The 144,179-nt window shown below is 41.6% G+C and overlaps 6 protein-coding genes across 13 annotated transcripts; 2 read left to right on the top strand and 4 right to left on the bottom strand.

The window, feature by feature from the left end:
* Positions 1-25,744: 25,744 nt before the first annotated feature.
* Positions 25,745-40,796, bottom strand: BHLHB9 (basic helix-loop-helix family member b9). 5 transcript variants are annotated; one of them, XM_043897290.1, is made up of 6 exons: positions 40,027-40,796; positions 34,074-34,286; positions 30,695-30,793; positions 30,212-30,292; positions 29,803-29,881; positions 25,745-29,485 (listed from the first exon to the last, which is right to left on the bottom strand). In XM_043897290.1, exon 6 carries the CDS (start codon positions 29,333-29,335, stop codon positions 27,626-27,628), a length of 1,710 nt encoding a protein of 569 aa, XP_043753225.1. In that variant the 5' UTR covers positions 29,336-29,485; positions 29,803-29,881; positions 30,212-30,292; positions 30,695-30,793; positions 34,074-34,286; positions 40,027-40,796; the 3' UTR covers positions 25,745-27,625. The 5 variants fall into 5 exon arrangements, with proteins under 5 accessions (XP_043753225.1, XP_043753222.1, XP_043753226.1 ...); XM_043897287.1 differs by lacking the exon at positions 34,074-34,286; XM_043897291.1 differs by lacking the exons at positions 34,074-34,286; positions 40,027-40,796 and adding an exon at positions 36,139-36,157.
* Positions 40,797-43,489: 2,693 nt separating this feature from the next.
* GPRASP2 (G protein-coupled receptor associated sorting protein 2) lies at positions 43,490-46,635 on the bottom strand. Its single transcript, XM_043895590.1, has one exon. The coding sequence runs from the start codon at positions 46,363-46,365 to the stop codon at positions 43,828-43,830; it is 2,538 nt and encodes an 845-aa protein (XP_043751525.1). The 5' UTR covers positions 46,366-46,635; the 3' UTR covers positions 43,490-43,827.
* On the bottom strand, positions 43,490-111,550 carry GPRASP1 (G protein-coupled receptor associated sorting protein 1). Of its 3 annotated transcripts, XM_043895589.1 has the most exons (11): positions 111,467-111,550; positions 80,394-80,445; positions 79,895-80,018; positions 79,077-79,242; positions 77,942-78,009; positions 77,137-77,197; positions 70,322-70,392; positions 47,442-47,505; positions 47,273-47,336; positions 47,018-47,094; positions 43,490-46,691 (listed from the first exon to the last, which is right to left on the bottom strand). In XM_043895589.1, exons 3-11 carry the CDS (start codon positions 79,981-79,983, stop codon positions 46,647-46,649), a joined length of 705 nt encoding a protein of 234 aa, XP_043751524.1. In that variant the 5' UTR covers positions 79,984-80,018; positions 80,394-80,445; positions 111,467-111,550; the 3' UTR covers positions 43,490-46,646. The 3 variants fall into 3 exon arrangements, with proteins under 3 accessions (XP_043751524.1, XP_043751522.1, XP_043751523.1); XM_043895587.1 differs by lacking the exons at positions 43,490-46,691; positions 47,018-47,094; positions 47,273-47,336; ... (4 more) ...; positions 80,394-80,445; positions 111,467-111,550 and adding exons at positions 77,518-77,596; positions 78,114-78,156 and having other exon boundaries at positions 72,418-77,197; XM_043895588.1 differs by lacking the exons at positions 43,490-46,691; positions 47,018-47,094; positions 47,273-47,336; ... (4 more) ...; positions 80,394-80,445; positions 111,467-111,550 and having other exon boundaries at positions 72,418-77,197.
* Positions 103,183-112,349, bottom strand: ARMCX5 (armadillo repeat containing X-linked 5). Its single transcript, XM_043897406.1, is given in 5 exon segments — positions 103,183-109,055; positions 109,058-109,216; positions 109,838-109,917; positions 111,467-111,576; positions 112,098-112,349. Coding segments are annotated over 5 exon segments (2,103 nt in total). The 3' UTR covers positions 103,183-107,553.
* Positions 112,350-113,341: 992 nt separating this feature from the next.
* TMSB15A (thymosin beta 15A) lies at positions 113,342-114,448 on the top strand. Its single transcript, XM_043895591.1, is given in 3 exon segments — positions 113,342-113,425; positions 113,427-113,454; positions 114,411-114,448. Coding segments are annotated over 3 exon segments (138 nt in total). The 5' UTR covers positions 113,342-113,353.
* An 8,071-nt stretch (positions 114,449-122,519) lies between these two features.
* On the top strand, positions 122,520-136,598 carry LOC122689623 (T-complex protein 11 X-linked protein 2-like). 2 transcript variants are annotated; one of them, XM_043896230.1, is made up of 10 exons: positions 122,520-122,551; positions 123,005-123,142; positions 125,580-125,712; positions 130,692-130,812; positions 132,175-132,395; positions 133,300-133,436; positions 133,689-133,906; positions 134,002-134,183; positions 135,178-135,341; positions 136,170-136,598. In XM_043896230.1, exons 2-10 carry the CDS (start codon positions 123,016-123,018, stop codon positions 136,400-136,402), a joined length of 1,536 nt encoding a protein of 511 aa, XP_043752165.1. In that variant the 5' UTR covers positions 122,520-122,551; positions 123,005-123,015; the 3' UTR covers positions 136,403-136,598. The 2 variants fall into 2 exon arrangements, with proteins under 2 accessions (XP_043752165.1, XP_043752166.1); XM_043896231.1 differs by having other exon boundaries at positions 122,535-122,629.
* Positions 136,599-144,179: the final 7,581 nt, after the last annotated feature.

Here is a 144,179-nt window from a genome sequence, read left to right as displayed (position 1 = left end):
TTATGAACTTCACGGGCTTCCCTGGTGGCTCAGATGGTAAAGAATTTGCCTGCAATGTAGGAGACCTGGATTCAATCCCTGGGTTGGGAAGATCCCCTGGAGAAGGGAACAGCTACCCACTCTAGTATTATGGCCTGCAGAATTCCATGAACAGAGGAGCCTGGCAGAGGTTGCAAAGAGTCAGACACAACTGAGAGATTTTCACTTCATTTCACTTGGTGAACCTCATAGGAGCTATCCCATAACACACTTTTTTCAGATCTATGAACTCACTTGAGTCAAGTGTCATACCCAACTGAAGATGTGAAGTGTTGGGGTCTCCCAAGGACCATTGCCCTTGAACCTGGAGTAGAAGCTTCATCAGCTATGACACTGATCCTCAGAAGCTGCCTCCTTCAGACATCTGATATGAGCAAGGCTATCAGCATGAGTTGCTGCACAGGGAGAGATACATCCAGCATCACCATGCTTTACTGATGTAACTGTGACTTGCACAGTGCTAGGCACTGGGTTAGTGAAAATGACACTGAAACAACTGGGTAGTGATCATAACAACCAGATGTTACAGTGGGTTTCCCACCACAGCCTTTTTCTTCTCCTTTCCTCATCTATCCCTTAACAACAAAGTGGAAAGGAATAAGAAGTGGCCTGAATTCATAAAAACATTCATGAACCCCCAATAACCACAGGACCATGGGCTTACTCGTGTGTTACCACTGAATGTTCACAGTGATCCTGTAGGTGATATATTCTTACCATTTTACAGAGGGGAAAGCTGAGCCTCAGAGAGTCACAACCTGCCCCACCTCCTGCTGGAGCAGGAGGACACTGCACTCACTGGGGCCGGGAGGGACCCCAGTGCTTTACCTTCGGCACAGCTGGGGCACCGAGCCCCAAAGCGAGAAAGAGGCAACTTGGATGTGGATCCTTTTGTCTCCCCATATCCCAGAGTGGTCCAGCCCCCCCACCCCCACCCCACCCCCGCCCCGTGGGTACCCACACCATGAGCTGTTTTCCAAACAACTAAAGGCGTGACCTTCTCTTCTCAGGCCACATCTATCTCCGTAGAAAAGTCGTCATGGTCGCCATAGTGACATCCAGTTTCTATGGCAACTGCTTTACATAGGCTTATCCTCCACACCGGAAATGTCTCCTCACATTGCTACACCAATGGTGTTTCGCTGAAGAAAATCACCTTTGCTTCAGGCCACCACTTGAGAAAGCATAATGATTAGAGGCACTAGACCAGGACCGGTAGTTGGCAGAACTCGGCACATGTTGTTGGAACAAAGCATGTTCCTATAGTCAGGAAATTTTTCCTTTAAAAAAGCAATAGGGGGATATTGTCACTACACAGAGACCCAGGGAGGTATCCTAGGCTTCTTGGAGATGAGAGGGTGAACATGTAAAATCACAGGCCATGGTAAGCACTTTGCCATCTGTAGCAGAAAACTAAGACACGATCTATAACTATATGACTTGATATAGAAAAAAAAGTCTTTTGAGAAATCTCAGAGTTTTTCAAGGAGGCAGGCATAGAATAATAGTCATTTATTTGGCAGAAACCAAGTCAATTAATCCACAACTTCGCTTATCCTGGGGAACTCTTATCCACCATTCTTATTTTCTTGCATGTGGAAGGACACTCATTATAAAAACACCTCCAGCCCCTCCACACTTACTCTTTCTCTTTTGCAGGAATGGCTTATCTTATTCATGAGGTTGGATGGAGAAATAGGGGTTTCACAGCACAGACCTCTTTTCAAAACTCTTATAGCAAGTTGCTCATAGGGAAGCATGTGTTCTACTCTGCCCTTAGGGGTGGGTCTTACAATTAGCTTACAATTCTCCCTTTTTGTGTCTCTCTAGTTCACCAACTTTTATGTTATTGCTTTAAAATGCTTATGTCATTATTTCTCCTCCCCAAATACACCCTTTCTCTATGTCTGAGCTATGTAAACGAACTAAGAAATATGAAAAAAAAAAAAAAAGAACAATGTATCAACTTGATTCCTTGTGAAGGTGAAATTGGAGAAAGCAGCTTAGGTTTTTTGGCAAATGGGTTTCCTATTAGTAATGTCCAGATTTGGACAGACTTGTCCACTTGGCAGTACTGCACCGGGGTAGTCCCTAAGGTCAAAGACTGCAGTGGACAGCTATGTGCTGTCTGGTTGAAGAGTCATGTCTCTGTGTACTCAAAAAAAGTGGCTTTCTGGCCAAAGGCAGTCTCTGTAGCAGGAGAAAAGGTTTCAGGACATCTTTGAGAAAATTTTCTCTGAGTGAAAGAACACATGCAAATCCATGGCTGATTCATGTCAATGTATGGCAAAAACCACTACAATAGTGTAAAGTAATTAGCCTCCAACTAATAAAAATTAAAAAAAAAGAATACCCCTTGTTCTGAATAAATACTCACCAAGTCACCTTTGGGGTCTGCCTCCATGGAGCCATTGTGGCAACACTTTCTCAGTACCTTGATTTGTGTGATTAAAATGTGATTCTCTTATTATTAGGGAATTATTTTCCAACTTCCAAGACTAGTGTGGATATCATATATTGTGAGGATTTCTGTAGATAATCTCCTCGAGAAGGAATTGATGGAATGCTCAGAAATGTACTCCCTCTCGTAAACCAACACACAAATTGTAGTCAAAATGATAACAAAGTTCTATCAAGACTTCAAAGATAAGAGAATCCCTATACTATCCAATGATAACAGATCACAGGGGGAAAAAAAAGTAACATTCACAAGATCACAATGTTTTGAATGTCCATTTCTGCTTAGCAGTAAACAAAACAATAACCATGTATTATTGCTCAGGATTCTATGGGTCAACTGGGCTCAGCTGGGTGTTTTTCTACTCTAATTGGTGTCTGTTACCTGAGGCTGCTCTTATCTGGAGGCACTTCTCATCCAGAACATCCAAGAGAGCCCATTCACATGCATGAGGGTTAGTGCTGGCATCTCTTGGGAGCTCACTGGGAGCTTGGAATGTAAAATAGTGCAGAGTGCTAGTCGCTCAGTCATGTCCAACTCCGCAATCCCATGGACTGTAGCCTGCCAGCATTATCTGTCCATGGAATTCGCCAGGCAAGAATACTGCAGTAAGTAGCCATTCCCTTCTCCAGGGGATCTTCCTGACCCAGGGATTGAACTCGGGTCTCCTGCATTTCAAGCAGATTCCTTACCATATGAGCCACCAGGGAATCCCACAAAAATACACAGAAGAACTATACAAAAAAAAGTTTTAATGACCTGGATAACCACAATGGTGTGGTCACTCACCTAGAGCCAGACATCCTGGAGTGTGAAGTCAGCTGGGCCTTAGGAAGCATTACTGCAAACAAAGCTAGTGGAGGTGATAGAATTCCTATTTCAGATCCTAAAAGATGATGCTATTAAAGTGCTGCACTCAATATGCCAGCAATATGGGAAACCCAGCAGTGGCCACAAGACTGGAAAAGGTCCATTTTCACTCCAGTGTCAAAGAAAGGCAAGCCAAAGAATGTTCGAACTACTGTACAGTTGTGCTTATTTCACATGCTAGCGAGGCAGTGCTCAAAATCCTTCAAGCTAGGCTTCAACAGCACATGAATAGAGAAATTCCAGACGTACAAGCTGAATTTAGAAAAGGCAGAGGAACCAGAGATCAAATTGCAAACAGCCTTTGGATCATGGAAAAAGCAAGGGAATCTCCTTTCCCCCCAAAAAAAATCTACTTTCAGTTCATTGACTACACTACAGCCTTTGACTGTGTGGATCACAACAAAGTGTGGAAAATTCTTAAAGAGATGGGAATACTAGAGCACCTTACCTGTCTCCTGAAAAAAAAAAAAGAAAAAAAAAACTGCAAACAGGACAAGAAGCAACAGTTACAATCAGACATGAAAAAACACTCTGGTTCAACATCAGGAAAGTAGTACATCAAGTCTGTATACTGTCACCCTGCTTATTTAACTTCTATGCAGAGTACATCATGCAAAACGCCGGGCTGGATGAATCACAGCTGGAATCAAGATTGCCAGGAGAAATATCAATAACCTCAGGTATTCAGATGCCACCACCCTCATGGCAGAAAGCAGAGAGCAACTAAAGAGCTTCTTGATGAGAGTGAAAGAGGAGAGTGAAAAACCTGGTGACTCTGGTAAAGAATCTGCCTTAAATGCAGGAAACCTGGGTTTGATCCCTGCATAGGGAAGATCCCTTGGAGAAGGACAAAGCAACCCACTCTGGTATTCTTGCCAGGAGAATCCCATGTACAGAGGAGCCTGATGGGCTACAGTCCATAAGGTTGCAAAGAGTTGGACACGACCAAAGCAATTTAGCATGCAGTCACACAGACACTTAACATGAAATCGACCCTCCTAACATATTTTAAGTGTACAATACAGTACTGTTAACAGAAGACAGTGTTGCACAGGAGATCTCTAGAACTTATTCATCTTGCAAAACTGAAACTTTATACCCATTAAATAACTGAAGTTGCATTTAAAAATGTGTGTTCCCGTCAGTCAGAATGGCTACTATCCAAAAGTCTACAAGCAATAAACGCTGGAGAGGGTGTGGAGAAAAGGGAACCCTCTTACACTGTTGGTGGGAATGCAAACTAGTACAGCCACTATGGAGAACAGTGTAGAGATTCCTTAAAAAACTGGAAATAGAACTGCCATATGACCCAGCAATTCCACTCCTGGGCATACACATTGAGGAAACTAGATCTGAAAGAGACATGTGCACCCCAATGTTCATCACAGCACTGTTTATAATAGCCAGGATATGGAAGCAACCTAGATGCCCATCAGCAGATGAATGGATAAGAAAGCTGTGGTACATATACACAATGGAATATTACTCAGCCATTAAAAAGAATACATTTGAATCAGTTCTAATGAGATGGATAAAACTGGAGCCCATTATACAGAGTGAAGTAAGCCAGAAAGATAAACACCAATACAGTATACTAATGCATATATATGGAATTTAGAAATATGGTAACGATAACCCTATATGCAAGACAGAAAAAGAGACACAGATGTATAGAACAGACTTTTGGACTCTATGGGAGAAGGCGAGGGTGGGATGATCTGAGAGAACAGCATTGAAACATGTATATTATCAAGTGTTAAACAGATTGCCAGTCCAGGTTGGATGCATGAGACAAGTGCTCAGAGCTGGTGCACTGGGATGACCCAGAGGGATGGGATAGGGAGGGAGGTGGGAGGGGGGTTCAGGATGGGGAACACATGTAAATCCATGGCTGATTCATGTCAATGTATGGCAAAAACCACTACAATATTGTAAAGTAATTAGCCTCAAAGTAATAAAAATTAAAAAAAATAAATAAAAATGTGTGTTCCATGGACTGTAATTATCTGGGAGCTTATAAATACAGCAGAGTCACAGATTAATACACTGAATCAGAATCTGCATTTTAATAAGATACTCAGATGATTTGTATGTAAAATAAATTTTCAGAAATCTGCTTTAATGAATATGTATTATTTTTTCAGAAAAGATTATAAGAAATAATTGTTAATTTTGGAAAGTGGATTATGAAACTATAGTATAATATGATTCTTTTATCCCCACTTTGAGATATAATCAACATGGAGCATTTTATGTATTTAAGGTGTAAAGCATAATGATTTGATATATGCATATACTACCAAATGTTTACAACAATAAGTTTACTTAATATCCATCACCTCACATATGCATTTTTTTCCGTGATGAGAATTTTTTTTTTTTTTCAAGTGTCAAAACTTTTATTCAATGAAACTAACTGGTGAGGGGAACAGTAAGATGTTACAAGCGATTTTAGGGAGCATTCAAAGAACAGACACGTATATGGGCCATGAAGAAATATTGAGATCAATTAGCTGAAATGGTGCAAAACTGGTCAAAGGCCAGAAATAATCACGAACAATCATTGCAGGCACACACATCTCTATCATTTTTCTAAGACCTTACAGAGTTGAAAATCAGCTTAATGACAATCAGTAACAGAGAATACTTGGGGGTGGGGGGGCACCCAGTAGGAACACCCCATGATTATATTATTCCGTGATGAGAATTTTTAAGATCTGCTTTCTTAACAATTTCAAATGTGCAATATAGTATCATTAACGAAATCATGTTGTACATTACATCTCCAGAACATACTTATTTTATAACTAGAAATTTGAACCTTTTGACCACTTTCATCCTATTCTATCTCCCCCACTCCTTACCACTGGCAAGCACAAACCTGTTCTGTTTCTATGTATGAGGGTTGGTTTTTTAGATTCCACATATAAGTGAGATCATATAGTATTTGTCTGATTATGACTTATTTTACATACCATAATACCCTCACAGTCCAATTATGTTTTTGCAAATGGCAGAATTACCTTTTTCATGGCTGAATGGTATTCTAATAACACATGCACACACATACACACACATGTATATCACACTTTCTTTATCCATTCATCCATCAGTGAACACTTAAGTTGTTTGTATGTCTTGAGATCACAAATAATGCTATAGTGAACATGGGGATGCGATATCTATTTGGGATAGTGATTTCATTTCCTTTGACTATATGCCCAGAAGTGGAATTACTGTATTATATGGTAGTTCTATTTTTTTAATTTTTTGAGGAATCTCCATACTGTTTTCCATAGTGGATATAACAATTTACACTCCTACCAACAGTACACAAGGGTTCACGTTTCTCCACATTTTTGCCAGCATTTTTTTTATCCCTTGTGTTTTTGATGATAGTCATTTTAACAGTGAAATGACATCTTATTTGTGGTTTTGATTTGTGTTTTAGTGATAACTATTGAGCACCTTTACATGTACCTGTTCATGTACCACCTGTTACATGTACCATATGGATATCTTCTCTGAAAAAATATCTACTCAGCTCCATTGCCCATTTTTATTTAATTATTGGTTTTTGTTTGTTTGTTTTCTGCTACTGAGTTGTATGAGTCCCTCATATAGTTTGATATTAGCTTCTTATCAGGCATATGATTTGCAAAGATCTTCTCTCATTCCTTAGATTGCCTTTTCATTTTGTTGACCATTTCTTTAGCTGTGCAGAAGTCCTTTAGTTTGATATAGTCACATTTATTTTTATTTTCTTGCTTATGCTTTAGGTGACATATTAAAAAAATCAACATTGCCAAGACTCCTGTTGAGAAGTTTTTCTCCCTATGATTTATTCTAGGAGTTTTATGGTTTCAGGTCTTATATTTAAGTCTTTAATCCATTTTGAGTTAATTGTTGAGAATGATGTAAGACAGTGGTTTAGTTTTATCCTTTTGCATTTGAATATACAATTTTTCTAGCAATAATACCATTTATGGAAGAGATTATCTTTTCTCTGTTGAGTATTCTTGGCTCCCTTTTCAAATATTAGTTGACTGTATGTGCATGGGTTTATTTCTGGGCCCTTATTTCTGTTCCATTGACCCATTTATTTGTTTTTATGCCAGTACTATACTGTTTTGATTACTATAGTTTTTGTTGTTGTATAAACATGTATACATATACATATTTTTAAAATTCCATAAATTTTCATATAACTTTCAGGTGTACAACATAACAATTTGATATTTGTATATACATTGTGAAATGGTGACTACAATAAATCTAGTTAACATTAGTCACTTTATATGGTTACAAAGCCATATAAAGTCTTTGTGTGGATCACTACAAACTATGGAAAACTCTTAAAGAGATGGGAATACCAGACCACCTTCCTCAGCTGCCTCCTGAGAAATCTGTATGCAGATCAAGAAGCAACAGTTAGAACCAGACATGGAACAATGGGCTGGTTCAAAATCAGGAAAGGAATATGTCAAGGCTGTATATTGTCACCCTGCTTATTTAACTTCTAGGCAGAGTACATCATGCAAAATGCCAGGCTGGATGAGACACAAGCTGGAATCAAGATTCCTGGGAGAAATATCAATAACCTCAGATATGCATATGACACCACCCTTATGGCAGAAAGCAAAGAGGAACTAAAGAGCCTCTTGATGAGGGTGAAAGAGGGGAATGGAAAAGCTGGCTTAAAACTCAACATTCAAAAAACTAAGATCATGGCATCTGGCTCCATCACTTCATGGCAAATGGATGAGGAAACAATGGAAACAGTGACAGATTTTGTTTTCTTGGGCTCCAAAATTACTGTGAGTGGTGACTGCAGCCATGCAATTAAAAGACACTTGCTTCTTGGAAGAAAAACTATGAAAAACCTAGAAAACATATTAAAAAGCAGGGACAGTACTTTGCTGACAAAGGTCCATCTAGTTAAAGCTATGCTTTTTCCAGTAGTCATAAAAGAATGTGAGAGTTGGACCATACATAAAGAAGGCTGAGCACTGAAGAATTGATGCTTTTGAACTCTGGTGTCGGAGAAGACTCTTGAGGGTCCCCTGGGCTGCAAGGAGATCAAACCAGTCAATCCTAAAGGAAATCAGTCCTGAATATTCATTGGAAAGACTGATGCTGAAGCTGAAGCTCCAATACTGGCTACCTAATGCGAAGAGCCAATACATTAGAAAAGACCCTGATGCTGGGAAAGATTGAAGGCAGGAGGAGAAGGGGATGACAGAGGATGAGATGGTTGGATGGCATCACCGACTCAGTGGACATGAGTTTGAGCAAATTCTGGGAGATGGTGAATGATAGGGAAGCCTGACGTGCTGCAGTCCATGTGGTCACAAAGAGTCAGACACGACTGAGCAACTAAACAACAAATGGTTGCAAGATTTTTTTTCTTGGATTACTATGTTTAAGATCTAATCTCTGAAAGTCTTTCAAATATCCAATTTAGTATTATTAACTATAGTCTATAGCTATCAACTATAGCTTTCTAATATAGTTTGAAATCATAACATGTGATGCCTTCAGCTCTATTATTCTTTTTCAATATTGTTTTGGCTATTTGGGGTCTTGTCATTCCATACAAATTTTGGGATTGTTTATGCTATTTCTGTAAAAAAAAAAAGTCATTGGAATCTTGATATGGATTACATTGAATCTATAGATGGCTTTGAGTAATATAAACATTTTCACAAGATTAATTCTTCCAAATCATGAACATGCAATATTTTTCCACTTATTTGTGTCTTCCTTATTTTCCTCCATTAATGTCTTACATTTTTAAGTTTAGAGATCTTTTAACTCCTTAGTTAAAATTATTTCTTAGTATTTCTTCTGATGCTATTGAAAATGGGATTGTTTTATTTTCAGATAACTTGTTAGTATATAGAAATGCTACAGAGTTTTTGTATGTTGATTTTGTATCCTGCAACTATATGATATTCATTGATTAGGTATAACAATTTTTGATGGGTTCTTTAGGATTTTCTGTATAAAAATTATATCCTCTGAAAATAGAGACGATTGTGATGCCATTTGTTTCTTTTTCTTGCCTGATTGCTCTGGCTAGGACTTCCAAGGCTATGTTGAATAGGATTAGTAAGAGTGTCTTGTTCTGATCTTAGAGGAAAAGGTTTCAACCTTTTATACGTAGATACAGTGACTAACCAACAACAACAACAAATGATTCCTCTATATTGATATATTGAAAGTTGTTATCATAAAGGGATATTGAATGTTGTCAAATGCTTTTTCTGTGTCTATTATGATCATATGACCTTCATCTTTCATTCTACCAATGTCATGTATCATTTTTATTGATTTGCACATGTTGACTCACCCTTGTATCCCAGGGATGAATCCAAGTTGATCATGATGAATGACCCTTTTAATGTGCTGCTGAATTTGACTTGCTAGTATTTTGTTGAGAATCTTTGCATCTATATTCTTTATGGATATTGACATTTAGTTTTCTTTTCTTGTAATGTCCATAACTGGCTTTGGTATCAGGATAATGCTGGCCTCATGAATCTCTTCTCTCCTCTTCAATTTTTCTAAATTTTATTTATTTGTTTATTTTTATTGTAGTTGTTTTTGCCATACATTGACATGAATCAGCCACGGATTTACATGTGTTCCTCAAGAATTTGAGATTGATGGGAATTCATTCCTCTTTAAATGTTTGGTAGAATTCACCAGTGAAGCTACCTGGTCCATGGCTTTTCTTTGGAACGATTTAATGTTCTTACTTGTTATTGGTCAGTTCAGAGTTTCTCTTTCTTCCGTATTCAGTCTTGGTAGGTTGCATGCTTCTAAGAATTTACCCATTTCTTCTAGGTTGTCTAGTTTGTTGGAGTATAGTTGTTCATAGTAGTCTCTTATGACCATTTGTATTGGGTTGTCAAAAAGTTTGTTCATTTTTTCTGTAAGGTGGCTCCAGTAGTGCTTAGTTGTCTTTACCTTTATTTGAAACAATTTTTTAAAATTGTATTGTGACAGTTGTCATATCAGCATGCATTAAAAAAAAACTTGTCAAAACTGGTGAATTTTTGTGTAGCCATTTTAATATTGAAGATGGAAGAGAAAAGCAACATGTTCAGCATATCATGCTTTATTATTTCAAGAATGGTAAAAACACAACTGAAGTGGAAAACAAGATTTGTGAGTGTACAGAGAAGGTCCTGTGACTGATTGAACATGTCAGAAGTGGTTTTAAAAGTTTTGTGTTGGAGATTTCTCACTGGACAATGCTCTGTAGTCGGGTAGACTAGTTGAAGTTAATAGCATTCAAATCAAGACATTAATTGAGGACAATCAACATAATACCATGCAGGAGATAGCCAACATACTCAAAATTTCCAAATCAAGCGTCAAAAACCATTTGCACTAGTTTGGTTACACTAATCACTTTGGTGTTTGGATTCCACATAAGTTAAGTGAAAAAAACCTTCTTGACCATATTTCCACATGCATAATGAAATGCTTCATTAAACACAATGAAAACATTCTATTTTTAAAACAAATTGTGACAGGAAATGAAAAGTGAAAACTGTACATTAATATGGAACAGAAGAGACTGTGAGGTAAGCAAAATGAACCCACCACCAACCATACTAAAGGCCAGTTTTAATTCAAAGAAGATGATGCTGTGTATATGGTGGGATTGGAAGGGAATCCTCTATTATGAGCTACTTCCAGAAAACCAAACAATTAATTCCAACAAGTACTGCTCCCAATTAGACCAACTGAAAGCAGAACTCTATGAAAAATATCTGGGATTAGTCAACAGTAAATGCATAATCTTCCATCAGGATACCACAAAACTATGTTTCTTTGATGACCAGGAAAAAACTGCTACAGCTTGGCTGGAAGTTCTGATTCCTCTGCCATATTCACCAGACATTGCACCTTCAGATGTTCATTTATTTTGTTCTTTAAAAAATTCTCTGAATGGAAAAAATTCCAATTCCCTGGAAGACTGCAAAAGGCATTTGGAACAGTTCTTTGCTCAAAAAGACAAAAACTTTTGGGGAGAATTATGAAGTTGCCTGAAAATTGGCAGAAGGTAGTGGAACAAAACGGTAAATGCATTTTTCAATAAAGTGCTGGGTGAATATATGTATTTTATTTTTACTTAAAAATTGAACAGGCTGTTTGGCCAACCCAGTATTTTTGTGGTGTTAGTCATAATGTCTGAATTTTGATTGATAATTTTGTTTATTATTTGGGTTCTCTTTTTTTTTTTCTTGGCTAATACATTGGTTGTTCAGGAGAGTGTTGTTTAATTTCCATGTATTTGTGAATTTCCCAGTTCTACTGTTATTGGTTTCTGGTTTCATACCATTGTGGTCAGAAAAATATTCTTGGCATGATTTCAATCTTTCTAAAATTTGCTAAGACTTATTTTGTAGGATAACATATTATCTAGCAAATATTCCACGTGAGTGTGATAAGTCTGTGTATTCTGCTGTTTTTGGATGAAATGTTCTATATACGTCTGTTAGGTAGTATTTGTCTATAGCAGCAATCCCCAATCTTTCTGGCACCAGGGGCTGGTTTCATGGAAGACAACATTTCCATGGACTGGGGCAGGAGTGGGGATGGTCTCAGGATGATTCAAGCACATTACATTTATTGTACACTTTATTTCTATTTTGTGGCAATCTCAAAATACTTCACCTTAACTTTAGGATTAGGGTTCACACTCCTATGTGAATCTAATGCCACAGCTGATCTGACAGGAGGGAGAGCTCAGGTGGTAATGCAAGTGATGGGAAGTGGCTATAAATATAGATGAAGCTTCTCACTTCAAGAAGATCCAACCAGTTCATTCTAAAGGAGATCAGTCCTGAGTGTTCAGTGGAAGGACTGATGTTGAAGCTGAAACTCTAATACTTTGGCCAGAGCTGACTCATTTGTAAAGACCCTGATGCTGGGAAAGATTGAAGGCAGGAGGAGAAGGGGATGACAGGATGAGACGGTTGAATGGTATCACCAACTCATTGCATATGAGTTTGGGTAAACTCCAGGAGTTGGTGATGGACAGGGAGGCCTGTGGTGCTGCAGTCCATGGGGTCGCAGAGTCGGACACGACTGAGCGACTGAACTGAACTCCCTCTCTAGTCTGCCATTCAACTCCTGCTGTGAAGCCTGATTCCTAAGAGACCATGGACTTGTACTATACTGGTTCGTGGCCCAGGGGTTGTGGAACTCTAGTCTTCAGTGTTGTTCAAATCAGTTGTTTCCTTATTGATTTTCTGTCTGGATGATCTATCCATTGTCAAGAGTGGGGTATTAAAGTCCTTAACTATCATTGCATTGCTGTTTATTTCCCTTTTTAGTTTTGTAGTGCATGCTAAGTCCCTTCAGTTTCAGTCATACACAACTCTCTGTGACCCTATGGACCATAACCTGCCAGGCTCCTCTGTCCATGGAATTCTCCAGGCAAGAAGATTGGAGTGGATTGCTATGCCCTTCTCCAGGGGATCTTCCCAACCCAGGGATCGAACCCAGGACTCCTGCATTGCAGGCAGATTCTTTACCATCTGAGAAAGTAGGGAAGCCCCTTAGTTTTATTAGTCTTTGTTTTATATACTGTGGTGCTATGATATTGGGTACATAAATATTTACAATTGTTATATCTTCTTGATAGCCTGACTCCTTATCATTATATAATGACCTTGTCTCTTTTCACCACTTTTAGCTCAAAGCCTGTTTTGTCAGATTAAAGTTGCCCCTACATTCTTTTGATTACTATTTGATTGAATCTTTACTCTCAGTCTACATGTGTCTTTAAAGCTAAAGTGTGTCTCTAGTATGTAGCATATTTTGTTGAACTCTGTTTTGTTATCTGGTATTCAGTCATTCTATTTTTTGATTGGCTAATTTAATTACTTTACATTTTAAGCAATGATTGTTAGCTAAAGACTTGTTGTTGTTGTTGTTGTTGTCGAGTCTCTCAGTCGTGTCCGACTCTTTGCAACCACATGGACTGCAGCATGCCAGGCTTCCCTGTCCATCACCATCTCCCAGAGCTTGCTCAAACTCATGTCCATCGAGTTGGTGATGCCATCCAGCCATCTCATCCTCTGTCATCCCCTTCTTCTCCTGCCTTCAATCTTCCCCAGCATCAAGGTCTTTTCTAATGAGTCAGCTCTTCGCATCAGGTGGCCAAAGTACTGTAGCTTCAGCTTCAGCATCAGTCCTTCCAATGAATATTCGGGGTTGATTTCCTTTAGGATTGACTGACTTGATCTCCTTGCAGTCCAAGGGACTCTCAAGAGTCTTCTCCAACACTACAGTTCAAAATCATCAATTCTTTGGCACTCAGCCTTCTTTATGGTCCAACTCTAACATTCATACATGACTATTGGAAAAACCATAGCCTTGACTATACTGACCTTTGTTGGCAAATTAATGTCTCTGCTTTTTAATATGCTATCTAGATTTGTTATAGCTTTCTTCCAAGGAGCAAGTGTCTTTTAATTTCATGACTGCAGTCATCATCTGCAGTGATTTTGGAGCCCAAGAAAATAAAGTCTGCTTTGTAGGTCCATTATTTCTTACTTCTTATCTTGCTATCTTTCTTTGTGATATAATGACATTTTTAGCTTTGTCCTTTGACTCCTTTATCTTTTGTGTAACTACTACAGGTGTGTGTGTGTGTGTGTGTGTGTATGGTTACCATACTGCTTTCGTAAAATATCTTATAACATCCTATTTTAGGCTATAACAACTCAACTTTGATAGCATTCCTAAACTTTACACTTTTACCACCCCCTTTATGTTTTAGGTTATTGATGTTACAATTTATCTATGTTTTATATTATGTATCCAATAATAAATTATAGTAGTCATGGTTATTTTAACACATTTGCTTTTATGCTTCAATTGTAAGTGAATTACACAATACCATTCCAATGTTAGAGAATTTGACTTTGATCACATATTTACCCTTAGTAGTGAGTTTTACACCTATGTTCATATGTTTTTCATCATATTAATTAGCATCTTTTATTTCTGACTGAAGAATTCCCTTTATCATTTCTTGTAAGGCAAGTTGAAAAATATAATACATATGCATAGGACAAGACTGTTAGGATAAACAGTGAGTTTTATTTGCTGATGAGTCCCAAAGTTAAAATATTTAATTTTTTCTCAGTTTTACTTAATAATATGGTAAGTGTTGATCAATATAACCCACATATAAACTAAAGCTCCTTGGGATCCTCAATAGTTTTTAAAAGTACAAAAGTCTTCTGAGACCATAAGCTTGAAAACCACTACTCTAGGTGAATCTCAAGCATACACACGGGCTGGCTATCTATGATATCCTCTAAGCCCTAGAAAAACAAGATACTAGACGAAAATATATGACATAGGTTTGCACGGAGTGCACATGGAGTGAAGATTAGCAGGTCTAACTGGGTTCCAGTGTCTGAGCTACTGCAGATTATAGTGTTCACATAAGCTAAGTGTCTGTGATACTCTTGGAGATCCAGAAGGACAATATATTACAAGAAGCACAATGACTGATCTACTGGCAAAGACATTGGGGTAAGGGTCAGGAGAGTTTCCTGGGTTCCATGGTCAGAGACATCACCAATGATAGGACACTGGGTGAATCAGTTGCCTTCTACAGGCCCAAACTGATCACCAGGTTGAAAACTGGGGAGCCTTCCCAGCTGTTCTGGAGTATTGTGGGAAACCACAAGATCCCAGCTGGGAAAACCCTCCAGGTTTTCAGAAGGGTAGAAAGAAAGGAAGGAACTCTGTTAAAGCCAAAGAATTAGTTTAGTATAGATGGAAAAGTTTAACAAAACAAAAAGAAAATTGCATTATGTTGCTTACTCTGATATACTGATAGGAAGAAAAGAAGGAACTCTGTTGGGAACAAGGTCATCATTAACTCTTGTTATTAATGTTATTTATTGAAGTTTGTTGATGTAATACTAAGGTCACCTGAAATAACAAGTCTCCTGTTTTCTACGGAACTAGGGAAAATCACTAGCATCCAGTGCCTGCTGTGTGAGAGGAAAATTATGTTCTGACTATTCTCATTTTCTTGGAAATAATTTGGTTTTTAAATTCTTTCCTTTGCCTGAGGTTATTTTTAGTCACTTCCCATACAGGAGTTGTTTTGAAGTTATTAGGAAAAGATAATATAATTGGCAAATATATCCTCATTTGGATTTTTTGTGCCTGTTTTGGAGATCTGCAGGAAAAGCAAGAGAAAAGAATCTAATCCTATTTTGATTTTTAATGGCAGCATCTAATTTCTGGCCCATTCTTTGCATTCAACAAATTAATATCCTCATCTTTGTCGACTCATTAACCAGTAGATATTTACCAGGCACTCACCAGTGACAAAAGGGCAATAAAAGATAACATGATAAATGTAACACAAAGTGTTTCAGGGTAATGAAAATAATGATGTAAAAGATAGGCTGCTGCTATACAGTTGTGTAAACTTGAGCAAATGACTTTATCTCTGAAAGTTTCCTTTAGGAAATATGAATGAAAATGGTGAAATGAGATGCCATAAAGTGTTTAATATTGTGCTTGGCACATGGAAGACAATTAAGAAATCCTACCTCGCCCTCAATCCTGCTTTTCTGCTCTAATTGCTACACCTCTTGGTGCTCAGTTCAGTCGCTCAGTTGTGTCCGACTCTTTGCAGCCCCATGAACTGCAGCTCGCCAGGACTCTGACCTCTTGGTGCTTGAGGAACATAAAATACATCTCCCAGATTGAGTTCTATTGTGAACAGAAAAAGCACATTATATTATTGTCATTAACATATACGTACACAACACCCCAGGAAAAGCACATTATCTCTAGTGTGTTGTGTGAGTATCTATATGTTAATGATACACCATATGCGTCATACCAGTTAAAGTTTACACCAGCCAGTTCCTGGGCCACAGAATACTGGAGTGGGTTGCAATGCTCTCCTTCAGGGAATCTTCTCCAGGGGCTTTTCCTGACCAAGGGGTCAAACCTCTGTCTCTTATGTCTCCTCCACTGGTAGGCAGGTTCCTTACCACTAGCACCACCTGGGAAGCCCCGATTGAAGAAGGGACCTACTCAAATGCAATGCATTATTTCTACCATAGTTGAAATATCTTGAAGACTATCCATTCCTTTCCAGAGATTTTTGCATGAATAAAATTCCTGGTGGCAAAGGTTATCCACAGAACTAATATTTAGTTCTCAACTTACATTTGAAAGATGAGGGATTGTTTTTTCAATACCTAGGGCCTTGTACCTCATTAATTCATTCCTTTAATCATGTAAAAAAAGAACCAGGTATAATTAGTTAGATTTTGTTGTTATTCCAGGTTTGTTTGTTTGTTTGTTTTTCTGGCATGTAAACTTACATAATGGAACTCATAAAAAATGATAATATATGTACATTTGCTTTCCATGAAAGAAATCAGAATGAAGAGGCTGAGCCAAAACAAAAACAATGACCAGTTGTGGATGTAACTGGTGATGGAAGTAAAGCCTGATGCTGTAAAGAACAAAATTGCATAGGAATCTGGACTGTTAGATCCATGAATCAAGGTATATTGGAAATGGTCAAACAGGAGATGACAAGAGTACACAGTGACATTTTAGGAATTGGTGAACTAAAATGGACCAGAATGGGCGAATTTAATTCAGATGACCATTATATCTACTACTGTGGGAAAGAATCCCTTAGAAGAAATGGAGTAGCTCTCATACTCAACAAAAGAGTCCAAAATGTAGTACTTGGGTGCAATCTCAAAAATGACAGAATGATATCTGTTCATTTCCAAGGCAAACCATTCAATATCACAGTAATCCAAGCCTATGACCCAACCACTAATGCCAAAAAAAATCTGAAGTTGAATGGTTCTATGAAGAACTAACACCAAAAAAAAAAAAGAGAGATGTCCTTTCCATCATAGGGGACTATAATGCAAAATTAGGAAGTCAAGAGATACCTGGAGTAATAGGAGGTGGTCTTGGAGTACAAAATGAAGAAGGGCAAAGGCTAACAGAGTTTTGCCAAGAAAACGCACTGGCCATAGCAAACATCCTCTTCCAACAACACAAGAGATGACTCTATACATGGACATCACCAGATGGTCCATACTGAAATCAGATTGATTATATTCTCTGCAGCCAAAACATGGAGAACCTCTATACAGTCAGCAGAAACAAGACCAGGAGTTGACTGTGGCTCAGATCATGAACTCCTTATGGCAGAATTCAGACTTAAATTGAAGAAAGTAGGGACAACCACTAGACCATTCCAGTATAATCTAAATCAAATCCCTTAAAATTATACAGTGGAAGTGATAGATTCAAGGAATTAGATCTGATAGACAGAGTGCATGAAAAACTATGGATGGAGGTTTGTAACACTGTACAGGGGGCTGTAATCAAAACCATTTCCAAGAAGAAGGAATGCAAAAAGGCAAAATGGTTGTCTGAAGAGGCCTTACAAATAGCTGAGAAAAGAAGAGAAGTGAAAGGCAAAGGAGTAAAGGAAAGGTATATCCATCTAAATGCAGAGTTCCAAAGGATAGCAAAGAAAGATAAGAAAGCCTCCCTCAGTGATCAATGCAAAGAAATAGAGGAAAACAACAGAATGGAAAAGACGAGAGATCTCTTCAAGAAATTTAGAGACACCAAGGGAACACTTCATGCAAAGATTGGCACAATAAAGGACAGAAATGGTATGGACCTAACAGAAGCTGAAGATATTAAGAACAGGTGGCAAAAATACTCAGAAGAACTATACAAAAAAGATCTTAATGACTCAGATAACCATGATGGTGTGATCACTCACCTAGAGCCAGACATCCTGGACTGCAACGTCAAGGGGGCCTTAGGAATCATCACTATGAACAAAGATAGTGGAGGTGATGGAATTCCATTTGAGCTATTTCAGATCCTAAAAGATGATGCTGTGAAAGTGCTGCATTCAATATGCCAGCAAATTTGGAAAACTCAGCAGTGGCCACAGGACTGGAAAATGTCAGTGTTAGTTCCAATCCCAAAGAAAGGCAATGCCAAAGAATGTTCAACCTACTGCACAATTGCACTCATCTCACACGATAGCAAAGTAATGCTCAAAATTCTCCAAGCCAGGCTACAACAGCAGGTGAAGTGAGAATTCCATATGTTCAACCTGGATTTAGAAAAGTCAGAGGAACCAGAGATCAAATTGCCAACATCTGTTGGATCATAGAAAAAGCAAGAGAATTCCAGAAAAAAAAACATCTACTTCTGCTTCATTGACTACGCTAAAGTCTTTGACTGTGTGAATCACACACACAAAAAAAAAAACTATGGAAAATTCTTAAAGAGATGGGAATACCAGACCACCTTACCTGCCTTCTGAGAAACCTGTATGCAGGTCAAGAAGCAACAGTAAGAACTGGACATGGAACAACGGACTGGTTCAAAATTGGTAAAGGAGTATGTCATGGCTATATACTGTCATTTGGTTTATTTAACTTATATGCAAAGTACATCATGCAAAATACTGGGCTGGATGAAACAAAAGCTGTAATCAAGATTGCCAGGTGAAATATCAATAATGTCTGATACACAGATGACACCACCCTTATGGCAGAAAGCAATAGTAACTAAAGAGCCTCTTGATGAAAGTGAAAGAGGAGAGTGAAAAAGCTGGCTTAAAACTCAACATTCAAAAAACTAAGATCATGGCATCCAGTCCTGTCACTTCATGGCAAATAGATGGGGAAACAATGGAAATAGCGACAGACTTTATTTTCTTGGGCACCAAAATCACTGCAGATGACTGCAGCCATGGAATTAAAAGATGCTTGCTCCTTGGAAGAAAAGCTATGACCAGTCTAGACAGCATATTGCAAAGCAGAGACATTACTTTACCGAGAAACGTCCATCTAGTCAAAGCTATGGTTTTTCCAGTAGTCACGTATAGATTTGAGAGTTAGACCATAAAGAAAGCTGAGCACTGAAGAATTAATGCTTTTGAATTGTGGTATTGGAGAAGACTCTTGAGAGTCCCTTGGACTCCAAAGAAATCAAATCAATCAATCCTAAAGGAAATCAGTACTAAATATTCATTGGTAGGACTGGTGCTGAAGCTGAAACTCCAATACTTTGGCCACCTGATGTGAAGAACTGACTCGTTGGTAAAGACCCTGATGTTTGGAAAGATTGAAGGAAGGAGGAGAAGGGGATGGCAGAGGGTGAGATCATTGGATGGCATCACTGACTCGATGGACATGAATTTGAGCAAGCTCCGGGAGTTGGTGATGGACTGGCAAGCCTGGCATGCTGCAGTCCATGGGTGTTCAAATAAATTTCATATTGTCATATTGTATAGAATCAAGATAGTTCTGATAAAAGATTAATGCTCACATTCTTAAACCACAGTAAGTTACATAATACCACATTGGCCTAAAGGAAGTTATTCTCTCCAGTGCAACATTCATTTTCCATTTTCATGTTAACATCACATTGTATCATCAAGGAGGAAAGGAATTAGCATCTTGATTCAAAGCAAAACACTTGGAAGCACACTACTTCTTTCTGCAATACTCTTCCCCCCAACCATTGCTAACATACTAGGCATTTTGTCTCTTCTTGACATATTTTAGACTGCTAAATGTTCAACATCTGTAACAAACATTTTTCAAGTTTCTGGAGTTTTCCTCTTCTTCAGGGGAACCTTAGCAATGACTATTGAGGGGGATATGGCACCTCTAGGAGAGAGATAGCCAGAGCTTCTTTCAGACTTGTTGACAGAGTATGTAACACTGTTTACCTGTGAGCAGGTGCCCAGAGATAAACTAAGAAGGCTCTATGTACTCTTAAAGCAAAATCTGCATGTTGGTTTACTAAAGACTTTTTGTCAACTCATGATCAATTATGATACTGTTCTGAAGCTCATTTTATAAAATAATGACCAAGTCTTTTTAATCTGAAGAACCTGAAATACGTTTATATAATCTTTGAAAGTGAAAGTGAAGTCACTCAGTCATGTCTGACTCTTTGTGACCCCATGGACTGTAGCCTACCAGGCTCCTCCATCTATGGAGTTTTCCAGGCAGGAGTACTGGAGTGGGCTGTCATTTCCTTTTCCAGGGGATCTTCCCAACCCAGGGATTGATCCTGAGTTTCCTGCATTGCAGACAGATGCTTTACCATCTGAGTTATAAGACAATAACCAGAAAACAATCTTGCTCGCTTCAAAGCTTTTGCTTTTCTCAATAATAACCCCTATTCTGCCTTCTGCTATACTTGTGTGTACATATCAGTTACTAGTCTACTGCCTGTGTTTATTGCCTGAGTATGGTCCCATAAGAGAGTTCAGGACCTACACTCTGTAACATAGTATCAGCAAGCTAAACTCTTCACACTTCTGTTTTACACAATGGAATATTACTCAGCCATTAAAAAGAATACATTTGAATCAGTTCTAATGAGATGGATGAAACTGGAGCCCATTATACAGAGTGAAGTAAGCCAGAAAGATAAACACCAATACAATATACTAACGTATATATATGGAATTTAGAAATATGGTAACGATAACCTTATATGCAAGACAGAAAAAGAGACACAGATGTACGGACTCTATGGGAGAAGGCGAGGGTGGGATGACCTGAGAGAACAGCATCGAAACATGTATATTATCAAGTGTGAAACAGATCACCAGTCCAGGTTGGATGCATGAGACAAGTGCTCAGGGCTGATGCACTGGGATGACCCAGAAGGATGGGATGGGGAGGGAGGTGGGAGGGGGGTTCAGGATGGGGAACACATGTAAATCCATGGCTGATTCATGTCAATGTATGGCAAAAACCACTACAATATTGTAAAGTAATTAGTCTCCAACTAATAGAAATAAATGAAAAAAATAATAAATTTAGTTCACAAAGTGTAAGTGGTACATTTCTGGTTGTCAGCTGGTGGTACTTGTGAGGGTTTGAATCTGGAGATCATATAGGAGGGGTGGTGATGAGGGAACAGAAGTAAAATAGAAAAGTGATGCATGTATATATATATATTTCACTGTCCTCTTCCAGTAAGTGATGCGGCCCATTCTTACATTCCTAGAAAATACCCAATGGGATACAGCTGCTGCTGCTGCTATTGCTAAGTCACTTCAGTCGTGTCCAACTCTGTGCGACCCCATAGACAGCAGCCCACCAGGCTCCACCGTCCATGGGATTCTCCAGGCAAGAACACTGGAGTGGGTTGCCATTTCCTTCTCCAATGCATGAAAGTGAAAAGTGAAAGTGAAGTCGCTTAGTCGTGTCCGACTCTTAGCGACCCCATGGACTGAAGACTACCAGGCTCCTCCGTCCATGGGATTTTCCAGGCAAAAGAGTACTGGAGCGGGGTGCCATTGCCTTCTCCGAATGGAATACAGAGATGAGATTAAATTGTCACATTCATATACAGAATATTATATAACCTTTAAAATGTTATAAAAATAACAGATAATTTTTCTGTCTTTGAGAGCAGCAATGATGAAATTATTGATACCGAATGTTGACAAGTATACGAAGAAATAGACACTCATGCATCATGGGTTGAGGGGATATATTTTGAAGGTCAGTAAGCCAATATATGTCAAAATTTGAAAATATCCATGAAAAGAAAAGCACCCTCTGAAATCCAGGAGCTGGCCCAGCACTCACAGTTAAGCCTTGGTGTTCTTTCCTTGAATACAAACACTTCCACAGAACATTAACATCTGATAAGGCCACTCTGAGACTGTGACCTATCAAGAGAAAAACAAGCTCACTCTGTGATCATGTATAAGCACAGAGAAGTATTTCCCAATCACAAAAATGGCCAAATATCCTCCTATTCTGGATAATATAAGTGGGTGCTGCTTCTTTACCTATCATAACTTTAGCCTTGGCCTTGTCTTCCCCATTTGTAGAACAAGGTTTACTTAGATACCAAATCATAGAATTACAGTTGATCCCTGAAAAACATGGAGGTTAAGGGAGTTGACCCTCCATGCAGTTGAAATTTGTGTATAACTTTACAGTCGGCCCTCCTTGTATGCTATTGCACATTCATGGATTCAACCAACCACATTCATGTAGTACTGTAGTACTATTTATTGAAAAAAATCCACATAGTTCTAACTCGTGTTCTTCAAGGGTCTACTGTACTCATATTTCCTGACAGCTTTCAATCTACAGCAAAGCCTTCCTTAAACCCTCCTCCAAATCACCAAACACGAGTTCTAATCTTAAAATAAGTTGTTTCTAAAACCCCCTTACTGAAGCACACCAGGATGTGTGTTCTTCCTCTCTGTAACCTGAGTTGTTCAAATAATGGTGGTTTTTGACTGGAGGGCATTGCCATTCACAATCTTTGACAAAGTAGTACTATTTCAAGACATTTGTCATACAGAAATGTTCAAACAGGCATGAAAACATAAACAATGATGCATCAATTTTCACAGGAAAAAAGAATATAAAAATATGCTAAAGAATAAGTATATGAAAGAATAAGCTAATAAGCATGTTGCATAAAAACTATAAAATGCTGCTGAGAGAAATTAAAAGAGACATAAATAGAAGATTAATTGTTAAGATGTCAGTTCACTCCAAATTTATCTATTGATTCAAAGCTATCCCACTCAAAATCCCAGCTGGAGTTTTTGTAGAAATGGACAAGATGACTCTAATATCATATGGAAAAGCAGAGTAATAATAACCCAAATAACTGAAAAATAATAGAAGACTCACACTGCTTAATTTCAAGATATTATAAAGCTACAATCATCAAGACAATGTGGATTGTAATGAAGATACATAAGTAGATCAATGGAAGAAAATAGAGTCCAGAAGTAGACCCATTACATACAGAGACAGGTGATTTTTGACAAAGATGCAAAGGCAGCTCAGTGGAGAAAGAAGAGTCTTTAAGCAAATGATACTGTAACAATTGGATATCACTATGCCAAAATTGAACTTCAACCTATGTATGTGCACCATATACAAAAAATTCAAAATGGATATTTTTCTAGATTCCATGTATATGTATTAACATACAATATTAGTTTTTCCTCTTTCTGACTTACTTCACTCTATATAATAGGCTATAGGTTTCTCCACCTCGGTTTAACTGACTCAAATTCATTCCTTTTTATTGCTGAGTAATATGCCACTATATACATGTACCATGGCTTCTTCATCCATTCATCTGTCAATGGACATCTAGGTTGTTTCCACGTCCTGGCTATTGTAAATAGTCCTGCAATGAACATTGGTGTACATATGTCTTTTTGAAATATGGTTTCCTTAGGGTATATTCCCAGTAGTGGGATTGCTGGGTCATATGGTAGTTTCATTCCTAGTTTTCTAAGAAACCTTCATACTGTTCTCCATAGTGGCTGTATCATTTTACATTCCCCCCAACACTGTAAGAGGGTTCCCTTTTCTCCACATCCTCTCCATCAATATTCATGTTGCAGAAATCAACACAACATTGTATAGCAATTAACTTCCAATTAAAAAATGAAAAAAATGGATCATAGACCTAAATATGAAACCTAAAACTGTAAAACTTGTAGAATATAAGATAGAATCTTTATGACCTTGGTTAGGCAATAATTTCTTATATATAACACCAAAACACAACTGATATAAGAATTGTTCTTCATTAAAATGAAAAACTTCTATTCTCCAAAAGACATTTTTAAGAGAATAAAAAGACAATTCACAAACTGGGAGAAAATATTTGTAAAACTTATATCTAATAATATACTTATATCCAGCATATATACAAAGAACTCTTAACATCAACAACAAAAAGGGACCACTCAATTTAAAAATGGGGGCAAAATATTTATAAATATTTATACTTCACTCAATATATATGGATGGCAAATATGCCTATGAAAAGATGTTCAACATCATTAGTGATTATAGAAGTGCAATTTAGAACCACAATGAAATATGGCTAAAATTATAAGACCAGTCATATCAAGTGTTAGGAAGGATGTGAAGGAATCAGAACTTTCACACACTGCTATGAGAATGTAAAATGGTACAACCATTTTGGAAAATGTAAAAGTTAAATGTATACCTAACATATGATTCAGTCATCTCACTCCTAGGAATTTATCCAAGAGAAAAGCAATGTATATGTCCATAATAACAGTTCTACATGAAATGGTTGCAGCAGCTCAAATCTGGAAACAACCCAAATGTCCATTAACAGGTGAATGGATAAACTGTGTAAATGGTGGTATAGCCATATAGTAGAATACTACTTGGCAATGAAAAGCAATGAACTATTGATACATGTAACAACTCACATGGGTCTCAAATAATTATGCTGAATGGATAAATATGTGGTGTATATATATATGTACACACACACACAAATAGAATATGACTCAGCCATTAAAAAGAATTTGAGCGAGTTCTACTGAAGTAGATGAACCTAGAACCTGTTACACAGAGTGAAGTAAGTCAGAAAGAGGAAAACAAATAATGTGAATCAACACACATATATGGAGTCTAGAAAAATGGCATTAATGAATCTATTTACAGGGAAAGAATGGAGATGCAGACATAGAAAACTGATTCATGCACAGAATGGGGTGAGAGTGGGACAGAGAAAGTAACATTGACATATATACACTACCATGTGTAAAATAGCCAGTGAGAAGTGGCTCTATAACACAGGGAGGTCTGTGATGACCTAGAGGGGTGAGATAGAGGGAGCGGAGGGAAGCTCAAGAGGGAAGGGATAATATGCATAATTATGGCTGATTTGCAGTGCTGTATGGGAGAAACCAATACAACATTGTAAAGCAATTTTCCTCAAATTAGAAAATAAGAAAAGAAATGAGATCTCCTTCCCTCCAAAAGAACATATGTTGTATGATTCCTTTTATGTAAAACTACAGAAAATGAAAATGACTCTATATTGTCAAAATACAGATTAGTGGTTGTCTGGGACAGCATAGGGAGAGATGGGAAGGAGAGATTACAAAGGGGCATGACAAAACTTTTGGAGGTGATGGATATGTTTGCTATCTTGATTATGGTGATAGTTTCATGTCTATATACATATGTTAAAACTTATCAAATTGTATACTTTAAATATGTAGGGTTTGATATATGTCAACTATATCTCAATAAAGCTATTAAATAAAAAGCATGTGGTAGATATGCAGAATACTAAATTGGAAAGATAACTGAAAGGACAAAAAGGCAAGTTGCAGAATACTGTAGTCTTATTATTATAGGAGAATAAATTTATGCACATTCTTTATTAAGAGGATATGCAATGGAAGATTATAGAGTACTATGCACCAAATGTTAACATAAGAAAAACTTTAAATAAGAGATTCAAAAATATTTGTATAAGTCTATTTATTGATACGGAAAGATGGTCACAAGAGACAGTGGAGGACGGGGAGAAGGCAAGTTACAAACAGTATTTACAGTATGGTACTATTTCATTTTAACTGTTTAACAATCTCAAAGTATATAACCCAATATTTTTACATACTGAGACATTCACTTCAACTCACATAAGAGGTTCTAATTCCTACCATGAGTTTTAGAAAACAGAGCTATAGTCCAAAAGTCCTAGAAATGCTTTCTGGACCACAGACCTTCAGGAATCACTATCACGTAGACTGAGGCATCAGCTTCTCTCCTAGCTTTCCTGTTTTGTGTTGACGAAGCTGCAGTTCTAGGCCTGGGCCTAAATTTCTCCAATTAAGTTTATCCTGTACAGTTTTAGCTTCTACAAATGCAGAGAGTAGGCTTGCCTACTAGTAAAAGATCAGTTCAGTTCAGTCCAGTCGCTCAGTCGTGTCCGACTCTTTGCGACTCACAGGAGAATAGATTACAAATGGTAAACAAATTAAGGTAGCTTTGCAAGGAGGAAGAAAACAATTATCGTTTAAAACATAAGGTATGAAACAATGTACAGAATGATTCTAGTTCTTTGGAGGGAGAAAGTACATACAGATTGAAACCCATGAGGTCATACAGCAAATTTCAGTTGTTTTGACTCCAAATTTACATCTTATCCATTCAACTGTTTTGGGCACCAACTGTTTCCCAGACACTACCAGTTCAAATCCATACACATTCATCCTAGATTTTTCTTCTAACTCCAGCAAGATTTAGTCTAATGGACATGTGCATTCAGAGGAAGTTAAGAATTGCAAGACTGGCAGGAGCATTACCTACAGCAAAATTTAATCATTAAAACCAATCTGTGAGCCTTGAAGGCTGCCACACAAAAAAGTAGAAGAGGGCTATAAGGTAGTGGGGCAATGAGAGTGGGTTTGGTGTCAGACAAAACAGCAATGCCACTTGTCTGCCATGTAAATCTAGGAAAATTGATTTAACCTCCCTAATTCTCATTGGAGGTGATCCAGAACAATGAGTTATAATCATAAAAAATACCAGTACATAGCTCAGAGAACCACTGTTGAAAAGAGGAAACCTGTAATATGTAGTGCTACACAGTTACTGACATTAACAGTAGGTACTCTGGGAATTGTTTCCCCTCTACACCTACCTCCTTTCTTGTCTGTATGACTTGACATAAATGAAATAGCCAAAAAATGAGTTATAAATGTAGTTATCAAAACAAAAATGAATATTACATTTTATCTGAGATTCAGGGTCATTTGTATGTTGTAGAATGAGTTATCTGATTCAGGTAGAATAGGGGAAAAACAGTAATTCCTTTTACATTAAACAGCCTGTAGCAAGCAACTCTGCCTTTATATATTGAGAGTGCACATTTGGCAATGAGGATGTATGGCATACATATATGTATGTGTACATATATACATGAGTATATGTGTATCATTAGATATCTTTTTGTGTATATGCCTTGTTTATGCAACTAGGTTATAAATTCAAGGATATTATCTTTTTTAATCATTGAAGCTGCAAATGGATTTAAGCAGATACTAATGAACAAGTTTAGCTTACTTACGATGCACCAGTTTACTATTTTAAATTAAGTAAAATGTTAAAAAGCTCTCCATCTACACAAGATAATTGACAGATGTTTTCAACTCATAATGAAACACTGACACCCCAAAATGGTCTAGCTCAGGCTTAGACTGTCACAGGTAATATTGTGTTAAAGATGTAATTCATAACATGCACACTGTAATAACGAAAACATTATGCATGGCTCTTTGGGAACAGACAGCCTATTCGAGTGTGTAGATTGTTCAAAGCATTCTCTTGTTTCTAGCTCATTTTACATTGTTTCAATGATCACTTTAACTTCACGGAAAATGGCCATGAGTGTAGTGTAACTGGAGTGATCAACAACTACAATTGAGCCCTTTCTGATATGCTCTTTTATGTTAATAAATATGGCCACAGCACTAACGAGATTGGCTTTTGCCTCTTTCTGGTTAAAGATGAGTTTTAACGCTGCTAATGATTCTGTATTGGTCATATCTCTGGCTGCAGTTGGATTTTCAGACATATTCAAAAGTACTTTCAAAACAAGATTTCTAGTTTTACGATTTCCAAGGGACAGCAAATGGAAAAGCTCTGAAAAGTAATTGGCAACAATGTGATGATGGTTAGAATCAGTAGTCAGTTGTCCTAGTATCTTTAATCCAGACTGCTGTCCAGGTGAATTCAAGGGAAAAGATATGGTTTCTTTACACATATGCTTAACATGTAATTCAACCTTGCGTTGTCTTTCATCCCCAGAGGGGGGATTCAGGGTAATGACAGCTTTTTTTCTCATTTCAGAGGAAGGAAAACTGAGCAAGCTTTCAATAAGTGTCACTACACCCACCTCATTAATGAACTCTTGAGCAAATGGATGAACATTAATGATCCCCATTGCAATTTGAGCTATTTTATGAATGAGAGGATCAGTAGTTGACTTAAGTAAGGTAATAAGTCTTTCAAACTCCTCAGAATCCATGTAGCATTCCATCTTGCAAGGGCAAGCAAATGGCTTAATCCCATTCACCTCCCTGATCCTGATTTGGCGCCTAATTTCCTCTATGGTCTGGATGCAAGGGTCAGAACCAAATGGGAACTCAGAGACAGGCTGTGAGCTAGAGGGAGTGCTTCTAGAAGGGCATGCTGCCGCTGTTGCCACAGGCGAAGAACGGGTATTTTCCTCAGCAGAGGCCAGGACAACATATGAAGGCGGCTTTTTCTCAAATGTGACTTGGGATCTAAAGCCTAACACTGCTGGAGTTACAGCAGGAGCTTTGGGCCATATAGTTACCTCAGACCAGTCCTTGGGCCTGTCTTTTTCATTAATTTCATCCACAGGTTGAGGTTTAATTATCCTGCTCACAGGTCTAGGGTTAGGGTCAAAACTAGTTTCATCTCCGTCCCAAAACCAGCTCCCAATAACGTTCTCCTCCTCCTCCTCCTCCTCAGCTCCTAGCCTAGCCTTACAGCTGGTCCCAGCCAGAGGCTCCAACTTCTCAGCACAGGATGGGGGACCAGTATCAGCTTTACCTTCATCTTTAGCACTGAAATGTTTACCAATCTCTTCTCCATTCCATAACCAGGAACCAACATTGGCCTCTTCTCCAGCCCCAAACCAGGTATTAACATGAGTCTTATCTTTACATGTAAACCTGGACTCAGCACTAGCCTGAGCCGCAGAACAAAATCGAGCTGCTCTAGCGGCCTCATCTTCAGCTTTGGGACGGACATCTAGCAGATGTTCTTTCATCTCAGTAACAGCCTTGTTCTTAGACGCTGCCTTCACCACTGCCACTGCATCTGCCCGAGGCCCTGCCTTGGTTATAGCTTTGGTCTGGGTCTTGGCTGTACCAGTAGCCTCCCGCTTTCCTTCAGCTGATCTGACTTTATCAGTGGCCTCCCTTTTTCCTTCAGCTTCTGCAACTGCCCTTTTTTCAGTTTTTGTCTTCTTTTTATTCTCATTCTTTCTATTCCTATTCCTTCTACTCTTAGCTCCAGCCATAGCTGAAGCCCAGTTATATAGATAGCTCTACACAGTCTTGGCCTTGGTTCTCAGTATGTCTTGGGTCAGTGTCCTAATATTCTTTCACTAGGTTGAAGGTGATGATCTTCTGTCACTCCAAAGCCACCACAGCTAGCACTGGAGATAGACCTGAGGTGGAAGAAGAAAACGAGCTTTCAGTCTCTTCCAACTGCATTTTTCTATGCAGAAAGTCACACAGAATGTGAGAGTACAGATGGACTGTGTGGTAAGAGTAGAATAGTAGAAAATGTTTTTTACCTCATTTTATCCCTATCATAGTCCCACTAATGCCCAACAATGCCCTGTCCAGACACTTTCCTTTTCTCTGCATCAAATAGGAACAGATGATGAGAAAGTTTGGTGAAAGTGAGCAAGACTAAGGGGTATAGCCCATTTGGAATATACCACTATACTCTAAGGTCTATCCTGGTATGCCTCACACCAACCTGCACTGATATGGTGGAATTTTCTCCTCTTCTCTTGCTTCTGGTGTTGATAAGGCCTATAGCCAACTCACAGGTGGACCTATGAACAAAAACACAGAAGGGATTGCAACTTTAAGCATCTGGTAGACAGATATGGGCTTCGAAATTCAATACATGTCTTTTCAAATCTAGAGCTTTGTTTCTGGCCTCCTTGATCCTCTTCCATGTTATCCTTCTCCACTTCATGGGTATCTATCAATTACCCTATAGGCACAACTGTGTCTTATCCCATCCCGATTTCCTATACATAAATGTGAGGGCAAAGGTGTGTGGGAAGTTGGAATACAATGGCTTCAGTATATGATCTGCTCTTACTTGTCAATAGCAATTCCCACTCCCAATCAATGAAGGTGCTCATGCTCACATTCACCTTGGATTCAAATGAATAGCTTTCGTCCTCTTTCCTAATCAAGTTCAAAGAGAACAGCTACCTGCAGATTTCTACAGGACTCTGAAAAGAACAAACATATGAAAGACAAAAAAATAGGAAAGAAAACAGAAGAGACTGAGATGACCCAACACCCATCACAAGTGTTACAACACACGCTTCTATATATTCAAGGCCATGAAAAATGTCTCCCATCTCTCTGCTCTTCCCAAGTGATCTCCCATCCACTCTCCTGCTAGAGACCTGCAGCTTGTCTAATCATACCTCCCAACTCTAAAGTCAGTCATTTTCCTAGCAAAGGCCACATATCCTCCCTTGAACAAAAATATGAGATGCAAGAGTGGGTAGTGGAACAAAGGCAACTGTATTTAGAAGGCAGGCAGTGAAGATAATGGGGGCTATCATTTCAATACCATCTTGCATGCCATGGCCTTTCCCCCTTCCCCACACATACATAGTTCCTACCTCATTCACCACCTATGCCAGCCAGGCCACACAGCAGGTGTTTTCAGGAGATGCTATCTTTACCACTACAGAACAGTCCACTAGCTGAAGAGTCACACCCTGCATAAAAAGGAGGGACATTCAGTAAAACACCAAAACAGTATGTTGACAATGGTAGAAAAGTATCAGGTTAATGAACAGATTCCCAAAATTCAGGTCCTAAAATGTCCTTTTGAAGACTCAAGGAATAAGTAAATAAACGTCTCTCACCTTCCAGAAATTGGTACCCACTCCCAGTTAAGTCCAAAAAATCTGTGGGACTGCTTCTCCACCAAAATGAGAGGGGCTCTGAAGGGAAAATGGGTTTGGGTTTCCAGAACCAGAAACTGAACGGGCAGACTGACTTCATGTGTTCTAAACTGACCCTGCAGAAAATTTTCCTCTCTATTCTGAAGAGCCATTCCCACACTTCAACATATTCAAGTGCGCTAGGAGGTTCAGAAACCAGGTTCCAAACGAGAAACGTGAATTAATACATTGTTTATTTATATGGTTTCTTCCTGTGAAAGCCTACGGACTCCTCACCATGTCATCTGATTGCATTTGACACGTGCAAGAGCTAAATACGGAAGGCAACTAAACAGTTGTATTAAGAAGCAACAGATTTGTCATTTTGGTGTCTTCATAATCTACGCGCTCAGTTCCCCTTCCATTGAAGTCGCCAGATCAACTGCGCAGACAGGAGACTGACATCAAAGAGATGCCTGTGGGAAGGGACCGCACCCGGCACGAGGGGTCCAACAGGCCCCTTGGCAGAATCATAGCCCGGGCTGCTCCAGTCCCGGCTCCCGCGGCCTCCCCGGAGCCCCCACCCGGGCTCCCTCCGCCATTTCGCCCATAGCAGGTTCCCGCACAGCCCTCTCCCCGCACAGGCACCGTCGAGGGCGGGGTACAGCCATCCGGAGAGCCCGCCAGGGACTAGTCCGCGCCGTACGCCTCCCCAGCATCCGATGGAGCCCCTGCGGCCAAGACCCGGACCCGGCCCGCGCCGGTCGCCGCCTTCTCAGCGCCAGTGGTCCCCCGGCGCTAAGGACCTCTCTAAGGGTTCAGCTCCGACAATCTCGCGTCCCCGTCCTCAGGCTGCCAAGGGCAGGCTGTGAGCTGGTCGTCGCTACGCAACACCCTCACTTGCCTTCGCAGGCGCAAGGTCCCGGTGGTCGGCCTCCCCACTCCGGTCGCAGCTCCTCTCTCGCTTCCCACGGCTCACCGTGCGGGCAAAATGGCAAAGGGGGCTCCCGCCCCCCGCGCCGCTGTGCCAAATCCGGCAGGGGCTGCACAGATTGCGGTGCCGACCGCTCGCAGCGAGAGTGTTGTGGGGGGGGGGGGGGGGCGGAGGGATACAGCACGAATGGACTAGACGCCCCTTCCCAGGCCCACCTTAGTTCCGACCCAGAGGGGGCGGGGCCGGGAGGAACGCCAGCCTGAGGGGCGGGGCCACGCCATACCGCCCCGCCAGCCTTCCACCGCCCTGCGCCGCCCTCCTTGCGGTGACCACCTCCACGCTTCTGGCCCGGCAGCTTAGAGTGGTCGCGGGCCGGGGCTGGGAGGGTCGCGAAGGGTCGCACTGCAGGGAGCAGCGGATGGATACAGGCCGCCCCGCAGTGTATATGTGTGTGTCTGAACCCGCAGACTGTTCGGTGTCCCGCCCCCTCCCTTCTCCCATCACGCCGGCCAGCCTTCTTGGTGGCAGGGGGGCTGCTTTCACCTTCAGAGGCTGCGGGCTGGAGGAAAGTGGGAGGGGGCGCCCGTGGAGGCCGAGCCCCTGCCCCTCTTCTAAGGGAGGGCAGCCCCTGATAGACCCCTGGCTGAGGAGACAAACCACTTGTCTGCGCCAGGGCCCTCATTCTTTCTGCCACACTGCTGTTGTCTCAGTCGCTGTGGTGGCACACTTTACCATTTCACTGTCCCCACAGTTGCCCAGGAAAGAGGACCTTTCCTTGACAGGACCCGCACCTGCTCAGACAATCCTGTTTCTCACCCCACAGCCAGGGGTCAGGCACCACGTAGGGGCAGTCCTGGCTCCTCTTCCTGGCTCCTGTCATGTCTTCTTTTGCAGGGGATTCCAAGGGCTCATCATCTTTGGCAGGGTAGGAATATGCCAAGGATTAGAACCAGTTGGGATCTCACACGCTTGCCATACACACCAGTCTAGTTTTATCTACTATGGCTATTAACATATTAATCATAGAGAATCCAGAAAAATAGTACTGATGAACCTATTTAAGAGAAGAAATGGAGATGCAGACACAGAGAATGAACTTGTGGATGCAGTGGGGGAAGGAAAGGCAAATTGAGAAAGTAGCATTGACATATATACACTATCATGTGTAAAATAAATAGCTAACGGGAAGCTACTGTATAACAAACACAGGGAGCCCAGCCTGGTGCTCTGTGATGACCTAGAGAGGTGGAAGGTGTGAATTTGGGGGAGCCTCAAGAGGGAAGGGATATATATATATATATATATATAGTAAATATATAACATATATAACTGATGGGTGATGATATAGTGCAGAGACAACCACAATATTATAAAGAAATTATCCTTCAATTAAAAAACCAAGTTAATCATGTTTATTTAAATTGCCTGTTTGATAATCCCCAAATCTGCATTACATCTGAGCCTGGTTCTGATGCTTTGTATCCTTAAACAATGCTTTTTCTTGCCTTTTAGTACATCTTGTAATTTTGTGTTGAAAGTTGGATGATGGTAATAAGAACTGAGGTAAACCGACTTTTAGTAGCAGTTGGGCTGTGCATAATGTTTGCTGTAACTGTAGGTGCCAGTCTTCAAATTCCCCTAGCCTCTATTTTTGTCTTTCCTCTTAACTTTGGGCTTCCCTAATTATATCTTGCAGAGAAAGTCTGCATTTTCAACTCTTTCAGCTGCACTTCACTGTTACTGTACTGGAGGCCTGTTAGCATGTGGAGGAGAGGAAGTGTTCTATAATCTTACGGTTAAATTCCAGTCTTTTGTGGGCCTGCGCCTCTTGATTCTGCCCTTCACAAGTGTTTCTTTAGTGTCTTTCTTCTCCTTACAGGAGAATGGAAGGTTAGAGTGGACTGGATATAAGGAATGCCTTTCCCTTAGCTGGGATGATGTTCTGAGAAAGTCTTTTTCACTGGAGAGTAGCCCTTTGTTATGGAGAAGACTGGGGAGTGTATTTCTTGAGTGTACACTTCCCCTCCCACTGCCAGAGCCCTGAGATCTTTCTGGTATCTTCACTATGAGTTCCTAGAGGTAAAGTCCACTGCAGGTCCCTTAGGGGTTTCTCATTCTCATACTATTCCACCCTCAGTCTCCAGCAGTTTGTCAAAATTCCCACTTAGGTGTTCTTACCTGTTTATGTCTCTAGCAGTTTCTGCTTTATGTAGAGAGATACAGGCTGTGACTCTCCGATTTGTCTTTTCTCCAGAATTTGGGGTAGTCATCTGCCTTGTGACCTCAGTTCTATGATGGTTCTAAGTCACTGATTCTCAGTTTGTTCAGCGTTTTTCTTGTTTTAAGTACAGGACGTCTAAGCTCTTTGCATGTCAGAACTGAAAGTGTGGCCTAGGGATTTTAACAGGGTAACTAAAGATCAGTGAACACAGCTTTCATTCTCTTCTTTTCAGCTGAACTTCAGATCTGGAAATAAAGTTGCTCTTGAAAACCTAGCTGCTCCATGAATATTTGCTCTTTTCTCTCCCAAGTATAGAAAATTTACATGACTCTCTGAACTTGGCATCTTAGCCCCCAGATTCTTAATGTGGAGTGCAGATTAGAATTCAGCCTTCCTGAATCAAAGATCTGGTGAGGTCTGAACAACTGTGACTTAACCCCTGGAGAAAAGTCATCTCTGTTACCACCACCACCATAAAGAGGCGGTGCACTGCACTCCTAGGTGCTTTCGTAGATTAGAGTTACCAGTTTCTAAGCCCTGTAGTGAGTGATAGTCATTCAGTCATGTCCAACTCTTTGCAACCTCATGGACTGTACAGGCTCCTCTGTTCATGGAATTCTCCAGGCAAGAATATTGGAGTGGGTTGCTGGTTCCTTCTCCAGGGCATCTTCCTGACCCAGGGATCAAACAAAGATCTCCTGCATTGCAGGCAGATTGGTTACCATCTGAGCCACCAGGGAAGCCTACTATTAAAGAGACATTTCTAAGTATAAAGACAGGTCATCTTAAAAAGTATCAGCAGATAAAGCCTTGACTTTATCTTATAATCTATAGACAATATGTTATAATATGTAATGAATCCATACACCTTTTCCAAAGGAATACCAGAGACAGAAGTAGCAATAAAGTTATACATGACAACCATCATCAGATGAAATAATTTAGATGAAGCTAGTTTCTCTCGAAGAGAGGGGGACTGGGCAAGTGGTCATGAAGGAACTACAATGTGCTTTTAACTTTGTATGAAAAATAATGTTCAGTTCCATGCTGGTGAACATAGTTCTGTTTTTGCCACATAAATCTTCTACTTCAAATTACTGTCTGAATGCTTTACTAAAACTCTGCTCCTGGCCTTTGTTTTGGAAACTGTTACTTTCGTTGTCACCTGCTGATCACTGTCCTCTGAAGCTTCTATTTCTTTCACATTGTCCCCTGACACCTTGGTTGCCCTTGTGTTGTCCCCTGAAGCTTTGATTACCTTCCCGCTGTCCCCAGAAGTTGTGATATCCTTCCCGTGGTCCTTCTAGCTCTGGTTGCTGTGTGGCCAGAGAAAGCTGCCAGTGCTGTGAATCATGCCACTTTCCCCGAACTTCTGTTACTGATGCAGTAGGGATATCAAAGCAAACACCCTCCTTTTCTTTGAGAAAGACCATCCCCTTCACTTTGTAATCAATATCCTCACTCAGTTACTCTTTAAGTTCTTTCCAAGCATAACTAATGTTTGGCATTTCAAACATTTCAAAAAGCCCTGTAAGCACTTTCTAAAAGGAGGCTGCATAGTAGAGTAGAGACTCTTTCTTGTGGGCTCTACTCTGGGATATGGCCAGACTTCAAATATATGCACGATATAAAGAAACAAATGTTAAAATAGGGGTGAATAAAATACTGTGTAAGTACACAGGATGGAGGAATTACTTCCTACAAAGGGACAAAGAGTAAGGGTGAGAGTTTCAGAAAGACTTCAAACAGGTCCTAGCATTTGAGTTGAGCCTAAAAGGATGGCTATGTTTCCCACAGGCAGAGAAAGAGCATGAGGATATTGAAGACTGAGTTAGAGACAGACTCCACAGGTTTAAGAGTGCAGTCCCCAATAATACTGTCCCCGTTTGAGATCAGATGCCAGTTAAAAGTCCTGGAGTACCACCCACACTTTTGACTGACCAGTAATAAATTCAAGGGTTCCCATGACCCCCTCAAAAAGGTCTTAATGACCCACATAACCACAATGATGTGGTCACTCACCTACAGCCGGACGTCCTGGAGTGTGAAGTCAAGTGGGCCTTAGGAAGCATTGCTATGAACAAAGCTTGTGGAGATGATGGAATTCCAGCTGAGCTATTTCAAATCCTAAAATAGGATGCTGTTAAAATGCTGCACCCAATTTGCCAGCAAATTCAGAGAACTCAGCCATTGACATGGGAATGGGAAAGGTCAGTTTTCACTCCAGTCCCAAAGAAGGGCAATACCAAAGAATGTTCAGACTACCATACAACTGCATTCATTTCACATGTTAGCAAGGTAATGCTCAAAATCCTTCAGAGTGAAAGAAAAGTGAAAGTGCTAGTCACTCAGCTGTGTTCAACTCTTTGTGACCCCATAGACTGTAGCCCACCAGGCTCCTCTGTCCATGGAATTCTCCAGGAAAGAACACTGAGTGGGTTGCCATTTCCTTCTCCAGGGGATCTTCCTGACCCAGGGATTGAACCCAGGTCACCTGCATTGCAGACAGATCCTTTACTTACTGAGCCACCAGGGAAGACCTAAAATCCTTCAAGCTAAACTTCAAAGGTACATGAAACGAGAATGACCAGATGTACAACATGGATTTAGAAAAGGCAGAGGAACCAGATGTCAAATTGCCAACATCTGACAGAAAAAGCAAGGGAAGTCCAGAAAAACATCTACTTCTGCTTCATTGGTATATGCTAAAGTCTTTGTGTGGATCACAACAAACTGTGGAAAATTCTTAAAGAAATAGGAATACCAGACCACTTTACCTGCCTCCTGAGAAACCTGTATGCAGGACAAGAAGCAACAGTTAGAACCAGACATGGCAATGAACTGGTCGAAAATTGGGAAAGGAGTACACCAAGGCTGTATATTGTCACCCTGCTTATTTAATATCTATGCAGAGTAGATAATGTGAGATGCTAAGTGGGAGGAATCACAAGCTAGAATCAAGATTTCCAGGAGAAATATCAACAACCTCAGTTATGCACATGATACCACTCTAATGGCAGAAAGTGAAGAAGAACTAAAGAGCCTCCAGATAAGGGTGAAAGAGAAGAGTGAAAAAGCTACCAGATTAAAATTCAAAATTCAAAAAATAAGGTCATGACATCTGGTCCCATTAATTACTTCATGGCAAATAGGGAAAAAGTGGAAGCAGTGACAGATTTTATTTTCCCGGGCTGAAAAATCACTGCGGATGTTGACTGCAGCCAAGAAATTAAAAGACACTTGCTTCTTCAAAAGAAAGCTATGACAAACCCAGACAGCATATTAAAGAGCAGACTTTGCCAACAAAGGTTCATATAGTCAAAGCTATGGTTTTTCCAGTAGTCAGTATGGATGTGAGTTGGACCATAAAGAAGGCTGACTGCCAATGCTTTCAAATTGTGGTGCTGGAGAAGACTCTTGAGGGTCTCTTGGACAGCAATGAGATCAAACCAGTCAATCCTAAAGGAAATCAACCCTGAATACTCATTGGAAGGACTGATGCTGAGGCCGAAGCTCCAATATCTTGGCCACCAGATGTGAAGAGGTGAGTCGTTGGAAAAGACCCTGATGCTAGGAAAGATTGAGGGCAGGAGGAGAAGGAAGTAACAGAGGATGAGATGGTTGGATGGCATCACTGACTCAATGGACATGAATCTGAGCAAATTCTGGGAAATAGTGAAGGACAGGGAAGCCTGGAGTGCTACAGTCCATGGGGCTGCCAAGAGTCGGACACAAATGACTGAACAACAAGTGACTGAACAACAATGGCCCCCTCAGGTTTGATAATTTACTAGAACAACTTAAATAACTCACTAAAAGTGCTATATGTAGAGTTGTAGTTTTACCAGAAAGGATACACATAGAACAAGGTATGGACGTGTCTCAGACATACAGACAAATTCCATGCCCTCTTTTCATGGATTCAGGGCAACATCATCCTCCCTGGAAATCAGTGTGGTTACCAACCAGGAAGAGTTTTCACTGGGGTTTCATTACATAGGCATGATTGAGTAAATTACTGGTCACATGATTTAACCCCAAATCTAGCGTCCTCCCCACTCAGGAGTTCCTGCTGGCCTAAAGTTCCAACTCTAAATATGTGGTTGTCCCTTTATAGTGACCAGCCCACATTATCACATCCTGAAGCTAAGTAGGGACCAACCATGGTCCATTCGTAAGCATAACAAAGATCCTCCCAAGGTTCAAGAAATTCCTGGCACTGTGCAAGGATCCAGAGACAAAGGTCAGATGTACTCTCTCTTATACCACTTAAGGGCTTCCCTGATAGCTCAGTTGGTAAAGAATCTGCCTGCAATGCAGGAGACCCCGGTTCAATTCCTGAGTCAGGAAGATCCTCTGGAGAAGGGATAGGCTACCCACTGCAGTATTCTTGGGCTTCCCTTATGGCTCAGCTGGTAAAGAATCTGCCCTCCCAATGCAGGAGACCTGAGTTTGATCCCTGGGTTCGGGACATCCCCTGGAGAAGGGAAAGGCTACCCATTCCAGTATTCTGGCCTGGAGAATTCCATGGAATATATAGTCCATGGGGTCGCAAAGAGTCAGACACAACTGAGCTACTTTCACATACCATTTAATGTTTGAGGTGTTCTGTCAAACTCTAAAACAACACAGACAAGACAACAAGGTTTGCGGGGAAAGGACACAACTTAAATGTTGGTCCCAATACATATATTAACAGAATTCTGGAGAATGGAGGGAAGAGGATAACAACAAAAGAGGCAGGGGGTAAGAGAGGAGGAGGCAACCCAAAGGCCTCAATCTCTGTAATTTTACCCACATGCCCACTGCTCTCTTCCAGCTTTTAAATGTAAACAGGAGGGCCTGAAGTAGAATTACTGCATAGTTTCAACTCTATACTGAGTATAAAAATAAGGATATGAGTGGGCTTAGGAAAATTCATTATTTCCTAGTGGCACTTTCTTAAACTGCCCTGGTATCTGGTGTACATGGGGGTGGGAGGGAGTGGGTAGGTGGAGCGGGGATATTTAGTTAGAAAGAGGATAAGGATATACCAAGGACCTACACCTAGTGTAAGACCAAGGACCTTACACCTAGTGTAAGGATACACTAAGGATACACCAAGGACCTTACACCTAGTGTAAGACCAAAGAAACACGCCTGAAGAAGTGGGCAGAAAGCAAAAGACAAAGAGAGCAAAGTGTCAGCAGAGCAGACACACATGAGACCATCCATAAAGCAGTTGTCATAGGTAGTTGCCAGAAAAACACTATTAAGAGGCCCAGCACGGCAGGCAGCAGGAGGGAGCCTCCAAGGAGTAGCAGCTTTTGAGTTCCTAGATGGGAAGGAGCTGCTACCTGGGGCACAGATCCAGGAATCATCTTGGGAATTGAGAAGCTTGGCAGTATCCCAAAGAGAACTCCTATGTGAAGGGCCCCAAACAAACAGATTCCCTCTTCCTGAGTCTGTTATCTCCCCTTCCCCAGAGCTGCCCAGATTGGGGTTAATTCCTCCCTTACATCTCCAGGCAGCTGGAGCCTTGGATATCCCACCCTCTGCCCCAATTTTGAGCTTGTTTCACCAGCTGGAAAAGACAGACAAACAGTAGAGAGTGCCAACGAGGTGGGAGGAAGGGAGTGCAGCTCACAGTTCTCATCTTCACACCTGCATTTCCTGATGCAAGACCACAGGTGATCACGCACTGTCACTTCCCCGTGTCCTCTTTCTAGGCACCCCTGAAGCCAACTGCTTCCTCGTATCCACCTCCCCTACCCAAACAGAGGAACAGTCGCCCAACGCTGGGTGGGGTGAGGGGCGTTCAGAAAGCAGGATGGAGCAGGAGGGACCATGCAAGTCCCAGGCGCTTCCTCCACGAGGATCTAGTCTCTACCACCACCTCCCATGGATGCTATTTCCCGGCCTCGAACCCACCTCCTCCAACAGCGGCCGCTGCTTCTCTCCGCATACGCCTCCCTCAGGATGACTTCCGGCCTCTTGAGCTCCTGGACAAAAATCAGGCCCCGGCTAAGACGCTCGCGATTGGCTGAGGGATTGTGTCCTCTGCCAACAAATACCGTAATCCTGGGCACCTGAGGAATTCGTTTTCAGGCTAGTGCACCATGAAGAGACATCCACCCACCCACCGTTACATCCTACCACTCCTCTTACAGCCGTCTGTCAAGCGTCAGGTGCAAGTCTTTCCCGACCCTTTTCAGTGCTTAACACACCTCTACGCCGGTTCAAGCGAGAGCGCCGTCATGTGACCCACCCTCAGCCTCACGTGACCGCACATTCGGCATGTCTGCCGCAGCCCTGCAGTAGCAAGCAAGGTACAGTCTTCTGCCTCTAGGGCTGAGCTGCTTGCTAGAACAACCTGAAGCTCCTGGTGGTGGTGAAGATAGAGAGCTGAAAGGAAGGCTGTTTTGGAGCCAACGCTTCCGTCCTAGGACTGGGCTTTGCTCTGTAGGAACACAGGGCTGGCGAGGAACACTCCATGAGGAGTTCAGAGACCAACTGACTTTTAATATTCTGTATAAAACTCGTTTGAGTAGGCTCCGGGAGTTGGTGATGGACAGGGAAGCCTGGCGTGCTGCAGTCCATGGGCTCGCAAAGAGTCGGACACGGCTGAGCGACTGAACTGATGAAACTCGGGTGATGTATTAAAACACACGCAAGATCTGTCTTTAAAATACTGATAGGCAAAACATTCAGTCTCCAATTTCCACCACCAGGACGATCTCTTGTTATCACTTCTGGTTTGTGAATGGAGGCAAAACTGCCATTTTGCCCCACTTCCAAAAACCTTGCAGCCTAAAATTGGATGGGAGGTGTAGCAGTGTCAGAAAAAGTATACAAAAATTGGGTAAAGACAACTAAGTTACTGGATACTAGTTCAGTGCAGTGCTGGAATTCACTTCCTGTTGACTGAGCAAGTTTTCAACCCTGAGGGGCTATATTAACTTGTAGGTATTTTGTCCAATAGATATGGAAATGATTCATGTCCAGTGGAATAAAAAACATAAATGATTTCAGTTTATCACCCTTAAGATATTAATCAACTTTGTACCTGATCTAGCAGTATTATACTAACATTTATTTTCTATGTGTATGAAATTTAATATATATATATATTAAATATATATGCTTCCCTGGTGGCTCAGTGGTAGAGAATCTGCCTGCAATGCAGGAGATGCAGGTTCGATCCCTGAGTTGGGAAGATTCCCTGCAGAAGGAAATGGCAACCCACTCCAGTACTCTTGCCTGGGAAATTCCATGGACAGAGGAGCCTGGCAGGCTACAGTCCATGGGTGTCACAAAAGAGGCAGACTCAAATTAGCAGCCAAACATGTTTTGTTTATGATCATATTGTGTATATTGTATATACACTTCTCCTTCAGCCATTCTCATAATTAGTGGATGTTGTGTTGAAAAAAACTTCCATATGTCCATTTCTAATTTTATTGTTCTTCAGTCGATCAGTTGTATCCCACTGTTTGCAACCCCATGGACTGCAGAAGGCCAGGCTTCCCTGTCCTTCAACATCTCCCAGAGCTGCTCAAACTCATGTCCATTGAGTTGGTGATGCCATCTAACTATCTTATCCTCTGTCACCCCCTTCTCCTCCCACCTTAAATCTTCCCCAACATCAGGGTCTTTCCAGTGAGTCAGTTCTTTGCATCAGGTGGCCAAAGTATTGGAACTTCAGCTTCAGTATCATTCCTTCCAATGACTATTCAGGGTTGATCTCCTTGCTGTCAAGGGACTCTCAACACCACAGTTTGAAAACATCAATTCTTTGGTGCTCAGCCTTCTTTATGGTCCAACTATCATGTACATAGATGACTACTGGAAAAGCCATAGTTTTGACTATACAGACCTTTGTTGGCAAAGTGATGTCTCTGCTTTTCAATACACTGTCTAGGTTTGTCATAGCTTTTCTTCCAAGGAGCAAGTCTTTTAATTTCATGGCTGCAGTTACCAACTGCAGTGATTTCTAATTTATGAATCATAAATTTACCATTTCAGAAATTAACAGCATCCTCAGACAAAACATTTTCACCATGTCTAAAAATAACAAGACATATGGTATTTCCCACAAGCCTGTATTCCCTCTCTAAACCAACTCTATCCCTGACTTCTGCAATTCTTGTCTGAAGGTATGGTATGATATTTTTCTTATTTTTTGGAAAATACGCATAACATAAAACTTACGATTTTAACCATTTTAAGGTGTACAATTCAGTGGCATTAAGTACATTCACAGTGTTGTGCAATCATTACCACTATCTGCTTCTGGAACTTTGTTGCCCACTTTGTCCACTACAAAAGGAAATGTGATGATCTTTTGTATGCAACAGTTATGTCAATAGGCTGCCATCTTCATACAATCAAGAGACTAGTAGAAAGTTAGCAACCTTGGTAATTTTACTTTTCTTTAAAACATTTCATAAGCTAGTTTTTCTGAAGTCTCATTCCTTTTCAACTTTCCTAAATGAGTTTAATCTCTAAAAAATTATTTTAACACATGCTCCTTTACATAACTATATCCCTTCCAACATGTCCACCTACAACTTAAAGCACTAGATATAAGCATATTAAAAGGTAAAACCATTGTCTTATTTTGTATCTCCCCAATGCCTGTCTCTGAAAACTTCTTTAGCACAGTATTTTCTTCCAGAATATGGAATATGTGAAGTTTTTCAGAAAGTCATTACTGAAATTGTACAGAAATTGTGTCTGTTTACACACAGGTTTTAAAAATGGAATCTATTAATAAGTTTCCATAGATGATGTTACAGTCTTCTCTATGTCACCAGATATAAAAGCATCGGTGTCATTCCATACCAATAAATAGATCTCTTTTAATAGCTGCATGGTATTTCCTTAATACTTTCCTTGAATTAGGATCACAAAGGAAATCTTATTCCTGACTCCATTTAATTGGTATTCTACTTCACTTGTTCTCTCTTCAGGTGGCACTGAGCAGCACCTCTACTTTGAGTTGCAAAATGTGCAGATTTGGCCAACTTAGTTCTCCAGAGTGGCCTCATTCCAACTGTATCCCTCACTAAACTTGTCTCACCTATTCCAGGAAGACAGGTTATAGCCATGCTACCAAAACAGATTTTTCTAGTTACACACTTTCCTTCACACCACACTGCTCACTTCCAAGAATGACCTAATGGGTTGTCTCATCCTACTATTCAGTGACCAATTTGAGTCCCTCTTCTCTGAAGCATTCCTCAAGTACCACAGCCCACAGTAATCTCTTCCTTCTTAAGCTCCAGGAATGGGATTTTCCAATGAGGGTATGTATGTCACACTACAAATTGTCTGTCACTGTGCACGATGTTATCTACATCTAGATTTTAAACTGAAGAAGGGTCACTTCTGCCACTTTTCACACAGAACTTTATTTAAAACACTGACTCGAATAGAGAACAATATGTTTAAACAATGAATAGCAGGGTAACTTACACAGGCGGCTCAGTTCACTAGCAGCTCAATACTGAAAAATACAGCAATCTGGACAGCAAGACAAATATCAACAAATTTTTTCAGCACTAATTATCATTTGGCATCCACAAAATGATCCAGCTCAAACAAAGAATTGGACATAGTTAACATCAGCATTAAAATATAAGTTACAATATAAAACCAGACTGAAAACCAAAGCACTACTCAGGGTTCTTTGGGAACATAAGGCTGATCAGAGGCAGGTGGATAATCGCATTAGCTTTGCTGTCCCACCTCAGGATCACTTTGATTGTTTATTTGGACTTGCAGTTCCTCAGCTAACTTCTCAAATTCATGGAATGCAGAAATAAGTGGCTCAAGACTGAAATCATCATCAATTAAGGCCATTGTTCCATTTTTGATAATATTACTGATATTCTGAAACATTTTAATAACAATTTGAATGTTATCATTTGTCTCTTCTATGTTAAAGAGACCTACAAATATTGATAGAGCCTTGGCACTGAACAGTTTTTTTGCCACCATGGGATTTTCAGACAAATTCAATAGCATTTTCAGAACATGAAACTTTGTTCTTGCATTGCCTGTGGTTACTAAGGAAAGAAATCCAGACATATAATTGGAAACCAGTGTGTGATAGTCAGTAGTTGAGGTGAGGTGTCTAAGCATCCTTAACCCAAGCACCTGCTCAGGGGAACCCACGCTATGAGCAAGGGTTTCCTCACACACTTGGCACACAAATGTCTCAATCATGTTCAGATTTGGGTAAGGGGGAGCCATGTGAATCATATTTTCCAGAAAACTTGTCCTAACTCGGGAGGAGGGATAATTGAGTAAGGTTTCAATAAGTGAGACAACACCTGAATCGCGAATGAAATCACGAGTAAATTGAGAAGCAGTTCTCATACCCATTGCAATCTTAGATATTTCATGAATAAAAGGATCTCGAATTTTGTCCATTAATAGGAGGAGTTCTTCAAACTCTTCAGGACCAATTTTAAGCTCACACTGTATGCAGCTGCAGGACCAACTCTCAGGCTGTGCACTCTCCTTGGCCCTAAGATGCTCCCGAATTTCCCTGACTGACCGGTAGGATGGATCATATTGAAATGGGAACTCAGAATCAGGCTGATCAGACTGAAGCAAAGATTCCTGCTCTTCCCCTTCTGGGGTAACTTCCACATTCTTGGGCTTTCCCTCAAACAGTTCAGTGTATACAGACGTTGTTGCTTCTTCAGGAATTCTAAAGGGGCTTGGGGATGGGAAGCCAACCCCATGACAAGGACCAGGTTTGAATTCGACAGTGACCTCTTCCCAGGTTTTGGGCCTGGATGATACATCAACTTCCTCCTCGGCTGCATCTCTGAACCTGGGACTAGCCTTGTACACAGGACGAGGATTTAAGTCAAAGCAGGCCTCATCCCTGTCCCAGAACCAGGACCCAAATATGGCCTCTTCTTCAGACTCTGGTCTGGTCTCTTCTCTGGCCACAGCTCCCAAACTGGACTTTTCCTCAGTCCAGAACAACGATCCACCAATGGCCCCCTCCTCAGCCCCTGCCTCAGATTCACAGATGGCTGAAGCTCCAGCCTCCATACTGGCCTCTTTTTCTGCCCAGAACCAGGACCCAATAATGACTTCCTCCTCAAACCTGGGTTCTTGTTTGACCCTGTCACTGTTATTAACAACTTTCTGGGTCCTGGGCTTCAAGACAGTATTAGGTTCTTCCTTGTCTCTGGGTCTCAATCTACTATTGGCCTCTTCTTCAGGCAAAAACCAAGATTCCTTATAGTACTCGTCTTCAGACTCAGATTCAAAAAAGTCCTCTCTTTTTGTCCGGAGCTTGGACCTCATATTTGCCTCATCCCTGACTCTGGACCTGAACAAGTTATTGGTATTTTCTCCAGCCCACAAGCAGAATGGGTTGCCAGACTCTTCCTCAGACCCAGACCAGGAATCAATAAAGGGATCTTGCTTGGATCTGGGCCTGGATCTGGGATTAGGCTGATGTTTGGCCCTGTGCCTAGACCTGGTATTGGCCTCTTCCCTAGGCCATGATCTGATACTGGCCTCTTCTCCAGCCCAAAAAGAAGACATTGTAGAGGTCTCATCTGCTGACCAGAATCCAGACTCACTAGAAGCTTCCTCTCTGGCCTTGGCCCTGGGATAGCACCAAGACCCCATACTAGTTTCCTCCCCAGATCCAAACCAGGGTTGGATTCCTGTCTGAACCTGGGAGCTAGAAAAGGTCTCACTGTCCACATTGACCAGTTCCCTATCCATGGATAGGGCCATAGGTTTAGTGGCTGACCCAGATTCAGTATTGACTAATGGCCAAGCAACTGCATTGGTTTGGGGCATGCCCTCTGCTTGCAACATTGCCTCAGCCCCAAACTCAGTCTGAGCCCAAACTTGGGCTTCATCTTTGGGTCTTGCTCCAGGGACTGCCTTGGCTTCAGTCTTAGGACGTGCCCTGCCTACTGTCCTGGCCTCAGTTTTGGGCCTTGCTCCTGCCGTTGCCTGGAATTCAGTTTTAGGCCTTGCCCCAGCCAGTGGCTGTGACTCTGTTCTGGGCCTTGCTCCAGCCATTGTCTGTGACTCAGTTTTAGGCCTTGCCCCAACCATTGCCTTGGACTCAGTTTTGGACCTTGCCCCAGATGTTGCCTGGTTCCTAACCTTGGGTCTGACCACCATTGGGACTTCATTCTCTCTCTCAGCCCCACCTACAACCTCTTCTCCAGGCTTCTTTTCAGGCTTGGCCTGGGCAACAGGCTCAACTTCAGCCCCAGTCATAGTACAAGTTACAGAAAAGACCCAGTTAAATACCTTGATCCAAGTCTCAGTCTCTACCACAGATCTGTCACAGTTCTGAATCTTCACACTCTGTAATCTCTCGATGATTCAGACAATATAGTTGGAAACAAAAGTTAGAGTCAATCACCAGTCCAGCACTCAATCAGCCTCCTTTCCAATCCCAGCCCCAGCCAGTATCACAGAGTGCAGAAGAAGCCCAACCAAGCTGGGAGAGGATGATGGTTCCCCAGGGCAGGGTGCAGACCTGTCAACGGTGATGATCAGCAACAATTCCAGCACCACCAGAGCTGCCAATGGAAGTCAATCTAGGAAGCAAGAACAACATGGGACATTGAGTCTCTTCCAACTGTGTCACTCCATGCAAAATCTCACACAGAGAGACTGGACCTTAAAAGCTTGGTGAGAAAGTTAGGCTATTAGAAAGTCCCTCTATCATCCTCATTTTACCCAAACATATTCTTTAACTCCAGAGATGCCACATTACTTTGCTTGCTATAACACACATGCATAAATAGTGTGAAAGTATCTTGGCAATGGGAGAAGCTGAGGAGCCCCAAGACCAGATCCTAATCACTCCTGGACCTGTGTTGGTCTTTTCTACCGCACCCAAAAGCTGGACCCACTCTCATACCTGCACCAATGTGGCACAATCTTCCTCTCCTTGTTTTGTTCCAGTGGTATTAAGCCTTAAGCAAACAGCAGGCTGTCCTATGGATAAGTAAACATACAGTAAAAATGGAGTCTGACTGCTTGGTTGACAGGCAGACACCCTGACCACAGATAAACATCTCTTTTTGTTTAAGTGTCTAATTTGTCTAATGTTTTCTTTCTTTTGGTCCCTGCTCTCTGGTCTGCTCCTCCCTTTCACTGCCCAATCCACACCTACCCAACAATCCTAACACTCCTGCAGGACAGGAAATGGTCAAGGGGTTCTGCAGCAGCATGCAAATCTAAAAGAGAGTAGGAGATGTGAATCAGCGACACCCAACTAGATGGAAAACACTTGTCAATATTCCTCTGTAGCTGTCCCCTGCGTTGCTCCTCTTTGCACAAACCTTCAGAGATTTCAGTCTCTTCCTTCTTTCCTTCCTTGCAGAAGTAACCAGCCTTAAAGAAGGTCTATGGACAAAAGATGAAAAAAACAGTCAGAAGACCAAGGTAGCAACTAAGATGCTGGTGGACAGACCAACACTGAGTATGGGAATTCATATACTGTCTTTCAATATTTAGAGTCCTCTTAGTAGAATATTCTCATTTTATTTAGGTCCTGTATTTCAGCAGTCCAGATAACAAACAGCATCTCTTGACGTCACATTTTTCGCATTGCTCCCTTCTCCTATTATGAGGATTCACCACTAGGTGCACCACATCCCTTTGCCTTGCGCAGTATAAATTGGGGGAAGGGTGCCCACATATTCTAGAAAACAGGTTGTGCAGTGGTACCTGAATTTATGACTTCTGTCCCACCTTTACCTCCCAGTCCATCTTTTCCACCCCCAATTCTGGATTGCGAAGAGAAAGGAAGGCAAGGGAAGTGTGTAAAACCCTGGTAGACAAGAAATTTACAAAGTATTCCTGGATGCCTGACCTGTGCTGGTCGCAATCACTCCACCCTGATTCAGATGTCCAGTCAACGACTGCTGCCCACCCCCACCCTCCAAACACGTTCAGAAAAACAGGCCTTTCTCCTGTCCCTCGTTTTCCTCAAGCCTCGCTACAGATGCACCCCGTGGCCTGAAATTGCCAGACCTACTGCACAGACAGTAGACTTTGGCATCAAAAAGGTGCCTGTTGGAAAGGACAGCATCCGGCACGAGGGGTCCGACAGGCCCCTTGGCAGAATCACAGCCCCGGCTACACCCGTCCCGGCTCCGGCGACCTCCTCAGAGCGCCCCCGCGGGATCCCTCCGCCATTTCTCCCATAGCAGCTTCCCGCACAACCCTCTCCCCGCACAGGCACCGTCGAGGGCGGAGCACGGCCACCAGGAAAGTCCGCCAGGGATTAGTCCGCGCCGTACGACTCCCCAGCATCCGAGAGAACCCCTACGGCCAAGACTCCGCGGCCCCGGGCCCGGCCCGCGCCGGTCGCCGTCGTCTCAGGGCCAGGGATCCCCCAGCGCTGCTCATCTCTTTAAGGATCCCATTCCGACCCGCTCGCCTCCCCGTCCTCAGGCTGCCAAGGGCAGGCTGTGAGGCGGTCGTCGCCCCACGACACCCCCACTTGCCTTCGCAGGCGCAGGGTCGCAGCTCTTCTCTCGCTTCCCACCGCTCGCCGTGCGGGCGGAATGGAAAAGAGGCGTCCCCACCTCCCGCGCCGCTGCGCCAAACCGGGTAGGGGCTGCGCAGGCTGCGGCACCGACGGCTCGCGGTGAGGGTGTCGGGAAGGGGGGCGGAGGGATACGGCACGAATGGACTAGACGCCCCCTCCCAGGCCCACCGTAGTTCCGACCCAGAGGGGGCGGGGCCGGGAAGAACGCCAGCCTGAGGGGCGGGGCCACGCCAGTCCTCCGCTGCCCCCCGTTGGGTGACCACCCCCGCCCCGCCACGCTTCTGGCCCTGCAGCGTAGAGTGGTCGCGGGCCGGGGCTGGGAGGGTCGCGAGGGGTGGCACTGCAGGGAGCAGCGGATGGATACAGGACGCTCCGCAGAGTGTGTGTGTGTGGACGCCCCGGGGAGGGAGGGAGAGAGAGAGAGAGTGTGTGTGTGTGTGTGTGTGTGTGTGTACCCGCAGACTGTTCGGTGTCCGCCCCCTCCCTTCCCCCATCACGCCGGCCAGCCTTCTTGGGCGCGGGTGGCAGGGGGGCCGCGAGCTGGAGGAAAGTGGGAGGGGGCGCCCGTGGAGGCCGAGCCCCTGCCCCTCTTCTAAGGGAGGGCAGCCCCTGATAGACCCCTGGCTGAGGAGACAAACCACTTGTCTGTGCCAGTGTCCTCATTCTTTCTGCCACACTGCTGTTGTCTCAGTCGCTGTGGTGGCACACTTTACCATTTCACTGTCCCCACAGTTGCCCAGGAAAGAGGACCTTTCCCTGACAGGACCCGCACCTGCTCAGACAATCCTGTTTCTCACCCCACAGCCAGGAGTCAGGCACCATGTAGGGGCAGTCCTGGCTCCTCTTCCTGGCTTCTGTAAGGTCTTCTCTTGCAGGGGATTCCAAGGGCTCATCATCTTTGGCAGGGTAGGAATATGCCAAGGATTAGAACCAATTGGGATCTCACATGCTTGCCATACACACCAGTCTACTTCCCCCAGCCATTCTTTGGAGTTGGCAGCACCAGGCACCCACTTCCCCAAGACAGAAATCTGCTGGTTCTTGAATCCTCTGATTCCTGCACTTCTACATCCTCCTTGTAGTCTCCATCCTCTTCATTTGTGCTCCATTGGGCAAACAACAACCGTGGTTAATAACATCTCTGGTTGAGCACAAACCTGTTGGCATTGTTGCCCAGTTTAAAACCCAACTAAATGGCACCCTCGCTTTGGTAGGCTGAATAAAAGTACCCCCAAAACGTCCATGTCCTGTTCTCCAGAATCTGTAAATATATGATGTTACCTTGCACAAGAGAATTAAGGTCGTAGATGGAATTAAGATTGCTAATGAGCTAAATGTAAAGAAAGATCACACTGCTTTATCTTGATCAATGCCATGGAAAGCTACTTTAAATGTGGAAGAAGCAGGCAGAAGATTTAGTGTCACAGTGAAGTTGCATGCAAGATGCCACCAGTGGATAGGATGTCGCCGGTTTTGAAGAAGGAAGCCAGAGGCCAAGGCCCACATGCAGACCCAGAAGGTGGAAAAGGCAAGGAGACAGATTCCTCTAGGGTCTCTTGGAAGAATGAAGTCCTCCTATCACCTTTATTTCATACCAGTGAAACCCTTTTCTATGTGCAACCTTCAGTATTTTTATTTTTTGCTTTTTTTTTTTAATCCAGCAATATTGTGATAATTTATTACAGCAGCAGTAGGAATGGAATTCACTCACCATCCTGACTATCCATTCCTCTTCACTCAAATTGGGCTTCATGCCCTGGGAGGATCAATTTGGGGGCTCATCTCTCACCACTCACCACTATAACCACCCTCTTAAGAACCTTTTCTCTTTGCTAAAGGAGGGATTTTGCAGTCCTCTGAGGTTCATCTTGGAGAAAGTCCCTATTTACTGAAAATCACTTATGCTTACCAGAATGAAAAGGGAAACTTATTCTTACCATGAATTTTCATATATTTACCTATCAGCTTTTACTTGTTATTAGATACTTATTATTGGGGTCACAATGAGTCAGACATGATAATTGTAAAATATTTAGATGACAGAAAAAATCTAGAGACAATTCTATACTGTATCTAGAGACAACAGATGTCAGTTGTCACTGTGCTCTTTCAATGGCTTTAGCTGAATTGTGGATTATGTTTTCTTTGTTCCAAAGTATACTCTCTCTTGGGTGAATGCCAGGCTTAAAGAAGGGAGTCTGAGCTCTGCCAAGATCTGTGGGTGTTACGTGAATCTCTTTACCTCTCTGAACTGTTCTTTCTCCTCCTTCAAGTGGCTGGTGCCTTGCGTTCATTCAGCAAATATATATATGAACATCTACTTTGTCCTCAGCGCAAACAAAAAAGAAATCTCCACTCCCATAGAGGTGACCTTTACTTGTAGTTTCATTCTTATTATTTTATAAAAATTTAAATTTAGACTTATCCAAAGTCATATTAGCAATCCTATGTGGTAATTCTGGATATAGTGAAATCTTGATTTCAAGATACTGACAGAGGAGTGAATCTTCTACTAGCTGACAGATTATACTGTGAGATTTTGAAATGTCTGTTAGACATTTTATTGTTAATTCATTTAGAGAACAGACAGTACAACTCATTAACATTTACTGAACCGAGGAAGGTCCTATTTTAAACATTTTGTGTATTAACTCACAAAAATATTGGACAGTATGAACTATTATTGAAATAAGCTATTACCTTCATGTTACATGTGAGGAAACCAGCTTGAATGAATTGTTTCATCTTTAAAGTCAAAGGGAAAAAGAAAAGCTTTAAATATTAAAAGAATGCTGACCTATATCTGTCTGACTGGTAAGCAGTATTTATTTCATCCTAAGTGAAATGATACATTGGATCATCAAAAAAGCAAGAGATTTCCAGAGAAACATCTATGCCTGCTTCATTGATTACGCTAAAGCCCTTGACTGTGTGGATCACAACAAACTGTGGAAAATTCTTAAAAAAGATGGGAATACCAGACCACTTTACCTGCCTCCTGCGACACCTGTATGCAGGTCAAGCACCAGACATGGAACAAAGGACTGGTTCAAAATTGGGAAAAGAGTACATCAAGGCTGTCTATTGTCACACTGCTTATTTAACTTATATGCTGAATACATCATTAAAAGTGCCAGGCTGGATGAAGCACAAGCTGGAATCAAGATTCCTGGGAGAAACATCAATAACTTCAGATATGCAGATGACACCACCCTGATGGCAAAAAGCAAGAGGAATTAAAGAGCCTCTTGATGAAGGTGAAAGAGGAGAGTGAAAAAGCTGGTTTAAAACACAACATTCAGTAAACTAAGATCATGGCATCTGGTCCCATCACTTCATGGCAACTAGATGGGGAAACAATGGAAAAAGTGACAGACTTTATTTTCTTGGGCACCAAAATCACTGCAGGTGGCAATTGCAGCCATGAAATTAGAAGATGCTTGCTCCTTAAACATCCCTGGTGGCTCAGAAGTTAAAGCGTCTACCTGCAATGCAGGAGACCTGGGTTCATTCCCTGGGTTGGAAAGATCCCCTGGAGGAGGAAATGGCAAGCCACTCCAGTATTCTTGCCTGGAAAATCCCATGGAGGGAGGAGCCTTGTAGGCTACAGTCCACGGGGTCGCAGAGTCGGACACGACTGAGCTACTTCACTTTCACTTTCTTTGCTCCTTGGAAGACAAGCTATGACAAATCTAGACAGTGTATTGAAAAGCAGAGACATCATTTTGCCAGCAAAGGTCCATATAGTCAAAGCTATGGTTTTTCCAGTAGTCATGTATGGATGTGAGAGTTGGACCATAAAGAAGTCTGAGCACCGAAGAATTGACGCTTTTGAACTGTGGTGTTGGAGAAGACTCTTGAGGGTCCCTTGGACTGCAATGAGATCAAACCAGTCAGTCCTAAAGGAAATCAACCCTGAATAGTCATTGGAAGGACTGATGTTGAAGCTGAAGCTCCAATACTTTGGCCACCTGAATCGAAGAGCCAGACTCATTAGAAAAGACCCTGATGCTGGGAAAGATTGAAGGCAGGAGAAGGGGATGACAGAGGACAAGATGGTTGGATAGCATCACTGACTCAATGGCCATGAGTTTCAGCAAGCTCCAGGAGATGGTTAAGAACAGGGAAGCCTGGTGTGCTACAGTCCCTGAGGTCGCAGAGTCGGACACCACTGAGCTACTGAACAATAACAAAATGGATTCCAGTTTAATAAATTCTGATGGCCAAAGTTCCACTCTCCTATGCCTCCACCAGACCTGTGTAACCCTGACTTGCCTCTTATATCTAAATCTCAGAACCAAATAAATAACCCCCAAGCATTAAGCCCAGGATACAGACACAGCTGTGCTGCATCATACCTACAGTTCTGCCCCAACCCCTCCTCCTACATACTTATGCACATGAACTTTCACAGTAGCATATTCCTTGCCTATACAACACATAGGATCTACGCCTCTTCCCTCTTACTCACCACGGACAGAGACTTGTTTATGTCTATTAAGCTTAACTTGGTTACTTTCTGTTTTTTAAAAATTATTTTATTTATTTACTGGCTACACTGGGTCTTCATTGCTATGTGGGCTTTTCACCAGTTGTGGCAAGCGAGGGCTACTCTCTAGTTGTGATGCACAGGCTTCTCATTGCAGTGGCTTTTCTGTTGCTAAGCACAGGCTCTAGGGTGTACTGGCTTTAATACTTGTGGTTCCTGGGGTCTAGAGGACAGGCTCAGTAGTTGTGATGAATGGGCTTAGTTGCTCTGTGGCACATGGGATCTTCCCAGACTAGGGATTGAACCCATGTCTACTGCATTGGCAGGCGGATTCTTGACCACTGAGCTACAAGAGAAGTCCTATTTTCTGTTGTTTTAATTTGTAATTCCATAATGCCCTCTGATGTTGAGCATCTTTACATATGCTAATTTGTATATTTTATTTGTCAATCATCTGGTCAGATCAGTCCCCCCCCCACCCTTAAAATGGCATTGATTGCTTTCTTATTACTAAATTTAAAGACTTTTTTGTATATTTTGGATACCAGTCTTCTAATAAATTCTGTTTTGCAACACTTTTCTTCTCAATCTCCACTTGTCTTCATCCTATTAATAGAGTATTTTGCAGAGAAGATTTATCTTTAATTAAGTTCAAGTTATCAATTTTTTCTTTCATGGATCACATTTTTGATGTTTTATCTACAAAGTCCTTGCCAAACACAAAGTTACCTAGATCTTTTACTATGTTGTCTTCTAGGAGTCTTTTTTTTACAGTTTTGTCTTTTACATGTAAGTCTATGATCCATTTTAAGTTAATAATAGTGAAAGATGTAATATATGAGTATAGATTTTCTTTTGCATGTAGATGAACAATCATTCTATTAGGCTGGTGCAAAAGTAATTGTAGTTTTTGCATTGTTGACATTTGCCTTTGATATCGGAATGCATTCTTAAATGTGGTTATGTTATACATCATTTAATGCACATTACTATGTGTTTTCTTGCCAATGACATTGCCAATGACATTACTTGCTGTTTATTTAATATTGATTTTAGACTATGGAAATCATGTTACACAAAAAGCAAATTTGAGCGATTTTATTCCAGTTCAAAATGGGTCATAAAGCAGTGAGACAACTTGCAACATCAACAATGCATTTGGCCCAGGAATTGCTAATGAGAATACAGCACAGCAGTGGTTCAAGAAGTTTTCTAAAGGTGACAAGAACCTTGAAGATGAGGAGCCCAGTGGCCAGCCATCAGAAGTTGACAACAACTGAGAGTAATCATCAAAACTGATTCTGTTACAACTACACAAGAAGCTGCTGAAGAACTCAACATCAATCATTCTATGGCCATTAGGCATTTGAAGCAAATTGGAAAGAAGAAAAAGCTTGATAAGTGGGTGCCTCATGAGCTGTCTAAAATTTTAAAAATCATTGTTTTGAAGTGTCCTCTTCTCTTATTCTATGCAACATTAAACCATTTCTCAATCAGGCAGACTGTGACATGCTATGAAAAGTGGATGGTATACAACAACCGGTGACGACCAGCCTCAGTGGTTGGAAGACACTCCAAAACACTCCCCAAAGTCAAACCTGCACCACAAAAAGATCATGGTCACTGTTTGGTGGTCTGCGGGCAGTCTAAACCACTACAGCTTTCTGAATCCTGGCGAAACCATTACATCTGAGAATTATGCTTAGCAAATTGATGAGCTGCACTGAAAACAGCAATGCCTGCAGCCAGCATTGGTCAACAGAAAGGGCCCAATTCTTCTCCATGACATCACCCCACCACATGTCACACAACTAATGCTTCAAAAGTTGAATGAATTGGGCTATGAAGTTTTGCCTCATCTCCCATATTCACCTGACCTCTCACCAACCGACTACCACTTCTTCAGGCTTTTTTCAGGAAAAAGCTTCCACAAGCAGCAGGATACAGAATATGCTTTCCAGGATGTCGTCGAATCCCAAATTGCAAATTTTTATGCTAAAGGAATAAACAAACTTATTTCTCGTCAGCAAAAATTTGTCGACTGTAATAGTTCCTATTTTGATTAATAAAGATGTGTCTGAGTCTAGTTATTGTTGTTGTTCAGTTACTCAGTTGTGCCCGACTCTTTGCAATTCTCTGGACTGCAGAATACAAGGCTTCCCTGTCCTTCACTATCTCCCAGTCTTTGCTCAAACTCATGTCCACTGAGTTGATGATGCCATCCAATGATGTCATCCTTCTCCTCGTGCCCTCAATCTTTCCCAGTATCAGGATCTTTTCCACTGAGTTACATCTTCACATCAGGTGGCCAAAGTATTGGAGCTTCAACTTCAGCATCAGTCCTTCCAATGAACATTCTGGACTGATTTCCTTTAGGATGGACAGGTTTGATTTTACTGCTGTCCAAATAACTCTCAAGAGTCTTCTACAGCAGCACAGTTAGAAAGCATCAATTCTTTGGCATTCAGCCTTCTTTATAGTCCAACTGACATCCACACATGACTACTGGAAAAACAATAGCTTTGATTATATGGATCTTTGTGGGTGAAGTGATGTCTCTGCTTTATAACATGCTGTCTAGGTTTGTCATAGCTGTTCTTCCAAGGAGCAAGAGTTTTTTATTTCATGGCTGCAGTCACCATCCACAGTGATTTTGGAGCCCAAGAAACTAAGGCTGACACTGTTTCCACTGTTTCTCTATCTATTTGCCATAAAGTGATGGGACCAGATGCCATGATCTTTGTTTTATGAATGTTGAGCTTTAAGCCGACTTTTTCCCTCTGCTCTTTCAATTTCAACAAGAGGCTCTTTAGTTCTTCTTCACTTTCTGCCATAAGGGTGGTGTCATCTGCATATCTGAGGCTGTTGATATTTCTCCCAGCAATCTTGATTCCAGGTGTGTTTCATCCAGCCCAGAGTTTCTCATGATATACTCTGCATATAAGTAAAAGAAGCAGGGTGACAATATACAGCCTTGACATACTCATTTTCCTCTTTGGAACAAGTCTGTTGTTCCATGTCCAGTTCTAACTGTTGCTTCCTGACCTGCATACAGATTTCTCAAGAGGCAGGTTAGGTGGTCTGGTATTCCCATCTCTTTCAGAATTTTCCACAGTTTACTGTGATCAACACAGTCAAAGGCTTTGGCATAGGCAATAAAGCAGAAATAGATGTAGTTCTGGAATTCTCTTGCTTTTTCAGTGATCCAGCAGATGTTGGCAATTTGACATCTGGTTCCTCTGCCTTTTCTAAAACCCACTTGTACATATGGAAGTTCATGGTTCACATACTGTTGAAGCCTGCCTTGGAGAATTTTGAGCATTACTTTGCTAGTATGTGAGATGAGTGCAATTGTGAGGTAGTTTGAGCATTCTTTGGCATTGCCTTTCTTAGGAATTCGAATGAAAACTGACTTTTTCCAGTCCTATGGCCACTGCTGCGTTTTCCAAATTTGCTGGTATACTGAGTGGAGCACTTCCACAGCATCATCTTTTATGATTTGAAATAGCTCAACTGGAATTCCATCACCTCCACTAGCTTTCTTCGTTGTGATGCTTCCTAAGGCCCACTTGACTTCACATTCCAGGATGTCTGGCTCTAGGTGAGTGATCACAACATCGTGATCATCTGGGTCGGGAAGATCTTTTTTGTACAGTTCTTCTGTGTATTCTTGCCACCTCTTCTTAATATCTTCTGCTTCTGTTAGGTCCATACCATTTCTGTCCTTTATTGAGCCCATCTTTGCATGAAATGTTCCCTTGGTATCTCTAATTTTCTTGAAGAGATTTCTAGTCTTTCCCATTCTATTGTTTTCCTCTATTTCTTTGCACTGATAACTGAGGAAGGCTTTCTTAACTCTCCTTGCTGTTCTTTGGAACTCTGCATTCAAATGGGTATATCTTTCCTTTTCTCCTTTGCTTTTTGCTTCTCTTCTTTTCACAGCTATTTGTAAGGCCTCCTCAGACAGCCATTTTTCTTTTTTGCATTTCTTTTTCTTGGAGATGGTCTTTATCTCTGTCTCCTGTATGATGTCACGAACCTCTGTGCTTAGTTCATCAGGCACGCTATTAGAACTAGTCCCTTAAATCTATTACTTACTTATACTGTATAATCATAAGGGATTTGATTTAGGTCACACCAGAATGGTCTAGTTGTTGTCCCTACTTTCTTTAATTTAAGTCTGAATTTTGCAAATAGGAGTTGATGATCTGAGCCATAGTCATCTCCCTGTCTTCTTTCTGCTGACTGTAGAGAGCTTCTCCATCTTTGGCTGCAAAGAATATAATCAATCTGATATCAGTATTGACCATCTGGTGATATCCATGTGTAGAGTCTTCTCCTGTGTTGTTGGAAGAGGGTGTTTGCTATGAACAGTGCATTCTCTTGGGAAAACTCTATTAGCCTTTGCCCTGCTTCATTCTGTGTTCCACGGCCAAATTTGCCTGTTACTCCAGGTGTTTCCTGACTTCCTACTTTTGCATTATAGTCCCCTCTAATGAATAGGACATCTTATGTGGGTGTTAGTTCTAAAAGGTCTTGTAGGTCTTCATAGAACCACTCAACTTCACCTTCTTCATCATTTCTGGTCGGGGCATAGACTTGCATGACTGTGATATTGAATGGTTTGCCTTGGAAACGAACAGAATCTCATTCTGTTGTTTCTGAGATTCCATCCAAGTACTGCATTTCGGACTCTTTTGTTGACTATGATGGCTACTCCATTTCTTCTAAGGGATTATTGCCCACAGTAGTAGATATAATGGTCATCTGAGTTAAATTCACCCATTCCAGTCCATTTTAGTTCGCTGATTCCTAAAATGTCAACGTTCCCTCTTTCCATCTCCTGTTTAACCACTTCCAATGTGCCTTGATTCATGGACCTAACATTTCAGGTTCCTATGCAATATTGCTCTTTACAGAGTCCCACCTTGCTTCCATTACCAGTCACATCCACAACTGAGCGTTGTTTTTGCTTTGACACCATCTCTTCATTCTTTCTGGAGTTATTTCTCCATTGATCTCCAGTAGCATATTGGGCATGTACGGACCTAGGGATTTCATCTTTCAGTGTCCTATCTTTTTGCCTTTGCATACTGTTCATGGGTTCTCAAGGCAAGAATAATAATAGTAGTACTCCTTCTTTTGAAGGAGGTCACCATTATCTTCATTACCTCTACCATAGTTTGGCCTCAGGTAAATAGCAGGGGAGGAAGCCTTAGAAACAGCTATGAAATGAAGGGAAGCAAAAAGCAAAGGAGAAAAGGAAAGATATACCCATTTGAATGCAGAGTTCCAAAGAACAGCAAGGAGAGTTAAGAAAGCCTTCCTCGGTTATCAGTGCAAAGAAATAGAGGAAAACAACAGAATGGGAAAGACTAGAAATCTCTTCAAGAAAATTAGAGATACCAAGGGAACATTTCATGCAAAGATGGGCTCAATAAAGGACAGAAATGGTATGGACCTAACAGAAGCAGAAGATATTAAGAAGAGGTGGCAAGAATACACAGAAGAACTGTACAAAAAAGATCTTCCCGACCCAGATGATCACGATGTTGTGATCACTCACCTAGAGCCAGACATCCTGGAATGTGAAGTCAAGTGGGCCTTAGGAAGCATCACAACGAAGAAAGCTAGTGGAGGTGATGGAATTCCAGTTGAGCTATTTCAAATCATAAAAGATGATGCTGTGGAAGTGCTCCACTCAGTATACCAGCAAATTTGGAAAACGCAGCAGTGGCCATAGGACTGGAAAAAGTCAGTTTTCATTCGAATTCCTAAGAAAGGCAATGCCAAAGAATGCTCAAACTACCTCACAATTGCACTCATCTCACATACTAGCAAAGTAATGCTCAAAATTCTCCAAGGCAGGCTTCAACAGTATGTGAACCATGAACTTCCATATGTACAAGTGGGTTTTAGAAAAGGCAGAGGAACCAGATGTCAAATTGCCAACATCTGCTGGATCACTGAAAAAGCAAGAGAATTCCAGAACTACATCTATTTCTGCTTTATTGCCTATGCCAAAGCCTTTGACTGTGTGGATCACAGTAAACTGTGGAAAATTCTGAGAGATGGGAATACCAGACCACCTAACCTGCCTCTTGAGAAATCTGTATGCAGGTCAGGAAGCAACAGTTAGAACTGGACATGGAACAACAGACTTGTTCCAAAGAGGAAAATGAGTATGTCAAGGCTGTATATTGTCACCCTGCTTCTTTTACTTATATGCAGAGTATATCATGAGAAACTCTGGGCTGGATGAAACACACCTGGAATCAAGATTGCTGGGAGAAATATCAACAGCCTCAGATATGCAGATGACACCACCCTTATGGCAGAAAGTGAAGAAGAACTAAAGAGCCTCTTGATGAAAGTGAAAGAGCAGAGGGGAAAAGTCGGCTTAAAGCTCAACATTCATAAAACAAAGATCATGGCATCTGGTCCCATCACTTTGTGGCAAATAGATGGAGAAACAGTGGAAACAGTGGCAAACTTTATTTTCTTGGGCTCCAAAATCACTGTGGATGGTGACTGCAGCCATGAAATAAAAAGACGCTTACTCCTTGGAAGAAAAGTTATGACCAATCTAGACAGCATATTAAAAAGCAGAGGCATTACTTTGTCAACAAAGGTCCGTCTAGTCAAGGCTATGGTTTTTCCAGTGGTCATGTATGGATGTGAGAGTTGGACTATAAAGAAAGCTGAGCGATGTAGAATTGATGCTTTTGAACTGTGGTGTTAGAGAGGACTCTTGAGAGTCCCTTGGACTGCAAGGAGATCCAACCAGTCCATCCTAAAGGAAATCAGTCCTGAATGTTCATTGGAAGGACTGATGCTGAACTTGAAACTCCAATACTTTGGCCACCTGATGCGAAGATCTGACTCACTTGAATAGACCCTGATGCTGGGAAAAATTGAAGGTGGGAGGAGAAGGGGATGACAGAGGACTCATGGTTGGATGGCATTACTGACTCAAAGGACATGAGTTTGCGTAAACTCTGAGTGTTGGTGATGGGCAGTGAGGCCTGGCGTGCTGCAGTCCATGGGGTTACAAAGAGTCGGATATGACTGAGAGATTGAACTGAACTGAACTGAACTAAAATAGCAGGGAGGGAAAACAGCTCCAACCATCAACAGAAAACTGGATTAAATATTTACTGAGCATGACCCCACCCATGAGAACAAGACCCAGGGATGCAAGGATTCTTCAATATTTGCAAATAAATCAATGTGATCCACCATGTTAAGAAATTCAAAGATAAAAAAACCATCATTATCTCAAAAGATACAGAGAAAGGCTTTGACAAAATTCAACACCCATTTATGACAAAAACTCTCCAGAAAGCTAAGAAATAGAAGGAACATACCTCTACATAATAAAAGCCATATACATCAAACCCACAGCAAACATTATCCTCAATGGTGAAAAACTGAAAGCATTTCCTCTAAAATCAGTAACAGGACTACAGTGCCCACACTCAACACTACTATTCAACATAGTTTTGGAAGTCCTAGCCACAGCATTCATAGAAGAAAAATAAATGAAAAGAATCCAGATTGGGAAAGAAGAAGTAAAACTCTCACTGTTTGCAGATGACATGATCCTGTACATAGAAAACCCTAAATAACTGACAGAAAATTAATAGAGCTCTTCAATGAATGTAGTAAATTTGCAGGATAAAAAATTAATACACATAAATCCTTTGCATTCCTATACACTAATAATGAAATAATAGAGAAATTAAAGAAACAATCTCATTTACCATTGCATCGAAAAGAACTGAATAGATAGGAATAAACGTACCTAAAGAAACAAAAGATCTATATATAGAAATCTAAAACACTGATGAAAGAAATCAAAGATGACACAAATAGATGGAGAAATATATCATATCCATGTATTGGAAGAATCAACATAGTGAAAATGAGTAATCTATAGATTCAATGCAATCCCTATCAGCTACCAATGATATTTTTCACAGAACTAGAACAAATAATTTCACAATTTGTATGGAAACACTAAAAACCTCAAATAGCGAAAGTGATCTTTAGAAAGAATGGAACTGGAGGAATCAACCCTCGTCACGTGAGACTATACTCCAAAGCTAAAGTCATCAAGACAGCATGGGACTGGCACAAAGGCAGAAATATAGATCAATGGAACAAAACAGAAAGCCCAGAAATAAATCCGTGCACCTATGGACACCTTATCTTTGACAAAGGAGGGAAAGCTATACAATGGAGAAAAAACAATCTCTTTAACAAGTGGTGCTGGATAAATTGAACAACCACCTCTAAAAGAATGAAACTAGAACACTTTCTAACACCATACACAAAAAGAAACTCAAAATGGATTAAAGATCTAAATGTAAGACCAGAAACTATAAAACTCTTAGAGGAAAACATAGACAGAACCCTCTCTGACATAAATCACAGCAAGATCCTCTAGGACCCACTCCCCAGAGTAATGGAAATAAAACCAAAAATAAACAAATGGGACCTAATTAAACTTACCTGATGTTACACAATGTGGAAACTATAAGCAAGGTGAAAATGCAGCCCTCAGAATGGGAGAAAATAATAGCAAATGAAGCAACTGACAAAGAATTAATCTCCAAAATATACAACCAGCTCATGCAGTTCAATAGCAGAAAAATGAACAATCCAATCAAAAAGTGGGCAAAAAACAGATATTTCTTCAAAGAAGACATGACTAATAAACACACGAAAAGATGCTCAACATCACTCATTATTAGAGAAATGCAAATCAAAACTACAATGAGGTATCATCTCACACAAGTCAGAATGGCCACCATCAAAAAGTCTACAAACAGTAAGTGCTTGAGATGGTGTGGAGAAAAGGGAACTCTCTTATGTTGTTGGTGGGAATGCAATCTGATACAGCCACTGTTGAGAACAATGTGGAGAGTCCTTAAAAAACTGGGAACAGAACTGCCATACGACCCAGCAGTCCCACTACTGGGCATACACACCGAGGAAACCAGAAATGAAAGAGACACATGTACCTCAATGTTCACTGCAGCACTATATACAAAAGCTAGGACATGGAAGCAACCTAAATGTCCATCGGCTGAGAATGGATAAGGAAGTTGTGGTACATATACAGAATGGAATATTACTCAATAAAAAAGAATGCATTTGAGTCAGTTCTAATGAGGTGGATGAAACTGGAGCCTATTATACAGAGTGAAGTAAATCAGAAAGAGAAAGACAAGTACTGTATATTAAGGCATATATATGGAATTTAGAAAGATGGTAATGACAATGCTACATGCAAGGCAGCAAAAGAGACACAGATGTAAGGAACAGACTTTTGGACTATGTGGGAGAAGGCAAGGGTGGGATGATTTGAGAGAATAGCATTGAAACATGTATATTACCATATGTAAAACATGACCAGTGCAAGTTTGATGCATGAAGCAGGGCACTCAAAGCTGGTGCTCTGGGACAACCAAAAGGGATGAGGTGGGGAGGGAAGAAGGTAGAGGGTTCAGGATGGGAGGACACATGTGCACCTGTGGCTGATTCATGTTGATGTATGGAAAAACCATCACGATATTGTAAAGTAATTATCCTGCAATTAAAATAAATTGATTAAAAAATAATACAAAATATACAAGCAACTCATGTGCTCAGTACCACAATAACAGACATCCCAATCAAAAAGCAGGCAAAAGAATTAAACAGACATTTATCCAAAGAAGACATAAAGATGGCTAATAAACACATGAAAAGATGCTCGTAACTAAACAGACATTTCTCCAAAGAAGACATACACATGGCTAACAAACACATGAAAAGATGCTCAACATCACTCATTATCAGAGAAATGCAAATCAAAACCACAATGAGGTACCATTACACACCAGTCAGGATGGCTGCTATCCAAAAGTCTACAAGCAATAAATGCTGGAGAGGCTGTGGAGAAAAGGGAACCCTCTTACACTGTTGGTGGGAATGCAAACTAGTACAGCCGCTATGGAAAACAGTGTGGAGATTTCTTAAAAAACTGGAAATAGAACTGCCATATGACCCAGCAATCCCACTTCTGGGCATACACACTGAGGAAACCAGATCTGAAAGAGACACGTGCACCCCCAATGTTCATTGCAGCACTGTTTATAATAGCCAGGACATGGAAGCAACCTAGACGCCCATCAGCAGATGAATGGATAAGGAAGCTGTGGTACATATACACCATGGAATATTACTCAGCCATTAAAAAGAATTCATTTGAACAAGTTCTAATGAGATGGATGAAACTGGAGCCCATTATACAGAGTGAAGTAAGCCAGAAAGATAAAGAACATTACAGCATACTAACACATATATATGGAATTTAGAAAGATGGTAACGACAACCCTATATGCAAAACAGAAAAAGAGACACAGAAGTACAGAACAGACTTTTGGACTCTGTGGGAGAAGGTGAGGGTGGGATGTTTCGAAAGAACAGCATGTATATTATCTATGGTGAAACAGATCACCAGCCCAGGTGGGATGCATGAGGTAAGTGCTCGGGCCTGGTGCACTGGGAAGACCCAGAGGAATCGGGTGGAGAGGGAGGTGGGAGGGGGGATCGGGATGGGGAATACGTGTAAATCTATGGCTGATTCATATCAATGTATGACAAAACCCACTGAAAAAATAAATAAATAAATAAAGGAAAAGAAAAGAAAAAAGAAAAAGAAAAGATGCTCAACATCACTCATTATTAGATAAATGCAAATCAAAACAACAATGAGGTATCATCTTACACCAGTCAGAATGGCCATCATCAAAATGTCTACAAACAATAAATGCTGGAGAGAGTGTGGAGAAAAGGCAAGCCTCTTACACTGTTGTTGGGAATGCAAATTGGTACAGCCATTGTGGAAAAGTGTGAAGATTCCTTAAAAAACTGGGAATAGAACTGCTATACAACCCAGCAATCCCACTGCTAGGCATACACCCTGAAGAAATCAGAATTGAAAAAGACACATCTACCCCCAATGTTCATTTCAGCACTAGTTAAAATAGCTAGGACATGGAAGCAACCTAGAGATATCCACCGGCAGAACAAAGGATAAGGGAGATGTGGTACATATACAGAATGGAATATTACTCAGCTATAAAAAGGAATGCATTTGAGTCCGTTCTAATGAGGTGGATGAAACTGGAACCTATTACACAGAATGAAGTAAGACAGAGAAAGACAAATACTGTATATTAATGCATATATATGGAATTTAGAAAGACGGTAACAGTGATCCTACATGCAGGGCAGCAAAGGAGACACAGATGTAAAGAACAGACTTTTGGACTCATTGTAAGAAGGCAAGGGTGGGATGATTTGAAAGAATAGCATTGAAACATGTACATTACCATATGTAAAACAGATGCCAATGCAAGTTCAATGCATGAAGAGGGTTCCCAAAGCTGGTGGTCTGGGACAATCCAGAGGCATTGGATGGGGAGGGAGGTGGGAGGGGGGTTCAGGATAGTGGGCACACATGTATACCTGTGGCTGATTCATGTCAATGTATGGCAAAAACCATCAAAATATTGTTAATTATTCTCCAATGAAAATAAATTAATTTTATATGCAAATACTCTAAACAAAATGCTAGCAAACTGAATTCAATAGTACATTGAAAGGATCATATTCCATGATCAAGTGAGATTTATATCTGCAATGAAAGCATGGTTCATCATATACAAATCAACAAATGAGATACACTACATTAACAGAGGGCTTCTCAGGTGGTTCTGTGGTAATGAATCTGTCTGCAATGCAGGAGATGAAAGTTCGACCCTGGTCAGGAAGATCCCCTGAAGAAGGGAATAGCAGCTCACTCCAGGATTCTTGCCTGGAGAATTCCATGAACAGTGGAGCCTGGCAGGCTACATTCCATAGGGTCGCAAAGAGTCAGTCACGACCAAGAGATTAACACTTTCTCTTTCACTAATATCTAAAACATATCAGGAATCATACAACTGAATAGTGAAACTAATAATCTGATTTTAAAATGGGTAAAGAACCTGAATAATTAGTTTTCTACAGAAGAGATACAAATGGCCAACAGTTACATGAAAAGATGACATCACTAATGTCATGAAAAGATGACATTACTAGTCATCAGGGAAATGCAAATCAAATCACAATGAGGTATTACTTCAACCAGTTAGAATGATGATTATCAAAAATACAAGGGAGAACACATGTTGGCAAGAATATAAATAAAGCAAACTCTTATACACTGTTGGTGGGAATGTAAATTAGTACAGCTACTATGGAAAACAGCATGGAGGTTTTTCAAAATTTTTTTTAAATCACCACATGATCCAGTAATCCCACTTTGGTGTATATATTCAAAGGAAATGAAATCACTATCTTTAAGAGATATCTGTACTTCCATGTTCATTTCAGCATTATTCACAATAGACAAGACACAGAAACTACCTAAATATGCACTGACAGATGAACTGACAAAGAACCTGTTATATATGACTATATATAATAACATTTATTCATATATGTAAGTAAAATTCAGTCATGAGAAAAAAATTATGCTATCTGACATAGCAACATAGAGAGATATTCTTTGGCCTGGCCAACACTTTTCCTTTTTGAAACTCCAAGAGAATTTCAAAGGAGTTATATGAGAATATTAGTAACCCTCTACCTCAATCAATATAATAATATTAAAGATAAGATAAAATGACAATATTAATTGGAGAGTAATCAGGTATGAACTATAGGTAGTACATTTCAGATAACCCACAATATTTATTATAAACTGCAATAAGTAAGCCTGTATGCTTCTAACACCAAAGAGAATTTACCTCAGAAACATATTTGAAGATAACCATATACTATAAAAGAGACATGGGAAATTGTTGGAGTAGGGGCATATTATTTAATAAATAATACTGGTATTATGTGGAAAGAATCTATTTGCATTTCCCTCTACATATCACAAGTCAAAATTCATTTTAAGTAAATGAGTATTTATTTTTCTTTATCCTTCTGCATCTTTTGAAATATTTAAGATATCCAATCTTCCTGGAATTTGATTACATGTATCATGACATGACATCATCTGTTTTCCCAAATGATTAACTAATTATTCTAACACCATTCACCAAATGTGTAGAAAAGAGTTAGCATAGCAGATGTAAGATTGCAAGCTTTATAAAGACTTGCTTGGAGGCTGGCCTTTGGCTTGATTCTGTTAACTTGGATTTAAAGAAGGTTTCCATTATTCCCAAAACAGATTATGATTGGCTCACTGTGCCTAAACTCTCTGTGCGAACAATACAGTTTATGCTAAATATTAATACCTTTTTTCCTTCTGGGAGTCTTGAATTTTGGTGCATGCTAGGCAAAAGCTACCTCAATCTCCCTCAAATCTTGGGCACTGAGTGTCTAATAAGCTTCCTTGATAAATAACATTTCACACATGTTGTCATAAACTATTGAAGGAATTAAGTGTATCCTGTGGGACTCCACTGGGAGAGAAATACTGGAAGTTTGCAGTGATTTCTTTTGAACTTTGTTCCATGCACTTTTTTCTTTTCACTGATTTGGTTTCACATTCTTTTGTAATAAATCATAGCTGTGAGTACAACTGTATACTGAGCCTTGTGAATCCTGCTAGTGAATCACTGAACATGCTGAGGATCCTGGGCACACTGAATCTTTCACTTTTCTCCATGAATTTGAACTGTCACCCACATATATGTGGAAACATATGGGCTCTCTATCTGTATTCCATTTAACTTTTCCTGAGTAGTTCTACCCTGTCAAGAGATTTGACAAAATTTTTTAAATTCTTTGTGGGAAAAACACTTTCCAACTTCCATATTATTTTTCTTTCAAAATTCTCTGGACTATTCACAGGCTTGTGTGTATGTAGAAATCAATAAGAAGTTCTTGAACTTCTAAGAACCTCTAAACCAAGAACCTCGAAAAGGCAAATGATAAAAGCTTACAAATACTCTGCTTACAAAAAGAAAACCCAACTGGCTAGGTTTAACCTCTGAAACATCTGAAAGTAGGTTTAACCTCATTAATAATACCAAAATAACAAGGCAATACCATGTTCCCCAATTCCATTAGTAAAAGGCTTAAAATTTTTGCTGATAGACTTATAGACATATGTATCTACTAAGTTCACTATACGTTTCTAAGACAGATTACCCAGCCCACAGCCCCATCCCAAAGGAAGAAGTCCTTGCTTGACTCTCGAGTAGGCATGACCAAATGGATAAACACTGGACACCTGAAGGTTAGAATTCATGGAACTGGTGAAAGGGATCAGCAGTGTCACTATGAAGGGGATAGATGGCCTTCTAGAAAATCTTTGAAGAATGGATAGGCCTCTGACAGAGATTACAAGGGGCTGGAGATGATGAGTGAGAAAGGACAAGTGAATGAGAAAGTTGTCCTCTCCAGGTGCAAGGAACTGTGTGAATAAGCTGTGGGGAAGATGTCTGTGAAAGCCTATTTTGTGTGATCTGTAAAATGCTATATAATGTATGTTCTACCCTAAAAGGCATTAGTTAAAAAGGTTTTAAAGACAAGTTCTAAGGTATATTCAAGGTACAGATATTCTTTGTGATATACAAACTCTTCCTGAGACCAGAAAAAGAACAAAAGCTATTCTAACTCATTTAATGCAGCTAATATAACCTTGAAACTATAATAAGAAAACTACAGCATTAAAATATAAAATCATAGGTCAGTATCATTAATGAAAAAAATGAAAAAAACTGGCAAGTTGAATCTAATAGTATATTAAAAAACAGTAACAACAAAAATACTGTGATAGAATGTCAAGGAGAGAGGCATAACCATAACTACAGTCAGATTTCAGCACAAGTACAGACAAAATAAGTAAAGATATATAATAGAAGACTTAAACTAAGATTATGAACTAACTAGACCTAACTGACATTTTTGAAAAGTTCACAGGACAACAGAAAGATACACAATTTTTTCAAGTGCAATCGGTATATTTACTGAAATAGACCATATTCTGGGCCATAAAGGAACACTCAATAAATTAAAAAGATTCAGACCATACAGAGTAAGTTCTCTGACCAGGTCAGTACTGTAGAAATATATAACCAAAACATATCTGGGAAAGTCTCAAATATTTAGGAACTACATAGCCTACTTCAAATAATTCTTGGATAAGAGAAGAAAATTAAAAAGAAATTAGTATGTAATTTCCATTGAAAAATGAAAACACAACATATCAAAATTTGTGGGATGCAGCTTAAGCAGTATTAGAGGAAAATTTACAATACTAAAATGCCTGTATTAGAAAAATGATGGGCTCAAATTAATTGACCTCAGCTTCTATTTCAAGTAACTAGAAACAGAACAGTAACAAACACAAAGTAAACAAAAGAAAAAAAAATAAGAGCAAAATCCAATAAAAAATAGAAAACACAAAATTTTTAAAATCAATAAAATTAAACACTAGTTTGTTGAGGTCAATAAAATTGATCAGGCTCTAGGCAGAATGATAAAGGAAAACAAAAGAGAAGACACAATTACTGACATCAAGAATGAGAGAGATGACATCACTAGATAACAAACATCAAAAGGATAATAAATTTATTGGCAAGGCTGGAGGGAAACAGACAACCCATAAACTGCTGATGGTAATGAAAATTTGTAATATCCCTTTGGAGGGATATCTCAGAATATCTAATGAAACTACATATGCATATCATTTGACCAACCATCCTCACTTCTAGGAATCTACCTCTAAACATACAAAAATTATAATTGCACAAGGTTATTCTTCCAGCACTGTTGCAACAGCAAAATATTGGAAAGAAATACCCATATACAGGAGAGCAATTGAACAAATTATAGCAGTGACTGGAGGAGAAAATGGCAACCCACTCCAGTATTTTGGCCTGGAGAATTCCATGGACAGAGGAACCTGGCAGGCTACACTTCATGGGATAACAAAGAGTCAGACATGACTGAGTGATTAACACATAGCAGTGACACAATGGAGGATTATGCAGCTGCAAAAAATGAAAAAGACTGCTATGTACTAATTGGCTTCAAATCTGTAAAATGTGCAGATAAAGAGGTTAATGGGATTAGTCAAATTTTTTTTAAACTATACTCTCCTAAAAAGACTTTGGTATCCTGGAAATACCTCATAAAGCTGAGCTCTGATCGAAATGGATTAGCACAAATAAGGGAGTACCACTAAGGATAGATGCAAACCACCAAGAGGCATTGGCCAGAAAACAAAAACAAGGAAAAGAGCAAAGAGTCGGTGGAAGGGAACCTGTGAGAAAATTCATAAAACAGTTCCTGTAGGTGGTTCCCATAAAGACCCTCCTCTAGGCCCAAGACTGGAAAAATGAGGGAGCAGGTAAAACAATGACCCTTGTGTCTCTGGATGGGAACTGTTGAGGGTGCAATGGGACTAAGCCATTTCAGAATCTCATATCCAGGGCAGATCCCCAGGATGCTGCTGCCTGGGTTGAGATCCAGGGATCCTCTTGAGGGTTGAAAAGCTTGCTGGATATCAATTGGGATATCAATATCCCAATGAGAACCACTATGTGAAGGGCCCAAAGCATCTAGGTTCCCTCCTCATGAGTGTGTCCTCTCTCCACTACACTAGAGCTGCCCAGGTTGAGGTTTAATGCCTCTCTTGCATCTCCAGGCACCTGGAACCTTAGAGCAAAAGTCAGTTCCGTTACTCTCTGATCAACCCCATACCCACTCCCACCACTAACTTGCCTGCAATACTGAGTCCAGTCATCCCCACTGTCTGACAGATAGAAGAGATAGTGCCAACTGGATGGGAGGAACGGAGGGGTATGGTACCTCAAAGATCCCATCTGATCCCATCCCTGCCTCTCCAGAGCCAGCGCTATGGGTGTACACAAATTGGGTATTCACATATTGTCACTTCACCGTGTCCTTTTTCTAGGCACCCCTGAAGCCAACTGCTTCCTCGTATCCACCTCCCCTACCCAAACAGAGGAACAGTCGCCCAACGCTGGGTGGGGTGAAGGGCGTTCAGAAAGCAGGAGGGAGCAGGAGGGACCACGAAGGTCCCAGGCGCTTCCTCCACGAGGATCTAGTCTCTACCACCACCTCCCATGGATGCTATTTCCCGGCCTCGAACCCACCTCCTCCAACAGCGGCCGCTGCTTCTCTCCGCATACGCCTCCCTCAGGATGACTTCCGGCCTCTTGAGCTCCTGGACAAAAATCAGGCCCCGGCTAAGACGCTCGCGATTGGCTGAGGGATTGTGTCCTCTGCCAACAAATACCGTAATCCTGGGCACCTGAGGAATTCGTTTTCAGGCTAGTGCACCATGAAGAGACATCCACCCACCCACCGTTACATCCTACCACTCCTCTTACAGCCGTCTGTCAAGCGTCAGGTGCAAGTCTTTCCCGACCCTTTTCAGTGCTTAACACACCTCTACGCCGGTTCAAGCGAGAGCGCCGTCATGTGACCCACCCTCAGCCTCACGTGACCGCACATTCGGCATGTCTGCCGCAGCCCTGCAGTAGCAAGCAAGGTACAGTCCTCTGCCTCTAGGGCTGAGCTGCTTGCTAGAACAACCTGAAGCTCCTGGTGGTGGTGAAGATAGAGAGCTGAAAGGAAGGCTGTTTTGGAGCCAATGCTTCCGTCCTAGGACTGGGCTTTGCTCTGTAGGAACACAGGGCTGGCGAGGAACACTCCATGAGGAGTTCAGAGACCAACTGACTTTTAATATTCTGTATAAAACTCGTTTGAGTAGGCTCCGGGAGTTGGTGATGGACAGGGAAGCCTGGCGTGCTGCAGTCCATGGGCTCGCAAAGAGTCGGACACGGCTGAGCGACTGAACTGATGAAACTCGGGTGATGTATTAAAACACACGCAAGATCTGTCTTTAAAATACTGATAGGCAAAACATTCAGTCTCCAACTTCCACCACCAGGACGATCTCTGTTATCACTTTTGGTTTGTGAATGGATGAAATCTGCCACTTTGCCCTACTTACAAAAATCTTACAGCCTAGAGTCTTATAGAAAACAAAACAAAACAAAACTTTCCATCCTGATACAAACCAAGGTGAATAAAAATTTGTGTATTTTCCTTTAGCCTGGACTCCCTCCTACCCCAAATCAACATCATCCCTGACTTTTAATCCTGTCTGAAGATACATTATTACCTTTGTGAATCCAAAAAAATGTGTACCATAAATCAGAAACTTTAGAAAGTTTACAATTTACTCCCTTTAAATAATTATGCATTTTTCTTTGGCAACCCAGTCCTAAATTGTAGTCTCTCACACTTCTTTACTCTTTTGACATGTTTTAAATGGTTATAAGATTTCCCATAATAAAATAATATACATTTCACAAATCCAGTCCATTTCACATATTTGGGGAGTATCATCCTTCCATACATTTTACCAGTCTTTTCTATTTCATCAAATATAGAAGGCATTAGAGCTTTTCTTAGCCAATTAAAAAACCTGTATATCATCACTCTTAGTAGCTGTATGCTATTACCTTGACACTCTCCATGGCACCACCATGAAGAAACGGTCTTCCTGACAGTTAAATTTGTGTGCTTTCTGGTCTTTTTCTTTTAACCTGTGGGCCAGTGGTCTCCAACCTTTCTGGCACCAGGGACCAGTTTCATGTAAGACAATTTCTTCACAGACTGGGGGTGGGGGGGATAAGGATGGTTCAGTTGGTAATGTGAGCAGTGCAGGGGGGCATGGTTCAGACAGTAATGCAAGGGATGGGGTGAGCGCAGAGGAAGCCTTCTGCTCACCTCCTGCTATATGGCCTGGTTCCCAACAGGCCACGGACCAGTACTGGTCTGCACCCCAGACCCCTGCTTTAGGCAGTATCAAAGAAACACCCATACTTTGAACTGCAAAATGCAACTTCTCAGCTCTTCAAAACTTACCTCATTTTATATCGCTTAATACTCCTCATAGCCACTCCAGGCAGACTGGATACCTCACTCCCATAGGAGCACTATTCCAACTGCGAGCTTTTCTTCACAACATCCAACATCTTCCCTACATTTCAGAGCCCAAATCAATTGGGTGCTTTTTCTCTAAATCATACCCTGAGTAGCAACCCATGGTAACATTTGCATTTACAGATATAAGAATAAGCTTTTTCAAGGAACATTATTATTCATATATTAATTATCTCTATGTTGTCATGTGTTATCTTGGCAGCTATATTTTAACTTCAAGGAGAAGGGTGATTTCTGCCTACTTAAACACAGAACTTTATTGAAAACAGGACATGACTCAAATCGACATCAGTAACACCAGAACAACAATCAAAAGGGTAGCTTACTTATGATGGCTCAATTCACTGTAAGTTTAAATACTAAATTCACAATCTGGACAAAAACAAATATCAACAAATGTGCTTTCAGTTTTAGTATTCGTTTGGCATCAGAAGATAGATCCAGCTCATACAAAGTTGGACAAAGTTAGTATCAGCATTAAGGATGTACATTACAACATAGAACCAACTTTGAAAACATTATTGAAGGATCATAACTCAGGAACATAAGGATAATCAGAGCCAAGTAACTAATCATACTCATTTTTTTGGTCTGCCTCGGGGTCATTTTTATGGTCTATTTTGCCTTGCAGTTCCTTAGCAAATTTCTCAATTTCATGGAATGCAGAAGTAAGTGGCTCAAGACTGAAATCATCATCAGTGAACACCACCTCTTTTTTTATATTGTTACCAATATTCTCAAGCATTGCTAGAACAACTTGAATATTATTTGTCTCTTTCCTGCTAAAAAGGCCCATCAATTCTGACACTGCTTCAGCATTGAGTAGTTCTTTTGTCATGACAGGATTTTCAGACAAATTCAACAGCATTTTCAAAACATGAAACCTCGTTTCAGTATTGCCTGTGGCTAATAACAAAAGAAGCCCAGATATATACCTGGCAACCAGTGTGTGATAGCCAGTGGCTCTAGTGAGGTGTCTAACCATCTTTATTCCAGATAACTGCTCAGGGGAATCCAAGCTATAAGCAAGAGTTTCCTCACATACCTGATATACATATGTCTGAATTATGTTTAGATTTGGGTAAGGTGGAGCCATGTGAATCATATTCTCTAAAAACCTTGTCCTAACTTGGGAGGAGGGATAATTGAGCAAGGTTTCAATAAGTGAGACAACACCTGAATCACGAATGAAATCATAAGCATATTGAGAAGTAGTTCTCATACCCATTGCAATTTTAGATATTTCATGAATACAAGGCTCTCGAATTTTGTCCATTAATAGGAGTTCTTCTTCAAACTCTTCAGGACCAATTTTAAACTCACACTGTATGCAGCTGCAGGAGCAACTCTCAGGCTCTGCACTCTCCCTGGTCCTAAGATGCTCCCAAATTTGCACGACTGACCAGTAGAATGGATCATATTGAAATGAGAACTTGGGGTCAGGTTGATCAGGCTGAAGCAAAGATTCCTGGTCTTCCCCTTCTAGGCTCAGTTCCATGTGCTTTGGCTTTCCTCCAAACATTTCAGAGAATAGGAATGCTGCTTCTTTTGAAAATCTAAAGAGGCTTGGGGATGGGAAGCCAACCCTACCCCATGGGCCAGGCTTGAACTGAACAGTAACTTCCTCCCAGCTCTGGGGCCTGTGTGAAGCATCAGGCTCCTGCTCAACTGAACATCTGGACTTGGAAATGGCCCTGTACACAGGGCTAGGATCTGATTCAAAATGGGTCTCATCTCCTGCCCAAAACCAGGACCCCACGATGGCCTCATCCTCCTCAGCTATTGTCCTGAACTCAGAGTTGGTTCCATCACCAGGCCTGTTATTGTCCTCGTTTTTAGCCACAAACCAGGACCCAACAACTGCCCCTTCCTCATTTTCTGGCCTAGACTCAGAGGTGGCCCCAGTTTCAGTCTCATTAATGTCCTTGTCTCCAGATAAGAGCCAGGACTCAACAATCATCTCTTTATCATCCTCTGGCTTAGACGCACAGCGTGTTTTGGCTTCTACATTGACTTCTTTTGCATCCCAGAACCAGGATTCAAAAATGGTTTCCTCTCCAGACCTTGATGTGGTCTCTTCTACTGCCTGAGGTCTAATGTCTATACTCTCTTCTTCAGCCCAGAACCAGGACCCAACAATGATTTCCTCCTTTTCAGCTCCATGCTTGGAATCAAAACTAGCCCCTGCCTCGAGACTGGTCTTTTCTTCAGCCCAGAACCAGGACTCAACAATGACTTCCTCCTCTCCAGCTTTTGGACTGTATTTGCTGCAAATATTAGCCTCGTTCCTAATGGCCTCTTCCCTGGCCCAGAACCAAGACCCAACAAAAAGTTCTTCTTCAGCTGCCAGCCTGTCCTCTTCTCTAGCCTCTGCTTCTGTTTTAAGCCTGTCTTCCTCCCTAGCCCAGAACCAAGAATCAATAATGTCTTCCTCTTCAATATCCAGCCTGGATTCTTCTCTGTTTGCAGACTCTATAATGGCTTTATCCCCTTTCCAGAACCAGGATGTGATCATGGTCTCCTCTTTGGTAGGTGGCTTGGCTTCTTCTTCAGCCCTATCATCTGTACTGCTTTCTTCCACAGCCCATAACCAGGGACCTACAATGGTCTCTGGCCCTGTATATTTTATGGACCAGAACCAAGAATCAACAATGTCCTGTTCGTCCTCTAGCCTAGACTCCCAGCTGCCTTCGTTGGCAGGGAACATACAGGGACCTTCTCCTGACCAGAAACCAGACTCACTGTTAATCTCTTCAGCAGCTGTGATAAATTTACACTGGGCACCAGCAGCATACTTCATACAGATCTCTTCAGTGGTCCCAAACCAAGAGGATGTAATACTCTTTTCCTTGTCCTCCAGGCTAGACTTACTCACTTCAGCCCTCCCACAAGCTTCTACTCCAGGCCAGAACCATGACCCAATAATGGGCTCCTCCTCCTCAGTCCCTGGCATAGTATCACAGTTGACTTCTGCCCCAGAATCCGTGTGGGCCTGGTTTCCAGCCCAAAACCAAGGCCCAAATATTGTCTCCTCTTCAGCTCCTGGCCTGGCCTCTTCTCTGAACTCAGCCACTGTACTGATTTCTTCTCCAGCCCAAAACCAGGGGCCAATGACCTCTTCTTCCTCAGACTTTGGCCTGGACCCACAGTTGGCCCCAACCCCAGCTTCCATACTGGCCTCATCACCGACCCAAAACCAAGACCCAAAAATGGTCTCTTCTTCAGCCTCTAGGTTGGTTTCTTCATTAGCCCAGCAAAAACTGGCAATGACCTTTTCTTTCTCATCTGTTGGCACTGATTTGGAAGTGGCATCAGCCTCAGTTTCCACACTGGTCTTTTCCCCAGTTCCAAGCATGGAACTGCCAATAGGCTCCTGCTCAGTCTGTGGTCTGAATGTACCACTGGTTTCTTCTTCAGTCCAGAACCAACTGCCAACAATGGAATCATCCTCCACTTGAGAACCGGATTTGACAGTGGCCCCACCAACTATGCTGGAGTCTTCCGCAGCCGAGAACCAGGCCCCGGTGAGGAACTCTTCCTCTGGCCTGGCTTCTTGCTTGGCCCTAGCTCTGGCCTTGATTTTGGCTTCTTCCTTTACCACTGCTCTGGCCCTGACCTTTTTCTTGGACTTGGGCTTGGCCAAGTTATTAGCCTTCTCTCCAGGCCAGAACCAGGGCTCTTTTTTGACTACATCCATAGACCCAGACATGAAATCAATGGAAGTTTCTTGCTTGGCCCTGTGCCTGGTGCTGACATTGGCCCCCTTCCTGGCTCGGGGTTTGTGCCTACCCTCCTCTCCAGCCCAAAACCAGGATTTGACACTGTCGTCACATTCAGACCCAGAACTGGATTCAGATACTTCTTTCTTAGACCTAAACCAGGACCTACTATTGGTCTCTTCCCTAGGCCTAGACCGGATACTGGTCTTTTCTCTGACCCAGAACCAGGAATTCTTGATAGATTCATCTTCAGAACCAGAACTGGAGGCAACATAGAGTTCCCAACTGGTTTGGGGCCTAGACATAGCCTCTTCTTTGGCCATGTGCCTAGACCTAGTACTGGCTTTTACCCTGTCTCTAGGATGAAGCCTTGTACTGACCTCTTCTCTACTCCAGAACCAGGAGTTCATAAAGGATCTATCCACCCATCTGAAATCACAATTGTGAAAGTTCTCCTTTTTGGATGTAGGCCTGGGATGGCACCAAGACCCCACATTGGTCTCCTCCTCTGACACAAGCAAATGCTGGATTCGTGATTGGGACTTGACCTTAGTGCCAGGAAAGGACTCGGCATCCGTACTGGCCAGTTCCCTAACTATAGATGAGATCTTAGGTTTCGCAACTGACCCAGACTCAGTACTGATCAGTGACCAGGCTATAGCATTGTTTTGGGACACTCCCTCTGTCTTCTGTAGGACCTCAGCATCAAACTCAGTCTTGGCCCATGAAGAGGTTTCACCCATGGACCTTTCTACAGTGATTGCCTTGGCCTCACTCTTCGGATGTGTCTTAGTTACTGCCACGGTCTCAATTTTGGGCCTTGCTCCAAGCATTACCTGGGCCTGGGTCCTAACCTTTGGTCTGACCACCATTAGGACTTCATTCTCTCTTTCAGCCCCACTGGCAACCTCTTTGCCAGGCTTCTTTTCAGGCTTGGCCTGGACACCAGTCTCAATCTCAGCCCCAGTCATAGTACAGTTACAGAGAAGACCTGAATAACTACAACTATCCCAGTCTCAGCTTCTACCACAGATTTCTCACAGTTTTGTATCTTCACACTCTAATTTTTTGATGACTCAGGTGATACAGTTGGAAAGAAAAGTTAGAGCCAATCACCAGTCCAGCAGTCAATAAGCCTCCTTTCCAATCCCAGCCTCAGTCAATATTACAGTCAGAGTGAAGAGAAAACACAACCAAGCTGGGAAAGGATGGATGGTTCCTGGGTAGGTACACACCTGTTGAAGGTAGTGCTCAGCAGCAATTCCAACACCACCAGAGCTGCCACTGGAAGTCAATCTGGGAAGTGAGAATGACATGGAGGTTTGAGTCGTTTCCAACTGTCTCACTCCATGCAAAAACTCACACAGAGAGACTAGACCTTAAATGCTTGGTGGGAAAGTTAGGCTATTAAAGTCTATCACCTTCATTTTGTCTACAATTTTTATCCCTAGAGCTGCCATATTACTTTGCCTGTTATAAAATAGGTATGAAGTTGGTGGAAAAGTATCTTGGCAATGAGAGAGGCTGAGGAGCCCCAAGGCCAGACCCTAGTCACTGCTGGACTTATGCTGGTCTCTTCTACCCCACCCAAAAGCTGTACCCACTCCCATACCAACCTGCACTGATGTAGCACAATTTCTTGCTCCTTTCTTTGATTCCAGTGGTGTCAAACTCTACAGCAGCCTGTAGGCTATCCTGAGAACAAGTAAACATATAATAGAGAATGGAGCCTAACTGCTAGAAAGACAAGTGAGAACCCTGACCCCGATACAAACATCTTTCTCTTTTAAAGGTCTAATATGCCTAATATTTTCTGTCTCCTGGTCTCTACTCTCAAGTATTTCTCTCCCATTCACAGCCCAGTCCACACCTACTCCAATATTCCTAGTATACCCTGCAGGAAATGCGAGGGTTTCTGTGGCAGTGTGCAAACTTGACATGGAGTAGGTGAGGTAGAGAAGGCCCTGCAACCACTTGGATCAAAGATATCTGCCATATTACTCTGTAGCTGTCTCCTGTGTTGCCCCTCTTTGCACAAACCTCCAGAGATTTGAACCGGACTCCTCCTCCTTTCCTTCCTTGCAGAAGTGACCAGACTTAAAGCAGGCCTATGGAAAAACAGATGAAAAGGTAAGACAGTCAAGAAATAAAAGCAGCAACTGAGTACTTGGGGGACAGACAAACACCACAAACACAGGAGTTCCCAAGTTACCTGCCTTTTAACATGTAAGAGTTCCATTAGGTAGACTATTCCCTTTTAACTTAGGCCATCTGGACCAGGTTTCTGGATAACCCCTCAACATTATATCACACTCCTCTTACTCTCTTCTTCAATTCTGAAGATTCACCACTTGTTGTTCACCTCCTTTGCGCTGCACAACAAACTGGGGGAAGAGCACCCACATATTCTAGTTTGTGTAGTGGTACTTGTATTTATGACTTCTCTCGCACCTTTATCTCCCAGTTCAGCTTTTCCACCTCCAATTCTGGATAGAGGAGAGAGAGGACGGCAAGGGAGGTATTTAGAAACCAGGTAGAAAGGAGAATTTTAGAAAGTATTCCTGGATGCCTGACCTGCGCTGGTCGCACTCACCCCACCCCGATTCAGATGTCCAGTCAATGGCTGCTGCCCACCCTCAACCCCCCATTCCCCACACACCTTCAGAAAAACAGGTCGTTTTCCCATTCCTCGTTTTCCTCAAGCCTCTCCTCTATAGATGCACCCCATGGCCTGAAATTGCCAGACCTACTGCACAGACAGGAGACTTTGGCATCAAAGAGGTGCCTATGGGAAGGGACAGCACCCGGCACGCGGGGCCCTACAGGGACCTTGGCAGAATCATGGCCCGGGCTGCTCCCATCCTGGCTCCCTCTGCCACTTCGTCCATAGCAGCCTCCCGCACAGCCCTCTCCCCGCACAGGCACCGTAGAGTGCGGGGCGCAGGCACCAGGAAAGCCCGGCGGAGACTAGTCCGCGCCGTACGCCTCCCCAGCATCCGAGGGAACCCCAACCCCCCGACCCCGCCTGCACCGGTCGCTGCTGTCTCAGCGCCAGGGATCCTCTGGCGCTGCGCACTTCTCTAAGGGTTCCCGCTTCGACCCGCTCGCCTTCCCGTCCTCAGGCTGCCAGGGATAGGCTGTGAGCTGGTCATCGCCCCGCGACACCCTCACTTGCCTTCGGAGGCGCAAGGTCCCGGTGGTCGTCCTCCCACTCCGGTCGCAGTTTCTCTTTCGCTTCCCACCGCTCGGCGTGCGGGTAGAACAGCAAAGAGGCGTGTGGCCCACTGCACCGCGGCGCCAAACCCAGCAGAGGATGTGCAGGCTGCAGCACCGACCACTCGCTGCAAGGGTGTCGGGAAGTGGGGGGCGGAGGGATACGGCAATAATGGGCTTGATGCCCCGCACCCACCTCCCGCCAGGCCCAGCATAGTTCCGACCCACAGGGGGCGGGGCCAGGAAGAACGCCAGCCTGAGGGGCGGGGCCTCGCCAGCCCTCCACCGCCCCCCGTGGGGTGACCCCCCCTCCCCCCCCCCCGCCACGCTGCTGGTCCTGCAGCATAAGGGGGTCACGGGCGGCGCGGCTCGGGCCAGTCCGGACGGGTCGCACTGCAGGGAGCAGCGGATGGATTCAGACCGTCCTGCAGTGTATGTGTGAACCCCCACACTGTTCGGTGTCCGCCCCCTCCCTTCCCCCGTCACGCCGGCCATCCTTCTTGAGTGCGGGTGGCAGGGTAGCTGCTTTCACCTTCAGGGGCCGCGGGCTGGAGGAAAGTGGGAGGGGGCGCCCGTGGAGGCCGAGCCCCTGCCCCTCTTCTAAGGGAGGGCAGCCCCTGATAGACCCCTGGCTGAGGAGACAAACCACTTGTCTGCGCCAGGGCCCTCATTCTTTCTGCCACACTGCTGTTGTCTCAGTCGCTGTGGTGGCACACTTTACCATTTCACTGTCCCCACAGTTGCCCAGGAAAGAGGACCTTTCCCTGACAGGACCCGCACCTGCTCAGACAATCCTGTTTCTCACCCCACAGCCAGGGGTCAGGCACCACGTAGGGGCAGTCCTGGCTCCTCTTCCTGGCTCCTGTCATGTCTTCTCTTGCAGGGGATTACAAGGGCTCATCATCTTTGGCAGGGTAGGAATATGCCAAGGATTAGGACTAATTGGGATCTTACACATTTGCCATACACACCAGTCTACTTCCCCCAGCCATTCTTTGGAGAAGGACCCACCAAACACTTAAGAGAGAAACCTGCTGTTTCTTGAATCCTCTGATTCCTGCACTTCTACATCCTCCCTGTAGTCTCCATCCGCTTCATTTGTGCTCCGTTGGGCAAAGAGCAACCATGGTTATAAACAACTCTGGTTGAGCACAAAACTGCTGGCATTGTTGCCCATTTTAAAACCCAACTAAATGGCACCCTCATTGTGGTAGGCTGAATAAAGATCTCCCAAGGATGTCCATGGGCTTCCCAGTGGTGCTAATGGAAAAAAACCCACCTGCCAATGCAGGAGACATAAGAGACCGTTTTCGTATTTGCAACCTTCAGGACTGTAAGATAATATTTTATTGTTTTGTTTTTTTTTAAACCATCAACTTTGCAGTAATTTGTTACAGTCGTAGTGGGAAGCAAATTCTATCACCATCCTGATAAAGTCCATTCCCCTTCACTTTCTTGAATTGGACTTGCGCCCCCAAGAGGATCAATTTGGGGGCTCATCTCTCATCACTATGACTACCCTCTTAAGTGCCTTCTGTCTTTGCTAAAGAAGAGAAATTTTGCAGTCATCTTTGAGGTTCCTCTTGGAGAAAGTCCCTATTCTTTGAAAATCACTGATGCTTACCAAGATGGAAAGGAAACCTTATTCACAGCACAGCAGAGGATGAGATGGTTGAATGGCATCATTCGACTCAATGGACATGAGTTTGAGCAGACTCTGGGAGATAGTGAGAGATGGGGAAGCCTGGTGTGTTACAGTCCATGGGGTCACAATCAGTTGGACATGACTGAGCAACTGAACAACAAAAAATCATACTACAAATTTTCATATATTTTCATATCAGCTTTTACTTGTTATTAGATATTTATTGTAACTGCACAATATTTCAGTGATAGGAAAAAATCTAGAGATGATTCTAAACTGTATCTAGAGACAACAAATGTCAATTTCCATAGGAAAGTCTTTCACTGTGCCCTTTCAATTACCTTAGCTGAATTGTGGATTATGTTTTCTTTGTTCCAAAGTATACGCTCTCTTGGATGAATGCCAGGTTTGAAGAAAGGTGTCTGAGCTCTGCTGGGATCTCTGGGTGTGTGTTAATCTCTTTGCCACTCTGAACTGTTGCTTCTTGTTGTTAAAGTGACTGGTGCCTTTCATTTATCAACAGATATATATGAGTGTCTACTTTATCCTAGTCACTAGACATGCAGTAAAAAAAAAAAATATATCTCTGTTCTCTTCAGTTTACATTTACTTGTATTTTCTATTTTATTTAGATTCCTACCTAAAATTTTATGGTCATGTCAATGCCAGCTTCTCTGGTAATTTCCAGATGCTGGGATATTAATCCCCAAAACATTTACTGGCAGGGGAGTGGATACTGTGAGACTATGAAGTACATTTTGGACAATTTGTTCTAAATTCACTTACAGAAGAGACACTATTGCTGTTAACATATATTGGAATAGAAAAGTCCTATTTCATGCTTTTTATGTTAGTTCTTAGACCATCATGTTTAAAATCAAAGAGAAAATAAAAGATTTAAGCAGGATGCTGACCTATGTCTGTCTGACTGTTAAATAATATTGATTTGTTGTTGTTTTTCTGTCGCCCAGTCATATCTGACTCTTTGCGACCCCATAAACTGCAGCACGCCAGGCCTTCCTGTTCCTCACCATCTCCCCAAATTTGCCCAAGTTCATGTCCATTGCATTGGTGATGCCATCCAGCCATTTCATCCTCTGATGCCCTCTTCTCTTTTGTCCTCAATCTTTCCCAGCATCAGGAATTTTTTCAACGAGTCAGCTGTTCACATCAGATGACCAAAATACTGGAGTTTCACCTTCAGCATTAGTCCTTCTGTTAGGTAGTTAGAATAGGAAAAAGGAGTCCAGAATGGCAGTGGCTAAAAGACAAGGGGAAAGTCCTTGAAAATAGAACAAAGGAAGGTCCAAAGACCAGAGTGAGGACCTCAGGTAGAACAAACAGTACTCCTGGCTAGCCCAATTTACACAGGGCAGGCCCAGGGGGAGAACAAAACATATAAAAATAGGAGCCAAAGGGTGGGGCGGGGGGGGGGTCTCTCTCCCACACGCATGTGTACATGCGTGCTCTCTCTCTCTCTGTCTTTCTCTCATCTCTTCAGTTCTTTTGGGTCGGCATGCCTTCACGCCTCGAAGATGTGTTTTCCTTTATTTTTTAAATAAAACTGAGCTGTAACACATAGTTGTAACACTGTCCTAGAGCTGTGATGCGCCGAGGGCTTTAATATCCATTGCTTCAAATTTTTGTTGTGACGAGACAGAACCAAGAAAATTACACATTTCCCTGGCATCTGTGGTGCTGTGACTTGGATTTAACCTGGCTGAAACAACCTCAGCGCGGCCCCTGCGAGGAGGAGGCCAAGCACAGCAGGAGCCCAACTTGGTGAAATCTCCCTTGGTAGAAGCAGAAGGCAAAGAAAACCCAGCGCGGGGGGAAGTGACAAGAAGCCCATCATGATGGAAACCGGGACAGCAAAAAACGAACTCAGCAGAAAGCTCACATGGCTCAGTCTCAGATTCGAGAAGACCTCCAGTTAAGGTAGGAGGTCCTTGCTCCTATGACTGGAGGAACATATGCCTAATGAAATCTTAATTCCTTTACAATCTCTCATTTCTTGTTTCCTCGAACAGGTGAGTGGCAGTGGGTGCACATGAGGGACTCTGGAGAGGCTACTCCTCAGTATGTCCCCAAAGCTCCACTCTCTGCTGAGCCCCAGTAGCTGTTACCCAAGCTGGTGGGAGTTCTGTCCTTAATCTTCTTTGTACTAAGGATCAGGCCAATGAAAACTGTGAGCACAGGTCAGGTATTTAGCAGATTTTGTGGCAGGCTATGAAGGGGATTCCTTGGCACGTTTTTCCCACTGCTTTTTCCTCCCATCCTTCAGCTCCTCTCTCATGGAACTTGAGCCCAACCAAAACCCATGATGCCTGGCTTCAGGACCTAATGAAGTTCATTGCAAAAATTCAGTGAGAGACACAGCAATTTGATTTGTTAGGATTCAGAGTACTCTGCAGGGTGTAGGCCATTGCAGAGGGCAAGGGCTCCAGCCAGAAATGCAGCCTGGCTAGGTTTTTTGAGCTGGGTGAATTCATACGCTAATGAGTGGGAAGATCATCCCAACCATTGGGGAACCACCATCCACTGTCTTTTGACAGTGCCTTGGAGAAGGAAATGGTAACCCACTCCAGTATTCTTGCCTGGAAAATCCCATGGATGGAGGAGCCTGGTAGGCTACAGTCCATGGGGTCGCAGAGAATGGGACACGAATGAGTGACTTCACTTTCACTTTCTGGAGCTTTCCTGCCACCTCTGGGTGTGTCATTTAGCTTACAGATCAAGGATTAAGGTTTACTTGAATTTGACTTGTCATCTTGGACCCAATTGATCTTGATTGGTTTATGTTATGCCCTTGGGCTATGCCATTCTTTCAAAAGTTGTGCCCTGCCCCCTTTCCTCCTGTTTCATGTTCTTTTCCTGAGCCCCGTCCAGGCCCACAGTGTTGCCTCTACAATCTTCTGGAGGGACAACCAGAAAATAGCTAGCCCTTGGGAGGGAAATACTGTATAATATCCAGTCTCTAGATATTCAGGCCTTCATCTTCCATGTTTCCTACAACATGTACAACATCAGCATCCCTCAGTGAACCTGCTAGGGTGGGCAACAGGCACACAATGCCTGCTAAAAGTCCATCTGTTGGCATCCCTTCAAGGGCAATTGGGCTTCCAGAGATAATGTTTGCCACTTTGGGAATTGGCCCTGCAGGCCATTTGGGCCCAAACCCTTACCACCCTTCTCCTAAAGTTACAAACATAACCCCAAATCAAATCTCCACTCCACTTTTATGGAGCATCTGGTCTGTTGCCTGTTACCAATTTGTTCTTAAGCCATTTACTAACTCCTACAACAAGGACCCTGCCCCTTTGTTGCTCCACCCCACTTATTATTAAAATACTCTTAATGCCCCTAACAGGGCAGATAACCCACTCCTTTGTCATTACTTCTGTTATTACCTAAATTGGGTCTTTGACAATGAAATGTTTACATTGGAGACACCCTAGCCTGCTCTTATGGAGGACTAGGAGAGGAAATCAGTGACTTCTAATCTCATAAAGCAGTAAGAAGATAAGGCTTATGACAGGTTCCCAGTCTCAGGTCACAGGCTTGGATTGCTTTACATCATGATATCGATTCCCATCTGCAGTGAACAAACTGGCAATAAGGTAAAACTGGTCACGCTGGAGACATTGGGGATGCCCAACTCCAGTCCAGGGGTCCCAGGAGGTCAACTTGCCTTCACCTGCCTAGGGATCCAATGCCCAGGAGGTCGACCTGTCCGGGGATTTGATCTCCAGGAGGCTGTCATGCCTCACCCTGCCTTGGGATCTGCACCCTGACCTGGGGACACCTGGCTCTCAGGTTGCAACAGCACTGGGTAGGATAAGCTTCAGAAAGATTCACCCCTAAGGAAGTCCACCCAAGGAAATTGAAGGAAGCCTATTACTTGTGGGACTGTGCCCAGTCTCAGCAATAACTCAGGAGCCCAATGAGACCCCATTGCCTTTCTGGAAAGGCTAAAAGAGGCCCTCCAAAAGTTTACTAATCTGGACTTAGACTCTTATGAGGGCGAGGTGATTTTAAGGAACAAATTCCTTTCCCAATGTGCATCAAATATCAGAATAAAGTTACAACAGCTACAGCAGCAGGACCCTGCTGCCTCTTCAGATGAGATGGTCCAGACAGCCACCAATACCTTTTATAACGGAGAACAGAAGGAGGCCAAGGCCCAGGAGAGGGAGAAAAGGAAAGAGACAAGGCATGCCCAGATGCTGGCTGCCCTCCAGGGAAGCCCTATGGCAAACCCCAATTCCTTGAAGGACAAGGCACCAGGCAAATGCCTAATCTGTAGACAGGCAGGGCATTGGGCCAAAGAGTTTCCAAACCGTGACAAGTCTCCTAAAGTGGCTTGCCATAAATGCCATCAACTGGTACAATGGGCAGCACTCTGCCCTCAGGACCCAAGAGCCTCAAGGTCAAGTGCCAAGCCTTCCCTCACAATGGTTCAACAGGACTGAAGCGGCTTGCTCCAGCCAGCCTGCCTGTCACAGATAACCATCATGGGGCTGGAGCCAAGGGTGCAACTGGATGTGGCAGGTAAGCCTGAAAATTTCTTGGTTGACACAGGGGCTACCTACTCTGTCCTGACCTCCTGCTCCGGAGCCTTCTCCTCCCAAACCTGTACTATTTTGGGTGCTACAGGAAAAACAGTTACAAAAAGATTCACCTGAGCACTTTATTGCTGGAATGGACAAATATTTTCCCACAAATTTCTAGTGGTCCCTGACTGTCCTCCTCCCTTATTGGGAAGAAATCTCTCCCTGCCTTCCAAACCTTGCAGCTATTGCAGTCCTGACAGAAGATGCTTTAAAACTCTCTTTTGGGGGAAAACTAACTATTTTTACCAGCCACTAAGTGAAACAACTCCTAAATGGGAGAGGCCATTTATGGATGTCTGATCAAAGATTCCTCAGATATCAAGTAGTGCTGATGGAAAATTCAGGCCTCACTATATCCCTTTGTGAGGTTCTTAACCCAGCCACCCTCCTATCTACCCCTGAGGGCTCTCTCCCCTTTCACTCTTGCCTAGAAAACTTGAACCACTGGACAAAACCCCGAGAGGGATTGTTGGAAGATCCTCTGACCAATCCTGAGGAAATCCGGTACACCGATGGAAGCAGCTTTGTCTTGGATGGAAAAAGAAGAGCCGGATATGCAGTAGTCTCCCATTTTGAGACCATAGAGGCTAAACCTTTGCCACCAGGTACTTCGTCCAATTAGCTGAGCTCATAGCCCTGACTCGAGCTTTAGAGCTGGGAAAAGGAAAAAGAATATCCACTTACACTGACTCCAAGTATGCCTTTCTGGTGCTACATGCACATGCTGCTAATTGGAAAGAAAGAGGACACATGACCACCCAAGGGTCCCCAATCAACTATGGTGATCAAATCCTTAGACTCTTGGAGGCAGTCCATCTGCCCACTGAGGTTTCAGTCTCCCACCGTAAAGGACACCAAAAAGGGAGCACAGAAGTGGCACGAGGGAACCAAGAAGCCAATCAGGCAGCTAAGAGAGCAGCATTACAGAACAATGACCTAACAGGGGTTGCCACCTTAGTTCCACAGACTAATTTGCCAGAAACTCCTTCATATACTGAAGGTGAGACTCTTAACTGAGGGCTTTAAAGATCATATGGGGTGGTTCCAAAAGGAGGGACCCCTTTTTCTGCCTGGAAACCTCCAATGGAAGTTGGTTAACTCCTTACATGCCACCATTCATTTAGGAGAAAAGGCCCTCCAAAAATTACTAGAAAGGTCCTTCAGAGGAACAGGCCTCCAAACGACTATAAGGCAAGTGGTCTTCTCTTGTCCCACTTGCCAATTAAACAACCCCCAAGGAGCTTGAAGACCCTAGCTGGCCCAGCCTGTCCTACAATGTGGGACCTACCCAGGAGAGGACTGGCAGATGGACTTCACCCAGATGCCAGTTTCTCAAGGGTATAAAAACCTATTAGTCATGATAGATACATTCACAGGATGGAATGAAGGCTTTCCCAACTGGACTGTGAAGGCTGAGGAGGTGGTAAAAAAAAACTGCTCCATGAGATCATTCCAAGGTTTGGTCTTCCTGGGTCATTACAAAGTGACAATGGGACATCACCCAAGGGGTCTCTAAAGCATTCAGTTCAGTTCAGTTGCTCAGTTGTGTCCCATTCTTTGCAACCCCATGAATCGCAGCACGCCAGGCCTCCCTGTCCATCACAAACTCCTGGAGTTTACTCAAACTCATGCCCATCGAGTCAGTGATGCCATACAGCCATCTCATCCTCTGTTGTCCCCTTCTCCTCCTGCCCCCAATCCCTCCAAGCATCAGGGTCTTTTCCAATGAGTCAACTCTTCGCATGAGGTGGCCAAAGTATTGGAGTTTCAGCTTAGGCATTACTTATTATCTCCATTGTGCCTGGTGGCCTCAGTCTTCAGGAAAAGTAGAAAGAGCCAACAAATTCTTAAAATCAGGGATAAAAAAGATAACCCAGGAGACATCTCCTCCCTAGGTTGGAAGGAGGCTTTACCAATAGCCCTCCTCCACATCCGTATTGCCCCTAAGGAATAGGTTGGTCTTAGTCCTTATGAGATGCTATATGGGAGACCTTTTGTTTATGTCAATGACCTCTTCCTAGATCCAGAGGCTCAGACCCTCCAGTCTTATACCATGGCCATTGGACAATTCCAACGGGATATACACTTGTGGGGCATGAACCAGGACCCAAAAGATTCTAAGGAATCACCATTATATGCTTCAGGGACTCAAGTCCTAATTAAAGTCTGGAAAGATGGGTCCCCAAAGGCTCAACTCCAGCCCACATGGAAGGGCCCTTACACTGTAATACTTTCGACCCCCACAGCAATCAAGGTACCAGGACATGACTCCTGGATTCACTACTCATGAGTCAAGCCATGGAAGAAAACAGAAGAGGACACTCAATACACCTGTGAGCCCCTGGGAGATCTCAGATACCTATTCAGAACTACAAATGAGTCATTCTAATGAACACCCCCCAAAATCTAGTTTCTGAGGATAAGATGTCTCAGGACATCTCTAAAGAGCCAACACAGCTTGGCAGGGTTGTACTCCAAAACAAACAGGAGATAGATCTTCTGATCCCTGAACAAGGAGGGACTTGAGCCATCCTGGTCATGGGAATTTGGAGTTGGCTAATGTCCCTACTAGTCCTTGTTATACCCTGTTGATGCTGCTTATGATTGCTCCATGTATTATCAATTGTCTAACCCGTTTTGTTTGTCTAAGCCTAGTCAACAAGCTACAACATGCAGTGCCAGTTCAACAAGGATATATAAAACTACAGTCGACCATGGAAAATATTACTCATCCTTAGATGGACACCACTATAAGGACTCTGAGTCCTGAGACTAGCAAGAGAGGGAGGCCCAATGCCCCTCACCATCCCAGTTCAGCAGGAAGTAGCCAGAAAGACCTCAACACCCCTATTTCCAAAGAATTGGGCCTCCCATCTATTGGGGGGGGTATGTTGGGTAGTTAGAATAGTAAAAAGGAATCCAGAATGGTGGTGGCTAAAAGACAAGGAAGGGAAAAGCCTGCAAAAATAGAACAAAGGAAGGTTCGAGGACTGAAGTGAGGACCTCAGGTAGAACAAACAGCACTCCTGGCTAGCCCAATTTATGTAGCACAGGCCAGGGGAAAGAAAAAAAAAAAAAAAAACACATAAAAAGAGGAGCCAAAGGGCTGGGGTGTCCCGCTCTCTCTCCTGCAGGTGATCTCCCTCTCTCTCTTCTCTTTGCGTCTTTTGGGTCAGCATGCCCTCATGCCTCAAGGATGCGTTTTCCTTTATTTTCTATATAAAACTGAGCTGTAACACTGTCTGAGAGCTGTGATGCACTGAGGGCTTTAATGTCCATCACTTCAAATTTTCGTTGTGACAAGACAGAACCGAGGAAATCACACACTCCCCTGACATTTCCAATGAGTATTCAGGGTTGATTTCCCTTAAGATTGACTGGTTTGATCTCCATGCTGTTCAAGGGACTCTCAGGAGTCTTCTCCAGCACCACAGTTCAAAAGCATCAATTCTTTGGTGCTCCACCTTCTTTACGGTCCAGCTTTCTCAACTATATGTGACCACTGGGAAGACCATAGCCTTGACTATATGGACCTTTGTCAGCAGAGTGATGTCTCTGTTTTTCAATGCACTGTCTAGGTTTATCATAGCTTTCCTGCTAACAAGCAAACATCTTCTAACTTCATGGCTGCAGTTACCAGCCGCAGTGATTTTAGAACCCAAGAAGGGGAAATCTGTTACTACTTCCACCTTTTCCCCCTCTATTGGCCATGAAGTAATGGGGCCAGATACCATGATCTTAGTTTTTCTAGTATTTAGTTTTAAGCCAGCTCTCCCACTCTCCTCCTTAACCCTCAAGAGGCTCTTCAGTTCCTTTTCGTTTTCATGTAAATACTGAATTTGTGAAAGTCACTCAGTTGTGTCTGACTCTTTGTGACCCCATGGTGTATACAGTCCATGGAATTCTCCAGGCCAGAATACTGTATTTACTTCTCTGTATTTAAAAATACTGTATTTACTTCCTTGTAAAATGGATTCTCCTGTGAATGCAACACCCACAGTTCCACCCTCCAGTATCTCCAATGGCACCTGTGTAATCCTGACTAGCCTCTGAAATCTAAATTTCTGTGGTGTAAATGCTGGGCATTACACCTTTTGATTTTATTTTAAGTGCCTGACATTAAGCTTTTGAGTTGCAAAGGCATCCATTTCAAAAGACATCCATCTTAAATAAACATATTAAGACAGCTACAGAATGGATTTGAGAAGGAACTAGGCCACTCCCACTCATGAAGCTCTCTCTTCCAGAAAGCCTTGGTTAACCTAGTTAACTGAGTCCTTAAGAGATCCTGATTTTTCATTCTTGAGACTACTATCCATTCTTGTGCTTTAAATTAGAAAATAAAGACATCCTGAGGAACCCTAGGCTCCCTATGCTGGGACCCTCATAAAAGAAGAGCCAAAAAAAAAAGAAGAAGAGCCCAGTTTCATGTTCTCTGTCTCTCTCCCCACACCCCCAAATAATCCCCAAACCAGTAAGCCTGGGATACAGAAGCAGTTGTGCTGCCTCACTATACCCACCCCACCTCCCACATCCATGCACACAAACTCTAACATATACCTTGCCTGTGCAGCTTCAGTGATCTACTCCTGTCTCTCTCATTCATCATGGTCATGGACCTAGTTTTGCCCATTTGGCTTAACTTACCTTTCTTCTGTCCTTCATGTGCCTCAGGCAAACTTTCCCTCTGGTATCTCCCTTTTGTTTAAGGTTGATCCAAACCCTATGTATTCTTAGAATATATCCATTCTCCTATTCCTGAGTTCCAGGCTGGGTTGGGTTCTTGTAAACTATGAAACTGGCCCAACAGTTGTCTACTTTCAGTAGAGACTGAAGAACCTCTAGGAAAGCTCTAAACTGTGTCTGCTACTTGAGACAAAGCACATCTAAAGAATTTATGGGGAGTCTTGACCCAAGAATATTTTCAGATTACATTTACAGTGGGTTCTTCTTTAAGAAAATTTATCCTTAGGGAAAACAAAGCCAGGCACAATGACCTCAGCCCAGGAACAATGCCTTTTCATTAGTGAAATTTAGCTATTCTATTGATAATGGCAGCACTGGTATTAGGGCTCTTGTTTTTGCCTCTTGTAACATACATCTTCAACTGTATGTCTATCAAAACAAAGGCAGGTTCATAAGTTATCCCAAAAAGAACTGTCTGCAAAGAAACTAACATTCTGGTGTACAGATTCCACTTATAAAGTATAAATTAAAGAGGAAAGAGTGTCTGTTCTCCAACATGGTTTTAAAGTTTAGAGTAGTAGTCAATTCTAACATCATAAGGACTCTGGGTATGGGTAGTGGTTGGACAAATTAGAGGGAGCAATTGGAGGGACTTAAGTGCTTGACAGTAAAGCATACTGTGCCAACCACATATGGAAAAATCGTGTGAAAATCACCAAAATTCAGGACATGGGAAATACCCCTTGAGGATTTCTAGAACTAAAGGGGCTGGTGAGGTGAGCTCATGGTTATTAACTTTGCAAGGAAAAGAGATCTTGAATTTCCAAAATGCCAGCAAATATTGGCAGTTAACTGAATGTCAAAGTAACTTCAAAACAGAAGATATTGAAAAGTCCATAGTACCTTCTGTTATGTTTCTTATTACCTAACCATCACTTATGCCTCACTATTATGGGGCATCACAGTAGTCTGTGTCTAGTCAACAAAATGGGAAATCAGAGTCAAAGTAGTCCACCTGCTTCCTAAAATCCTTAATCAAGAATGTCCACATCATTTACACTTAGATTTCATTAACTGGAATTCAATCACCATTCGTTGAGAGTGCTGTCCATTCACAAGCTGTGCTGGGACAATTAGATATCCACATGCAAAAGAATAAAATTGCTTCAGCAAACTAACAATAGAGTGGAACTTCCTTGACTTGATAAAGAAATATACAGAAACATACAGTTACCAGGGAAGCCCACATAATGGTTAGGAACTGGCTTTACCATTAAGATAAGGAAAAGTCAAGAATGTCCTCTCTCACCACTCCTTTTCAAAAGTGTACAGGAATTCCTAGCTAAAGCATTAAGACCAGAAGAGGATATCAAAGGGATACAGATTGGGAAGAAGAAATAAAACTGCCTTTGTTTGCAGATGACACAATTGTCCATGTAGATAATCTGAAAGAATATTAAAAAAATATTGGAACTAATAAGCAACTCTAGTAAGGTTACAGGATAAGGTTAATATTAAAAAGCCAATTGCTTTTCTAATACTAGCAATAAGCAAGTGAAGTTTGAAATTAATAACAGTAACTTTTATATTAGCACCCTCAAATATAAAGTACATAGGTATAAATCTAACAAGTATGTACAGGATCTATATGAGGAAAATTACAAAACCCTGATTAATGAAATCATACAGGAACTAAATAAATGGAGAGAGCGTCCATATTCATGGATAGGAAGACTCATTGAGACTAGTTCTTCCTAACCAGCTCTTCCCAAACCAAAGTACAGCAAGCTATTTTGTGGATATCAAAAGATATTAAAGTTTGTATGATGAGGCAAAAGACCCAGAATAGCCAACTCAATATTGAAGGAGAGGAACAGTCAGAGGATTGACATAACTTGACTTCAAGACTTATTATAAAGTTACAGTAATCATAATGATGTGATATTGGTGAGAGAATGGACAAACAGATCAATGAGACATTATCAGAACAGAGTCCAGAAATATACCAACATAGTCAACTGTTCTTTGACAAAAGGGCAAAGACAACACAATGGAGCAAAGACGGTCTTTTCAACAAATAGTGCTGGAGAAAATGAACATCCACATGCAAAAACTGAACCTAAACTCAGACCTTACATCTTTCACAAAAATCAACGTAAAATGGATAACAGACCTAAACATGAAATGCAAAACTATGAAACTAGAAGATAACATAGGGGAAAACCTTGATGCATTTCCCTGATGATTAGTGAAGTTGAGCACCTCATATACGTGTTGGCCATTTGTATGTTTTCTTTGGAGAAATTTCCATTCAAGTCCTTTGCCTTTTTTTCTTCTTTTTTTGGCTACGAAGTTGTAGGAGTTCCTTGCATATTTTAGGTATGAGTCCCTTAGATATATGGTTTGCAAATATTTTTCCCTTTTCATTACATTGATTATTTCCTTTGTTGTGCACACATGTTTTAGTTTTAGTTTGATACGGTCTCATTTATCTATTTTTACTTTTGTGGCCAGTGAGTTTAGTGCTATACCCAAGAAATCACTTCTAAAACAACCATGATATTGTAAAGTAATTAGCCTCCAATTAAACTAAATGAATTAATTAAAAAACTTTTCTCTATTTTTTTTATTTATGTATAGTTGATTTACAATACTACATGCTTCAGGTGTACAACATAGTGCTTCACAATTTTTAAAGATTATACTCCAGTTATACAACTACAATAAAATATTGGCTATATTCCTTGTGCTGTACAGTATATCCTCACAGCTTATTTATTTTACACATAGTACTTTGTACCTCTTAACCTCCTACCTCTATCTTGTTCCTCCCCATTTCCTTCTCCCTACTGGCAACTACTAGTTTGTTCTCTATATTTGTGAGTTTGTTCTTTTTTGTTATATTCACCAGTTTATTTTTTAGATTCTGTGTATAAGTAATAACATGTAGTATTTGTCTTTCTCTGTCTGACCTATTTCATTGAGCATAACAGCCTCCAAGTTCAGTCATGTTGTCAGTCACAAATGGCAAAATTTCATTGTTTTTTATGGCTGATTAGTATTCCACTGTGTGTGTGTGTGTATACATATTTTTTAATTTTAGTTTTTTGAAGTATAGTTGATTTATAGTGTGTTAATTTCTTCTGTACAGCAAAGTAATTCAGATACACACAAGCTTCTATTCAATCCTGTCAGGTTCCAAAAGCAGAAGTGGTATCAGCAATATACAGCTAAACCATTTCAGGCATCCAGTATAATTGAGCCGAGAGACAAGAGATCTTTTGCTCCGGGCCTCTTTTGAGATACTCATGTAAATTTCTCTGATTACATAACCCATTTATTCATTTTCTAACCCTCAGCTACTAATATTTTTCATTCTCTTCACTGACACTCAAACTTTTCCATCTTTGGAAAGGATGTGAGGTTCAGTCACTGTACTAGTATAAACGGCAGGCAGCAAAAGTAGTCTAGCAAGTCCTACTCCCTCAGTTCACTTTTAGTCAGATAAGGTAAGGCTACACATGAGCAGAAGTTACATAGGTGAGCTATCAATAGGCAGTATAGCTGTATTCACTGTTAACCTTAATTTTACTAGATTGGGTGAAGGCATATCTTCTTAATATCCTTAGGAATTCTGACACAAAGGTAAACATTTTCTTGCTTAGGAATCTTCCCTGTTTCAGACCCTTGTAGTGGCAGCCCTGGTCCTGAAACCATTGTAACAAGTAGTGCAGAAAAGAAGAAGTTGATGTGATATGGCGAATGGAGAATACCAGTATTTTCCCCACCCCCTATTCCCTGGATCCACCAGAAAAAAAAAAACAAAAAACAAAAAACAGAAATCTGTCCTGTGGGAACATTCTTTTAGCCCCACTCATATTCAAGATGAGAATGAGTACATACTTGAAAAGGGACATAAGCCAGCCCTTCACGCCTTTACCCAGCCCCCACCCCTGCATTTTAGATAACCAATATTTTAACAGCCCAATTTAATTCTCTATCAAACTATGACTCTAACGAGGTTATTTTTTTTTAACATTGATGGACATCATGTGATGTAAAGTCTGTATGTTCCTTCATCTAAAGACATGATGCTCAACTGTCCAAACTTGTGCAACATCTTTTCTTACAGTACTTTGAGCTTTTGCCATCTACCATTGGGTAGGCAAAACCCAGTAAAGAGTCAATATCTAGTACTGCATTCCTATCAAGACTCATTTGTAGCCCCCAGGACTACCAGCATTAGTCTGACTATAATTAGTCTGTCAACTATAATCAGGGCCTACCCCCACCCCCAGTGAATCTGCCACATAGCCATCTGCAGGCTGTCTCTTTTGTTGGCATACAGAACAGTTCTTATTGGCAATGCCTCTGGGGGTGTAAGAGAAATATATCTGAATTCAGCCCATCTTTGCCTTGCTGCCCTTCCCCCATGTCCACTCATTTCATGGACCCAGGTGGCAAACTCAAGGAAGCACACCAAAAGGTCCACTTGGTGGTTCCAATCACCTTCTGAACTTCGGAAGGGGGTTCTTCTGATGAGCATCAATATGCCCTACTTTAATGTACCCCCTTAAATTCCCAGTGATTTCCATGGAGCTGTGCCCTATATAGTCATCCCTTTAATAGTCCAGTTTTCCATTGCCTATCTACTTGACCATACGGCCAGGCCATGGGTTACTGCCTAAGTGTAGGTAACCACCCAAACATAAGGGCTTTTGCCATTTCTCAATTCCACCACTGCTAGGAAAACAGCATGCAATTCAGCACACCAGGCTGATCTATTTTTACCTTCTTCATTCAGGAGTGCTGGCCTTCCAAACACTTCTAAAATATTGTCCATTTCCCATGGAACTGGCCATCCACAAGTCGAGCAGCTCTTTATTGGTCAGTTAAGGGCTCTTTATATGGCACTGTACACATTACAACAGAATCCAGCAGCACCTCAAACAGTTTCAGAGTCAGCCCTTAGTGAAAAGAGGCCCCCTACTCTCAGGAGTACCTCATTCTTGCATAACTCATGCAGCTTATTCCTTTACCAACCATTTTTATTTTCCTGTGGAATGCTTCTGGGCACTGCCCGTCCCATTATCCTAGACATTATGGCTATTTCAAGTTTCAAGATCATTTTATGCCCTTCAGTCAGTCATAAGGGTAGCTTCAGTTCATCTCTGATTGCAAGGTAGTAAAATGTCCCTCAGATGGAAATCTTCTAGTCCCACGTGCCGGTAATTGTCACTGTGAGGTGCTCACAGACTCTTGCCATAAGCCCCAGTCAGGAAGGAAATGGCAACCCATTCCAGGATTCTTGCCTGGGAAATCCTATGGACAGAGGAGTCTGGTGAACTACAGCCCATGGGGTTGCAAAAGTGGCGGACACAACTTATATGCCTCACACAGGGCTATCACACAGCCTACCAACACCTCAGCCTCTATTCTACACTGTTTTGGCTCAGGCAATCGTACTGGTTCCCATTTAGTATGCCCAATTAACACTGCTTGAAGGGCGGATTTACCTGCCTTCTGTTTTACACTACTAGGTATGGGAAATATTCATCAGTCAGATAAAATGTCCATCCCCAAAATACAGTGAAGTAAAAAGGAAAAAAAAAAAAAAAAGATGCAATCACTTCACATGAAACCTGTTAAAGTATATCAATTCTCCTACAAAGTTTTATCTTAACTTCATCAACCCTTACATTCATAACTGTAGCCTCCCTTAGGACTTCATCAATGGGTTTTTTTTTTGGGGGGGGGGGTTGGTTTTACAATACTATGTAAGAGAAGCATTCCCCAGTGAGACATAATTTCCATTCCTAAAAAAAGATTTGGGTAACATTCCAACTTTCATAATTTAATTAACCCTTACACTTATATGTTCTCTCAATTGAACTGCAGCCTGAGTCAAGGTTTCATCAATGGATTTTGGTACCAGTTTGTAGACTCCTGTATCAGGGAGTCTTGGCATCTTTTCGCCACCATCTGACTATTTTATCCAAGCTTATGCAAAAGGCTTTAGATACTTAGCAAGAGCCAAGGGACTTTATAAGTCATAAAGTCTTATGTATAAGACATAAAATGTTATATGTCTTAAATCTTATATGAGATTTGTCAATATTATATTGATTGTCTTACTATTGCCCTAAGTGATTGGTCAAATTTCTCATTGTAATTTGTTTTCTGGCTTTCAAATTTTCTCCAAATTGTAAACAGAGCTGACTTATCTGGGGCTATTTAATGTTGGGAGGGCAGCAAGTCCATTGGTAGTGCTGTATTAAAATCTCTGTGTTAAGCCCACCAATATGTTTTATTCATTCCACTCATTAATTACTATCTAAAGATTTCCATTCTGCTATGAGTCCCATGACTCTTTCTTCTTTGCTCCACTCCTATCAACATTAGCTTTATTCACCTTATTCCTTAACTGTTTAAAATTTCTCCCCTGATAAAACCATTCTCTTGATTCTCTTCTCTGCCTTCTCCATTCTCTTGTTAATAATCTAATATTTTTACTAGCATCAATAAGACCATGAGAGGAAGCTGAGACAGTAAATTTCATAAGGATTTTTGAACTGTCCCTCAATTTTGTGGCAGTAAGGTTACAATAGGGTATCCATACAAAAGGAGCACTTTAACATAGCATCTACCAAGACTGGGTAACAAGTATATTCATTGAGTGAATATCCTGGTATTCATAAAGCCAGTCCCACATGGTTTGCACACAAAGCATATCAGCTGCTTCATCTGGGGTAATCCAGTTTCCATTCATACAAAAAGATCGGCAGTCCCCTTCTCAGGGTAAACAGACCTTACAGTGATTTTTACCCCATCTACCAGGCTAGTTGTTCCTTCAGGAATAACCTCCTGTGTGTCTGGATCACATATAGCCATCTGTGGTTGTTCTATAGTGATCTGTGCATCCTGTGCCAACCCAAACATGCTCTTTCACTCTGCAGCATTCAAAACCAAAGCCACAGCTCCTAAATTAGTCGCTTTCACAATCCATTTCAATAAAGGTTCCTCAGGAGATTGATGATATTGATCTACAAAATAAAATAACTCCTTCACACTAATGTCCCCTGATTTCAATAGTGTTTTGGTTTTGCCCTCCCCCTACAATGACTAGCTTCCTAGTAACTAGAGGTTTTAGAGGTACTTTCTGTTGCCTCTGCATAATTTTTACCTTGGGGTGGAAGCAGCTGTGAGGCTGGTGGCTGAAGATCAGACTCACTGAAATCTGAGCTTGGTCTAACATCAGGGTCTGGTCTAACACTCTCTTTTACTTTAGCTATTAACAGATAATTACCAAGATTGTATATTTACCTTTTTTTCTTATTAGTCTGCACTTCCTTATTCATCTAGTGAGACAACTCCCCAGGAGTTGGATCTGATTAAATAAAATTCTAATTTTATGGCAAGACAAGAAAATGTAAACATAAAATTTTTCTCTGACCATTTGGGCCTCCTCCCTTCCCTTTAGTGTGTATTGTGCATCTGCACTAATCAGATCTCTAGGATATAACCTTCCTTCTTAGTCTTGTAAGGAGTCATGGTGACCCACTACTCACTTTGTACTTGCAAACCTGGATTGTATCAATATGTCAGCTGATATATAATCCTTTGTCTCAAAAACTGTATAACGGTGCTTTGACCTCTAACAAGTGGGACAGTCCTCAGAACTTTCTGAAAGTCTGCCTCTCTAGTTATAATCCTCAAGTTGCTTCAAATAAAATTTTCATGTCTTTCTTAGATTGACTACTAATTTCTCATTTACAGATCCATCCCTAAATTCCATTGGTAACTTTTACCCCTTCGTATCAGATTGTAGCACAGCTGTTGCTCCATACCATGTATGATCATGAATCAAAGGTTCCTCATCCCCCACCTTTTCATCCTTTCTTTTCCCAAACTACATGTTTATGTGAGCCAGGGCTTTCTAACAAATCCCACTTCTCTGATACTAACTAAAGTGGTTCTGAACTCATTTCCAATGTGTATGTGTCAGAAGGTGGGAGGGGGAGGTGGTTTCCTATACCAACAAGTAATTCTCAAATGTCAGCAAGGTGTCCTACAAGTAAACTTAATAATGATACTATCTACCCAGAGATAGCATCAGATTCCACAGGTTAGAGACCAAGTCCCACAAGACCGCCTTCACTTCAAATGTCAATCTCAAGCCAAGGTTCTTACTTGTACTTATGACCAACTGGCTATAAATCAGAGGTTCCTATGGCCTCCTCCTTGGTTTTAATTAATTTTCTAGAGTGACCTACAGAATTCAGAGAAACACTTTATCTACCAGATTACTAGTTTATTATCAAAGGATGTAATTCAGAAACAGTCAGTTGGATTACATAGGACAAGGTATGGGGAATGGGTGCATGCTCTCTCCTTGTGCTCCACTCTCCCAGAATCTTCATGTGTTCTCCAAGTCTGAAGCTCTCCAAATCCCATCCTTTTGGGGTGTTTATTGAGGCTTCATTACATAGGCATGACTGATTAAGTCATTGGCTCCTGGTGGTTGATTCAACTTCTACATTCTCTCCCTTCCCAGGAATTAATAGGAGGGGTTTGGACTGAATATTACAACTTCTAATCACAGGGTTGGTTCCTCTGGCAATGGGTCAGTATCTCTTGTGCTTTCCAAAAGTCATCTCATTAACATAAACCCAGTTGTGGTGGAAAAAGGGAGGGAAGCCTGGCGTCCTGCAGTCCATGGTGTCCCAAAGAGTCAGACACAACTTAGCAACTGAACAACAAATGAATAACAAAACACACATTTCACCATAATAGCTCTGAAGTGGATTTCAGGAACTGAGGATAAGAGACCAAACATTATCACAAAAGGTGTTCTCATTGCTCTTATTCAGGAAATTTCAAGGGTTTCAGGAGCTGTGAGCCAGGGACAGTGGATGGAGACCAAATATATATGAGAAATATACCTTGGTCATCTGAATGGCCAATTATATTCCTTATAAATCACAATACCACACAAAGCTTACTATAGTAACTGCAGCAATCTCAACAGTATGGCACTGGCATAAAGATAGACACACAAACCAGTGAAACAGAATAAAGAGCCAAGAAATAATCCCTTGCATATATGTGGCCAAATGATTTTTGACAAGGGTACCAAGACCATTCAATGGGGAATTAACATTCTTTTCAAGAAATGGTGTTGGGAAAACTGGATATCCACATGCAAAAGAATGGACTTGGAGCTTTACCTCATACCACATGTGAGGCTGAAAGTGTTAGTCACTCAGTCGTGACTCTTTGCAACCCCATGGGCTGTAGTCCACCAGGCTCCTATGTCCATGGAATTCTCCAGGCAAGAATACTGGAGTGGGTAGCCATTCCCCTCTCCAGGTTCTTCCTGAGCCAGGGATCAAACCCAGGTCTCCCACAGTGCAGAAAGATTCTTCAACATCTGAGCTACCAGGAAAGCCCCATACCACATACTAAAATTAATTCAAAATGGATCAATGACCAACTCAAGAGCTAAAACGTTGAAACTCTTAGAAGAAAATACAGGGAAGAACTTAATGGCACTGAATTTGGCAATGATTTCTTGGATAGAATACCAAAACATAAGAAAAAATAAACTGGACTTTGTCAAGATTAAAAACTTAGGTGTATCAAAAGATCCTTTCAAGACAGTGAAAAGGCAAGCCATAGAATGGGATAAAATACTTGCAAATCATATACAAAATAAGGGGTTAATATCAAGAATATTTAAAAGACTTCTAAAACTCAACAATAATAACAAAAAAGACCAAACATCCCTATTTTTAAGGGTTTATTTTTAAGGGCAAAGTGAAGTGAAAGTGAAAGTCGCTCAGTTGTTTCCAACTCTTTGCGACCCCATGGACTATACAGTCTATGGAATTCTCCAAGCCAGAATACTGGAGTGGGTAGCCTTTCCCTTCTCCAGGGGATCTTCCCAACCCAGGGATCAAACCCAGGTCTCCCGCATTGCAGGTGGATTCTTTACCAGCTGAGCCACAAGGAAGCCCAAGAATACTGAAGTAGGTAGCCTATCCCTTCTCCAGCAGATCTTCCCAACCCAGGAATCAAACCGGGGTCTCCTGCATTGCAGGCGGATTCTTTACCAACTGTGTTATGAGAGAAGCCCTCATTAAGGGCAAAGGCCTCAAATAGACATTTTTTTCAAAGAAGATATGCAAATAGCCAATAAGGACATGAAAAGATGCACAACATCACTGGTCATTAGGGAAATACAAAGCAAAACCACAAGATACCACTTCATACACATTAAGATGGGTATTATACAGAAAAATAGCAAATGCTGGCAAGGATGTGGAGAAATTGATACCCATGTGCATTGCTGATGAGAATGAAAAATGATGTAGCCACTGTGGAAAACAGTATGTCAGTTCTTCAAAAAAAATTAAACATAGAATTAGCATATGATATATCAATTCCACTTCTAGTTTTTAACCAAAATAACTGAAAGCAAAGACTGAATCAGATATTTGTGCCACCAATGTTCTTAGCATTATTCACAACAGCCAAAAATTGGAAACAACCAAAATGTCCATTGACAGATGAATGGATAAACAAAATGTGATATATACCAGCAATGAACTATTATTCAGTTGTAAAAAGAAATAAAATTTTGATATATGCTACAAGGATAAACTGAAAATATATGAAGCAGCCAGACACAAATAATAAATATTGTATGATTTGTTCACCTACTGCACCATAATACCCCCCACCTTCCTTCCCTCTGGCAACCATAAGTTTGCTCTCTGTATCTGTAAGTCTGTTCACATTTTCGAGATTTTTTTTTTTTTTTTCGTCTGCACAGATTATGATATCTCAGTTCCCAACCAGGAATTTAACCTGGGCCATAGCAAATATGGAAAACTCAACAGTGGCCATAGGACTGGAAAAGGTCAGTTTTCATTCCAATCCCACAGAAAGGCAATGCCAAAGAATGCTCAAACTACCACACAATTGCACTCAATTCACACGCTAGTAAAGTAATGCTTAAAATTCTCCAAGCCAAGCTTCAGCAATACGTGAACCGTGAACTTCCAGAGGTTCAAGCTGGTTTTAGAAAAGGCAGAGGAACCAGAGATCAAATTGACAACATCTGCTGGATCATTGAAAAAGCAAGAGTTCCAGAAAAATGTCTATTTCTGCTTTATTGACTATGCCAAAGCCTTTGACTGTGTGGATCACAATAAACTGTGGAAAATTCTGAAATAGATGGGCATACCAGACCACCTGACCTGCCTCTTGAGAAACCTGTATGCAGGTCAGGAAGCAACAGTCAGAACTGGACATTGAACAACAGACTGGTTCCAAATAGGAAAAGGAGTACATCAAGGCTGTATAGTCATCCTGCTTATTTAACTTATAGGCAGAGTACATCATGAGAAACACTGTGCTGGAAGAAGCACAAGCTGGAATCAAGACTGCCAGGAGAAATATCAACAACCTCAGTTATGCAGATGACACCACCCTTATGGCAGAAAGTGAAGAAGAACTAAAGAGCCTCTTGATGAAAGTGAAAGAGGAGAGTGAAAAAGTTGGCTTAAAGCTCAACATTCAGAAAACTAAGATCATGGCATCCGGCCCCATCACTTCATGGCAGACAGATGGGGAAACAGTGGAAACAGTGTCAGACTTTATTTTTCTGGGCTCCAAAATCACTGCAGATGGTGACTGCAGCCATGAAATTAAAAGATGCTTACTCTTTGGAAGGAAAGTTATGACCAATCTAGACAGCATATTAAAAAGCAGAGACATTACTTTGTCAACAAAGGTCTGTCTAGTCAAGGCTATGGTTTTTCCAGTGATCATGTATGGATGTGAGAGTTGGACTATAAAGAAAGCTGAGCGCCGAAGAATTGATGCTTTTGAACTGTGGTGTTGGAGAAGACTCTTGAGAGTCCCTTGGACTGCAAGGAGATCCAACCAGTCCATCCTAAAGGAGATCAGTCCTGAAATGTTCATTGGAAGGACTGATGTTGAAGCTGAAACTCCAATACTTTGGCCACCTGATGCAAAGAGCTGACTCATTAGAAAAGACCCTGATGCTGGGAAAGATTGAGGGCAGGTGGAGAAGGGGACGACAGAGGATGAGATGGTTGGATGGCATCATCGACTTGATGGACATGGGTTTGGGTGGACTTTGGGAGTTGGTGATGGACAGGGAGGCTTGGTGTGCTGTGGTTCATGGGGTCGCAGAGTCGGACACGGCTGAGTGACTGAACTGATAGCAGTGAAAGCCCAGAATCCTAATCACTAGGGCAGCAGAGAACTCCCTCTGTTTCCATTTTGTTTGTTTCGTTTTTTAGATTCCACATATAAGTGAGTTTATATGGTACTTGTCTTTCTCTGACTTATTTCACCTAGCAAACCATCAGCAAAATGAAAGAACAAGATATGGAATGGGAGAAAATAATTGTAAATGATATATCTGATAAGGGGTTCATATCAAAATTATTAAAAAATCACATAATTCAATATGAAAAGAAAAATGAACAATCAGATTTAAAAAAATGGGCACAGAACCTGAATGGACATTCTTCTAAAGGACATACAGAAGGCCAATAGACACATGAAAAGATGCTCAACATCACTAGTCATCAGGGAAATGCAAATTTAAACCACATCGTGATATTACCTCATTCTTGTTAGAATGGCTATTATCAAAAAGACAAGAAGTAACATGTTGGCAAGGATGTGGAAAAAAAGGAACCCTTATTCACCTGCTGGTGGGAATGTAAACTGGTACAGCCATATGGAAAACAGTTGCTCAAAAAATAAAAAATAGAACTGGCATACCATCAAGCAACCTCACTTCTGAGCATTTAACTGAAGAACACAAAAACACTAATTTTAAAAGATATATGCACCCTATATTCACTGTGGCATTATTTACATTAGCCAAAATGTGGAAACAACCTAGATGTCCATCAACAGATGAATGGAAAAAGAAGATACACACACACACACACACACAGAGATTACTCAGCCTTAAAAAAGAATGAAGTTAACAGAAAACAGCAAAATTCTGTAAAGCAATTATCCTTCAGTAAAAAATAAATTAATTAAAAAAAAGAATGAAATCATGCCATTTGTCACAACATGGGTAAATTTATACTGTATTTTAAAAGCCAAATGCACAAACTATAACTAAAACTCTGTACTAATGGACATGATGTATAGAGATCTAATTTGTGACAATAACATAAAGAGGGAAATTGAGTGGTAAGGAGAGACTTTTACTCTTGAAACTAAGCTGATATCAATTCAAACTTGGGTGTTACGTAATTAAGACATGGTACACTGGGCTTCCCTGGTAGCTTAGGCAGTAAAGAATCCGCCTGAAATGCAGGAGACCCAGGTTCGATCCTTGGGTCGGGAAGATTCCCTGGAGAAGGGAATTGCAATCCACTCTAGTATTCTTGCCTGGAGAATACTGGACATGGGCAGAGGAGCCTGGTGGGCTACGGTCCATAGTGTCCCAAACAGTCAGACATGCCTGAGCGACTAACACACACCCTAGAGAAACTGCCAAATTATTTTGTATGTTGGCTGCAACTTTTTACATTTCCACCAGCAGGTTCAAGGGTTCCAAATTTTTACATCTTTGCCAACACTATTATCCATTTTTTAATGAATTATAGCCATCCAGTGGGTGTGAAATGGTATCACTGTGGTTTTGATTTGCAGCTCTCTAAAGATATTGGGCATATTTTCATGTGTTTATTGGACATTTACATATCTTCTTTGAAAACATGTCTAATCAAATCCTTTGCTATTTTAATTGCTTTTTATTTGTCTTTATTGAGTGGCAAGAGTTCATTATATATTCTGGATGCCAGTTCCATATCATATATATGATTTGCAAATATTTTCTATCCTATGAGTTGTCTTTTTAATTTATCAATGGCATCCTTTGAAGCATGTTGCTAATTTTAAAGCCAAACTGAGTAAGTTTCATGGTTTTGCTCTGAGAAGTGTTTAAGGAAAATACTTCTTATTCATTATATTATTCATCAAATCCTGTTACTGATGTAGTGGAGTCAACACTTAAGTTACTCAAGATATCCATGTCACTGGTTTATTAAATCGTTGTAACTCTTAGGATATTCTGGTAGATTGAACTCTGGGGACAAAGATGCCAGAACAAAACTATTTCAGGGAAGTTTGATTAACCAAAAATGATTTTTTGCTTCAATCACAATAGAAACTTATCTGTATATGCTTTAAGTTATGACTGGTAAAAAAAAAAAAAAAAAAAGCTGATATGTTACAGTCCCTATAATAAAGAGGCTGACTTCATTTTTTTAACTTTGACTACTTGATAGGTTTCAAGCCTCACCCCTCACTCTCCTCTGCTCCACATATGAATAAGTTGATATCTTCCCCCTCTGCCCCACATTTGGGCAAGCTGATCAGAAAGCCAAGGTGCTCCCTCCTTAGGCACTGGCAAAAGTTCAAACCACCTGCAGGAACCCTCACTCTGAACCCATCTCCTAGCTATCATAAAACCCAAAGGTCATCTTCTTGTCCTATTCTCTTAAGCTATTTTCAGACCTGTCTGGGAGCTACCCTGCTCTGCCCAGAAAGCCTCATTATTGAGTAATAACTTTTTACACTGTCTTGGTGTGTATATATGTGTGACATTATCAATATCGGCATCTGAACAAAATCTGGAGTGATAATGTATTTCATATCTGAGGGGTGGCCACAACAGTCCCCGAAAAGAATTTTTTCTGTTCAATGGAGCCATGTTTCTTGCAGAATGAAGAGAGAGAGGGAATTAACTGTGTTGTTCATCTAGGCTATCTTTGGAAATTTTAATATTATATTTCAAAACTTTACTACATATATAATGACATTAATGGATTTATGTAAATCATAAAAGTTCCTACCACTGTTCTTGGTATACCAGAAAAATCACATTACTTTAACAGGAATCTCAAGTGGAAAAGGTACAGTCATTTCCTTTGGTTTTTTATCCACTTGAGATTTATATACCAAGGGATGACAGCCACAGAAGTTTTTGTTTTTCATATCAGACTGGTTTTGACTCAGAAGAAATCATCTGTTATGAAAACTGAAGGATGGGAGTGTGCCTCTTCTCTTAAAGATGTTTGTGCTTGGTCACTGGTTCACTGAGGGATGAACTGTTAGTTGTGGACCAGGATTTCTCGCCTAAGGTGTTTCAGAGAACCTGAAGTCCCCTGTAGGTTGAATGCAGGTCACGTAGTGGCATATAATGCAGACAATGGAAAGATACTGAAGGATATTGTGCCTTGACAGCCTTGCTAGGGAATCTGGTGATATGTGGATGGATTTCCTCTGAAAGTTCCTCTTTTAAAATTAAGGGCACAGCAAAGGGTCAGTAGATGCTAATGATCCAGTTGTGTTGGAGGAAGAGTTCTTGTTTTACTTAATGACAGGGAAGATGAGAAATCTACACTGGTTTTACCCCAAGCCAGCAACATACTGAGATAAGCAGTATCTGTATCAGCTCTGATACTACATGGATTTGCTTGAATTATTTTTCCAGGAAAGGAGATGAAATAAGAGACGAGCAATGGGGTTTTGACTTCAAGTACACCCCAGGAACAATTTGGAAACTGATTCTGCCTTCCATAATTACCACCCAAGAAGAAACCATCAGCTTCTTGCTTTGATACACATACACACCCTACACTCACCCTTCTCTTTAGCTGATGGAAAATTCTACAGCTATCAACTGTTTTAAGTGTGTGCTCCATAGGGCATTTGAGACACAGAACACTTCCAAAGGGTCTGGTCCAACAGTTCTGTGAAGATCCCCAATTTTGAAGGCAGCACCCACAGATGGAATTCCAGGCTATGGGAGTTCTGTGGATTAAAAACAAGTTATAAAGAACTTCAAATATCATCTAAGTTGCAACTGTATGTTGCAAAAAGCTGGCCTGCATTTTTGCACCCTTAATGCACATGTGTGGCTGTCCTTCATTTCAACTCCTAGATATACAGAAGATAGATTCAGATTTGACCTTAATAGAAATTAAAGATAATTGCTAAAACTAGGGGCGTATGACATCTTGTAGAGATTTTTCAGTTTAGGCCTTCTCCTCAAAGACATAAAAAGTAAGGAGAGAGAGAGTTCAATAGAAAGACCAGTATTTCTACACTGCATTTTCCAATACTCAATTTTCCAATGCTGGCAGTTAAGGAAAGAGGATGATAACAGCAAAGGAGATAGGAGGTAGGAGAGGCAAAGGGGACCCCAGATCCCAATCTACACTCTGGCATTCTATGCCACAAACTCTTAACCAGAACCTAGGTTCTGTTAGGTATAAACAGGAGGAGCTGAGGTAGTATAGACAACATGGCTTCAGCTCTGTAAACTGTACAAATAAATAAAATAGTGGGATTAGGGGAATTAATTTCTTCCTAACCACACACTCCTAAAGGACTTTGGTACCCTGTGGCTGTCTCATAGAGCTGAGCTCTAATCAAAAGGGATCAGCACAAACAAGGCACTGTCATCAAGCATAGGTGTAAATCACCAAGTCCGAAGCATTGGTCAGCAAATAAAAGCAAATATGAGAGCAAACAGTCATAAAGATGGGGCAAATGAGATTATCCATGAAGAAATTTCTGTGGTTAGACCTTAGAAAGGCACTCCTCTGAGACCCAGGAATACAGGGGGAGGGAGCCTCAGATGAAGCAGTAAACTCAGTACCCCAAAGATGGGCACCTGGATGTTGAGGACACAATGAGACTGGGTCCTTTTAGAACCACACTACCATGGCTTTGCTAGTTGGGGATGAGAACCAGGAATTTTCTTGAAGGTTAAAAATCTTCCTGATGAGACATCATATGTGAAAGGCTAAGCACAAGTTCTGAGACTCAGACTGGAATGAAAGCATCTGTGTTTCTTTACTCCTAAAGTCTACGTCTTCACCCCTTTTCCCAGATCTGCCCAGATGTCAGCTAGTAGCACAGTCCTGTCTTCTTGTGTACAGAGTGATTATCCTTCTTGAACATGTTGAAACTAAAGGATCTGTCAACATAAACTTGTTGTTTGTACCCCGCTATAGACACAGACTGTGCTCTTTATAATCCTGTTATTGGTGCTTTATCCCTCTGACTAGACTTCAACTGAAGAACTAGGACAATGTTTTCACCAGTTTTAGCATGCAACTTTATTCACATGTAATTGAAGTATTAAATGAATACACTTATGTTAATATAAAGCACAGAAGTATAACTTACTCAGGATGAATAGGTTCATTATCAGGTCATATTGCAAAAATACTAAAAATATCTGAACTTATATGGCACAATGAAAACCAACAAACATTCAAGCTCTCAAGATCATTTGGTATCCATAAAATTAGCTCCTTCAGTCAGCACAGATAGCATAAATACTTAACTTATAAGTTGCATTGGTTTCATATTACAACACCAAAAAAACTGCTAAAGGTTTTCTGAGAACATACAGCTATTCAGAGTTTGAGTATTAATCTTATAACTTTATCTCTCACCTCAGGATCACTGTGCCCTGCTAAGTCTTGTAGTTTCTGACCAAACTCTTTTGCTCCCTGAAATATGGAAATAAGTTCAAATTTTGTGAACTCTTCCTTGCTAAATAGCTTCACCTTCTTTTTAAATTGGAAATTTATATTCTCAAATATTTCAATGATATTAAGAATATTGGCCTTTGACTCATTTTTGTTAAAGGGCACAACCAATGATGACAATACTTTGGCACTGATTAGTTCTCTTGTATTGGCTTGATTTTTAGACAAGTGCAAACACACTTTTAAAACATAAAACTTGGTTTTGACACTTCCCTTGTTTAACAAAGTGAGGAAATCTGGAATGTAATTGACAATTATATGGTGGTACTCAAAGTTTACACTCAGCTGCACTAATAATTTTAGTCCAGACAGTTGTTCAGGGGAGTTCAAAGGATAAAAGATTATGTCTTTACAAATTTGATTTATGTACAACTCTCCTATTTGTGGTTCTCCAGAAAACTCAGAGTTGTCATCCACCATATTTAAAGTTCTAGGGTGTTCTTTAATATTGGGATTATTGACCAAGTTTTCAATCATAACAGTAATACCTACATCATGAATTATATCTTGGGTAAATGGATAAGCAGGACTGACACCCATTATCATTGTAGCTATTTCATGAATGAAAGGATCCCTAGTTAACTTAAGTAGGGCAACAAGTTTATCAAACTCTTTAGGCTCTAAACTAAAAACACGTGATTTGCAGCGACAGGTTTTTGGATTGGGCCCATACTTTTCCCTATACTTAACCTGCATTTTGAGCTCAGCTAAGGTCTGAAAGTAAGGCCCATCATAGGGTGGGATTTTGGTCAGAGGTCGAATCCCTAGAGGAGTTTCAATCAAGGTATCAACCAGAGTCCAATTCCCTCCTGGAGGTAAGGATTGCTCCCCTCCATCTACCGGAACTAGGACAGAAAACCTGGCCCTTGACCATGCTTTTGCTTTTTGCTTTATAGTAAGTTCAGGTTTGGGTGTAGGCTTAGGCTTTTCCTGGATCTTAGCTGGAGGCTTATACACTTGAAATGGGTTGTCTTCTTTAGGCCAGAACCAGGATCCTACACTAGGCTCTTCTCCAGTCCAAAACCAAGAACAGACATTTTCCTCATCCTCATCACCAAACCGAGTTACAGTACCAGCTCTGTCCCCAACCTTCAACTTGATGCTGGCCTCGCTCCTTCTCTGGGACCTGGGCCCAACGTTGTCTTTGGAACCGATATTGGCTTCACTTCCAGCACCAGACTTCACTTTATAATTGGTCACAGCACTGAGCCTGGACATAGACATGGCCTTTGACTTGGTTTGGGACACTACACTAGGTTCTGTCAGGGGGGTTGCCTTGGTCTCAGCCATGACTCTAGTCTTACTCTTAGATTCCATCTTGCTTACTTGCCTTGCCATAGCCATGGCCTCAGCATAGGTCACTGTGTCCTGGCCACTGCTCCATCCCCAGCCTTGGCCTGGGTCACCAGTCCTGTTTTCAGTTCTGCCTCAGCCACTGCCTTGGCTTGGATCTTAGCCTTGGCTTTCGTGTTGGCAGGGCCACGGATGCCAGCTTTCAGGCCAACCCCAGCCCCTCCTCTGCCCTTGCCTCAGCACGGAAGTCAGTCACGATCCAAGTTACAGGCAAGGCCAAGTTATACATCCCCAACCCTGTCTCAGCCTTGACTGAAGGTCTCTCTCAGGTTGGTGTTTTCATACAAAGTCCAGTTGTCACTCAGCCCCCTTTCAAACTACAGGCTCTCAGTGATATAAACAACGTGCAGAGGAAGCTCACTCAGGGAAGGGAAGGATGGCTGTGTGCCTGAGCACAGCCCTGTGGAGGATGGTGGTCTTCAGCCACTCCAAGGCCACCAGATCAGCCACTGAAGTTGGACCTAGGAGTGGAGGAAGGAAATGGGGCTTTGAGTCTTTTTCTAACTTTTTTCCACGTTGATAAGCACAACATGGAACAGAAAAGTATGGAAATTCAGTTCGAAGTGTAGAAGGCAGATAATTAGCAAACTCTTCCTCCATTTCATGTCCCCTACTATTGCAGGTAAAATCAATCTTTTTTCCAGACACAAAACGGGAGTATGGAGAGTAGGAAAGTTGGATGGGAGTGAGAGAGGCTGAAGAATCCCTAGGCTGACTCTTTACCTCTGCTGCACCCAAGCAGATCTCCACTACTTCATCCTACAGGTCTACTGAGGAATTCTCCACACACACAAACCTTCACTGATCTGCAGTAATTTCCTCCTCCTTTCCTTGTTTCCAGTGATGACAAGACTCACAGCAGACCTAAAGGCAGATCTATGGACAAATAAATAGGAGGATATGCAAACTGATCTCTTGGTAGACTGACCTTGGTCCCTGGTCCCTACATTTGTAGTTTGTCTAGTGTTGCCCTCCTTCTGGTCTCTTTCCCCCATTGCCCTGCTTCATTCAGTACCATTCCTCCTCCCTGTTTCCCATTATATTCCTCTTCAGAGACTGCCCTAATATTTCCCTGTTTCCCATCATATTCCTCTTCAGAGACTGCCCTAATATTTCCCTGTTTCAGAACTGGGCTAGGAAAACGAAGTGGAAAGTAACAAAAGCAGGTATTACCCTTCTGTACCCCTAAAGCTTAGGAAGGCTTCCACCTAAATTGGCAGAAGACTAAACAGGTTAGTAAACTGGCAAAACAGAAGAGACAGATAATTCCATAATCTCAATCGCTCTACCCTCACACCAATCTAAGCAGATACAGGGCTTATTTCTCTTCCTCATTATTTCCAAGCTTCAAGTTGCGTTCCCATTTACAAGTCTTCACAACAACTGAGAGGTATGCAAACCAAAAGACAGATCTACACACAAAGACTCATAAGTGCAGAGATAAATATATAAATACAGACACAGAAGACAGTGGAGATTGAGTCCTTGGTAGAGATCAGCACCTAGGACATTGATCCTTTCTAGATACAAGTACCTGACTGCCAAAAATTTCTCTTTCTTTCTCTCCTCCCCCAAGCCCCAAGCTCCTCTGCTCCATTCTCAGTCTGACAATTCCCCTGCAGAGATAACTCAAAAATCGCTGCAAGACTGTGCTGCTGGTAGGAAGGATGGAATGCTCAAACCATTGAAGTTGCTTTGGAAATCAATGAAAAGTATTATTTTCATGTTCTTATGTTTCCTTCTTCTCCCCAAAGCCTATCATTTTCTTCAACACTATAGGAAAAGGGAGGATGGTTTAGAAAACTGGCAGAAAGGAGATGCTGCGTTACCCCTAGCTAGATCCCTACCTGCTCTAGTCCTAGCCACCTACCACACCGAAGCACTGCCCTCTCTACAGAGGTTATGCAAATTTTCTTTTTCTTACTCCTCCTTTTGAGGTTCACTACCCCCTACAGATCATGTTTACAGAAACATGGAGTACCACAAACGTAGAAACAGACCTACACAAATAAACACATGATACACACTCAATGACCCAATGAAAAGACAGTGGGAGAGACCTGGTTATTAATACTCAGCCTAGTAATCAGGACAGGAGACTCTCTTCTAACCCAGGGCCTTGATTATCAAACACTTACAACCTCTTTTCACACCCTCCCTCCCAGGGCTCTGCAGACAACAGCTCTCACCAACAGCAGGAGACCCTCCTCCTCCTATTACTGTAATCCACCATTCCTCCGCTAGAGGCCGCTACTACACGCCTTTCTCTCCCCAAACATGGTGGCGGGGTGCAGTGTCTGGAAGTCAAGCTTGCAAGAGGCAGATCATTCATTTATCATTGTGTGCCACGCAAACGACCCCTGTCCCTCTTTGCCTCTCACCAACCCCGTGCACCCCAGGACCAAGTCACATCGCCCACGTTCACCTCTGACACCCGTATCCACACTCCCAAGCAGTGCCCGCCTCTTCATTGACCTGCTCCGCTTGGATGAGAAGTAGTTTTCTCATTTCCTTGCCTCGAAGGGGTGCAGACACCTACGAGAGAGGGACAGACAGTCAGATGAGCTCAAGGACATGAGACAATGGCGCCGACTGTTTGGAGACCGGCCCGGCACCTGGGACTCAGGACGAGATACCTACTTTATCAGATGAAGGACCGCAATTGGCATACGATTGTCACTTTTTGATATTTCCTTCTTCTTGTCCCCAGGACATCTCAGGGACCCGCTCCTAGTAAATCTTTAACAGCCACCATTTCCTCAGCAGACTTTGTCTCGCCTCATCCCAAAAAACAACACCGACAACCAGAGTGGCTAGAGGGGAGTTGAAGGGGATCCGGCTTTACGGAAGCGGAGTGATACCACGCTTTGCATAGCGCCGCTCCTTCCTCTTCCGGCGAGCCAGGTCCCGCCCACCCTGGTTGTTTAGGCTGCTGGAGTGGGCGGTGGCGCAGTTTGGATATAGAGAAAGCCTCTCTGGTCGGTGAGAAGCCGACTAAACGAAAGGATCTGGTATTAGTTCCTTTCTCTTAGAGAGCTCCCCTACCGTAAACCTACCGTCTTTTCCCCTGAACTGAAATGTGTACGGCTTTCGGGACGTGGAGTCAGTGAATCAGCTCTGACCTGATGAGCCGACAGATACCAAAATATAGTTTTTACACATTCTGCTCTCCGAAGTCCGAGGTCCGCAGCTAGGGGTGGGGTTAGGGGTCTGGGTAAAGGTCGGGAAAGAAGCTCAGGACCGACAGGCTCAAGACTGACACAGGAAGGTAAATTCTCCTCTATTCCGAAACTATGCGTCCTTTCCATGAAAGAAGCCCTTCCATGAAAGTTCAGTTCATTCGCTGAGTCGTGTCCGACTCTTTGCGACGCCATGGACCGCAGCATGCCAGGCCTCCCTGTCCATCACCAGCTCCCGGAATTTACTCAAACTCATGCCTATTGAGTCGGTGATGCCAACCAACCATCTCATCCTCTGTCGTCCCCTTCTCCTTCTGCCTTCAATCATTCCCAGCATCAGGGTCTTTTCAAATGAGTCAGTTCTTTGCATCAGGTGGCCAAAGTATTGGAGTTTCAGCTTTAGCATTAGTCCTTCCAATGAATATTCAGGACTGATTTCCTATAGGATGGATTGGTTGGATCTCCTTGCAGTCCAAGGGACTCTCAAGAGTCTCCTCCAACACCACAGTTCAAAAGCATCAATTCTTCGGCCCTCAGCTTTCTTTATAGTCCAACTCTCACATCCATACATGATCACTGGAAAAACCATAGCTTTGACTAGACAGACCTTTGTTGGCAAAGTAATGTCTCTTAAAAAAAAAAAAAGCAGTACAACTTATGCCACCCTTTATTGTGTGCTGCTCCCTAACCTCAGTAGAAATGCCATATAAAGTGAAGGTGTTCACATAGTGCTATCTCCTGTTACAAATTCATTAGCTGGTTAAGCTCAGTCATTTTTTCTTCTATCTCTATTTGCTCTTGTACTTTTATCACTACCTCCAACTGACCTTGCTTGTGATTTTTCAAAGAGTCAGACATATCAACTCTGGCTTTTAGAACATCTTGATTTCTAGTGCATCCCGATTCAGTGGTTTTTAGTGACTATTGGAAATAGGGTAATGATGTGCAATTCAAAAGCATTTCGATAAAAACATGACTTTCCTAAGATGTGTGCTGTTTTCTTGTTGAAAATCAGAAGGTAAAATCCATATTGATATTAAACTTGAGAATTTGGGGTTGTGATCTATTTGTATGATAATAGTTTTGCCAGATAAGTTAAAAAAAAGTTTTTTTCAATCTTTCTTTAAGCCAAGATGAGTGATAAACCAGACTTGTCTGAAGTGGAGAAGTTTGACAAGTCAAAACTGAAGAAAACTAATACTGAAGGAAAAAAATACTCTCCCCTCAAAGGAAAGTAACTCATGGGGCAATGTGGGGGGGGGGGTGGCTCTAGTGAAGAAAAGCATTGGTGAGCATTCACAGGTTCAGTAAATAAACTCTCCTAGTAAATTTTGCCACAGAGTAAGCAATAATTAAGTAGCCACTGAACTTAATGCAACAAATAGAAATATCAAATAGTTGTCTAAGTACCTGGCTTTTATAAATGGTTTTTACATGATAAACTCAAGAAGTAATGGGGGAATAAAAAGCTATTTTCTTGTTGGAAAATCACTAAAAACCACACTGCAATCAATTTTGGAATATTATACTTAGCACTCAAAAAATCTTAGTTTTGGCACTCACATGGTTATTTGGAATTTTCTGCATCTAACAACTTAGTTCCATGATCTCATTTCTGAAGAACTATGTAAGTTCTGCAGTTTTGGCTTTCTGTACCTGACAATGAGGCAGAGAACAAGTTTAGATATTCGGTTCGCTCAGGGCTCCCAGACTCGAGGGATCAGTTTTGCCTTTGAGATTTACAGCCTGATGGAGAAACTCCAAGCATATTCACAAAACTGGGGGACACTTTTTGTCATGTTGCTGTTATTTGATAGTTTCTAAATTAATCAAAATTGTCTGAAAGGGTATAATTTCCTAACTATATAGTGATAGATAAATCTGAGGAAGATACTTCACTTGCTCCTCAGTCTCAGAGCATTCTATGAAAAAAAAATGGCAACAGCATAAATCAAACTCTAAAATGGATAAAAAGACACAGCTAATGTAGATTCTGATGTTCAGGTGGTTAACAGACACACACACCCAACTGAGGATTTGCAGTTAGTGCCTTAGCATCCTAAATTTAAAGCAGATATGGTAGCCTTCAGTGACTTGGCAAAGAGTGGCAAAGAGCTCTCTTGGAAGAAACTGAACTTCATCTTAGGAACATACTCTTTTAATGATTGTTTGTGTTTGTCTTTTTCCCAGCTATCCAGCAAGAGAAAGAGTATATTCAAGCATCATAAGATGAGGATCTCCTCCCAAACATAAATTTCAACATTGCCTGAATGTCTTGGTTTTAAACTTGTTTTTTGTAAACCTATGTGTTTGTAGAGATTTTAGCTATCTTCTGATGTCTTATCATCCATAATCCCTGGTTAAGAGGTCAGGAGTAGCTAATGTTCCCTTGCTGTGCTGTGCTTAGTTGCTCAGTCGTGTCTGACTCTTTGCCCACCAGGCTTCTCTGTCCATGGGGATTCTCCAGGCAAGAATACTGGAGTGGGTTGCCATGCCCTCCTCCAGGGGATCTTCTCAACCCAGGGATCAAACCCAGGTCTCCCACATTGCAGGTGGTTTCTTTACCATCTGAGTTAGCAGGGAATCCTAATGTTCCTTTACTTTGATTTTTAAACTTTCCATTTCCATCAGCTGGCTGATGGAATAATCTCACCATTGATGATCTTTGTGCATGTAGTCCTTGCCTCCCTAAGGGATAAGCAACTTTTTATACTGGATGTCTTCATTGTTCCATAATCTTCATAAATTGGCAAGCATTTGCAGCTTCTCACAGTTTATTTCACTTCTTACTTAGCAATAAAATAATATATATAATCATTATGTTGAGACTCCTGCGGTGGTCCGTTCTTGGTGGTCTTCTAAGGACTGAAAGTACAAAAGGGTACCCTTCAAGCAAACAAAATGATTGAAGGATGAAGGAAGTCCACTTTAGCAGAATAGTCACATGGAAAAGGCTCTTCTTTGTCCAGGTGAGGTGGTCATGACTTGCTTTTTTCCATAGTTGGAGTCACAGAATTTGAGAACCTTGGAAGAGGAGGTCATGTGGACTAGTATTCTTATCTCGAAGATGAGGAAATGAAAACCTGGTAAATAAGGATTGGGATTTAATATTACTCAGCCATTAAAAAGAATACATTTGAATCAGTTCTAATGAGGTGGATGAAACTGGAGCTTGTTATACAGAGTGAAGTAAGTCAGTGTATATATATGTATATATATATATGTAATAAGTATACTGAAGTAAGTATACTATATATATATAGTCAGTATACTATATATATATATATATATACAATATATATATATATTCCATATATATATATGGAATTTAGAAAGATGGTAATGATAGCTTTATATGCGAGACAGCAAAAGAGACACAGATGTATAGAACAGTCTTTTGGACTCTGTGAGAGAAGGTGAGGGTGGGATGATTTGAGAGAATAGAATTGAAACATGTATTAATTATCATATGTGAAACAGATCGCCAGTCCAGGTTTGATGCATGAGACAGGGTGCTCAGGGCTGGTGCACTGGGATGACCCAGAGGGATGGGATGCGGAGGGAGGTGGGTGGGGGGTTCAGGATGGGGGGGGTTCATGGTTGATTCGTGTCAATGTATTGCAAAACCACTACAATATTGTAAAGTAATTAGCCTCCAATTAAAGTAAATAAATTTAAAAAATAAACTGAATTCTCTTGTTTTCTGAGAGTGTTTTTCAGTTTAATGAGAGGAGATACCCAAGACTGGGGTTGGATAGAGAAGGGGGCAAGAGACACTAACACCCACTTTGCTAAACACATCACATCTGTTGAACATCAGCTCAGAAATCTAATATCTTTTGATGAGCTGCAGCACTGAACCTCTGGTCTATTTCTTGTCTTGAACAGAATCCACTGTCTTATGAACCAATCATTTTTGATGTTCATGGTGAGAACAAGGAGTACATGTAAATGGGAGTGACCCAATCCCTGCCCATATGCAGTATTTTATCACTTTCAGTTTATAAAACCAGTCACTTATAATCCCACCAATTAGAAGCATTAGCATTTGGGTGCATAATCACCCGTACTCTGGTATACTACAGGCATAACTTAGGGATATTGTTAGTTTGGTTCCAGACCACTGCAATAAAGCAAATATTGCAATAGAATGAATCACACAAAGTTTTTGGTTTCCCAGTGCATATGTTATGTTTATGTTTAAGTTATGTTTACACTATATACAATCAACCCTTGAACAATATGAGTTTGAATTGTGAGTCCACTTACACACAGATTTTTTTCAATAAATATGTGGGGAAAATGTTTTAAGATTTGCCATAATTTGAGAAACTCACAAACCACATAACCTAGAAATATAAAAAAAAAATTAATTCACGATGTCTTGAATGCATTAAAATATGTGTAAATATAATGTAGAATATATGTTTTAATCAACTGTTATCAGCAAGGCTTCCAGTCCACAGTAGGCTATTAGTAGTTAAGTTTTGGGGGAGTCAAAAGTTATACATGGATTTTTTACTGTGCAGGAGTTAGTGTCCCTAATTCCTGCATGTTTCAAAGGACAATTATACTGTAGTCTAAGTGTGCAATAGCATTATGTCTAAAAAGCAATGTATATACCTTAAGTAAAAAAAAACACTTTATTGCTAAAAAATGCTAGTCACCATCTGAGCCTTCAGTGAGTCATAATCTTTTTTCTGGTGGAGAGTTTGAAATATTGCAAGAATTACTGTAATGTGGTGCAGGGAAATGAAGTGAACCAATTACCAAGGTGCAACACAGAGATACAAAGTGAGCAAATGCTGTTGGAAAAACATGGAGATAACATACTGTCTTATACAAGGTTGCCACAAACCTTCAATTCACAGAAATAAAAAATAACATCAAAAAACCCAGCACGATAAAGTGAAGCACAATAAAATGAAGTACATCTGTATGTATCTTTTCCTACAAGACATTCAGACCTATTTGAAACATCATGTTATCTTACCACTCCTTTCTTTTTTAATTAATTAATTTGTTTTAATTGGGGGGGCTAATTACAATATCATAGTGGCTTTTGCCATATATCGACACAAATCAGCCACGGGTGTACATGTGTCCCCCATCCTGAACCCCCTCCCACTTCCCTCCCCATCCCATCCCTCAGGGTCGTCCCAGTGCACTGGCCCTGAGTGCCGTGACTCATGCATTGAACCTGGACTGGAGATCTATTTCACATATGGTAATATACATGTTTCAATGCTATTCTTTCAAATCATCCTACCCTCGCCTTCTCCACAGAGTCCAAAAGTCTGTTATTTGTCTCTGTGTCTCTTTTGCTGTCTTGCATATAGGGTCATCATTACCATCTTTCTAAATTCCATATATATGCATTAATATACTGTATTGGCTTACCAGTCCTTCCTAATGGACTATCCTCCAAGGGAACTGGAAGCTGTTTTCTTTGCTAGAGCATAAATTTCCATAAGCAAAACAGTAGATATGACATGATGCAATCATAGGTCTTAGTGTTGCTGGAGGATTTGAGACTTGGAAGAAACCATGTTGGCCACCAAGACCTAACCTCTTGCTTGAAATAGTTATCCTATAGAGTTGTTCAGTCCCTTTTGGCGACCTGCTGCTTATACTATGCCCAAACCTGCCTCCCTGTAGCTTCAATCAAATAGACCTAGGAAAATATGCTGGAGTCTCACACAGCAGGTAATCTCTGCTTCAGTAGTTGAAGATAGATATTGTGTGCCTGCTACTGTACCTCTAAGTCTTCTCCTAATGACATTTCTCAGATCCTTTGGACCGAAGTTGCATGCATGGGGAACAACCCTGGTTGCCAATATGCTCAAATTTGCTCATCAGATCTCTTTGGATCCTAATCCCTTCACACAACACATTACTCTCCTTCTAGTACTGCCACTGGCAAATTTGAGAAAGATACTGTAAATCCATGATAAATTGAGCAAACTCTGCATTTGTGCATTAATCACAAGATTAGGCCCATTTCAAAGGGCTTAAAGAAAAGCATGAGCGTTGTCAGATAAGCTGGTGTTGGACAATAACTCCCATTGTTCAGCTGCATCTGATAACCATTCTTTTCTTTAATGTACTGATTCTACCCTGGGCAGTGTAAGTACTAAATTGAGTGGGAGCAGATGAGAGGTGTGTGGCAGGAGATGAAAAACCTGGAGCTTCTAAGTGAATACTCACACAAATATGAGAAAAATGATTGCCAAAATGGAGTAGTTTTACCCTGCCTTTCTTAAATATATAATATGGGGTACTCTTCTAGTTACTAGATTTACTTGCCTACCGAAGTGTGATAATGTTTTCCCAGTAAGTTCACTATAAGCATTGAGATTTAGGACCTAAATCAATTTATTAATTAGAAAATTGGAGGAATGGTGTCATCCAGATTGCAATATACATCATTCCTGACTTCCTTCCCACTCACAAGAAGACCCACTAGCAATCATCCATAGCCAAGACAGCACTGTGAAAATTCCAGAAGACAGGAATGAGGGATGAGGTTGAAGTCTCCCTTGGACCACAGAGACTGAGAAGCACTGCATATTAGAAAGCCGAGAGGAGCAACTACACTCTGATCACATCGCCTCTCTCTCAAGCTGATAAAGTGCTGCACCAAGAGGGACCTCTTGGACTTACAATTTCTCCACTGTGAAAAATAACAAAAGGTGGATGTCCAGCTTCTCAGTGTTGTACGAAATTTCCCAGGAAGCTCACAGGGGTTGCACCTCACAGGGATCACTGGGAAAATCTGCAGGGCTTGACCATTGGGGGACAGATAGAGATGGAAAAGGGGAGCAGGGCTTTCAAAGATTAGCACTCAGATCTAGGCAGACTGCAATCCTGCTAACAATGGTGACAGAACAGACATCCTGGCCAGTAACTCTGCCCATCTGCAGAGCTAAGCTGGTGGCCACATCTAGCAAGGTACTTTAGTTGGCATTTCTGCCTGACTTGGGTCCTCAGCCAATGAGCCACATGGGCTGTGGAACCCTTTCTATGGGCAGAGAAACAAATTCACAGCCTTACCCAACTGCTGAGTATAACCTCTAGTCCTACCTGACCAGAAAGCATGGCCAGAGAACCCAGCCAGCAATGGAGCCCATCTTATAGCCTGTCTTACAGCCCTGCTTGGACACAGAGTCAAGTATGGGTCAACACACAAAAATAAATACATGATACACCACAATAACAAAACGAAGGATAAAAATCACATGATCATCTCAATAGATGCATAAAAACATTAAAAAATTCAAATCTTTTTCAAAATAAAAACTCTCAACAAATTAGGTATAGAACAAATGTAACTCAACATAATAAAGACCATATTTAACAAGCCTACAGCCAACATCATACTCAACGGTGTAAAGCTGAAAGCTTTTCCTATAAGATAAGGAACAAGACAGGATGCACACTCTCATCATTGTACTGGAAGCTTTAGATAATGCAGAAGACAAGGAAAAAATAGTAGGCATACAGATTGGGAAAAAGACATAAAACTATCTTTGGTTCATACATGATAATAATATATGTACAAAATCTGAAAGAATCAACAAACTCCTAAACAAGTGATTATAGTAAGACTGCAGGATATAAATACATATGAGTCAACTGCTTTTCTATATATCCCAGTGGGGTAGCAAAGAGTCAGACGTGACTGAACAACAACCTTGGAAGACAGTTTCTTCTAAACTAAACCTACTTATGCCATATCATCCAGTAAACATATGCCTTGGTATTTACCCGAAGAAATTGAAAAGAATATTACACACAAAACTCTGAACATGAATGTTTATAGCAGATTTATTCATAATTGCCATAACTTGGAAACAACCATGACGGCATTCAGTTGGTGAAAGGATAAATACACTTTGGTATATCTAGACAATGGAATCTTATTCACAGCTAAAAACTAATGAGCTATCAAGCCATGGAAAGAAATGGATGGAACTTAAATCCATATTACTAAGTAAAAGAAGTCAGTCTGACAAGACTAATTGCTAGGTAATTCCAACTATATGACACTCTGGAAAAGGCAAAACTATGGAGACAATAAAAGATCAATGGCTGCCAGGGTAGAAGGGAGGGATCCTGTGGAACACAGAGGATTTTTAGGGTGAAACTACTTTGTATGATGTTATATTAGTGGGTACATGTTGATATTGTTATTGTTGTTTAGTCACTAAGTCGTGTCTGACTCTTGTGACCCCATGGACTATATCCCACCTTGTACAAAACCATGGAATGTACAACATCAAGAGTGAATCCTAATGTAAACTATGGATTCTGGCTGATAATGATGTATCTCATCAATTGTAGCAAATGTACCACTATCATGCGGGATGTTGATAATGGGAGAAGCTAGATATGAATAGGGCCTGAGGGCATATGAGAAATTATTGTAACTTCTGCTCAATTTTGCTGTGAACCTAAAAGTGCTCTATAAAATATACTCTATTTTAAAAATCACAGTTTAACTTAAACAAATTTAGTACTAACAGAACTTGAAGCATCCCTGAGAAGAATCTTTTAAATACTGCAATTTGGTGAGGGAAAAAAATCTGTGTCATTCTGGATAATTTCTCTTAGAAGCCAAGCAGAAATCTTATTTTTAAAAAGATAAATCAATTTCTGGTTGATTCATGCTTTATGAATGTAAAATTTGATGTTCAAATTGAGAAAAATATAAGTAACCATTTCTTCCAAGTGTTTTGTGTGACAAAAAGTGTGACAGCATTTTGTTTCAAAGTTGATATTATTGAGGCAAATATCAAGAGAAGATGAGGAAGACATTCAGATTTAGCATTTATTAATATTATACACTCTCCAACTAATCAGAAACTTTACTGGTCAGACCCCTCACATCCTTTTGGACCCAGAGGGTAGTTGGAGTTTCCTAAGACTGGAAAGTTCTTGGACCTCTCTTTTATAACTGTTGTGCAAGATATCCACACTTCATTATTGACCCTAACAAGGCAAGGGATGAGAATTTGGTCGAATTATAGTTTTGTTTTATGAAGTTAAATTTAGTGGGTAAAAAAACAGTCATCAGGATAAAAGAGCAGGATAGAATAGTGCAGAGGGGTGGCGGTGGTTTAGTCACTAAGTCGTAGCTGACTCTTTGCCACCCCATGGACTGTAGCCCACCAGGCTCCTCTGTCCGTGGTATTCCCCAGGCAAGAATACTGGAATGGGTAGCCATTTCCTTTTCTAGGGGATCTTACCTACTCAGGGATCGAACCCAAGTCTCCTTCATTACAAGCGGATTCTTTACTGACTGAGCCACCAGAGAAGTCCTTAGTGCAGGGTAGAGACATTTTTGAAAAAAAAAATTTCCCAAAATTTGGAAATGAGTCAATCCAGGGGTCCTCAAATCACTGTAACTAACTGGCCAGTAGAGTGAAAAAGTAAGCTAGGACTAGTGAATGAGCAACCCAAGTGCCCTTAGAGTCATTTATTCGAGCACCCACATTCTAGCACCCACATCTGTTCTAGCATCTACATTCTAGGTGATCTCCAAGGCTCACAACTGGATTGTAATGAAGAAGCCAGGAAAATAGTCGGAAGAACCAAACCAAAACCTAGGCTCCCTCTGAGACTTATGATCTGGCCCCTTCACCACAAAGTTTTTATAACCAGCCCTTTAAAATGATGCTTGGTTTCTATATTGGTAAAATGGAAGTTTAACAGCCTATTTGTCTCTGCATTGCGAGGAGGATTGACTTAAACAAAAGGGGACAAAAAACCCTGAGAGCATAATTCTGGATTTCTGTAACCCTGTTGGTTTTTCATTTCAAAGGTTACAGGAGCTTGAGGTGAAACAAAGAATAATGCTCCTTTTCCTTTCTAAATTGTTATTTAAATGCTTCCCCACCCCCCCACCCCCGCCAGGCAGAGAGGATACTAGCTTTGGACAGTTTTTGCCTGGAGGGGAGGCACAGGACTTGAGAAGATTAATTAAAAACTCTCTTCCTGGAGAATCTCAGCTGCATACCTGTTCTATCACTAAATGTTGCATCCCCACTTGCCTTGCCTGCTCTCTAGGTTCCCATGGTACCCTGGTCACAAGACCCTTTACGTTACCCGGACACCCTTTGTTTTCACGTTTCGGACTGTTCTACCTAGAGTCATTGGCAGGGGTGTATGCTGGATTGGTTTCATCATCTCTACAGTTGTGTCCAGCCCCTTCCTGCTGATCTCCCCTCCTGTCCTATCCCACATGGTATGGCCCAGGACCGCACTGGAGGGGCAGAGGGGCCTCACTAACACACACAAAGGAGGGGCAGCTGGTGGAGGAGTGGGCTGAGGTGAGGGGCCAGGGTCCCAAGGGCTGTGGGGGTGTCTTGCTGCCTGAGTCCAGCTGCCAGGCCTCTTCATAACCAAAGGCAAGTCTGGGGCAGAAGTTAAGGAGGGAGGGGGTTATTCTCAGACTAATTAAAGACAACTGAGTTTGAGGAAGTCTCTTGAGGAAGTTTTGTCCATCTCTGGGCCTTGATTTTCTCTCCTTCTTACCCAATGCTAACTTTCGAATTTCAGGAAAAGCGACTCTACTAGACTCACTGTTCTCCTTCCCTCAAGGCTATTTGAGAAACATAGCTATTCCAAAAGAGACTCTTGAAACCCTTGTCCCCAACCACAACTTGGAGCCACAGATTCAAAGCACAGACTGGCAACTGTAGAGCCCTCTTGTCCGCCTCCCTGTATCAGAGCCAGATCTTCCACCACTAACAGCTTGCCTCTTCTTTTTGCCCTAATTCCAGATACCATCAAGATGCCCAAGATGGAAAAAACTGTGCTCCAGAATGATTCCAATGAAGCAGAGAATGGAACCCATAAGCCTGAAACACCAGAGCAAACCCAAGAAAACCAGAGCTTCTGTTTAGATGACCACTCTGCTGGTAGGTCTGGAATTCTGTCATCATTTCCTTGGGTAGTGCTCGATAGCAGCTAGGTTAAAGGAATAGATAGCATGTGGTTTAAGTGCCTTTAAGGAGCATAGAAGGCTCTCACAACTTTATGTTTTTCACTCCTCATCCTTCTGCTAACTCCTCTTTCATATTATTCTTTTTCTTGTCCTTTTCCCCCTCTAATCTTTACATATTGGACCTAGGTCCCTGATTGTCAAGTAAAATTAAGAGATATTTTAACTTTAGAGAAAGAGGCCAACAAAACATAATGACTTGTGTTTGACAAGACTTGAGCGTGTCTGAGTTAGTCCAAAACGTGGGAAATTGGTGGCATTCTTATATTTTGATTTTATAGATTGTAAATGATAAACCTAGAATGAATTTGAGAGAATCTTAATTACCTAGTGCTGGAATTGTGTTCTGTCCACTCCCAAAGCAGTTTGTTGACATAAGAATTATCACTGCTCTAGGGTAATGTTTTAGATCTATAATAACAGATGCATAGAATCATGAGGTCTTTTCTACACCTTGTGGTAGGCACTTATTTGAGATTTTTGTTTGACTAGTCCAATCTCATAGGAACTCAAATTGCAATTCTCTTATGAAAATTGCCAGTGAATTCAACCAAACATAAATCTGAAGATCTGTCCAAATGTAGTGACTTGCTCTAACCACTTGAAGACAGAAATGAGAAAAATAGTTGGGAGACACAATATTGTTAAGTTGAGTCATGTATGTTTTTCTAGTGGCCATTTAGGGTCACTGCTAGTAAACGGAGTGGAACAATTATTAATTCATAGTGTCTCTCAAATAAATGACTTAATGAATTGAATAAATGATATATTTCAACATATGTAGCTTTTTAGTTAGAGTGGAAAGGAGATATTGATTGATGATACTAACTTCTGTTGAAAAATTTTTAAATGAGAAGTAAATTTGCATAAGTAGATCATCTCCTTGGTGAAGTTTTAGGGTTCTTAGATGAGTTTTATATTTTTGGTTATAAGTAGTTCTTTTTTTTTTTTTTTTTTTGCTGTTACTCTTTCTTTTTTTTTTGCTTTTTTTTTCTTTTGCCATAGTAAGTAGTTCTTTTTGAACCAAGTATGGAACAGTGTTGAGAGTGAGAGAGAAAATAGTTTTGTTTTATACACCAAGTAATAATTGTAACTACTGTGTGTGCTTACTATTATCTCTCTGTAACTAAGTAGTCTGTACAACAATCCCTCTGTGTCCACAAGAGATTGGTTCCGGGACTCTTCATCACCCTCACCCCTTAGGATACCAAAATCCATAGTGCTCAAGTCCCTTATGTAAAATGGTGTAGTATTTGCATATAACCTACTTATATCTTCCTGTATAATATAAATCATCTCTAGATTACTTATAATACCATCAATATAAATTATATGTAAATAGTTACCAGCATGGAGCAAATTCAAGTTTTGCCATTTGGAATTTTCTGAAATTTAAAAAAATATATATTTTTTATCTGCCATGGGTTGAAACTTCAGGTGCAGAGAGCCAGCTGTATAATTACCTCAGAAAGTCATTCCTTAATTCCTATGGGAGTGTGTAATAAAGTTCTTACCAATCTTGAAGGAAATAAAGCAGAAATATCATAGGTTTTAAAAATAAAGTTAAATTGATGCAATTTAAAGATTGCTGAATTCTGACTATTTTCTTTTTGCCTTTTGATATGTTGAAATATACTTTTAATTTTTTACAAAATAATTACTTGGATTATGGTAAGGTGGGTTTTTTGTCACAATACCCATATGTGGAAAAATTAAAATTGGCATATTACTATCACTCATTTTTTGTGTGTGAATTTTATTGGTCTGTGGAATCCCAAGATTTTGGAATAATGCTTTGAGAATGGTTCAGCTTTAGAGCCATATATGAATACTTATGGTGTTATCTGTAAGGAGACTGTCATTTTATGTCTCTTCCTCTCTCATCAGAGGTAGAAAAAGGATTTAGGAACCACTTTCTGAGTTCATTATACAGTTGGCTCTCTGCACCTGATGGTAGATAAAAATATATTTCTTTAATCTGTAGATAGAACAGTAAGTATAAAAAGTAAATTCTAGCTAAAGGTTTACTTTATAAACCACAACTTATTCATTGTTTCTTTGCTATATTTCGCTTATTGTTTTGACAGTTTAGGCAAAAGCTTTTGAAATAAGTTTCACTTTTTGTTTTTCATAAGGTAACTTCTCCTCATATCTGACTTCTCTGCAAGTTTCTAGAGCTGTTGAACGGCAAAGAGTTCAGAAAACCTCAAATACTATAATGATCGAGTGAATCTGTTTAAGATCTGTTTGATAAATCTAAATTTGAGGAAGTTATTTGGCTGAGTGTATCTCTGATGAAAAGAAATTCTATTTGTGTGGGTTCCCTGTTTACTGATTTCTATGCCTTTTTCCAGCAAGCCGACCTGAAGTACTTTCTGTCACGGATCTGATAAAGACAGTTAATGAAATTTCTAAGCTTAGCATTGCTCATGAAATCGTGGTAAATCAAGATTTTCACATGGAAGACAGTGTATTACCTCCCAACAGGTATCAACTCTATTTTTTCCATTTTATTCCTCCTGGCATATGTACACAGCACAAATGACTTTGGATCAGGTTTGAAGCATTTTTATTAATACAGTTAATGTTTTAGTATGTCTTAAATGATACCAACAAATAAAACAGAGGAATAATCTGTGTAATTATTAGTTTTACAGATTGAAAGCAGAAAAAAATTATCTAAGCAGGGAAGAAATTAATGAAATTATTGTCAGAACTTTCATTTTGGTATCTCATTTAACAGTGAAACACAGTGAACTCCACATCTTCTTAGACAGCTTTGGAGGAAGTAGCTACTAGTAGTTAATCTCTTAACTGTCTATAGGTTGATCAAGTACAAATGAAATTATTTCTTTCCTAATAGTGATATTGCCAACTCTTCATGGGATAAGAGATTTCAGGGAACATTTCTACTTCATAATCAGCTTAACAAAAATTCTGTGAACCAAGATCAAAACCCATTAATAAACAATGCCCCTCTAAAATCACAGTTTATTCTGGTTCTTATTAATTGTATTGATATTGCACTACTGAATCATTCAGGAAGTATGATTTGAATACTTCTAGTAGTTTGTTTGGAGAAGGCAATGGCAACCCACTCCAGTACTCTTGCCTGGCAAATCCCATGGATGGAGGAGCCTTGTAGGCTGCAGTCCATGGGGTCACTAAGAGTCAGACACGACTGAGCAACTTCACTTTCTTTTCACTTTCATGCATTGGAGAAGGAAATGGCAACCCACTCCAGTGTTCTTGCCTGGAGAATCCCAGGGATGAAGGAGCCTGGTGGGCTGCCGTCTGTGGGGTCACACAGAGTTGGACACGACTGAAGCGACTTAGCAGCAGCAGCAGCAGCAGTAGTTTGTTAATAGTTAAATGAGTAAATTTCCTTGTTTTACCCAATATTGCATATAACATTCTAATTTCCCAGCTTTAAAAGTGGCTTCTATTTTGCCACTTCAGGTATTCTATCACTTAAGCACCTTGCTCTGTCAGTGTCTCTTGATCTTTACACTTCTTAGTTTTTTCCCTTAGTTTGCCAACACTGCCTTCACTGTCCCTGGAGTCTTAGTTGGATTTATTTTTCTGCTGGCAGGGGTGCAGAGAAAGTGAAACAAGGAGAGTGAAGATCTGCTAAAGTGGCTGAGGGGTTGTGGTGGTGATGAGGGGTGGGGAAATGAAGCAGAGGGAATAATACTCTTGAACTGGCCAAACTATTCAGTTTTTCCTGTAAGGTGGCTCTAGTAGCATTTAGTTGACTTTAATTTCACTTCAAACAATTTTATTAGGTTGTATTGTGACTGCTGTCATATCAGCATGCATTAAAAAAACTTATCAAAATTGCTGAATTTTTGTATAGCAATTTTAATATTGAAGATGGAAGAAAAAAGCAACATTTTGGCATATTATGCTTTCTTTTTTCAAGAAAGGTAAAAAAGTTCCATTTCTAAAACAAATTGTGACAGATGATGAAAAGTGGATACTATACAATAATGTGGATTAGAAGAGATCATGGGGCAATCGGAATGAACTACCACCAACCACACTAAAGGCTGGTCTTCATCCAAAGAAGGTGATGTTGTGTATATGGTGGGATTGGAAAGGAATCCTCTATTATGAGCTCCTTCTAGAAAACCAAACAGTTAATCACAAGTACTGCTCCCGATTAGACCAATTGAAAGCAACACTTAACAAAAAGCATCCAAAATTAGTCAACGGAAAACACATCATCTTCCATCTGAATAGTGCAAGACTGCATGTTTCTTTGATGACCAGGCAAGAACTGTTACAATTTGACTAGGAAGTTCTGATGCATCTGTGTATTCACCAGACATTGCACCTTCAGATGTCCACTTATTTCAGTCTTTACGAAATTCTTTGAATGGAAAAAGTTTCAATTCCCCAGAAGACTTAAAAGGAACCTGGGTTAGTTCTTTGCTCAAAAAGATAAAAAGTTTGGGGAAGATTAAATTATAAAATTGTCTGAAAAATGGCAGAAGGTAGTGGAACAAAATGGTGAATACGTTGTTCAATAAAGTTGGTGAAAATGAGAAATGTGTCTGTATTTTTACTTAAACAACCGAAGGAACTTTTTGGCCAACTCAATGTTTGAAACTCGATCTTCATTGTTTTGTTATTAACAGCGTTATTCTAGTGTAGTAATGCAAGAAGTATATCAGGAAAGATACTGAAATACAATTGAGGGTTATCTATTATCTATAGGTAATCAATGACTGCTTTTATCTTTGGACTTATAAAATGATACTAATTAGAGTTATGGATTCCTAAGAGAAATCTCATTGTCAGATATTTATTCTACAAACATTTATTGAGTATGTACTAGGTGGAAGGCTGAATGCTAAATGTTGGGGACATATAGCTGGCTTTGCCATTAAGAAGCTTCTGTAGGTGAGATAGTCAAATAGTATATAGTTCCTGTGCCGTGATAAGTTCTCTCACATCTAGTATATGGAGTTCCTTATTCCTGCTTAGCTGCCAAGGAGGGTCTGGGAAACCTTCCTGATGAGGTAATGTTGAGTTGAATTTTTATATATGAATAGGTGTTTTTCAGGAGGTCTAGGGTTCATAAAATTGTGTAGGAGACAGGGACCAAAGCCACCCCAAAGAAAAAAAATGAAAGATGGCAAAATGGTTATCTGGGGAGACTTTACAAATGCTGAAGAAGGAAGAGAAGAGAAAGCCAAGGGAGAAAGGGAAAGATAGACCCAACTGAATGCAGAGTTCCAGAGAATAGCCAAGAAGAGACAAGAAGGTCTTCTTAAGTGAATAATGCAAAGAAATAGAGGCAAACAATAGAATGGGAAAGACTAGAGATCTTTTCAAGAAAATTGAAGGTTTTTTTTATTGTAATTAGCCTCCAACTAATAAAAATAAATGGGAAAAAAAGAAAATTGAAGGTATCAAGGGAACATTTCATGTAAGGATGGGCACAATAAAGAACAGAAACAATAGTGATCTAACAGAAGCAAAAGACATTAAGAAGAGGTGGCAAGAATGCACAGAAAAACTATGCAAAAAAAAAGTCTTATTTACCTGGAAAACCACAATGATGTGGTCACTCACTTAGATCCAGATATCCTGGAGTGTGAAGTCAAGTGGGCCTTAGGAAGCATTTGTATGAACAAAGCTAGTGGAGGTGATGGAATTCCAGCTGAGCTATTTCAGACCCTAAAATATGACACTGTTAAAGTGCTGCACTCAATATGCCAGCAAATTTGGAAAACTCAGCAGTGGCTACAGGTCTGGAAAAGTCAGTTTTCATTCCAGTCCCAAAGAAGGGCAATGACAAAGAATGTTCCAACTACCAAACAGCTGCACTCATTTCACATGATCAGAAGGTTAGAACTGGACCTTTGTGAGTCAAAGTTAGAACTGAACACGAAACAACTGACTAGTTCCAAATTGGGAAAGGAGTATGTCAAGGCTGCATATTTTCACCTTGTTTATTTAACTTATATGTAGAGCACATCATGAGATATGCTGCGCTGGATGAGTCACAACCTGGAATCAAGATTGCTGGGAGAAATATCAACAACTTCAGATATACAGATGATACCACTCTAAAGGCAGAAAAGGAAGAGGAACTAAAGAACCTCTTGATGAAGGTGAAAGAGGAGGGTGAAAAAGCTGACTTGAAACTGAACATTTAAAAAACTAAGATCATGGCATCCAGTCCCATCACTTCATGGTAAATAGAAGGGGAAAAAATGGAAGCAGTGACACATTTAATTTTCTAGGGTTCCAAAATCACTGCAGACTATGACTGAAGCCATGAAAGTAAAAGATGCTTGCCCTTGGAAGGAAAGTTATGACAAACCTAGACAGCATATTAAAAAGCAGAGACATCACTCTGCCAACAAAGGTCCGTACAGTCAAAATCATGGTTTTTCCAGTAGTCATGTACGGATGTGAGAAGTGGAACACAGAGAAGGCTAAGTGCCAAGGAGCTGATGCTTTCAAATTGTGGTTCTGGAAAATACTCTTGAGAGTCCCTTGGACTGGCAGGAAATCAAATCTGTCAATCCCAATGGAAATCATCCCTGAATATTCATTGGAAGGACTGATGCTCCAGTAGCTTGGCCACCTGATACGAAGAGCCTACTCATTGGAGAAGACATTGATGCTGGGAAAGATTGAAGGCAAAAAGAGAGGGGAGCAGCAGAGGATGAGATGTTTAGATAGTACCACTGACTCAATGAACAAACTCTAGGAGATAGAGGATGTCAGAGGAGCCTTGCATGCTACAGTCCATGGGGTCACAAAAAAAGATGAGGACACGACTTAGCAACTAAACAACTTTGGGGTTCCTCTGGTGGCTCAGCAGTAAAGAATCCACCTGCCAATCCAGGAGACCCAGGTTCAATCCCTGGGTCAAGAGGACCCCCTGGAGGAGGAAATGGCAACCCACTCCAATATTCTTGCCCTGGAAATCCCATGGATAGGAGGGCCTGGAGGGCTATAGTTCATGGGGTCACAAAGAACTCAGAACAACTTAACTACTAAATAACAATGACAACAAGAAAATCTTCCTGGTGATAGGGAGGTTCTATAGAACTTTAAATGATCATGTCATTATGATCAGATTTTTTTCTTAGAAATATCATTGGTCTTAGCAAGAATATGTGGCATTGTGGGAGTAAGACATACATTTAGGTCAGATAAAGAACCAAGGCTAGAACTCAGGGCCTCAAATGCAAGTTCTTGGTTCTTCTTACTAGAAGGAGAGCTTTTCTGGAACCATGAGGAATCCTTCTGAGAGAAATTGACCAGTGCTTTTGCATCTGAGACTAAACTCAGTTTATTCAACTCTGCTAAAGTCTAAACATAGCTCCTGCCCTATCAACATAATGGTCTTTCATGATCTTAAATGATGTTTGGGATTTAGGAGATTAGGATTCTGTATCAACTCTCTGGGTAAAGAATAAGTTGCTCATTTAACCCTCTTATAGTCTGGAAGGCAGGATTATGGAGACAATGTACAAGGCTTTTTGGGATCATCTGAAAGTCCAGCTATCAAGTACTCCAGCTAACTTCACTCCTGCACTTGAACTCCTAAAAGAAGTTAAGGAGGTGAGTAACCAACTTCCCATTGTTGGATATTAAATCTTAGTTGTGGCATGGGGTATCTTTCATTGTGGTGCATGGGCTTCTCTCTAGTTGTGATGCATAGGCTCAGCACTTGCAGCTTGTGGGCTTAGTTGCCCTGCAGCATGTGGGATCTTAGTTTCTCTGAGCAGGGATCAAACCCATGTCCCCTGTATTGCAAGGCGAATTCTTAAATACTGGACCACAGGGAAGTCCTTTTTTTTTTTAACCCCAGACCTTTTAATTGTTGATAACTAGGAATTATTTTGGGGCTTCCCAAGTGATTCCAGTGGTAAAGAGTCCACCTGCCTATGCAGGAGAAGTAAGAGACTCGAGTTTGATCCCTGGGTGGGGAATATGCCCTAGAAGAGGGCATGGCAACCCACTCCAGTATTCTTGCCTGGAGAATCCCATGGACAGAGGAGGCTGGCCGGCTATAGTTCATAGGGTAGCATAGAGTCGGACATGACTTAGCATGCATGCATGCACAAGCTTCCTTTCTACATATGTTCCACTACTTGAACAGATAATATGGAGAAACTTCCATTTTATTTGTACGAGATGAAGCTTGAAATTTGAGATCTTGCTGTAACAACACAGTATGTCATTCAATTAAACAGATTTTCGCTTAACTCCTATTATGTTTTCTGTGTTTCAGAAGCACATAGATACATAAGAGAGCCTTTGCCAATAAGAAACTTATACTTTAGAGTGAAAAGATTATTTCGAGTGACACTTAAAGGTTTCTCTGCCTATTTCATCTTTTCCCTTTGCAGTCAAACAATCTAATAATGTCCTTATCCCTTATTAAAAATATCTCACCACCACAAGGTTATATTTAAAATGGATAACCAAGGACCTACTGTATAGCACATGGAACTCTGCTCAATATCATGTGGCTGCCTGAATGTGAGGGGAGTTAGGGGAAGAATGGATGCATGTATATGTATGGCTGTTCTCCTGAAACTATCACATTGTTAATCAGCTACCTGAATACAAACTAAAAAGTTTTATAAAAAGAATATCCCATTACCTTGTGATGGTATGTATTTTATACTTTTTATATCTTGCATTTGTTTTTGTCACAGTTATTTTTCTTCCTATCTTTATCTCATTCTGCCCAGAAAATAGTACAGCACTACTGTTACTATTAATCCCAATGAAGCCTTAAATTATAACTGACTCCTAAACAGAGAGAAATAATATTCTGTATATGCAATTGGGAAACCTAGTTTCTGGAGCCTCAATAGACATAGGCTGGCATGCCTTTGCCTTAAGGAGATTGTTCATCAAAGAGTGTTTGGGATTCTAAATAATTTGGCTCCATTGATTTTCTTTTCTGGGCAGATATTGCTGTCACTGCTATTACCACGCCAGAACAGCCTAAGAGATGAGATTGAAGAAGCTCTGGACATAGATCTCCTCAAGCAGGAAGCAGAGCATGGGGCCCTGGATGTCCCTCATCTCTCCAACTACATTCTTAAGTTGATGACCCTGCTGTGTGCACCAGTCAGAGATGAAGCAGTGCGAAAATTACAGAGCATAACAGATCCTGTGCAGTTACTGAGGTGAGAAACTAGATGTACTGTTCCTGAACATGAGATGTAGTATCCTGTCTTAGACACTGTACCGGAAAACTCTGGGCCAGATACTGGCTTATAGCCCCTGGCTTGCCTAATTCTTCTATACTGAAGAACGGACTAATACCTCTGTTGTTCCTCTCTGGTTTATTGGCTTTTATTTTCAAAGGATGGATTCTCAGAACTCTTTTGATGATCTTCAGATCATTTGGATACTTTCTAAGAAATGATGCTGTTAAAATACTGGCTTCCCAGGTGATACTAGTGGTAAAGAATCCCCCTGCCAGTGTAGGAGATGCAAGAGAAGAAGGTTCGATGCCTGGGTTGGGATGATCCTGTGGAGAAGGAAACGGCAACCCACTCCAATATTCTTGTTTAGAGTACAGTAACTGTTTCTTTGGAGATTTCAGACAGCACTTTCACAGATAATTTCTTATGTATCTTAACTCAAACCCTGTGAGGGAACAAGAATGAGGATGATCCGTGTTTCACAGATAGAAGAACCAAGACCCAGAGGTAAAGTAATAAGCTGAATGAGTTAGAAATTCAACCACCATCATCCCAACTACCCACAGAGAGTTAGAATTTTAGTCATTTTTCTGAGATGGAGTACCTACAGTAGAAAGAACTCTAGACTGGTAACTAAAAGGTCAGAAGATGTATCTGTTCCTAGCTCTGATAACAACTCACTCTGTGGCCTTGGGTCCTTGGCTGCAATGTCTGTATTTGTAAATTGAAGTACAAATGTAGACTGAAATAAATTGAAGACTGGTTTTTAAGGCCATTTTTAACTCTAAGATACTGTGATTTTAGGACTCTTAGCTTGAGTTCCACCTCACTCAACTAGATTACCTTTCAGAGTGTAAGCATTTGATTTTTCCTCCATTGACAGGGGCATCTTCCATGTTCTGGGCCTGATGAAAATGGACATGGTGAACTATACTATACAGAGCCTCCGACCCTACCTGAAGGAACATTCTATCCTGTATGAACGAGCTAAATTCCAGGAACTCCTCAACAAGCAACCCAGTATGTTCAAAATTTAAAGACAGGAGAGGAGGGGATTTGACTTTGGGTTTGATTTCTTACAGTGATAGGGTACTTTGTAGTTTTTTTAAACAGATAGCTTCTCCCTATTGGACAGGGGGTGAGGGTGTGGGGTAGGAAGAAGGAACATTTCTCTAAGAGAAAAGATGTACAAAATCATTTCTTTATTGAGGAAGAATATATCCTCAAGCCTTGGTGTTTGAAGATATTTACATATTCCCTTCTATGTCATAGATCTCCTTGATTGCACCACAAAGTGGCTAACCAAAACAGCTCTAGACCTCACTACACCACCTTCAAGTTCTCCTGACTCTCCCAGCTCCTCCGTCGTGGCCCGTTCATCTCCAAATTGGGCAGTGGACAACCCACAACTTCCCAGTTCCACAATGGTGCTATACCAGGGTTACCTGAACCTTCTTCTCTGGGATCTTGACAGTAAAGAGTTTCCCGAGGTAGGAACATATGTTAGAATATTGCCTTTTTGTTTTGTATTTGAAACCTTTACTAAAACACTCTTCTGACAGCTTGCTTTTCTCTGCCTCACCAGACTCTGCTAATGGATAGAATCCGGCTGCGGAACATGGAATCCCAGTTGAAGCAGTTGGCCATTCTTACCTCAGTCTTGCTAGTGGCCAGAAGTTTCTCTGGTAGTGCTTTATTCAGCTCAACTGAATTTGTGAATAAACTGAAACACATAACCAAGGCTCTGATGGGGGAATTTAACTCCAGGTAAACTTCATAGAGGCTTTCCTGGTGACTCAGTGGTAAAGAATCTGCCTGCCAATGCAGGAGACCCAGATTTGAACCTTGGGTCAGGAAGATCCCCTGGAGTAAGAAATGGCAACCCACTCCAGTGTTCTTGCTTGGAGAATTCCATGGATAGATGAGCCTGGCAGGCTACAGTCCATGGGGTTGCAAAAGAGTCAGACATGACTTAGAGACTAAACAACATGAGCAACAACAAATTTCCTAGATCTTTCTGAGAGTTGAAAATAGTATGTTGGTTTTGGAACTTAGGCAGTTAATGTATCACTGCCTTATTCTTTATCATAAACTACGCAAAAGACCTTGGGCATCATCTGCAAAGGTCATTGGTGTATTTTGATAAATTGTATTAAGGCTTGTGATCGAAACAAAACCTATTTCCAATGAGGTGAGTGTGGAAACTAGTTTGCTATGAATGATTCAGTACCATGTTTGCTAAAAATGAGTCATTATATACTTAAATAAGTGACATTGGATTTGTGTATGTATATCCAGAAGTTGATCTCTTGGTCAATATGTATCCATAATTTGCTTCATGCAGGGCACCTCAGCCGAAGTAAAAAAAAGAACTGGAAGTTCAGATCTCAGTATATTTACAAGTTAATTGGTGAAGTAGGGAAGACAACTCTGGAAATTGCTTAAGAAGTCTTAAAACAGAATTTGATTAAAGTTTATGGGAATAAAGAATACTGAGTAGATCCAAGAATGGAACTGAACCCTTGTCCAATTTGTTTCATTTGAAGTGGAGAATAGTATGAATTAGTTAATATGTATGAATTAATATTGTGAAATAGTTGACATCTTGAGGGTAACAGTGAAATGATTTGAAATGCTGGGTCCTCTGTTAGTGGTGCAGAGCTGGAATTCTTTCGTTAAGTGGACCTGGCTTCTGATGTTGGACTCTCTGGGCTTTGCCCCTATGCCAAGGCCACTCTGCTTTCTGTCCTTCATTATCTAGGCCTGAAGAGACTATGGTGAGTGTGAGTGAACAAGTGTCTCAGAAAATCCATGAACGCCTCAAAGACATGGGCCTAACTGCCCTGAGTAGTGAAAAGAAAGCCTCTCTTAGAGGCCAACTTCAGAACATTGCCAAGAAAGAGAACTGTGTTCGTAGCATCATTGGTAAGAGTCCTCCTATGCTGGTGGGGCTGGGAAGGGGTAGCAAGAATGTGGAAGGTAAGAAGGTGGACTCAAGCCTGGAAGTCAGTTGTGAAGCCATTCAAAAATGGAATGATCACTGGGAAAGTCTTTTGGCTTTAGTTTCCTTATGTATAATGTACAGAATTGAAATAGATCTCTTTCAGCTTGAAGAGTGAACACATGGTTTTAAGGTCAGCTAGGATGTGTAACTTGTAGCTGCTAGTGCTGAGTGATTCCTGGCCATTCTCTAACTATAACCCAAGACCTGTGATGGGAAACCCTTTCTCTATCCCATGCTTTAAGTTACCATGATGGTCCCTACTTCCCTCTAAGGAACTGATGCTAATTTAGGCGGAAGGATATATTCCCTTCAAGAATGGCAGCAATGAACTCAACCACCCTGCTTCTAATTTTTGCATCTTGACATAATCTGATATGGTTGTATGGGCCCAGAGTCGGTACACTGGCTGCAATGTGTGTCCTTAGAATTTCACGTACAATGTCTAGGATCCTTTTGTTAGGTCACACATATGGGGAGCTCACTTAGCACCCCATAACATTATAAACAGCCAGAAACTTACTGGCTCGACATCTTTCAATAATACATTGCTTTTAGGAGCTTTATAGCATTCCTTCTTCCAAAAAAAAAAAAAAAAGAAAAAATCTCATTAACATGGTTTATCTGAATGAGTAGATAGGTCAGTGAAAATGTGTTAATTTAAACGTTGGCAAACAGAGAGTGCAAGGGCATTGTGAATTTCTTCTGAAACCTCTTTGATCTTCCCCTTTTAACTTTTTTCTTGCACACAGATCAGCGGATCCACTTGTTTCTCAAAGGCTGTTTGGTTCGCGGGATGCAGGAGTCTCTGCTAGACTTCCCTGTTGGCCTTATTCTCATCAAGGGGGAGCTGACAAAACTGGGTTGGAAGTTTTTCAATCTGATGCGTCACAATCAGCAGGTATTTAGCCCCTATTATGATGAAATCCTTAAAGATATCATCCCTTCAGCTCAGGCACAAGAAACAGAAGTGGAGTCTATCTGATAGTGCCAGACCCCAGTCTGGCCATAGGGACCCAGGAGAGAGGGCTAAGTATGTTCCTGGGATGACATCACCTGTGCCCAGCAGAGTAGCCTCTTCCTCACTTCAATCTGGACTCAAGGTTGCAGGATTCCAACATGTAAATACAAACTGGCCCAGCCCCCTTCATAATAAACTTCTGTGCTGCAAGAAAACCTCAGTTCCTTCTGTGTTGTGACTGAACCCAGGTTTTGTGCCCTTATCTGCTACTGTCTGAGAACCAGTGATCTCTCAGTTCTCCTTCACTGGCTGATCATTCTTCAGGATGCTGGCTTGAGCAGGCATCAGGGCATTGGCTGCTAGCATTGTTTTCGCCAATGAAAAATCATTTCCTTGAGGGCTGTGAAAACTTTCTGTGGAATTTTTTCAAAGTATGAGTTCTGGAAGTATAAGGCTTCTAGAAATTGGGAATACACTGAGTTATAGATCAGGGGAAGTCATAGAACCCTATTTCCAGTATCACATTTTCCCTATAATTTTAAAACTGCAGTAATAGTAAGAGCCCCCACATCCTGTTCTGGTGTGGGGGGCATGAAGCAGTATGCAAAATTGAGGACTGGATGAAAGTCAATATTGTCTGCCAATAAGCATTCACTTGAGGATAGTTCTCAGCCTCAATGGGTGTGCACTCTCTCTCTTTCTCTCTTTAGTGATCCTGGGGGTAAGTTTTAGACTCTCTCAAACCAGTTCCAAATGCAAGCACTTAGGTCACAGACACTTGTTTCAAGTTCATCTCTGGTTCCATTCTGTAGCTAAATCTTCTACTGTCACATTTCTAGGCTTAGAACATTTCTTTCTTCTTGAGATAAATGACCTGGGTATTCAAGAGTGGGACAGCCACCATGTTTCTTCCCACTTGCAGTCTAAGCCTCTAACTCCCAGATTGTGACTGTCAACTCATTTGGCATCACAAACGACAGATGTCCTAGATTCACAAAGATCTGGGCTTGTTTTCTTCAATTGTAGAGATTCACCCTATCATTTGAACTTTGTGTGGATCACAACAAACTGTGGAAAATTCTTAAAGAGATGAGAATAACAGACCACCTGACCTACCTCCTGAGAAATCTGTATGCAGGTCAAGAAGCAAGAGTTAGAACGAGACATGGAACAACTGACTGGTTCCGAATTGGTAAAGGAGTATGTCAAGGCTGTATGTTGTCTGTCACCCTGTTTATTTAACTTATATGTAGAGTACATCATGAGAAATGCTGGAATGATGAAGCACAAGCTGGAATCAAGATTGCTGGGAGGAATATCAATCACCTCAGATATGCAGTTGACACCTCACTTATGGCAGAAAGTGAAGAACTAAAGAGCCTCTTGATGAAAGTGAAAGAAGAGAGTGAAAAAGTTTTAACTCAACATTCAGAAAACTAAGATCATGACATCCAGTCCCATCACTTCATAGCAAACAGATGGGGAAACAGTGGAAACAGTGACAGACTTTATTTTTGGGGGCTCTAAAATCACTGCAGATGGTGGCTGTAGCCATGAAATTAAAAGATGCTCCTTGGAAGAAAAGTTACGACCAATCTAGGCAGCATATTAAAAAGCAGAGATATTACTTTGCAAACAAAGGTCCATCTAGTCAAAGCTATGGTTTTTCCAGTAGTTATATATGGATGTGAGAGCTGGATTATAAAGAAAGCTGAGCGCTGAATAATTGATGCTTTTGAACTGTGGTGTTGGAGAGGACTCTTACAAGTCCCTTGGACTGCAAGGAGATCCAACCAATCAATCCTAAAGGAAATCAGTCCTGAATATTCATTGGAAGGACTGATGCTGAAGCTGCAACTCCAATAGTTTGGTCACCTGATGCGAAGAACTAACTCCTTTGAAGAGACCCTGATGTTGGGAAAGAGTAAAGGCAGAAGGAGAAGGGGATGACAGAGGATGAGATGGTTGGATGGCATCACCGACTCATGGACATGAGTTTGAGTAAGCTCCAGGAGTTGGTGATGGACAGGGAGGCCTGGCGTGCTGCAGTCCATGGGGTCTCAAAGAGTTGGAGACGACTGAATGACTGAACTGAACTGAAGTGACCCTATCATTTACAGGCCAGCTACAACAGACCACCAGCAATCTAGGAAAGTAGGGGAAAAATTAGCTCACCTTTGGACTTGTTTGAAATGGACAGGAGAAAATAAAAATTCACTTGGGGTATATTATAACTGGATGGGGGGAAATGTCCTCACCATTTCAGGGGATGGGAAGAGCTGAGTATAATTTACTTAATCCAAGAATAATAACAGATGGGATCTGAGTTCCATTAGTCCCAGGGTAATTTTTCTAGAAGATGGATTCCAGGTGGTTGCTATAGCTAGGTGAATAGAGTGATATCTTTATTGACTGAATATAAGGCACACACAGGAAGGAGCCTGGCACATTATAGTCCATCGGGTCACAAAGAGTCAGGCATGACTGAGTGACTGAGCAAGGTACAGAGGGAAGCTGAGGAATGGATCATTCAAGGGTTCTAGTCTTGTGACTTAGTTTTAGGAAAGAGACAATGGCTGGTTAATGTGCATTTAATAAACAGGCTGTGAATTTTGTCTAGCTGGATTTTCTAATCTGATTTGCCACTATTAAATTTTTTTAAAAAAATCTTCATTTGGGAGTCCTGATTGTTTTATATAAAAATGTACTCTGAAGGGATCCCTGTGGAAATGACTCTTGGTGGCAGGAGTGTTGGTGGATATAGACATTAGACTGAAATGAAATTTTGCCTTATAGTTTACAATTGAGATTTGGTATAATTGATTTCTTTGAGATTCTGAGTTAGTTTTATATCTCCACATGGAGAAGAGAGAAATCTTAATCTTAAACAGGGAAAGATGGCTTCATTCAATCCTGCTCACCATTTAAGGGGAAAATATATACGTATATACACACCCTGAAATGGTGAGGACATTTTCCCCCATCCAGTTATAATATCCCACAAGTGAAGTTTTATTTTCTCCTGTCCATTTCAAACAAGTCCAAAGGTGGGTATGGGTGTATGTGTGTCAGCTCTTCTTCAACTCAAGCTAAATAAAAAGCCCAGAAATGTGCAAAGATGTTCCCTTAACTCACTTAACCAGAGAAGATAAAAAACAGAAACATGGTGCCTTTCTGACCCTTGAATACTCACATCATTTCTCTCAAGAAAAATGAAGTGTTCTCAGCCTCAAAACGTGACAAAAAGATTGGTTCAGCTGTAGGATAGGACCTGTATTCACAGGAGGATACTTTACCAGTGATCCACCTGGATTGGCAGTATGTGTACACGATTAAATGTAGTAAAAAGCCAGTTTCTGTAGCATGCTTCTGTTTCATTCAACCTAGAAGAAATCCCCATTTTTACAATTTTGTGTATCCTTCCAGAGATATTCTCTGCAAATTCAAGTACACATTATAGTGTTATGATCACATACAGGCTAGGCACTTTTAAACTTTCTACGTATATGGTTTTATTTATTCCTGCATTGTTTATTTCCAGTCCATATTTCTAGTTCTAGTGCAGTATTCTTGCCTAGAAAATTCCATGGATAGAGGAGCCTGGTGGGCTATAGTCCATAGGGTCACAAAGAGTTGGACACAACTGAGCACACCTGCACAGAGCAGTGTGGCACAAGAAGCTCTAACGGGAGTTAGAACCTGTTTTGCTTTTTGTTTATCTTCTCTGGTTGAGTGAGTTAAGGGGACATCTTTGCACATTTCTGGACTTTTTCTTTAGGTTGAGGTGAAGTAGGGTTGAAAGAAGTTCTTTTGAGAATTTTTTGAAGCCACTGGACTAGATTATCTTGAAAGGTTCCTGGATTATTTTCTTACAGTGGCTGTAGCAAATTACCATGAACCTGGTGGCTTAAAATAACACACATTTATTCTCTTCTAGCCCCAGAGGTCAAGTACAAAATCGGCTTTACTGGGTACAAACCAAGGTTTCTTAGCAAGGCCACTGTCCCTTGGGCAGGCTTTCTCTAGGGAGAATGTCTTAAGTTGCCTTTTCTACATCTAGAGCTGCATTCTTATAGTCGTTGCCTTGTGACCCATTCATCCATCATCCGAGCCAACGTAACACTGCCCTCCTTCTTCTGTGTCAAATATCCTCCTTTCCTCTTTATAAGGACACACTATTATATTTAGGGCTCACCAAGCTAGTCTCCTGGTGGCTCAGACGGTAAAGAATCTACCTACAATGCAGGAGACCTGGGTTCTATCCTTGGGTGAGGAAGATCCCCTGGAGAAGGGATTGGCTACCCACTCCAGTATTCTTGCCTGGAGAATTCCATGGGCAGAGGAGCCTGGCAGGCTATACTCATGGGGTCACAAAGAGTCGGACACAACTGAGTGAGTAACACTTTCATGTTTCGCTTTCAAGATAGTCTCCCCATCTCAAGATCCTTAACTTAATCACATCTGCAAAGTCCCTTTTGCCAAATCAGGTAACATTCACAGATTTCAGGCACTAGGGCATGGATATCCTTAGAGGTCATTGTTCAGCAGACAACAGTTTGTCTTCTGACCCCTGCAAAGATCCAAATCCACCCATCATGCAAAACACATTCATCTCATCCCCATATCCCCCAAAGTCTCAACATATTACATATCAAGTCCAGAATCTCACCTGTAAATCATTTAACCAGATATGTGAGAAACTGGGTATGATTCTCCCTGTAACAAAAATTTTCTTCATCAGTGGGTCTGTGAACTAGTAAAAAAGTTACCTCCTCCCAAATTACAGTAGTGGGATAGGTATAGGATAATAGTTACAGACATTCCCACTCCAAATGGGAGAAAATGAAGAAAAGAGTTATTGACTCCAAGCAATCTTGAAATCCAACTAGGTAAACTCCACCAGGCTACAAGGCCTGGAAATCATCTTCTGTTTCTGGAGATTCTGGCCTTTGTGCCTAAGGGTCTATACTTCACACCGAAGGTTCTGTACTCAGAATCATCCTTCCATTTTTCTTGAATGATACATGTTTGCAGCTGAGTACTTTTTATCAATTTGTTTCCTTCCTGTAGGTTTTTGGGAATCTAACACCCTTTTCATTTATATGCTGAAAATTTGCTTATAAAACATGTCCTTAATATTTTTTAAAATAATTCACCATTCTTTATCAGAGACTTTTTGTATGGATAGACAAGATCTTCTTAACTTCACTTTAATTTTTGTAAATACATCTGTAGCATAGTTGAAAGCTTTTTCAGTCATATAGCTAGTTTTTAATTTCTTTAATGGTATCTATATCGTGTCTCCAATGTACACAATCCACCTACTTGGTGCTGAAGAAGATGAGGAAGATGAAATCCTGCTTCAGAGCTGGATATAGAGGTGTAGGAAATGGTAGTGTGTGAGGTCCAGGCAGAAGCACTGGAAAGGTGTGACCTCTGAGGAGAGAAGGCACTTAACAAGAACAGAATTAAGAAACTAGTGTCTTTTAATTAATTTATTTATTGGACGCATGCTGCAACAAGTGGGATCATAGTTCCCCAACCAGGAATCCACCCCAAGACCTGCTGCACTGGAAGTGCAGAGTCCTAAGCAACCACTGAACCGCCAGGGAAATCCCACAAGTAGAATTAAGTCAGAGGCATTTTCTATGGTGTCTTCTTTAGGCCAAATAAGCATTCAGCTATTCACAAGTTGTATAATTTTTGCATTTAAAAAATCAATGAGAACTCCCCTGGTGCTCCAGCGGTTAGGACTCAGTGCTTTCCCTTCCCTAGGCTGGGTTCAGTCTCTGGTTGAGGAACTAAAATCCTGCAGGGTCCCCACGCACCCACCCCCAAATAATCAATGAACAAATTTAAACAGTTTCTGTACTGCCAAAAGAAGGAAACGTGTTAAAAGTAATTATTATAGACTTTATGCTGATATGCTTGACCAAAGAAGAGTTTTACTAATCAGTAGAGAAGTGGTTGCTACTGCAAACTTGCTGCTTCTAATTGGATGGATGGTTTAGTGAGGCACTAGGATGGGCCCCGCCAGGGTCTGCCCAAAGCCCTAGCTGAGCATTAAGACAGTGGAATTTGACTATCCACATAGCTGAACCTGCAGGAGGATCATTAACGCGGTTCTGAGAACGTGGCGGCCTCTCCAGGCAGCTCTCCAGCCTGTCCCCATGCGGGACGGGAAGGGGGCACGGAAGTGACCGGAGGCCGGTCCACTCGTTTGCGAGGACCCGGCGCCTGGGCGGCTGGCAGTCGGGTCATGGTCTTCCGAAAGGGACGACAGAAAGGGTGGCGTGAAGTGATTAGACGGGAAGGCAGCTCCTCGCCTTCCCCTCGCCCGTCTTCCTCTCGTGCCTACAGCTGGGACACCCCAAACCCTGTCTGGAGGGCCGAGCCGAGGCCCTCCCCGCGTCCCTCAAAGTCGTCTCTCGCGTGTCTCTCCTGCCCGACCTCCCTGCCAGGTCCCTCGAGGTTCTGTTCGAGAGTTCTGTGGGGCCGAGCACCGCCCCCCCCCCACGCGCCTTCGTCTCTGGGGCCAGTTAGGACACCCCGTTCCCCCCACGCCCGTTGCGACCGACCAGCGTGGAGCCTCTAGAGTGTCTCCGGCTGTGCGGCGTGGTGGACACGGCTCCCCTGTACGGACTGCTTGCCTGCATGTCGCCCAGCGCCTCTCCTTGCCCTCTGCGCCTCGGGCCTCCCCTCCGTCGCTCCAGCTCTTTCTTGCCTTCCCGGCGTGTGGCCCTTCTCGCTTGTGACCCGCCGCTCACTGGAGTTTCCCTTCTGCCCTCGGTGGCTGGGACGGTGCCTGAGACCTGGGTGCGGGGAGGGCCCCGGGGTTTAGGAAAGAGAAGGGGCGATAGGAGAGCCAGGGTGTTCTGCCTGCTTTCCAGGGGACCCGGGTTGTCGTCGGGCGGCGGTCGACCAGCACCCAGCGATCCCGAGTCACGGGTCCATAGCACCGAAGCCTGAAGCCTGCATGCCCGGGCGGTCGCGGATGGAGCATGGTGGTCCAAGTCCGGAGGCAGCTGAGGGGCGCTCAGCCCCCGCTTTGCTGCCTCGCTTTTCGCAGGTACCTAGCCTGTCCTAGGGTGAAGGTTTAAAAACTCCTGAGGAGGTCGCCCGTCCGCCTTGGGGTCCGGCCGCGGGTAGTCAGGAGACTGATCTCTTCTTCCACAGATTCCACCCCCACCCCCAAGGGGCTATGGCGCCGCTGGGCGCCACGGTCACCCTGGCTGAGGCAGTCGGGTGGGGGCTACCGGGCGGCAGTTCGCTTGGCTGTGGCTGCTTGTTTCGCTCCGGCGACCCGCCTCGCTGGACAGAGGCGGGAAGCCGCCTCCACCCTCCGCCCTCTCCCCCTCCCCCCAGCGCCTATGGAGTGTCCTAAGCAACCCCTGCTGGTTGGTGCCTGATGTACCATCTGGAAACTTTCCAGATCATCAGGTCTGCTGTTTCCCTCTGACTTAGCCTGCCAGAGGTACCCTCCTGGGCCAATGTGCCTTACCAGCAGGAGGGTCTCTCCTTGGAGTGGGAGGGGGCCTGAAATAAAAACCAAACTGGTAGGACTCTTAGAAGTGGATCACTCTGCTCCAGCATCCATGAAGAATGCTGTGAGAATTAATGTGAATTGCAGGATGCAGTGATCATTCATACTTCTGTTGCACTTGTGGTCCTGGGCCTCCTCCAGCTGCTAGGCCTATCTGAGTGTGGCGTGCTGATCCAAGTCCCACGCCACCTTCCACTGCATGCCTGCGCCCCATTCCCCCTCCCCTGCCAGGTTTGCGCTAATGGGGATGTCCTCGCA

This window comes from Cervus elaphus, chromosome X (genome assembly GCF_910594005.1).
Source record: "Cervus elaphus chromosome X, mCerEla1.1, whole genome shotgun sequence".
NCBI classification, from domain to species: Eukaryota; Metazoa; Chordata; class Mammalia; order Artiodactyla; family Cervidae; genus Cervus; species Cervus elaphus.
Note: the sequence above shows the minus strand (reverse complement) of the source record. Positions and strands in the feature narration are given on the sequence as shown.

Excerpts from the sequence above, each read along its gene's own strand:
- GPRASP2 (XM_043895590.1), bottom strand. The coding sequence starts at position 46,365 with ATGACTGGGGCTGAAGTTGAGCCTGTTGCCCAGGCCAAGCCTGAAAAG.
- BHLHB9 (XM_043897290.1), bottom strand. The coding sequence starts at position 29,335 with ATGGCTGGAGCTAAGAGTAGAAGGAATAGGAATAGAAAGAATGAGAAT.
- LOC122689623 (XM_043896230.1), top strand. The coding sequence starts at position 123,016 with ATGCCCAAGATGGAAAAAACTGTGCTCCAGAATGATTCCAATGAAGCA. Across the intron at positions 132,396-133,299 it reads GATCCTGTGCAGTTACTGAG|GGGCATCTTCCATGTTCTGG; the intron begins GTGAGAAACTAG and ends CTCCATTGACAG. Across the intron at positions 134,184-135,177 it reads ATGGGGGAATTTAACTCCAG|GCCTGAAGAGACTATGGTGA; the intron begins GTAAACTTCATA and ends TTCATTATCTAG.
- GPRASP1 (XM_043895587.1), bottom strand. The coding sequence starts at position 76,872 with ATGACTGGGGCTGAGATTGAGACTGGTGTCCAGGCCAAGCCTGAAAAG.